Source organism: Dendropsophus ebraccatus, chromosome 4 (genome assembly GCF_027789765.1).
Source record: "Dendropsophus ebraccatus isolate aDenEbr1 chromosome 4, aDenEbr1.pat, whole genome shotgun sequence".
In the NCBI taxonomy this organism is placed as follows: Eukaryota; Metazoa; Chordata; class Amphibia; order Anura; family Hylidae; genus Dendropsophus; species Dendropsophus ebraccatus.
Genome location: NC_091457.1, coordinates 134,723,145 through 134,867,323, shown reverse-complemented (window position 1 = coordinate 134,867,323; position 144,179 = coordinate 134,723,145). Strand labels below are relative to the sequence as shown.

The 144,179-nt window shown below is 45.1% G+C and overlaps 1 protein-coding gene across 3 annotated transcripts; it reads left to right on the top strand.

Annotated features, from left to right (window-relative positions):
• The first annotated feature begins 80,318 nt into the window (after nucleotides 1-80,318).
• TAMM41 (TAM41 mitochondrial translocator assembly and maintenance homolog) lies at nucleotides 80,319-126,687 on the top strand. 3 transcript variants are annotated; one of them, XM_069968823.1, is made up of 9 exons: nucleotides 80,319-80,334; nucleotides 80,419-80,716; nucleotides 81,233-81,412; nucleotides 84,526-84,618; nucleotides 105,473-105,623; nucleotides 108,963-109,108; nucleotides 110,506-110,671; nucleotides 112,948-113,010; nucleotides 126,546-126,687. In XM_069968823.1, exons 2-9 carry the CDS (start codon nucleotides 80,579-80,581, stop codon nucleotides 126,614-126,616), a joined length of 1,008 nt encoding a protein of 335 aa, XP_069824924.1. In that variant the 5' UTR covers nucleotides 80,319-80,334; nucleotides 80,419-80,578; the 3' UTR covers nucleotides 126,617-126,687. The 3 variants fall into 3 exon arrangements, with proteins under 3 accessions (XP_069824924.1, XP_069824925.1, XP_069824926.1); XM_069968824.1 differs by lacking the exon at nucleotides 80,319-80,334 and adding an exon at nucleotides 80,362-80,376; XM_069968825.1 differs by lacking the exons at nucleotides 80,319-80,334; nucleotides 126,546-126,687 and adding an exon at nucleotides 122,534-122,739 and having other exon boundaries at nucleotides 80,370-80,716.
• Nucleotides 126,688-144,179: the final 17,492 nt, after the last annotated feature.

Sequence of the window (144,179 nt, the reverse complement as noted above, 5' to 3'; positions counted from 1 at the left end):
GATATAGTTATGAGCTATATGGTCATAGCATCAAGGTTTAGGATTTCAGTCTCTGAGGATTGTCTCTCCAAGTCAGTTTGCTGTCCTATCTTACCATTATGGGTCTTTGAGAGGCTATACTTTACCACAATCTGTCCCATCTATACACAACCCATGAGCTGTCATCACTATATAGGGGGTCGAAGCAAGTGCAAGGAGAACTGTACACCAGGCTGCATCCCTGTGCGTAACTTCTTATTAAACCCCTATAGCTAGCACCATTTTGGGGTCTCTGTTGCTACCAGGGTAGTCCTTGTTGACCAAAGAAGCCAGTCCGATTTTGTCTGTGAAAAAATAGGTTTTCCTATGAGACAAGTTTGTTATGAGGTCCAGTGAATACCCTTCTTTTTCATTCATAATGTACATATAATTTGCTAAATTACTAATTTCCTCATTACGTAGACCTGCATATGGCGAAAGTGTGGTGTCCCACCACGGGTGTTTCCAGTATGGGCACCAGTCGTAAAAGTCCTGTACTATAGAGTATAGTGGTAATGAAGTTGCATTCTCTATTTTTACCACAAGATGTCACTATGTATTACTATATATTGCACGGCTGTAGTCGTTTAAGGGTTACTGTTATGTTTGTGATTCTGTTCACCAATGATAGAGACTCTTTCTTCCCTACCTATCCCTATTTTTTTTCTTCTCTACACTCTCTTCTCCACCACTTACAGAGGTTGTTACACACACCCTGTAGGAAGTAGCCACATGGGGAGAGGAAGTGTAGGACCAAACTTAGTCAGTTCTTCTCTGATTCTCTGAGGAGTAGCACACACAGATCAGGCATCCCTGCCGAGCTTAGCCAGGAGCCTGGCTCTGCCAGGTTTCCTGTCCAGGACAGACCAGCTGTAGTTGTGGACACGTATGGAAAACACAGAGACTTTCTTCACTAAAGCAACACTTATACCTCAAGATGCAATGCTAAACACTTAAGGGAGGACAAGTCATAGAACACCCGAACCCACGCCGTGAACTATGGGTGGCGGTGCCGATGGTCCGGGTGGGTCATCTCTCCACTCTGGACAACCGTGATAAGAGCCCAAGGAACCCATCACAGCTCGGCAGGTCACCGACCATTGGGGACCAATATAGCCAGCTATACACTAAAGCAGGTATACCATCCCACCTGTGTGCTCAACTAGCACTGGCATTATGACAGATTTATAATCGGCTGAGCTACCAACCAACCACCATAGAAGTGGCGTCTACCGGAACAACTTAACAGGTGACCGGTCGAGCAGGCACCCCAAAAGGTCCTGTCACAGTCCACAGCCCTATACATCTGAGAAGGTCCATAAGCTGGGACTGATGGGTCACTGTGTAATGGATGTCACTTTCTCAGATGTTCTCTGTTCAATCATGTCAATATAAAGGAAATAATATTCACTTTCCATCCTAAATGCCAAACTGAGATGAGCACAAACTGCAAGGCATAAAAGTATAGAGAGATGCCCTAGATACTGCTGTCCCTTGTGTGTATCGGCATAGCGTGACAGTCACTAAGGTCAAACAGCGGATCAGAAAACTTACACCCACTCAATACCAGAAAATCCAGGTGTCATAGCAGATAATCTCAATATAAAATAACACAGCATCTTATATTTTTCTTTGCCTAAAAAAAGGGCTAGGTCTTACTTTTGGAGAGACACAGTGTGCACCTCCACTGTAGCCCCACTCTGTACAGTAGTTAGCTGTCATACTGTATGTCCCGATGTTGTTAGGCTCACATACTGTAAGTTCCCCTGTAGTCGGGCCTCTATACTGTATAACCCCTCTGTACTTCTCCCCCCATACTGTATACATCCCCCCTCTTGAGTAAGTCCGCCTTCCCCCATATTATATGCACACACCCCCAGTAAGGCCCCTATACTGTATACCCCCCCCCCCCTCTGTAAACCCCCCCCCCAGTAAGGCCTGCCATCAGGGGCGTAGCTAGGATTGATGGGGCCCCATAGCAAAAACCTGTATGGGGCCCCCCTACACACTAATATATATATATATATATATATATATATATATTCAATGATGTTTACTGCAGTGTGTAAGTGACCCAGTGTTCTCTTACATGCTGCAACACAAACAAAGGGTTAATAGAGAAGACAATTAGCTCTCTCCTTCACTACTCCTGCACTGACAACCCCTGACCTCTGCAGGAGCTCAGAGAACAGAGGTTATCAGAGTAGTGAGGCAGAGAGCTAATTGTTAACCCTTTTTTGTGTTGCAGCATGTAAGAGAACACTGGTTTACTTACACACTGCAGTACATACGGGGGTTAGGACACAGGAGGCTCTTATTTTCCCTGGGCCCCCTCCCTCCACTGGCCCCATAGCAACCGCCTTCCCTGCCTCTATGGTAGCTACGCCACTGCCTGCCATTATTATAGCCCGCATGTATCTGCAGGAGTTGGTCAATAAAGGGTTAGGCCAATTGCTCTGAAGTGCAGGGGTATTTCTGAACATTTTTTCATCACAATACCTTTTTCTTTTTTCACCATTAGAGGCTTGCAGTGTCTGGTACCTTTCACATACCGTCTGTGTCTGTATCTTTCCCAAGTTCCTGATCTGCTTTAAAGGGGTTATCCAGCGCTACAAAAACATGGCCACTTTTTCCCCTACTGTTGTCTCCAGTTCAGGTGCGGTTTGTAATTAAGTTCTATTTACTTCAATGGAACTGAGTTTCAAAACCCCACCCAATGTGGAGACAACAGTAGGGGGGAAGTGGCCATGTTTTTTTAGCACTGGATAATCCCTTTAAGATGGAATACCTCCTCCTTGAAAAAAGGCAAAACCATAGCAAGTAGTGTCATAAAGGGCGATATCAGAAAGAGAAAACCCAATAAACAAACTTTCCTAAGATCACAAAGAAAAGGAACATATGGATGTTTACAATGCCAGAATTGCACATCCATCATAAAAGGGGAATACATCCAACATCCCACACAAGGTTACAAGATCCCCATAAGAGGGTTCTTCACATGTAATACACAAAGAGCTATATACATGTTGAAATGCCCGTGTGGCAAAACATATGTTGGGCAAACAATGAGACAAGTGAGAGTGAGGATAAATGAACACAAATCCATGATCAGAAAACATTTAAAACAGGAAGACACAACAGAATCGAAGTATGGAGAGACGAGTGTAGCCAAACACTTTAAACAGGCAGGGCATCATGTGTATGAGCTAAAATGGTGCATATTAGAGGAAATACAAACAACAGGGTCAGAAACAAGAGACAAACAGCTGTTATTACAACGGGAGACATACTGGATAAGAAAGCTAGAGAGCGTTGAACCATCAGGTCTTAATGAAGTGTGCAGCTTCAAGGCGTACCTATAGATACATTCACCCCCTAGTAAACGACGTCTTATACTACTTTATAATGAGTTTATCTCACTTTATAATTAGTTCATCATGCTAATGTGGATTTATTATGTGCCATGCAAAAGTTGTTATATTTGTATGATCATAAGTTTATATGAATTTATATGCTACAGGTCACATGTGATCTCAGACGTCGGTACTTAGCTGAGCAGGTACCACTCACCTGTGCGCATGAGTAAGGAAGCCACGCCTTCCGAAACGTCGCGCGGCAGGGAGAGGACGCCTAGCCTCCAGCGAGCTCCAGTGTTCTGATCACACGCAGCCAAATCTTGCAAGTAAGCAAAATAAATCCAAGTCGAAGTGAAGACTACCAAACGTGAGTTGTTGCTTTTCTAAATACTATATACTCACATGAATATGGACATATGTCAAGTCAGTACAGGATACATTATATATGAAGTTGTATGAACCAAGGAAGTGGGAATTGGTTGTATCCAGATACATTGCTCACAATTGAGTAAATCACACAGTTGGTCCACAAACCAGATTTACGAGTTTACGGTGCTGTTCACTACTGGACAAGGACCTGATTATGTCTTTTGAAGACATTGGTAAAATTACTGACACAAAGGCTGATGTGTTTTCATTCACTGAGAGCGAGAGGACTAGCATACTAGCTCAAGCCACCACAGCTGGGCCGTCTCTGTTGGACTTGAAAGATCAATGCCAAACAGACCTAGTGAAAACACTTGAGAAACTGAAAAAGAAAGAGGTGAACTTATCCCTCCATGCTTCAACTCTCACAGAATATTTGAAATTACAAAGAATACCAAGAGGGCTTAGAAGTAATTTGACACCTATACTTCTACCAGAAGACCCAATTTATCACCAAAAATGGTATGCAATGAGTAACCGACACTCACTGGATTTAATGCTACTAACGGTACAACACCTGCAGGCAGCATTAGATACAACACGACATGAAATTCATGAGACCACAATTAAAATACAAGTGACAAAAACACTGGAAGAATATGAAAAAATCAACAGCGAGATTACTGCTAACATAGAAAAACTGAAATCACTGATATTGCAAAGCAAACTAAATAAGTTTGAGCGAGATAACAGAGATTACTTGTTCAACCGTGTTTATACATGGGCGGATGAGAAACGCAGAGGTCCAAGCAAGAGAACATTTACACGCACCGGTAATATTACATCAAGCCCAAGTACATCGTCAGAGCAAGAAGATAAAATCACTACCAAACGCACCATAACAAAGCCTTTTTTAGACAAAGGAAAACACATAAAGAAAGGACAGAAAGAAATAATAACAATCAGTTCAGAAACAGGAGGAGAGACAGAGGAAGAAACACAAGAAACCAGGAAAAAGGGTCGCTCAAAGAAGAAAACATAGTAGTGAACATTTCCAATCGGACATTAACACCGGACGAATACTCGGTATTAAACAAAGGTTTGGGATTCGTACCTACCTTTGGAAGATCATTATTTGATTTTGAAGTTGACTTTTACAAGTTTTGTAGAACATTGAGACTAAAGATGTTTTTCTTTGACATAAACCGCAATCGCAAACAACAAAAATCATATGTGGACATTGTACCTGATAAGATCCGGACACACAGCACATTCGATCCGGAAATCAACAATAATACACTGGATGTCTTCACTCGGTCTGTGTTGGCCGAGGTGAAAGAAAAATGGGACAATGCAAGGAAAATTCCAATGAATATAACAAAAGCCCAGAAAGAGGCTATAAAGTCGCTGTCCGATGACGCCTCCCTTGTGATAAAAAAGGCTGACAAGGGGGGCGCCATCGTGATAATGAATAAAACAGACTACATGAATGAGGCCCGTAAACAGTTATCTGATGAAAATGTGTACTGTAAATTGAAGGGGGACCCCACAAATAAATACAAAGAAGAGTTGGATAAATACATTCAGGAAGGAGTTGGAGGGGAAATTATCAGTGAATACACTGCCAATTCTCTAACCAACAATAATCCTAGGGTTCCAATCCTATATTTGGCCCCTAAGATACATAAATGTTTAAAGTCACCACCAGGCAGACCCATAGTCTCACAAATAGGGTCCATATTTCAACCAGTGGCCACTTATATTGATGGTTTCCTACAGGACATCATAAAAAGCTTTCCCAGGTGTTTGAAAGACACGAAAGACTTCTTAAGCAAAATAAAAAAAGAAACAGTGGAAGATGTCACGTTTATGTGTACGTTGGATGTACAAAGTTTGTACACCAACGTACCACATAACGAGGGCATGGCAGCCATTAGAGAACTTATGCAAAATAATGAAAAAATGACAAACGCAGACATAAATTTCTTAATGGGACTTCTGGAAATAGTGCTGTCTAGAAACTATTTCCGGTTTGACCAGGAATTTTTTCTACAAAAGTATGGAGTTTCCATGGGGTCAGCGGTGGCACCTAGTGTCGCCAATATCTTCATGGAAACTTTTGAAAACAACTATGTGATAGAGAAAACAGGGGGGAACACGCCGTTCACATGGTACAGATATGTGGACGACGTGTTCCTCCTATGGAGAGATAGTGAACAATCACTGATGGATTTTGTGTCTTATCTGAACTCGTGTCACCCCACAATAAAATTTACGTTAGAGTATGACAGAAGCACTATAAACTACCTTGATGTACAAGTGGTGAAAAATGGAGACAAATTTGATACAACATTATATGTCAAGTCTACTGATAAAAATAATTTATTACATCGCACGAGTCATCATCCACCACAAGTATTTGACAGCATCGTAAAAAGTCAGATGCAGAGAATAGAGAGGATAGTCAGCACTGACATAGAGAAAACAGAGTGTCAAAACAACATGAAGAAGAAATTTGAACAGAGAGGGTACAAATACAAACAAATAAATCGTGCTATAACAAAAAACAAAAGAACAAATTCACAAACATCTAACCAACAGAGACAAATTTTTGTGACAACATATGATCACCATATACCAGTCATACGTAGAGCCATTAAAAAATTCTGGCCAATAATGCAAAAAGAGCCAAAATTTGGAAAACTGTTTCAAAATGTCCCTATGCTAGCCTTGAAAAAAGGCAAAACCATAGCAAGTAGTGTCATAAAGGGCGATATCAGAAAGAGAAAACCCAATAAACAAACTTTCCTAAGATCACAAAGAAAAGGAACATATGGATGTTTACAATGCCAGAATTGCACATCCATCATAAAAGGGGAATACATCCAACATCCCACACAAGGTTACAAGATCCCCATAAGAGGGTTCTTCACATGTAATACACAAAGAGCTATATACATGTTGAAATGCCCGTGTGGCAAAACATATGTTGGGCAAACAATGAGACAAGTGAGAGTGAGGATAAATGAACACAAATCCATGATCAGAAAACATTTAAAACAGGAAGACACAACAGAATCGAAGTATGGAGAGACGAGTGTAGCCAAACACTTTAAACAGGCAGGGCATCATGTGTATGAGCTAAAATGGTGCATATTAGAGGAAATACAAACAACAGGGTCAGAAACAAGAGACAAACAGCTGTTATTACAACGGGAGACATACTGGATAAGAAAGCTAGAGAGCGTTGAACCATCAGGTCTTAATGAAGTGTGCAGCTTCAAGGCGTACCTATAGATACATTCACCCCCTAGTAAACGACGTCTTATACTACTTTATAATGAGTTTATCTCACTTTATAATTAGTTCATCATGCTAATGTGGATTTATTATGTGCCATGCAAAAGTTGTTATATTTGTATGATCATAAGTTTATATGAATTTATATGCTACAGGTCACATGTGATCTCAGACGTCGGTACTTAGCTGAGCAGGTACCACTCACCTGTGCGCATGAGTAAGGAAGCCACGCCTTCCGAAACGTCGCGCGGCAGGGAGAGGACGCCTAGCCTCCAGCGAGCTCCAGTGTTCTGATCACACGCAGCCAAATCTTGTAAGTAAGCAAAATAAATCCAAGTCGAAGTGAAGACTACCAAACGTGAGTTGTTGCTTTTCTAAATACTATATACTCACATGAATATGGACATATGTCAAGTCAGTACAGGATACATTATATATGAAATACCTCCTCACTCCCCCTCCCATCCATGTCCCTGGATCTTTAGGTTGTGGCTCTAAAACCAGGAGCCAAAACCCTCATTATTAAATGGGACCCAAGTCATCATTATCAATGGCTTCGCTACTTACTGCTAATAAATAATTTGTCACAACAACTAGTTTTGGTGTCTTTCTTCCTTTGGATTACTATATTATACAGTTGCCATAATGAACATAGACAATGCATCTCCATATTCCATGAAGACCTGGGAATAACCTTGCTAATTCCCATCCATCATCCACTCTCCATATCCACCATGTCTGACCCATAGTATCTGTTAGCTATCCTGCAGCATACCCTCACGTCTCTGACACTGATTTCCACTCTTTTACATTCTGCTATCCACATCCTAGCACCCTGGTTTTTAATCTACATGGAAAGCTCATTAACAAATGACATAAAACCCCACAGCCATAGCTTTCTATTGAAGATAATGAGACATGGTTTGGAGGTTGAAGTCATATATAATTATCTGCTGATTCTTCGCCAATATCTGGGTGAAATTCCATTGTGTGAATGTGCCCTTATGGTGCAGTGGCACTATGGGCCAGATTTATAAGTTTGTCTGGGACAAATGTGTCTGTTTTTGAGGTTTTCATCATCCTCTCCCTAGGCATATAATTAAAAGCTCCACTGCCTGGACAACCCCTTAAAGGGGTCTGAAAGTTAAGTAGATCTGTAATTTACATGTATTTAAAAACTTCAAGTCTTTGAGTACTTATCATCTGCTGTATGTCCTGCAGGAGGTGGTGTATTCTCTCCAGTCTGGCACAGTGTTCTCTTCCGCCACCTCTGTCGGTGTCAGGAACTGTCCAGATCAGGAGAGGTTTTCTATGGGGATTTTCTACTGCTCTGGACAGTTCCTGACATAGACAGAGGTGGCAGCAGAGAGCACTGTGCCAGACTAGAAACAATACACCACTTCCTGCATAACACACGGCAGCTGATCAGTACTGGAAGATTGGAGATCTTTTAAATAGAAGTAAATGACAAACCTATATAACTTTCTGACACCAGTTAACTTGAATGAGGGAAAAAAAAATCGCTAGAGTACCCCTTTAAATATGTTTTTATATGTGTGAGCCCTCAAATACTGCAAAATGCATGTTCTCCCTCCATCCAACAGGTGCTGTATGCTGCATGCAGTCAGGCCTGTGGCCTATAGGTAAGGACTGATGTGTCACAATGATTCCCCCCTACTCCCGGCGGGGAAGAATAAAAACATTGCAGATTTTTATGTTATTTTAAGTATAAAAGCATAAGTGAGCCATTTAATACAAATGTTCATGTGTTTTCTATCTGGTTTGTACTTTGCAGAAATGTCATCATTATTATTTGCAGGATCGGCTCGTCCTTATAGAGGAATAAACAAATTGAGTGTATTTGAGGCCCATTATGTCATACTCAGTCTAGACAGAAAACACTCAAGGTCATAACTGGTACTTGAGCTAAAGAGCAGCGGGTATCAATGAATTCAATGGAGAAGTGCATTGTTAGGAGAACCACGCTGTGTGCCAGTATTACAGGGGTATTCTAGTTGTCTATTCAAAGCACATTAAGTTATTAGGCATCTTCATAATCTATGATACGTACATCGGCCCTGGACTAAATAACAACAATGATCATAAGAAAGTGCTTCAAGTATACAATGTACTACACTTATAGGGAACCTAATAGGTGGTTCAGGCAGTATAAAATATATACAGGCTACGAGTTGTGATTTATTCTAAAATGTGGAGGTGTTTTAGAGTAAATCATAGTCCTCCGACCACTATTTTACACTGCTTATGGTTTGGGCAGTCAAAAACTAGTGATAGATTCCATTTAAAGGGGAACTCGAGTGAAAAAAAATGTTTTCAAACCAACTGGTGTCAGAAAGTTACACAGATTTGTAAATTACTTTTATTAAAAAAAAATCTCTTTCAGTACTTATCAGCTGTTGTATGTCCTGCAGGAAGTGATGTATCCCTTCCTGTCTGACAAGATAAAGAACCACTGAAGGCATGCAGAGCTACTGCAAAACATTTTATTGTCACAATAATCTAACATGTAAAGAAAAAAGCAAGTGTGTAAAATAGATAAAGTCAGGTGTGCGGGGGAACATAGTGTACATAGGGAGAAGTAGAAACTATCAACCTCCATCTACTGTACCTGAACTGCAACCACTTCTTGAGAGGCATCCCGGCAATGTGAAGTGTAAAAAAAACAGCGATGGTATATCACTGCAAACAGAAACATAAAGATGGTGAGCATATGACTGCAATGACATAGTAAAAAAAGTGACTCAGTGTCCATCATAACCACAACATACAGAATAAATAGAAACCCTCAATGTAGGTTACTGTGCGAGACAGATGGTATAAAAGAAAAGCACAAAAGATCACAAATGTCCAATATTACTCCTGGGAAAGGAGTTATAAATGATAAAATGAGGTGATATCTCAGAGGTACCACCATATGTCTATAGTCAGTTCTATCGAATACAAAGAGTCTGCTACGGCCGCCGCGTCCCATGCTCTGGGCCCAGGCCTGTATTTAGAGTTCATGCTGCCCTAGGCACTTTGCATGCCGAGGCGCCCCCCCCCCCCCCCCCGGCGAACTAGTGCCCCCTCCCCCTCGGCACTGGCAGGTTACATGCATGGTGTATACCCTGGCACAGCTGGCAGGCCGGCACTCCAGCACCCAGTACTACTGAGCGGCACCCCCCGACTGTCAGTAGTACTGGGGTGCCCTTTTGCTTGATGCCCGCTCTTCTCATCATCAGACGTGATGGAGGAAGGAAGGAGGGCGGGGACTTAATTTGGGGACAGCTTCTGTCCAGTGTCGGACTGGGGCACCTGGGGCCCACCAATATAGAACCAGTGAAATGCGACATGCTGACCCGCTCCTTTCCTGGATTTATCTGTATCTGTGACAAATCTCAGAACACCCTCCATTTATACAGCTCTCAGGGTATGCTGGGATTTGTAGTCTCTGAGAGGACAACCCTTTAATAAATCACTGTGTGCAGAGTCTCCTGGTGGCTGCAATCTGTGGGTGACAACCATCAGCCCTGAAGGTCCAGCAATACATCTGTCTACACTGTACTACAACTCCTAGCATATCCTGAGGGCTGCAGACTGTCAGTACATACTGGGAGTTGTAGTGCATGCAGCTGTTAGGTCCTAGGAGGCTTGGTGGAAGATCAGAATACATAGATCTGTGGGGGCTCAGTGCAGGAAAGTGGCCCCTAGAACATCACTAATAGGGGATAGAACAACAACATCTACTCCTATCCCCTATTAGTGATGTTCTGGGGTCACTTCCCTGCACTGAGCCCCCACAGATCTATGTTTTCCTATATGTCGTATAATGCACCTAGGACCCAACTAGAACAGCTGCAGGCACTACAACTCCCAGCATATCCCGAGGGCTGCAGACTCAGTACATGCTGGGAGTTGTAGTGCCTGCAGCTGTTGTAGTTGGGTCCTAGGTGCATCATACACTGGATGCTTTGTGGCATATAAGAATACATAGATCTGTGGGGGCTCAGTGCAGGGACGTGACCCCAGAACATCACTAATAGGGGATAGGGGGAGATGTTTTTGTTCTATCCCCTATTAGTGATGTTCTGGGGTCACTTCCCTGCACTGAGCCCCCACAGATCTCTGTATTCTGATCTCCCACAAAGCACCTAGTGTATAGGACCCAACTACAACAGCTGCAGGCACTACAACTCCCAGCATGTACTGAAAGTCTGCAGCCCTCAGGATATGCTGGGAGTTTTAGTACCTGCAGCTGTTGTAGTTGCATTCTAGTTTAAAAGTTTGTGCTAGTGTACTGTAGTGACCGCAGGGCTGTCAGTACACTACCGCAAACCATACACTGACCCATTTAGACCCCAATGGTACACAGGCTCTGCACACTATAGAAGTGATTACAGTGCAGTTACTAATGACTCACAGGTGACGTCTTCTCCGATTGCCGTTGCTCACTTTTTTCTTTCTTCTCCATCTGGTGCAGCCATCATGATGACTTCTCCGACCACAACTTGTCTGCAGGCGGGCAGAGCAGGGTGACTGGGGAAGGGAGGCAGCTGGGGATGGCAGGAGGAACAGCTGGGGTGATAGGGGGAGGGGGAGAAGCTGGGGAACAGGGGGAGCAGCTGGGGCGATGAAGGCAGCTGGGGCAATGGGGAGAAGCTGGGGCGACAGGGGGAGAAGATGGGGTGGCAGATGGGGTGGCAGGGGGAGGGGGATAAGCTGGGGTGACAGGGGGAGGGGGAGAAGCTGGGGAACAGGGGGAGCAGCTGGGGCGACAGGGGGAGGGGGAGCAGCTAGGGGTGGCAGGGGGAGAAGATGGGAGGGCAGCTGGGGTGGCAGGGGGAGAAGCTGGGGTGACAGGGGGAGAACCTGGGGCGACAGGGGGAGAAGCTGGGGAATGGGGAGAAGCTGGGGAACAGGGGGAGCAGCTGGGGCGACAGGGGGGCAGTCGGGTTAACAGGGAGGGGAGAAGCTGGGGAACAGGGGGAGAAGCTGGGGCGACAGGGGGAGGGGGAGAAGCAGGGGAACATGGGGAGAAGCTGGGGCGACAGGGGGAGGGGGAGCAGCTAGGGATGGCAGGGAAAGGCGGAGAAGCTGGGTAACAGGGGGAGCAGCTGGGGCGACAGGGAGGGAGAGCAACTAGGGGTGGCAGGGAAAGGGGGAGAAGCTGGGTAACGGGGAGCAGCTGGGGCGACAGGGGGAGCAGGGGGAGAAGATGGGAGGGCAGCTGGGGTGGCAGGGGAGCAGAGGGACCAGCCGGGGGGGGGGCGCAGAGAGACCAGCTGGGGGGGGATGCAGAGGGACCAGCGGGGGGGGGGGGGGGGGGGCGGCAGCAGAGGGACCAGCGGGGGGGGGGGGATGCAGAGGGACCAGCGGGGCGGGGGGGTGGCAGAGGGACCAGCGGGGGGGGGGGGGGGGCGTTGGATTAGCCGGCCGGCATGGACAAAGGCAGGCTGGGAAGGAAGGTCCCCCTATGCAGGGCCGGCGTGAGCTTCCGGCACAGACTGTCACACAGGCCGGAAGCTCACAGTGCAGCCCCGCGATGCCCAAACTTCCCTGCTCAGCAGCGTGCGTGTGACGTCATCACGCCGCTGCTGAGCAGGGAAGTTCGGGCATCGCGGGGCTGCACTGTGAGCTTCCGGCCTGTGTGACAGTCTGTGCCGGAAGCTCACGCCGGCCCTGCATAGGGGGACCTTCCTTCCCATCCTGCCTTTGTTCCTGCCGCCCGACTGACCAACCCCCCCCCCCCCCCCCCCCCGCCGCACCACCCGGGCGCGGATGTCAGCGGCGGGGCGGCGGAGGGGGTAAAAAAATAAAATAAAATTAAATAACAAAAGAAATGTGTCCTGCGGGTGCCGCCCCCCGCAGGGCGCCGCCCTAGGCACCGGACCACGGGTGCCTAGTGGCAAATACGGCCCTGTCTGGGCCGCCGCTGCAACTGCTCTCCCTGTCCCCTCTCCCCTGCTGTCACCAATGCCCACATACTCAGGCTGGGCCCTACTTCCTCTTTGGCCTCTTGGGGCGTCTCACCGATCCATGCTCCTGCTTCCCGCTGTCCCGGCCAGCGCATGCGCCCCCACTTCTTAGGGTGCACACTCGACGACTGTCACAGATTTAAAGGGAAAGTATGTTACTAATTGGTTATGCACCTAAACACCTTCTTACTATAAATATGTGCACCTGTCCTGCCCTTCCTTGTTGGAGCCTCTGCATGTTTCCCATTGCGTGTGGTCCCAGTTCTCGGTGATTCCTGCCCGTGGTTCCTGCCTGTGATTCCTACCCTGTCCCTGTTGCCTGTGGTTCTAGCCATGAGTCCTGCTGTGTACCTGCCTGCCTACGTGTCTCCAGTTACACCTCGCCCGCCGTTAATAGCAAACCAAGCCAGGGGGTTGTCTGCCACAGCAAGTGGGTCTGTAGTTAAGACCTGCCAGTGTTTATGCAATATTTTCCTCATCATTTCCCATCTACAGTTATATGTTGACACAAATCTCACAGTCCCATCACTTTTTTTATTTCTTATCCCTGTCTTTAGGGTATCCTCCCTTTTTGTCTGCTTAGCTCGTCTGAACCCTCTCTCTATCACTCTCTTGCTGTATCCTCTCTCTCTAAACCGATTCTTTAAATCTTCCACTTGAGTCTCAAATTTGGACTCAGAGGAGCATATTCGACGCATCCTTAGGAACTGTCCAGTTGGGACAGCCCTAATGGTTGCCGGTGTGTGCTGAGGATGCATGGAGCAACGAATTTGTGGAGGTTTTTTTGCAGAATACATCCGTCTGTAGCATACCTAAATCATCACTCTTAATCAGAATATCCAAAAACTCTACCCTCTTTGGATCACTTTTATAGGTAAGTCTGATGTTTAGGTTATTGCGGTTGAGCTCATCCATAAAGCTCCCCAGTTGGGACTCCGACCCCTGCCAAATAAATAAAACGTCATCAATATATCTAAGCCAGCACTGGACATGGGTGGCGGCCTGGGCGCCCCCACACTGGAATACCCCCCTCTCCCAGAACCCTAGAAAGAGGCTGGCGTATGAAGGCGCACAGGCCGCCCCCATGGCCGTGCCGCGTGACTGTAACTAAAAATTATCCTTGAACACAAAAAAATTGCGCGTCAAAACGAACTGTAATAATTCCAAAATTAAACGGCAGGTGTCGGAGTCCCACTGGCTCGCCCCCAGGAAGAACTCAACCGCACGCAGACCATCTTCATGCCCTATACAAGTGTACAGCGACTTAACATCTGCTGTCACTAGTAGCATGTCTGGATCCACAAAGATCCCATCAATCCGTGCCAGGGCATCCGAGGTGTCTTTAATATAGGAGGGTAGATTACCGATGGTTTCAAGTAATAGTCTATAAATTTGCAGATTGGGTCACAAAGACCATCTACCCCAGACACAATCGGACGTCCCGGAGGATTGAGGGGATCTTTGTGGATCTTGGGAAAGAGATAAAATGTGGGGATCTGTGGCCAGTTTTGTGTCAACCCCTCAACAATTTTTTGGGGGGATGATTCCCTCTTCACAAGCTCGTTCTAGAATTTTATGTAATTCAATTGAGAAAGATCCCAAGGGATTAAAAGTCAGTTTTTTATAGGTATTTTTATCCCTTAACTGCTGTAATGCCTCACGTTTATATTTTGATGTCGGCCATACTACTACATTCCCCCCTTTGTCCGCCATTTTAAATACAATATCATCCAAAGCCCGCAGATCTTTAAGTGCTATGCGTTGTTGATTAGTAAGATTATCTCCTATCATAGATGAGGAGATTTCTTTAAACTCTTTTTCTACTAATTTAGTGAAGATCTCGATCTGCGGGCAAAGAGACAAAGGGGGAAATGTTTTGGACCGTGGTAGCGCATTGGGGGGAAACATACCTGTACCCTGTCTGTGTTGTTCTTGTAGGAGTTCCTCCAATATATGTATTGCTTCCCTTTCCTCAGCACTAAAGTCGCTGCCACAGTCATCTTTCTTAGAGTGTAATTTCATCAGCATCAGTTTTCTTGAAAATAATTGCAAATCATTTAGTGCTGTAAAATAATCAAAATGATTACTGGGTGAAAAGGTCAGGCCCATAGACAGAACATCTATCTGGATATCAGAAAGGCAATGTGAGGATAGATTTATTACCTCAAGTCCCTGTTTGGATCTCTTTCCATACTGGATTGGATTAGGAGACTTCCTCTTAGTTCCCCCTCCTCTCTCTGTCCTTGTATAACTGGGATTTTGGATACTCTCTGCTCTTAAATTTTCATCTGTTACGTCCCTCATCCTTGGGTGTATCTCAATAGAAGCCCTAGATGATACTGAGCTGGATAGGGATCTCGATACTGATCTTGAACGTGGCCTAATTCCATTTTGTTTCCATCTATAGACTCTATTTTCTTGAGAGTCACAGAGGTCACGTTGGAATTTTTTTGTTTTCACTGCACAGATATCTTTCTCCCACTTTGTAAAGTCACTATTAAGCTCACTATTCATCTTCTCCAAGGCATCTTTAGAGAGATCATCACTTAGTTTAGTTTGGATTTTATCCGCTTCCTCTTCTAGACAACCCAAGGTTTTTATATTGGACTGGATTAATAATTCCATAAACCCACGAGCACATTTGTTTGAGAGATCCTCCCATTTACTTTCAAAATCTAAATCTTCTACGGGGAAGGGAAACACTTGTATACGTAATCCCCTTGAAATCAGACCTCTCAACAGATATTTTTCAAGAAACGCTTTGTTCCACCACAGTCTGGTTCTCTTTTGCAGGGTCTCCTTCAATTCTTTTATGGAGTCCCTCATCTTATTATCCTGTACACCAGAACCCATATTCGGGTTATCCTTAAACACTTCATCTAGCTGTAGTAGCCACGATTGATCTTGTGATTTATAGTCCATATTGGACACTGAACTGCAAGCTGTGAAAACACACAGAAAACAATGAATATATACAAAAAGGTTCACAGTAGAGGAACTTAATCACCCTTATCCTCAGTATAGCCTACTAGTAAGTTATAGCCATGGGTGTCACTCTACTCAATTAACAGAAAAACCCACCATAAAGATGAATACACAACAAAAAACTATGGGCATAGATTCTGAATCACTGCAAAATGTATTTATCATAATTATGATGATAACATAATAAAAACAATATATAAAAACTCACTAAAAATATTTAAAAACAACCAGGTACAATACATATATAATAGACAACAACATAGGATGAATGGGTGATCAAATATTAGGTGCGTCGCAATGGTATGTCATTCCCTACAGATAAACCGCTATTCCAGCAATATTATGGCACAAGACAAACCAGAGATAATCATAAAACTTTTCAGCACTCACCCATTCCACCTATGAGGGTCACAGCTGTCCCTACGTACGTTTCACCTCAATCGGGCTTCTTCAGGGAACTATATAAAATTCTAGAACGAGCTTGTGAAGAGGGAATCATCCCCCCCAAAAATTGTTGAGGGGTTGACACAAAACTGGCCACAGATCCCCACATTTTATCTCCTCCCCAAGATCCACAAAGATCCCCTCAATCCTCCGGGACGTCCGATTGTGTCTGGGGTAGATGGTCTTTGTGACCCAATCTGCAAATTTATAGACTATTACTTGAAACCATCGGTAATCTACCCTCCTATATTAAAGACACCTCAGGTGCCCTGGCACGGATTGATGGGATCTTTGTGGATCCAGACATGCTACTAGTGACAGCAGATGTTGAGTCGCTGTACACTTGTATAGGGCATGAAGATGGTCTGCGTGCGGTTGAGTTCTTCCTGGGGGCGAGCCAGTGGGACTCCAAAACCTGCCGTTTAATTTTAAAATTATTACAGTTCGTTTTGACGCAATTTTTTTGTGTTCAAGGATAATTTTTATTTACAGTCACGCGGGACGGCCATGGGGGCGGCCTGTGCGCCTTTATACGCCAACCTCTTTCTAGGGTTCTGGGAGAGGGGGGTATTCCAGTGTGGGGGCGCCCAGGCCGCCACCCATGTCCAGTGCTGGCTTAGATATGTTGATGACGTTTTATTTATTTGGCAGGGGTCGGAGTCCCAACTGGGGAGCTTTATGGATGAGCTCAACCGCAATAACCTAAACATCAGACTTACCTATAAAAGTGATCCAAAGAGGGTAGAGTTTTTGGATATTCTGATTGAGAGTGATGATTTAGGTATGCTACAGACGGATGTATTCCGCAAAAAAACCTCCACAAATTCGTTGCTCCATGCATCCTCAGCACACACCGGCAACCATTAGGGCTGTCCCAACTGGACAGTTCCTAAGGATGCGTCGAATATGCTCCTCTGAGTCCAAATTTGAGACTCAAGTGGAGGATTTAAAGAATCGGTTTAGAGAGAGAGGATACAGCAAGAGAGTGATAGAGAGAGGGTTCAGACGAGCTAAGCAGACAAAAAGGGAGGATACCCTAAAGACAGGGATAAGAAATAAAAAAAGTGATGGGACTGTGAGATTTGTGTCAACATATAACTGTAGATGGGAAATGATGAGGAAAATATTGCATAAACACTGGCAGGTCTTAACTACAGACCCAGTGTTGGCCTGTAAACTTCCTCCAGCCCCGGCAATGACAGCTAAAAGAGGAAAAAACTTGAAAGATCTTTTGGTGAAGAGCCACTATGTTCCAAAAGTAGAAAATCCATTTGGGCAAATTATTCCGAAACAAGGATGTTACCCATGTGGAAACTGTGTGGCATGCCCGAATGTCACTAGGATAGGGACGTTTCAAAATGCCGACGGCACAAGACAATATACGATTCGGGACTATGTGTCCTGTAATAGTACACATGTGGTGTATTATGCCACATGTGGCTGCGGCAAGATATATGTGGGCTTGACTGCACGTGAACTAAAAGTGAGAATAAGGGAGCACGTGAGAGGTATAGTGGCAGCCAAAGACACAGATGATATTAATTCCCTTAAAACTATCCCCCGACACTTCAAATTATTCCATGGAACTGATCCAAAAAGCTTTCAGGTCAGAGGGATTGAAAAGGTCAAGGTCGGTATTAGAGGAGGCAATGTGAGGAGGATCCTGGCCCAGAAGGAGTGCCGCTGGATTACAGTGTTAGGTACAGTAGCCCCTTCAGGACTAAATGAAAATTGTAGCTTTGTTCCATTTCTATGAATCCATAATCTTTTTAAATTATTGTATTTTTATGATATTAATGTCTTTCTTTTTCCTTCCATCTTCTTTTTCACTATATTTCTTTCTATTCTAAACTCTGTTATACAGATTTTCTATCTATATTTAGGTTTCGGGTACCTCAAGAAGATAAGAAAGTGGGACAGCATTCTTGATATTTCTGTTAATAACTGAAGGGGATATTATTGGATATAAGATTTTTTTAATAAATTTTGCACATGAAATAATAGTAATTATAATGATTTGTAATATATAACTAATAATAAAAAATATAAAATGTAATAATTATTATTTGCAACGATTCACTTTATGCGTTTTTTGCACTTGCGGTTTGGTAGCGTTTTCTGCGCAGCACTTGCGCACTTTTTTGCTTTGTAATACTTTATTCATGCCTTCAATATAGCACCAGTCACTTTTGCAGTATACATAAATTTAGTGTATTTTTTTGCGCAGCACTTGCGCACTTTTTTGCTTTGTAATAATTCACTTATGTTTTACAATATAGCAGGAGTCACTTTTGTAGTGTATATATAATTGTAGTAAGAATGTATTCATTTTTTGTATAAATCACTCAAATATTATGAATTGATATATTGTACTATTATATTTACTTTGGTGAAGTATGCTAGGAGAATAGGAACAACTCTTGTCCTTGTTTTCATTGTATGTCCAATACCCCTGTCTATTCAATCACTGCTGTCCCAGCGAGGTTATAGTTAACCTGGGAAGTCATCGCAGATGGGTGTGTGCACCCGGCCGGTCGTTGACGCTGCGTTCACTTCTGGGCGGCCTCAGTACTCCTAGTGCGCATGTCCGTGACGTTAATACGTCGCGGCCGTGCGTACGTAGGGTGAGCTGCTGACCGGGAAGTGACGCGGTCTTGACTTCCGGTCCGGCGCGCCGACAAGCCCGGAAGCGGGGCTAATCCATAATGAGGCCCAGTATGTATATAAGGGGGATTTAGGGGGATAGTTCCCTGAAGAAGCCCGGTTGAGGTGAAACGTACGTAGGGACAGCTGTGACCCTCATGGACCCTCATGGACCCTCAGGTGGAATGGGTGAGTGCTGATAAGGCTTATGATTATCTCTGGTTTGTCTTGTGCCATAATATTGCTGGAATAGCAGTTTATCTGTAGGGAATAACATACCATTGCGACGCACCTAATATTTGATCACCCATTCATCCTATGTTGTTGTCTATTATATATGTATTGTACCTGGTTGTTTTTAAATATTTTTAGTGAGTTTTTATATATTGTTTTTATTATGTTATCATCATAATTATGATAAATAAATTTTGCAGTGATTCAGAATCTATGCCCATAGTTTTTTTGTTGTGTATTCATTATTGAAAGGGTTAATAGCAGGAGACACTATGGGCCACATGTATCATCCGGCGAATGGATGATTTTCGGCGGAAAGTGCCGATTTGCGTCTTTTTTAAAGCAAAAATGGCGGATTTGCGAATAAAATATTCGCAAATCGCCACTTTCCGCCGAGTACGCCAGGGGGCGGAAAGGGGGCGGAAAAGGGGCGGAGAGTGGGCGGAACGGAGGGCGCGGACTCAGAGTCCGCGCGATTTATCATCCGTTCCGCCAAAATGTACGCCGAAAACCTACTCCAGTCCTCAGCTGGCGTAGGTTTTCGGCGGTGCGCAACGGCGCGCACGGGATTTATGTAGAGGCAATCTCCGTAGCGCCGGAGCTGCGGGGGCATTTTTACGTCCGGCGTAAAAAATGCCGGACTTAATAAATGCCTCCCTATATCTATGTCTTATGTGATGTGAATACCTGTGAATACGAGGCTTCCAGTGCCTCCTCAGCGCTTCTCATGAGGCAACTGACAGGAAACACGGCTGGGCACTGAGCCGTAACTAGTTGTAATGATAAGGACACAGGACGCTGATGCCGCCTCCCTCAAGGGCTGTGTTATCTGCCGCCTGAGGCGAAGACTTCACTTCGCCTCATGGCAGATACGGGCCTGCTGGAAAAGGCATTGTTGATCGCCAAACTGCTCTTGGATGGTTGGGAGAAGTTGCTCTTGGAGGTCATTCTGGTACATTCTTTATTCATGGCTGTGTTTTTAGGCAAGACTGTGAGAAAGCCGATTCCCTTGGCTGAGAAGCAACCCCACACATGAATGGTTTCAGGATGCTTTACAGTTGGCATGAGACAAGACTGGTGGTAGCGCTCACCTCGTCTTCTCCAAATAAGCTGTTTTCCAGATGTCCCAAACAATCGGAAAGGGGATTCATCAGAGAAAATGACTTTACCCCAGTCCTCAGCAGTCCACTCCCTGTACCTTTTGCAGAATATCAGTCTGTCCCTGATGTTTATTCTGGAGAGAAGTGGCTTCTTTGCTGCTCTCCTTGAGACCAGGCCTTGCTCCAAGAGTCTCTGCCTCACAGTGCACAGTGCAGATGCACTCACACCTGCCTGCTGCCATTCCTGAGCAAGCTCTGCACTGCTGATATCACGATCCCACAGCTGAAACACTTTTAAGAGACGGTCCGGGCGCTTGCTGGTCTTTCTTGGGCGCCCTGGAGCCTTTTTGGCAACAATGGAACCTCTATCCTTGAAGTTCTTGATGATGCGATAGATTGTTGACTGAGGTGCAATCTTTCTAGCTGCGATACTCTTCCCTGTTAGGCCATTGCTGTGCAGTGTAATGATGACTTCACGTGTTTCTTTAGAGATAACCATGGTTAACAGAAGAGAAACAATGATGCCAAGCACCAGCCTCCTTTTAAAGTGTCCAGTGGTGTCATTTTTACTTAACCATGACAGATTCATCTCCTCATCAACACCCACACCTGTGTTAATGGAGCAATCACTGAAACGATGTTAGCTGGTCCTTTTAAGGCAGGGCTGCAATTATGTTGAAATGTGTTTTGGGGGATAAAGTTAATTTTCTAGGCAAATATTGACTTTGCAAGAAATTGCTGTTAAGCTGATCACTCTTTATAACACCAATGGGAGACTAGGCCCGGTCTCAATAAAACTCCCTTTTAGTTCCTGGTGGTGTGGTGGACCAGTAGTGGATTAGTGAGGGAGAAGTCTATGCAGTTTGTTTCAGTGTGTTGCTTAAACCATAAGAGGGACAACTACCACCCAAGGGACCTAATGTGTCTATGTTTGGAGTGACAAAGCTCTATAAAGTTGTCCTCAGAAAGTCAAGAGTAACTTATCCAAAACTTTCGCCCAAGCATTTCCAAGAGCAAATTTGCAATGACACTCAAGTGCAAATCGCTGACTTTAAATTGTGCAAAGTATTGAGCTGTACTGTCGCTTTAAGAAACATTCCAATAAAACATTTAATAGAGCAGGCTTATCTAGGTCTCTGTGGTTCCTCTGCACTGCATCATACACTGCAGGGACTACACCTACAACTAGAGATGAGTAAATTTACAGTAATAGCGAAGCAAATCGCTTCATTAGCTCAGTAATCTGCTTATCAGCCAGCTGCCTTCTGACTCAGTGCCGCTCTGTGCTGCTCCTCCCCGGGTGCTGGAAAAGCTGGATCCAGTTAAACTGAGAGATTTTCTCATCTCTACCTACAACCTCTACCTACAGGCATGTGTCTGGGACCCAGGGAAGACGAACACCACTCAGGCCCACTCAAGACAAGTGTCGCAGTGGTACCACAACACCACATACACAGGTACACAGGTACAGGTATACTTGATGACAAATGTCTAAACCAATTGTGAGTGTAAAAAAGAATCTAAGGAGATCGCTGTAAGCTGCATAATTGAGATGTTTCATTTCTTGGGATGGACTAGGAAGGAATGTACACCTCCATTCTGTATTGAAATCTCCGGTTCTGAGGTCCCTTCCCCGTTTAGAGGATAAGAGGGAGATAAGAGTCAGACACCTTAGAGCAACTTTTGCTGGGATGCTGTGGGATACACGTGGTGGTGCAAGCCGAGCTGTCTGATGGGAGGGGTTTGCTTTGGCCATGGATGCAGCCCACACCCTTCCAGGGGGGCTCTGCCATATGCAGGGCAGGTTTTAGGCCAAGTGTGGCCCTAGGCAAAATTTAAAAGTGGGGCCCCAAGTGCTCAGATATTGTACCTCAATATATTCATAGTTAAATTATATAGACACACGGAAGGTGATATTATAGCAGTATACAGACACACAGCTGGTGATATTATGTCAGTATACAGGCACAGCTGGTGATATTATGGCGGTATATGGGCACAGCTGGTGATATTATGGCAGTATATGGGCACAGCTGGTGATATTATGCCAGTATATGGGCACAGCTGGTGATAATATGGCAGTATACAGGCACAGCTAGTGATATTATGGCAGTATATGGGCACAGCTAGTGATATTATGGCAGTATACAGGCACAGCTGGTTATATGACAGTATACAGGCACAGCTCGTGATATTATGGCAGTATATGGGAACAGCTGGTAATATCATGGCAATATACAGGCACAGCTAGGGATATGGCAGTATACGGGCACAGCTAGTGATATTATGGCAGTACACAGGCACAGCTGGTTATATGACAGTATACGGGCACAGCTCGTGATATTATGGCAGTATACGGGAACAGCTGGTAATATCATGGCAGTATACAGGCACAGCTAGGGATATGGCAGTATACGGGCAGAGCTAGGAATATGGCAGTTTATGGGCACAGCTGGTAAGATTATGGCAGCGTACGGGCACAACTAGTAAGATTATGGCAGTATACAGGCACGGATAGTAAGATTATGGCCAAGTGTGGCCCTAGGCAAAATTTAAAAGTGGAGCCCCAAGTGCTCAGATATTGTACCTCAATATATTCATAGTTAAATTATATAGACACACGGAAGGTGATATTATAGCAGTATACAGACACACAGCTGGTGATATTATGTCAGTATACAGGCACAGCTGGTGATATTATGGCGGTATATGGGCACAGCTGGTGATATTATGGCAGTATATGGGCACAGCTGGTGATATTATGCCAGTATATGGGCACAGCTGGTGATAATATGGCAGTATACAGGCACAGCTAGTGATATTATGGCAGTATATGGGCACAGCTAGTGATATTATGGCAGTATATGGGCACAGCTATTGATTTTATGGCAGTATACAGGCACAGCTGGTGATATGACAGTATACAGGCACAGCTCGTGATATTATGGCAGTATACGGGAACGGCTGGTAATATCATGGCAGTATACAGGCACAGCTAGGAATATGGCAGTATACAGGCACAGCTAGGGATATGGCAGTATATGGGCACAGCTGGTAAAATTATGGCAGCGTACGGGCACAGCTAGTAAGATTATGGCAGTATACGGGCACCGCTAGTAAGATTATGGCAGTATACGGGCACAGCTAGTAAGATTATGGCAGTATACAGGCACAGCTTGTGATATGGCAGTATACGCGCACAGCTGGTGATTTTATGGCAGTATATGGGCACAGCTGGTGATATGGCAGTATATAGGCAGAGCTGGTGATATGAATGCAGTATACGGGTACAGCTGGTGATTTTATGGCAGTATACGGGCACAGCTGGGGATATTATGGCAGTATACAGGCACAGCTGGTGATATTATGGCAGTATTACACAATGATGAAAATAAAAAACTAACATATACTCACCTATCTGCACATACAATATACATGTGTATAGCATACAGTGCACCCAATATACACATGTACACACATGCACAATAATTACATAACAGACTACGTTCCGATTCCATTGTACGCGCTCACGGCTGAGTGCCTTTCCGCCAGCTCCATAGACACCATTCTATGGGCTGGCCGATTCCGCTATCCGCCGAAATAATTAACGTGTCAATTCTTTCGGCGGAATGCGGAATCTGCCCGTGCATAGAACGGTGTCTATGGCATGGGCGGAGAGTACAGGCAACGGAATCCGCTGGATTTTATCCACACAAATTTCATAGTCTGAACCCGCCCTGATACTTGCCTTCCATGCTGAGCAGGGTGTGGGGATCAGGAGGCAGGTCTGTAGGTAACTGAGATGTATTCTGTAGACATGGAGCTGCACTGTATCTGCAGACATCCCGTCCTTCCTTACCGTCCCGACATGTGTTTCAAACCCAGGAAGCAGGAGGCCTGTCAGAGCGGGAGGGGTGAGAGCAGAGGGGGGATTTTTTTAAGTAGGAAGGTCATTTAAGGTGGCCGCACACTAGGAACTATCGACCAGAGGCAAGCTGCAGCGTTTTTACAGTAAACCTTGCTTACTGGCATCATAGCAGCTGCAGGGGGGCCCTTGGAGATGGGGGCACTGGGCAATTGCCCTGTTTGCCCCTCCCTAACGCCAGCCCTGGCCGCATGGGCCCTATAGCAGCTGCGTGGCCTGTCTCCATGGTAGCTACGCCATTGTCTGATACCTATAGTCAGCCAGTGCAATGCAGTTCTCATATTATATCAGATTTTCTAAGTTTTGACAGAAGACACTGGGGAATAAAGAATCCTGGTACCTGGTTGGTATACATAATCCTTTGGTTACTATGACAACCTGACAATACCTGCACCAAAAATGTATTCATAGCAGATCTGATCCTCATGTTTCTATGTAACTTTTATTACAGGATTTCTTACCTTTATTAACCACCAGATAACTTTTTCCCGGTAGTTTTCTCTGTGTCACTTTCGCTGTTCATTTCTTGTCAGGAAGCTCCTGAGGGTCTTGTTCTTCCACACGGTTATCCAGTCCGGTTAAATTGCATTGTTCCAATGAAAGTATAAAGCAGAGTGGCCGTACTTTACAGCGGATGCAGTAATAAGAGGTAATGTAATATTCTGCTCCGGTGACGCAAATGCAAGTTTAATTATAGAAAGCTGATATATCCCATCATGTAGTTAGCCAATATGTGTGGTAACAATGCACTATCTAACCTAATTCTAGGAGATGGGGGGAACATGTCAGTCAGACGACCACCTTATTAGTATGCGCACAGATATTGTGGGATATAAGGGAAGCTAATGTGATATACCCAGGGAAGCTGATTATCTGTATACATTATTACAGTGTTCTGTCTTCCTGGCAATGTGGAAAGAAGCTTCTGAAATTGCAATAACATGTGCACCACAAATTGACAGGGGCGGCCATTCTTAACCTTCGCTCACAGGAATTAGAGGTGGGCGCAGTAATGGCTAATGGTTTTAATGGACTTTCTTTAATTCATTAGGCTGTAATATTACCATATTTATCTTATTTTTTTATTATGTCAGATGAAATAGAAAGAAACACGGCCTATGTTTATAAGTGGATATTAGGGTGAATTAGATAAGGCGAGGTTACACCTCCAGATTAATCAAAATGTATACTTTATGGTATAAAATTCCTTTATGGCCTTAGTCTCTTGCTGCATACCACTTCTTATCGGCTGATATTACTTAAAGGGGTATTCCCATCTTAGCTTGATATCTCCTATCCACAAGATAGGGAATAACAAGCTGATTGTTGTTGGTCTAAGCACTGGACTTGGAAGCGTTTGGCAGCCCCACAAAGAATGAATGTAATGTAGTGTAGGCTGAGGAAGGAGATTACTACTCCGAAACATTGTGTGCTATGTGAAGACGCCATGAGTGAGCCTCCCACCGATTTTGGAGGTCTCTGCCGTATCACTGTTAGGTGGACTTTAACAGCACCCTGAGCTGGACGCCAAGGCGGAGTTCCAATAAGTATCCATTTATCTGCACATGGGTGATTTTTACAAAAGTTGGAAAAGTATGTAAAATTTGCTTATTTTGCTAAAGAAACGAATACAGAAAGAAATAAGAGCAAGTTTATTGTGTCAGTGTCTCTTCCTTTATTGTGTAGGCTGAGGAAGCTGTGCAGGTGCAGTGACCGGTCCATTCATTGTGGGGACAACTGCATCCCATTTATTGGCGTTAGAAGGGGTTCCGGCTCCCAGCCATCAGCTATGCATAGGGGATAACAAACTGAGATGGGAAAACCCCTTAAAGGGGTAGTGAGGCATGTAACATTTATTTAGTAAATAACACACATTACAACTTTGTAATGTGTGTTATTTAAGTGAATGGCCCGTTTCCCCGTGTCCCTCCCCCCCCCCCCCCCCCGGAAGTGTGGTGCATTCTACTTACTCAATTGGTGTCGACCCCGGCCGCCATCTTGAGTCGACGACGTCATCTTCGGGAGGACCGCTCCAGCCCTCTCTTCCGGGGTGAGGGGAACACGGGAAGGGGGCCTTTCACTTAAATAACACACATTACAAAGTTGTATAACTTTGTAATGTTTGTTATTTAGTGAATAAATGTTAAACGCCGCACTACCCCTTTAAGATCCCCATACACATTGATCAGGCTGGGTTCACACTACGTATATTTCAGTCAGTATTGTGGTCCTCATATTGCAACCAAAACCAGGAGTGGATTAAAAACACAGAAAGGATCTGTTCACACAATGTTGAAATTGAGTGGATGGCCGCCATTTAATGGCAAATATTTGCTGTTATTTTAAAACAACGGCTGTTGTATTGAAATAATGGCCGCTATTTACTGTTATATGGCGGCCATTCACTCAATTTCAACATTGTGTGAACAGATCCTTTCTGTGTTTTTAATCCACTCCTGGTTTTGGTTGCAATATGAGGACCACAATACTGACTGAAATATACGTAGTGTGAACCCAGCTGATGGTTTCTTTTGGTCTTTAGGTCCGTTCTCTGCACTGACAGGCCACTGCTGCTCAAGACAAGCAGCGGCCAGTGATTGGCTGAGCGATTGTGGCCTGTCACTGCAGAGACTGGAACAGAAGGCAGAGCTGCAGACACTGGGGAAGGCCTCCGAGGACTTCAGGGAACATGGTAAGGTGAGTTAATACTTTATTATTTTACACTGCTGCCCGATAGTCGGACCATGTAATTGCTCAGTAAACGAGCTCCAATCTAGCAGATCGTTACTTGTTTACAGTTTATGATCGGGCCGGTTAAAAGGACCTTTACTTTACCAAGAAGCAGAGTGAACTGACCCGAACCTAACTGAGATGGTTCGGAATGAATCAGACCACAGAGTGAAGGAAAATAAACCAAAAAGTGGTCAATACCCATGGGAACTCCTTCAAGATTGTAGGTAAACCATTCCAGGTGACTACCTTATGAAGATGAAAGCCAAGGACATGAAAAGCTGAAATGAAATCATAAGAGGATGACATGTCTTCAGTATGAAATTAAAATGTAGAAAACACAAGAAAAAAGAATTTAAAAAAAACATGGAATGAAATGTCCAAATGTTTACCTGGTGCATATACATTCAAAAGAAAAGTAAAATACATAAATTTTTTACAATTCTTCAAGAAACACCCAGAGGGCAGTGGTGCACAGAGATAAAGGGGGGCTCCTACAGGACAGATAAAATTAGGCCTCTTTTAGTTTCTTCTTGACACCACCACACACCCAACCACACAGAAAAGAAGATGTTAGTGCCCCATCCCATCTGACCACAAGAGTAGACCTCTGGTAAATGTTTCATAGCTTTGCATATGGATATCTTTTTAGCTGTACAGAATATTGAAAGCAATATACTACAGAGAATGGCAGGTTATACCTATATAGCAACCTTTCTGGAAACTGTTGCGTATACATTTTATAGCAAAAAGAACCCCTCAAAATTCCTGTATCTGTTTATTTTCCTTGAGACAGGTTAAAAAAATGATAACTAAATTTAAAACCAGCTTCCCAGTAAATTGTATTTGATAGTGTTTTACATTGAGGCAAACTCTGCCGCTGCATTGTTAATGGAAGAGTAGATTGCGGTAAGTGAGGGATGTATTAGGATTAATTATTCATGTGAGTGATGGACAATGTCCAGATCATGTCTGGAGAGGTTAGCTTAACTTTGTACTGGTCTATCAAGAAAATGTCAGAGCAGAAAAATACCCCACAGTGCTCAACAGCTAACAATAGTGAACAGGCAAGGTCTATGCAGATACTGTAAGGGACCACGGGAAGTGGATGGAATACAGGCATAGACAGACAATGTAAACCCTAGCACTGCCCCCCCCCCCAAGACTGTCCCTGCCTACTTGCTGGTCTTGTGCAAGGCCACAAGCGACAACTGGGTGCCGGGCCCTACTCTGAGTAAGAAAAAAGGAATAAGACAATAAGAACAAACACAGCAGGCAAAAACAGAGGTCAGAAAGACAGGCAAAGAGGTCGGAATTTCAAATAAGACAATCCGATATGAAACACCAGCACTAGCTAAAGGAAACTATTACAAGCAAGGTCTTAGAGCGGGGAGAACTTCTTATGGATGTCAGAGTCCCAGTCAAGGGAGTGATTGGATAAACCCTCTGACATATAGACCACAAAGAACAAAGACTGGTAGGGAGGGAGGTGAGTGCTGAAGGCAGCTGTCCATCACTACTCAGTCTAAACTATCTGCAGCCCAGGACTAGAACTAGCAGAAGAAACCAGATGGGTGTAGTGGAACCTGTCTATCAGCGCACAGCAAGTACTAGCATAAGACGCAATTCAGACTGGTCCAAAGTAAAACATACAATTCTGGCACTAAATCAGGGCCAAAAGCACAGTCTGGATGGTGTTTTATGGACAGAGGACCATACTAAATTGTGAACAGGCACAGACGTCACAGATACATTTTCAGTTGCTAGTGCAATAGCATAAGTGTTAGGACTCGGGCCATGCGTTCGGCTCGGCGTCCATAGCAGTCCCACTGCTTTTCATGTTTTGCTTAGCTCTGCTGTTCCCTGTTGTAACAGTGTCCAGTATTGCACACTCCCTGCTGATCAGCACTAGGTGTTGGTGATCAGAGTGATTTTTACTAACAAGTGACTCTCCCAGTTAGCTGTCGGTATCTGGGCTGGGACTCCTAGTTCCATAGGTACCTGCCATTGTATTGTGTTTCTTGCCAGTGATAGGGCCTAGTTTCCTAGTGCCTCCTTGATCTACCGTTTAGTGACCTGACTATTCTGTGTATTTTTACCTTTTGCTTTTGTGACCTTGACTCCTCCTCTGGATACCGATTTTGTACCTTTGCTTGTATGTTGCTGACTTGGACCGCTGACCCCCCTTTTATTGTGTGTGTATTGTATTGTCTTGTCTTGTGTTACCATTCGCTGCAGTATAGGGAACGCTGCCCAGTTGCCCACTGCCACCTAGGACAGGTAGGAAGAAACAGCTGGGGCGGGCTCAGCAGGTGTCTTCCCTAGTCAGTCCTGATAATAAGAGATCTTTTACCACTGAATGAGAATAATATGTAAATAATAATCTTTCTGAGATAAGACAACTCAACAGATCTTAACATGGCATCTCCCAAATTATCACACTTCTGGAAAGTACACAAAAAGTGCCTGTAAGGCCCTATTTTTTTTTCTCGTTTAAAATGAGCAATCAGCTGACCAGCAAGCGCTTGCTCCTGATTAACGCTAGGGCTGCACATACAATTGAGCAATTGGGTATGCAGCCCTGACCATATGATTACAGAGCTATGTAATAGGCTCTGTAAACGAGCACCGACTTAGAAGATTGTCACTCATTTACAGTGCAGCTTGGGCCATCTAATACAGCTTTCAGGTGTAGTTTTTTTTTGTATCTTTACCTATATTGGATCCCAGAACCTGCATGCACACATACAGTAAGTGAGTTGCTCAATATTATCTACATTTCAATGATGTTTTAAAAACAAAATGGTCTTTAATAGTGATGAGCGAGCATGCTCGTCCAAGCTTGGTATTAGGTTACTCGATGGTACTCGTTACTCGGACGAGCATCCCGCGATACTCGAGGAAATCTCATCATCCGTTTACTGTAAGTTTGGGCGCTATTTCTCAGCCAATAAACATGCATGAGACTCTTTGGTACATCCTGGGATTATGTGGGAACCATACATGTCAATAGCAGTGATTGGTTGGCCAGATCAGATGACCCTGCCATATAAAAATCGCGGCCGGTAGTGCTCGCTTCAGACTTATGCTGGAAGTGATTAGGAACAGAGCTGCTGCTGGTCAGGGAGAGCGTTTGGGAGGGAATTAGCGTTCCAGTAGGCAGGGAATACTAGCAAAACAACCAAACAGCCCTTGTAAGGGCTTCAAATCGTTTTTTAATAGTATTACTACAGACTGCTGGCTGGGACTTACAGTGCAACTACAACGATTTTAGCAGCACACTGTGGTTATCAGCTGCTGGCAGAAAGGGAACATTAGGTGTTGCACACAGACCCCTAAGAAGTGCTTAGTACTATTTTATTGGGCCCTCTCCTATATTTTCTGATTTCTGATTTTCTTACGCAAGGCATATCTAAGTTCACTACTGCTTGCAGAGTGTAAAGGGGGTGTCACAGAGTGTATAGGTGCAGCCACCACCAGATTGTATCTCACAGCCCTCCAAAAACTAGTGGGACCACTAGTATATTTCCAGATTTCTGTCTCTCTTACTCAAGCCATATTTAAGTTCACTACTGCTTGCAGAGTGTAAAGGGGGTGTCACAGAGTGAGTATACTGTAGGTGCAGCCACCAACAGATTGTATCCCACAGCCCCCCCAAAACTAGTGGGACCACTAGTATATTTTTTTATTTCTGTATTTCTTACTCAAGGCATATCTAAGCTCCATACTGTGCAGTGTCCATAAAATTGTGAACCCCAGGGGTTAGGGAAGAGGACAAGAGCGTGGGCGTGGGGTTCCAAGCGATGCAGTTGGCAGAGGCCGCGGTTCAGGGCAGGGTGACACAGCAGCACCCGTTGAGGAGGGAGCAGTGGCACATGGCAGACATTCACTCCCTAGCTTCTTCACGCAACTTTCGGGGTCTCATCGTAGACCGATATTGAAAAACGCTGTAGTGCAGTCCTTCCCTATCACTCTACTACATACAACTACTGGGTTGCAAAACTGGATACATGGCCCGAACTGGCGCTTTACTCTTGGAGGTGCTGGGCTGCCCTGCCACTAGCGTGTTGTCAGAGCGGGTCTTCAGTGCAGCTGGTACCATCATCACTGATAAGCACACCCGCCTGTCAACTGACAGCACTGACAGGCTGACGTTTACAAAAATGAACAATGCCTGGATTTCACCTGAATTCAACTGTCCACCCGGGGAAAGCAGCTCAACATGAAGATTCTTGGTATCTCCTCTCCTCCTTCAATTCTCAGCCAACAGCTTAAGTCTTCTTCCACCATGCTGTGTCTGGCCTAATTTTTTGGAGGCTCACTTGCTACCTCACTCACTTTTAATGGTTCTCTGTGTCCTGACTGCTATGCTCTGACGTCACTACGTCTGCAGAGGAGTGGGACTGGTTGCTGGGGGCCTGCTGATCGCGTCCCCGGCAACCAGCCAGTTGTGTTATCCTTTTTTTTTGTGTAGCCATGGCCAGAGCCTCACCACCCCCGGTCGATCGGCATCAGGTGTACCCTGGATGGTGACTGACAGCTGGCCTAGCCAGTTAGCTGTCAGCACCTAGGTTCATGTCCACTATAAATCCCAGCCCCTGGCCTCACTCCAATTTTTTGGGAGGCTCACTTGCTTCCTCACTCACTTTTAATGGTTCTCTGTGTGCTCACTGCCATGCTGTGTCTGGCCTCATTTTTGGAAAGCTCACTGGCTACCCTTTCTACCTTGGTCACTCTATCCTCACCCCCATGCTGTGTCAGGCTAAATTTTGGAGTGGTTCATATGCTACCTCTGATTTAATGGTTCTGTGTGTCCTCACCGCCATGCTGTGTCAGGCAAAGTTTTTAGGTGGTTCATCATATGCTACCTCTGTTTTAATGGTTCCCTGTGTTCTCATTGCCATGCTGTGTCAGGTTGAGTTTTTGGGTGGTTCATATGCCTACCTCTGTTTTAACCAGGCTGTTGCCCAGAATTTGGCATAATGGTGCCATTAGGCAGCCTCAGAGGCATCCATACATGCTGCCCCTGATGTTGCCTGTGCATTTCCGTTGTGTTTTCATCATTTTCTGAGGTTGACAGGTTTTCACATGACCTTTCCTCTACCGAACTTGGGTCCCCTGCAATAATGCTTGCATTTCCCATTGACTTCAATGGGGTTCATTACTCGAAACGAGCACTCGAGTATCGGGAGATATTCGTCTCGAGTAACGAGCACCTGACTATTTTAGTACTCGCTCATCACTACTCTTTAACCCAAAAACGTACAAAACAGAGATATAAAAAATAGTCATCCTGCAAAAAATGAGCCACTATACAGCTACATTAACAGATTTTTTTATGGGTCTCTAAAGGTAGAAGCACAAAATTAAATATTAAAAATATTATTATGTATTGCCAGCACATTTTAAAGGTGAAAATCATAATTTTTTAACATGTTACCTCTGGGTACATGTGCTGGCAATAACTTTGAAGATCTACAGTCAAACACAACAAATCTTTTAAAAAAAAAATGACACTAAAAAAGCCTTAGGGATTCCAAGAACAATTGTAGGGAACAATTCAATTAATGTTCGCAGCCTGTTCCTATCTACAGATACTGGATGGCTAGAATGAATTTGTATTATAAGCCTGTGCTATACCAATGCTCTTCCCTTACCTCTGTAGCGCTTCTTATTTCCACTAAACACATCAACCATAACTTACTGTATCCATCTCCACTAGAACAATGGAAACACAAGGATTGAGCAATTATTGGATTTTCTTTTTAATCTTCCAATCTCTAGTTCTTCGCGGCAGCGTCGATATGACCAGCTGAACAATGTACAATACAACTGAAAGCCATTAAATATTATGGCCGTTTGAAAAGGTTCTATAGACGCCAGAAACAATCTTACCAGAGGCTCGGCCGAGAACAGCAGAAGAAAGGAAACGCATTATAAAAGAGTTCTCCAGGCAAGGCCCCACCATCTGATAGACAACGGTGAAATGAAAAATCTAAAAATGTATTTCTATGATCTTTGGATCTTGTCAAAAGGTCTCTGAAAAAAATATTTAAAAAAAAAATCTTAAATTGATCATCGTTCTGTATCATATCTAAACTCTCATTTATTCTACAGATACAGAGGGAAAGTTCAACGGTATGATACAAAGGGAAAAATGTCTTTGGATAGCCCAGTACATGGTACATTATGTATACTGCAAAGCAATTATAATATTATATATATATATATATATATTTTTTTTTTTTTTTTTTTTTTTTATTATTATTATTTTTTTTTCTGCAGAGCTGATTGCTTAAAGGGAAACTATCAGCAGGTTTGTACACACAAACCTGCTGATATGTACCTGTAGGGGGAGAGAAGCAGATTCCAGCAATGATCTTGTCATCTTCCTCCGTTGCACCATTTTTGAGTATCTTTAGCTAAAAGAAATATGTAAATTAGCCCATTTGGTGCATTGGGGGTGTCTCCCTTTAATTCTGACATGACAAAAAAATTATCGCCTGTCAGCTGCATATCTCCCTGTGTAATAGTGGATGTGCTGCTGACAGCCAAGTACAAGAAAGGGCAACAGACAGAATATCTAGTGATTGGTCATGCAGTCCTTGCCACATGATCATTGGGCCATGTTACAGGCCTGGTAAACGAGCACCGATAGTGCACTTCTAGTGCAGCTCAGGCCTTCTGATGTAACCCACAACCTCAAAAGGGGTAACAATCACTGTAGAACTAGGACACAGTTCTCACCGCAACAACATCAGTTCGCTAGAAAAAAAAATTGATCAAGCCCCTTACCACCTTTCCGTCTTTTTTTTTTTTTTGCAACTGATTGCCAAAAAGTTTTCTCCATATACCCACAGTGATAAACCATATACGTTATTTTATTTTTTTTTGAATACTAGGCATACAACACTGTGATGGAGTACTTGTCTACTAGACACTATTACTAGAATCAGAGATGAGAATTTGTTTTGTGAATTTTCAGTCAAACCTAATCTTAGCGAATTTAATTAAAACAGCCAAAACTATAGTAGCTACAATACTGGGACTATTACAGAAGGGCGAATTTGTTAAAGTATGTTGTGGTAAAAGTGTCAAAAATCTGAAAATCTCAATTAAAAAAGGTCAATCAGCCAGTCAATTTCCGCCATTCCTCTCCTCCCTGTCCCTATATTGCTCTGTTAGTCTCTCCCTGCTCTAACTTCCTGCTGCCATCCTGCTCTCTCCTTCACACATAGCCGACTGGCCACCTCCTTAATGAACCGCCGTATATAGAGGGGGAAGTGCTGACATCACATAGGAGCCAGCAGCTGATTGGACGGGCGCTAGGGATTATGGTTAATTTCTTTCTCCCGCCCTGTGCGGCCGCCATTTTGGGCTTTTTGCTAATTTCCTTAATGAACAGAGCGATTAGCAGCTAATCTTGATTTGCCAGGTTTGCTTTACTCATCTCTAACTAGAATAGTACTCGGCACGCTATTATGCTTGTAGCAGTGCACATGCTCTCTTGTATTATGAATTAGGTGTCCTATGGTTTGCCATTTCCTCCAGTTTCAGTGTTAATTTATTGTCATTGCTTGACATTAATAAGTGACAGGAGGTCGGTAACTGCCAAGAACGACCCACGCCAGTATTAAATGCAATGAATAATGGAAGCAGAAAGGAGAGGGAGGTGTGATAATAATAAGACCATGTTGTGGAGTGAGGTAGGTGATTGTCCCATACTGCACTGCTCATTGCCACATACAATGGGCTCTAAAAGTTGTAATTTACCAGTCAGTGTTTCCCATTAGGTCTTACTGTGCTTAACAAAGCTGTGAGGTAAAGAGCAGTTATTACTTTTATGAATTTATAATTATCAGATATTTTATTGCTGGCATGGTACCATTCCTCTGCCAGTCTCTACACCAATAACCATAATAAGATAATAAGGGTTATCAATGTGAATCTGCCACCACATATTTCAATAAAAACTGCTCAATAATCTGATAATGATTTGGGCCACACTTTTTTTTCCCCATTAGGGGTGCATTCACACGTACAGGATCTGCAACAGATTTGATGGCGCAGATTTGAAGTTGCAGATTCAATGCAAAGTAACTCTGGGCCTTCAAATATGCGCCATCAAATCTGCTGCAGATCCTGTACGTGTGAATGTACCCTAAAGGGGTACTCCGGCAAAAAAACCAAAAAACATTTCTTTCAAATTAACTGTCAAAAAGTTATAGAGATTTGTAATTTACATCTGTTTAAAAATTTCCAGTCTTCCAGTACCAATTGCCAGAACTGGTGTATTCTCTCTAGTCTGACACATTGCTCTCTGCTGCCACCTCTGTCCATTTGAGGAACTGTCCAGACCAGTAAGTAACAAATCCCCATAGATCACATGGCTCAGGGAAATAATTATAGGAATTTTCAGATGGAAAAGAAAAAACAAATGAGGTAATACTATCTATCTGACATGTCCATACCTGATATCAGGGGTGTAACTACCACTGTAGCAGCCATAACTGGGGCCCCATACCTGCAATACAATGGGCCTCCTGAGCTATCATCATACTACCAAGGGAGATGCCTACCATGGGGGAGACTATGTACTGGGGGGGGGGGGGGGGTACTAGGGGAGATGCCTATTTTGGGGGACACTTTTTACAAGGGGGATAGCAAGGGAGATGCTTACCATGGAAGACACTAAGGAAGATTCTTACCATGGAGGACACTAGGGAAGATGCCTACCATGGAGGACACTAGGGGAGATGCCTACCATGGAGGACACCAAGGGAGATGCCTACCATGGAGGACACCAAGGGAGATGCCTACCATGGAGGACACCAAGGGAGATGCCTACCATGGAGGACACTAGGGGAGATGCCTACCATGGAGGACACTAGGGGAGATGCCTACCATGGAGGACACTAGGGGAGATGCCTACCATGGAGGACACCAAGGGAGATGCCTACCATGGAGGACACTAGGGTAGATGCCTACCATGGTGGACACCAAGGGAGATGCCTACCATGGAGGACACTATGGGAGATGCCTACCATGGAGGACACCAAGGGAGATGCCTACCATGGAGGACACTAGTGGAGATGCCTACCATGGAGGACACTAGGGGAGATTTCTACCATGGAGGACACTAGGGGAGATTTCTACCATGGGGGACACTATCTACTGGGAGGGATACCGGTTGAGATCCCTAACATATGCTATCTACTGGGCAGAGTAACAATCAGTTTGTGCTGCACTTACCTTTGCCTTTTGCGCAGCTTTGTCATTACAGTGCTGCGAAGATTCAAGGACTTTCCCTCCCGGCATCACATTGGTACATGATGCCGGACAGGGAAGGAGCCCACTACAGGGCTTCCCTGTCCATAGGTTCCATGTGTCTCAGAATGTGGGAATAAGCCTTTAGGGTCCTTGATATAGGCAAATCTATGATCAGTATATGGGCAGCCATGGCCATACAAACAATTGTCCACGTAGCCCTTGATTTGCATCATTGTTGGCCGCCTGTTTACACAAATGTGCATCTGACCTCTGATGATTTTTAGGGCTACACATTGGCAGCAATCAGCCAGCAAATGAACAGTCACAAGGTCTCTTATGGGACAATAATGGGCCTGTGTGGCCAATAATCCTCCATGTAAAAAGCCTTATAATTCACCCCCTTTTGCGGATTCTAGAAAGTTGTTCTTTTCAGTGCAAACAAAATAAAAATTAGTTACTAATTGAATTAGGTTTTAAATAATCTTAAATTCACAAGAAAAACACATAAAACAGCAAAAAAAAAAAAATGAAACAGCTCCCTGCTAATGGCAAGACATAAATCCAATACAGATATGAAAATCAGCAGCACCCCCCAACTCTCCATAAAAATAATGAGGCTCTTGGCATACCATTTGCAAATAGTGTTTATGTCTTGCTATTAGCGATGAGCTGTTGCATTTTTTTGTGGGTTTTTTGTCTGCCATTTCAGCCATAGCAAAGCGCTCCTCCCTAGTGTGAATGGTGTTTTAGGATAACTGACCAAATTTATCTTTGTCTGTGTTCTAGATGGGGGGAGAGGCTGCCTCTACTTGGTCAGGACTCCACCCATCCCACCCTAGGGATTATTTTTGTCAGTATTAGTTTGATCCTGCATGCCCACAGTATAGGCTTATTATTAGGCAAGGGGAGGCCAAAGCATAGTGTAGGGTCCATCCCGGGCATAAGGCCACCTTCGTGGTGGGATGGTTTACACTATTTGCAATTGGTATACCAAGAGCCTCATTATTTTTATGGAAATTTTTTTTTAGCAGTTGGGGGGACTGCTCTTAGTGATTTTCATATCTGTATTGGGTGTATGTCTTTCCATTAGCAGTGAGCTGTTACATTTTTTGTGTTTTTGTGTGTCTGCATAGCAACGTGCTCTTGCCTAGTGTGAATGGTGTTGTAGGAGAGCTGACCAAATTTGTCTTTGTCAAAGAAAACACACAGTCACTGTGTTCTGATACTTGAGATTCTTGTTCTGTACTTGAGTAATATTCTGTGTTTTTTTCCCACCTCCCAGCAGAGTGGGCGGCATGGAATGGCTTGTTGCTTGGGATGGCAAATATCCTACGGCTCTGACTACAGCACCATCTGTTCTGTGCTAACCTTATGGCTTATTACAATAATGTTTCTGCACCTCAGGTTGAATTTCAGATTCAGTGTAAGCTGAAAGAGACAGACAATACATAGACATTATGATTTATGGCGTACAAATCAGATACATTTAGCAGATCTTTAGTAATGTATTTCAGGTGTGATGTGTTTAGATGCAGGTTATTTAAGGACAGATGAATGTGCAATGCAATATGCTATACGGGCACCTACACTGATGGCAATATGGATGGCTATGTTTCTGAAGCACTTTTATTCTTTACTATGTGCATTCTTTTTTTTTATAGTAATGTGAAAAGCTTTTATGTATAATCTGATTTTATTGACAACCACACAGCGTACAGTAAATACAAAACCAGCAAACATTGTTACAGGGCGACCTGCAAGTCGCATGGTGTCATTCATTTTACATATATATAAAAGGATAGGAGAAAGATCAACAAGATGTTAACGTTTCTAAACATAAGCGCCACCAACGCGGTAGCGCCGCTGAAACCACAAATTAATTTCAAGAAAAGTGATGCAAAATTTCGGAAGGAAAAGAGGAGGAAGAAAAAGAGAGAAAAGGAGAAGATCAGGAAAGAGGCGAGGGAACAGACGGAGGACAGCCGCCAAAACCTTGCGTGATCCCCAGCAGAGAACTATTATAACCGGAGATTCCCCCTACTATTGCACAAGAGCAGGGAAGGCCTCAGAGTCCATGAACAAACGCCATGGAAACCATACTTTATCAAATTTATCAGACTGCCCATGAACCTCTGCTACCAACTCTTCCATTCTACCCAATTCCCGTAGCTCACTCAGCCATTCTGCTATTGAGGGTATGACGGGTGTTTTCCAATGTCGGGGAATGACCATTTTAGCCGCAGTCAAAAAATGTCTCAAAAGTCCTTTTTTAACTGTAGCGAGAGAACCTGGGATCTGCGAGAGCAGGGTCAGTTGTGGGGAGTTGACTACAGTCTTTCCAGAATAAGCATTATAAATAACAATGATCTTGTCCCAAAAATCTCGGATGCCCGGGCAGGCCCACCAAATATGCAGCATGTCGCCAGTCTCAGTAAGACACCGCCAGCACCTGTCGGACACCTCAGGGAACATTACATGCAAGGAGACCGGGCAGTAATACCACCGCGAAAGGATTTTGTAATTCTTCTCCTTCGCCTTAGCGGCCATGGAAATGCCATGAGTAAGCTCACAGGTTTTCTGGAGAGACTGACCGTCCCAAGGAACACCCAAGTCGCGTTCCCACTTATCAAAGAAAGTAGCTCTGTCAGGGTTAGCAATGTTTACCAAAATCTGATACAGCACTGATATACAATGTGGGATAGCAGAAGCGGCAACAGTCAAGTTGTCAAAGTCTGTGAGTATGGGGGTGTACGAACCCCTGGGAAAGAGAGCCCGCACGAATGAGGTTAACTGCCCATATTCCAGCCAAGACAGCCGACGCTCCGGAGACTGAGCCTGAAGGGCCACCAGAGAGGAGATGGCATCACCAGTCATACAGTCCCGGATTCTAGGATAAGCGGACCTTTCCCACAAAAGAAATCCATGCGTCTGCAGGCCCGGCTGGAATGCTGGGTTTTGTAGTATCGGGGAGAGCGGTCCTGGAACCACTGACAATCCGTGTTTTGTTACCCACTTATCCCAAACACACAACACATGCGGGGCAAAAAATGGAAGGCATGACAGGGACTGACGATCCCCTGAAGTGATCCATGGCAAGAGAGAGGGCGCAATCGGGCAGATCACGAAGTCCAGGTCCACCCATCTCTTGGAGCCCCTGCCATGTACCCAATCCAGGACTCCGCGCAAGACAGCCGCCTCGTGGTAGAGACGAGGATCAGGCAATCCCATGCCACCCGTAGACCGAGATTGAGTAAGGGTGGAGTATGCAATCCTGGGTTTGTTGTTTCCCCAGATAAATTTGGAGATAGCCCTGCGCAGAGTCCTAAAGAAGGCAACCGGGACCACGATAGGAACAGTTTGGAAAACATACAATAGCTTGGGAAGAATATCCATCTTTACAATGGCCATCCTTCCAAACCACGAGGTCGGTTTCAGGAAATAGGATGTCATATCTGAGAGGACCCTGTTCAGCATGGGTGTATAGTTCAGATCAAAAAGGGAGCTAAGGACCTGCGGGAGCTTAATTCCCAAGTAAACAATAAAATCTGTGTGCCACTGGAAAGGGAAAGAAGCTCTAACCGCATCAAACACAGCTTGAGGGATGGAAATATTCAGCCCCTCAGTTTTCGTCAAGTTCACCTTAAAATTACTGAGGTCGCCAAATTTCTGGAACTCCTGTAGAATAGAGGGGAGAGATGTAGTAGGGGATGAAATATATAGCAGAAGATCGTCTGCATATAATGCAAGCTTGTGGTGGTCCTGCCCAATCACAACACCCCGGATCGTGGGATTATGCCTGAGGGCTACTGCCAAATGTTCCATGGATAGAATGTAAAGCATGGGAGACAAGGGACAACCTTGACGTGTACCATTGTGAATCTCAAACGAGCTAGATAGCAAACCATTAGCCCGCACTCGAGCCGAGGGAGCAGAGTACAACGCCATTATTCTGTCCACTAAAAGCGGACCGAATCCCACTCCCCGCAGAACCAGCCGCAGGAATCCCCAATGCACCCTATCAAAAGCCTTCTCTGCATCGATGGAAAGTAGGCACAAAGGGGACCCCGTACGGCCGGCCCAAGACATCAAAGTGAGAGTCCTTAACGTATTGTCCCTTGCCTCCCTGCCCGGAACAAATCCCACTTGGTCGGCATGGATGAGGTGGGGGATGTGAAGACTCAAGCGATTGGCCAGCATCTTGGAATAAAATTTGAGGTCACAGTTAATGAGTGAAATGGGACGGTAATTTTTACAATATTTAGGATCCCGGCCCGGCTTGGGCAGGACCACCACATGTGCCTCCAACGATTGGCGGGGGAAGGGGCATGTTGCTGAAATACTATTAAAGCACCTAGTCATAAGTGGCAGTAACAGATCTCGGAAAGTTTTGAAGAAGCAAACGGTGAAGCCGTCCGGTCCCGGACTTTTTCCACCCTTTGCATCCGTGATGGCACCTCTGAGCTCACTTTCAGAAAAAGGAGATTCTAAGTCTTCAACCGCCTCTGCAGAAACACTAGGCAACTTCGTATCTGACAGGTACGCAGATATCCTAGCCTCCAAGTCCTTTGCCGGCATCTCTGAATAGCGCCCTTTAATGTCATATAGAGAAGAGAAATAGGAGCGAAAGAGATCAGAAATCTCTCTGGGATTGTGTATGGCAGTACCAGTGTGGTCAAAGAGGCTTGGAATGTGCGTGACCTGTGTCCTTGGGTGAATCAGTCTAGCCAACGTCTTACCACTCTTGTTGGCATGTTCATAAAGAAAGCTGCGATAGCGCTCCTGCTGGGATCTGGAAGACTTGTTGAGGAGGTCCTTCAATTGTTCCCTAGCCAGCGTTAACGCCGTCAGTGCTTCATCGGTGGCATTTTGTTTATGTGCCCTAGATAGAGCCTCGACTTTGACTGCCAAGTTAACAATTTTAGTACCTCTGTCCCTTTTGATCCGAGCCCCCTGCTGAATCAAGGTTCCCCGGACAACACACTTCAGGGCCTCCCATTGCATTGGTAGGGCAGTGTCATCCTCAGCGTGATCATGAATGAAGTCAGTTATGGTCTGAGTAACAGCCGCTCTACACACCACATCCCTGAGGAGCGATTCGTTCAATCTCCACGACCATTCCCTAGGCACCATCCCCGGAAAAGACAATGACAAAAATATTGGAGAGTGATCGGACCACAAGGCAGTGCCTATGGAAGCCGTGGGGTTAAACGTTAAGGCATACTGAGCAACAAAAAACATATCCAGTCTACCATATGTACGATGAGCATCTGAATAATGGGTAAAGTCCTTATCCTTAGGATGAAGGATGCGCCAGACATCCACCAAGCTATGGAGACCGAGGACCGACCGTGCCATCGCATACTCAGAGCGTGGCACCGCTGTTTTGCCGGAGGAGGTGTCCAAGGAAGGGTCCATCACCAAGTTAAAGTCTCCTCCCAAAATCAACACGCCCTCTATAAATGCAGAGGCCGTTCGGAGAATAGCCCTCAGGGTACTGCCCTGACGGGAATTAGGGAGGTAAATGTTTCCAACAGTGTAAATCCGTGCTTGGATCTCTATCTTAATGAAAGCATACCTCCCCTTAGGACACGTCAGAGAATCAAGCAGTCTATGCGACAAGGTTTTGTGTAGTGCTATGGAGACCCCTTTAGATTTGGCGTCAGGATTAGTACTGTGTGTCCACACATTGTAGTAATTGAGCCGCATCTGAGGAGCATGGGCAGTCTGAAAGTGGGTCTCCTGTAGTAGCAGAATATGTACCTTCTGTCTGTGCATGGAGTAGAGGATCTGAGACCGCTTTTGCGGGACATTCAATCCCCTAACGTTAATGGAAGCAAGTCTGACGTCCGCCCCCGCCATGTCCCCACAACCCCCCACCCCAGGGGGAGAGGGAGAGGAGAAAGATAGAAAAAGAATAGGAGGGAGTAGAGAAAAGAAGAAAAGAAAGAAATGACAAAGAGAATATGTCTAAGAAAAAGGAGCAAGACCGAACCAGCAGCCAGAAAAAAAAAGGGGGTTATCAAGAGAGACAACCTCCGATTCCAGGTAGTTCTATACTACCAGGACAGACCCTACTGGGTACAGCGACGCGTCAAGCGTCTATTTTAGAGAGGGACGGACTGACAGATGAAGGTCTGTAAGCCCGTATCAGAACACCAGAATGTAAACTAATTATATACCATAATTGCACCCAACAACTATATGCAATATGCTAAATGAAGGAACACCCCATTAACAAATAACTGAGTAAGCTCACCAAGAGCCCCAACCCCCACCCCCCGGACCCACACACATATAAACCAGTATAACTACATATCCATGTTATAGTAACTAGATAAGCGAGGATAGAGACCCCGCAATCATAGAGAAGCTTGACGCAGTATTAGGAAACGTAAAAAGATACATTCAGCGTCAGTAAGGCACTTCCAAAGGACCAAACGCCATGACCACCATCCTCCAAAGCGTTCTCAGTCCCCGGAAGCCGCCATGTCGACAGGGCGAGATGGCCTGTTCGATGGTATCGGCGGGACCGGATCCCAATCTGGCAAAGTCATCTGCGGCAGATCCAGTGCATCTAAAAAGGCAGGCAAATCTTCAGGCGTGTGCAGCTCAAATCTCCTCCCACCCCTGCGGACAACCAACTGGAAAGGAAACCCCCATGAGTACTGAATTTCACGCTCTCTCAGCAGCTCCAGCAGGGGTTTTAGAGCCCTTCTTTGTGTTAGAGTAGCTCTGGAGAGATCCTGAAGAAAAATCAATTGGGCACCATCAAAATCCACGTAGTCCATGTTGCGCACTGCTCTCATAATTTCCTCTTTCACTCTGTAATGATGGAGCCTGCATATGACATCTCGAGGCCGATTGACATTGGTAGAAACAGGACCCAGAGTGCGGTGAGCCCTGTCAATCTCAAACTCCGCCCCCGGTGGCCGCTTAAGGATAGATGCGAACAAGTCCTGGAGGGAAGGGATAAGATCGGCAGCTCTAGTCGCTTCAGGAAGCCCTCTAATGCGGATGTTATTTCGCCTACCGCGGTTCTCCACGTCCTCATGAAGCCTATAAAGATGACGTATTTGCCTCTCCTGAATAGCAAGGGTAGCCTGGACATCATCCACTGTGGTAGTCAAGGAAACCTGATCAGCAGCAATATCAGAAACTTTTGCCTCCAAGGTATGCACGTCAGACTTGAGAGAAGTAAGCTCTTGCTTATAAGAGGTTTCCAGGCGTTCCACAAATTTTTCCATGTCCGAGCGTGTGGGTAGCAATTTCATATATTCCTTCCAGTCCCACTCAGAGCCATCCTGTACGGGGTTAATAGATGTAGCAGAGCTAGGATGGGGCATCTCGCTGCCTCTAGTGGAGGAGAAGGGAAGTGCAGCAGGGGACAGGGAAGACATAATGGCTGCTATACCAGGGCCCGATGCTGAGGCACAGACTGTGACCCTACAGGGATCAGGGTTTATGGCCACCTCCGTTGTCCTCTGCCCAGAACAGGGGGACACCGCTGCACCAAGGCTTAAACCAGGAGTCGCCTGTGAGTGGGGATGAAGTTCCAGGGAGGCAGCTGCCTCAATGCAGGGGCCAGGAGACACTGCCTCTGTCACTGTCCTGAGGCAAGAGCGCGCCGGCACCGCACCTGTGTGGAGGAGGGGGAAAAGCACCGCTTCCCTGAGGTGGGGGCCAGGAGGCTCTGCGTTACCGGTGGTGAACGGCCGGCTCCGGTGAGCAGTGGGAGCAGCGTCTGAGGGCCGAGAGGTAAGCCGGGCTGTGCCCTGTTTCTGTCTGTTGCCGGGGCTCAGGGGAGTTAGAGCGGGGGTGGTCGGGACCGGGGCTCTTACCGCCGCGTCTGCCGTCACCGAGAAGCACCCCACACCGGTGGGGGCTAGCTGCAAGTCCGGTCTGGACGGAACCGCGCCGGCTGCTGCTGCGGCGGCGGCCGCTCTCGTTACTCTAGGGCCGGGGAGCGTGGAGGCCTCAGGCCCTGCAGGTAGGCCGCGACCGGCGGGAGAGAAGAAACGGTCCAGGCTGCCCCGGACGGGCCGGGAGTGAGGTAAAAGTATGCCTGCCTTGGTCCTCCTGCGGCTGCCGACCATTTGGGGTGCAGTTCTTTAGTCTTGGGGTGCTTTAGTAAGCTTTCTGGCGTTCTGAGGTGGGAGCCCACAGAAGATGCGTGCTCACTCCTCCATAGTCAGGCCACGCCCCCCATGTGAAAAGCTTTTAAACCAATTGTTGAATTGCCTTAGTCATGCATGTAACTTAGGAAATAAAAAAACGGTGAAATTTGTCCTGTCATTTTTTGTCTTCAACTTCTATGCAAACCTGTGCGTCTTCATGGTTACAGACTACAAAGGGCCTGTGTAGTCAGATTCTGCAGTCGTTCTAGCTTCTGTCTATCCACTATCCTGTTGACCCACCTAATGTAAGTTAACATACTACATATATAGGCAAAAACACATACATAATACATAATATAACTACATATACAAATATTTTAATATAAAACACATGTACATAATACAACTACAGGACCAGACTCAACAGGTTTTGTTGTGGCAGATAAACACAATTATTCAGCTCAAATAAGAAGTTATATCTACCAAGCATCCTGGATTCATCCTGACTTCCGGCCTAGTCTGGGTATCCTTTTAATTATGCCTGACACTCCCAGTCAAGAATCGTATTGTCACGTCCGTGCCTGTTGAGACCTCAGCGCAGTCGTCCGCTTGTAAAGTATAGCAGAGACTGCGTTTTTGGCTATGATTCAGTGCCTGAGTTTTCTTTGTACTAGTCTGAACTACTACTGAGTCTTATCCCAACACTTCCAGTGAGGTAATTGCCAGGTTCTCCACCACACATATCTGGTTTCTTGTGCTAGTTTCTGGTTTCTTGTGCTTGTGCCAGCCCTGGGATGCAGGACTATTCAGTTTAGACTGAATAGTGATGGACTGTTGCCTTCGCCACTCACCTTCCCTTCATGCCAGTCTTTGTTCTGTGTAGTCTGGGTGTCAGTGGGCTATTCCAATCACTCTCTGGACTGGGACTCTGACATCTCAGAACAGGTCCACTTGTCCTCTGGGACCTTGTTTGTGATAGTCTCTTTTCGCCAGATCTGGCATTTTCGTATTGGACGCCTGACCTCTGTTTTTGCTATGTGACCATTTAGGCAGAAGCCCTTTTCAGTATTTTATTTATTGTACTGTAACAGAAGAGAACATTACTAGAAGCTTCACAGTCCCACAAGTCTTATTATTATGGCAGATATGTCTATCGTTGTCTATCAAGGATTGAAATTTTTGTTCAAAGTGCATCTTTACCGAATGTTTTACATACACTGACAGATGACAATCTGCACTGATTCCCGTAGCATCTCTGTATACAGCGTATTCATAAAGTGATTAATATTCATTTCTCTATTGATTATGCAATAGAGCGTCTTAAAACTGGTAAGACGTAATAAGAATACAAATTGAAGAGGAACATCCAGGGATTTGTCATCAATATTAATAATAATGACCCAGATTTTCCTAACTGGTCATCAAGATTTTTTTAAAAAGTGACTGCATCACAGCGTATACATACTTAGGCCGGGTTTACACTATGTAAGACACCGGCCGTTCTGTGACCTGGCCATGTCACAGAACGGCCTGTGTCAGTGAAGATCATCCCGGCCGGTACTACATTAACGGCCGGATGACCTTCATTACTGTTGAATTGGGATGCAGGCGCATCCGTGTGCGCCCACATCCCAATTCGGCATTGAACACAATGGAAAGTGAATCAATGAATAGCGGCCGCACCAAACTGACACGTTAGATTGCGCTGTGGCAGCTAGGGATCTCGGTCGGAGCGTATACTATGTGTCTACATTCCGTCCGGGATCCCATTGACTGCAGTAGAGCGTAAGTTTTGTATCAATCATGGCCGTTGTTGCAAATCGGCAACAACAGCCGTGATTTATACAAAACACATGTTCTATTAGAATGAATGGAATCCATCTGGCCGCACAGAAATTATGTCAATTTTCTGCGTCCGCTATTCATTGAATAATGGCCGTAGAGAACCTGTCACACAATGGAGCGTGCAGCGTGCAGCAGTGAATTCGGATGCGGGTGCACACGGGTGCGTCCGCATTTTCATTCAGTAAAAATGAAGATCATCCGTCCGGTACTGCAGTACCGGCCGGGATGATCTTTAGAAACATGCTGTCAGGATGGTATCTTTGCGGAACGTTATGCGCCCCTCGGTTCATGCTGTGCGGCCGAAAAGGCGCTGAAATTCTTGTATTCTGTTTGTGTTTTTGGTTGCAGTGTGTGAACACTGGTTTATTTGCTCACTTTTGTTGGGAGACACACCCAAATTCACCTGCTGAGTTCTGTCTGGCCATGTCAGGGTTAACCTGTGTTTTGGTTCTGCTGTGACTGACAGGTCATCCTGCCAGTGGATCTGTTTTGTTCTCAGCTGTCTGTGCTTGGAGATCAGGGGGATGGTCCAATTATGTTCTGGATCAGAACCCTGGCCTCCTATATAACTACCTCAGTCTGGGATATCATTGCTGGTTATTGACTTAGTCTCTGCCTGCTTGTGGATTCTGTTTCTTTGCATCTCCTGACTACTGCATTGTATCTCTGACCTCCCTTGCTTGCCTGTCCCTGATCATATTGCCTGTTTTCTGATTACGCCTTTGGATCCTGATTTTGTACTTTTGCTGCCCGACTGTTGTGACCCGGATTGTGGACTATTCTTCATTGTGTTTGTCTGTCTGTTTTGTATTTGTGTTCCACCTAGCCAGTGCAGGGACTGCCGCCCAGTTGCTCGCCGCCATCTTAGGGCGGATTGTGGCAAGTAGGTAGAGGACAGTGGGCGGGGCTGAGCTTAGGGCTCACTGTCTTGTCTTGTCCTGCTGTCCGGTTCCTAACACATACGGCCATTGTTACTGAAGATCATCAGGCTGACAATAATAAAAGTGAACAGATGCCCAACGATCCAATGATTGTTGAAGCAAATCTTCACTATTAATTATTGGCTAATTATTTAAATGGAGTGCCGATCGACTTTCACATCATTGATCATTGCTCATAATGGGCATCTACCGTCCTGAGTGATACAATCCTTAGAAGATGTGCTGCTAGTGTCTGACTATTCAGAGCTGTTCTGGCAGCATTTTTTGTGACTATCTTTCTATGTATTGATCTATCCATCTTTTTTATTTAGATTCTGTGAAAGCAGCATGGCCATAAATATAGTTCTGTATCTTAAAGGTAACCGGTCACTAAGTTTATGCTGTCTTAAATGAGGGCAGCATGAACAAACGACAGAAATGCTGAACAGAACAATGTATTACATAGATTATTCTGTTCAGCTGTTCTCCTGATATGCAGGAGAATGGGCTTTGTGCTGTGCCACTCCCTCTGCCCTCCAGCTGCTGATTAACAGCTGTCTGCCTATAGACAGCCTAGATGGACAACGGCCAATCAGTGGCCGGTGGGCAGAGTGTGCTGATGCTCATGAATATCCAGGACTATTGAACACACGCACATGGAGAAGACATTTTATTGTCTGCGTTAATTAGGGAGGCATCTCCGAATCAGCAGCACAGAACAATGTTAGTGTTTTTTTTTGTTTATTCTGTTCATCCACTCTGTCGCTAGCTTATGCCACCCTTAGATATGGCAGCATATACCTTCTGACTGAGTCTCTTTAATAATCACATAAGAATTGCCAACCAACCAGCTTTCCCAGACTCCTGAATGCTGCATCTAGCTAGTTATACACCGGTCCTTTCCTCATACTTCCATACTTCCCATACAGGAATCTAGCTACTCCATTTAGTTGGCAATTGATGGTTCCTGTTCTTGGTTACACAGAATGATGCACTCCTGGGCAGATTATAGGTAAAAACTAGAGATAGGTGCAACTCGAGCCTATGGTTGTATTCATATTTCCCAGACCCCTTAGGGCTGCATCCAACTTTTTCAGCAAACTGTATTCAAATTGGGCTGATTTGGTTCCCTACAGCACAATATAAAGCTCTTGTGCAGCTTGTGGCACATACGAGCAGCGGCTGCAGCAGCTTTATACCATTACTGGCTCCTATCCTTGTCACTCATCCCTGCCGAGCGCGCTGACACGGAGAGAGAGCGGTGACTAGACATGGGTGGAGAGCCATCCAGATGACTACCTGCTGCTCTTCTCCTTGCCGCGTGCCCAAGGATTAAACTTAATTTTTTCTGGTACATGCCGCAAGCTGCGCAGGAGCTTTAAACAGTGCTGCAGGGAACCAAATCAGCTCAATTGGGCTGATTGGTTCTTTTTAGCGCTGCTATAACTTGACCTAACTGCAGTGTGAACTGGACTTTATGAACCAGATATTTTGCTTTCTGATCCATACGATGGCTCCTGAATTATAAGTGAACTTTTTGCTCATGTCTCCTTCCCAGCAGGATGCTGTTGAGAATTTCTTCTATTCCCATAACCTGCTCCTCTGCCCCCTCCTCAGTATTACGCCGCCATATACTTGAGCATTAGCGTAACGTGCGTCCATGTAACCACAAAAGAGCAGCTTCTCACAGTTTACAGATGAAAGTGTTTAAGTAAGTGGTTCTGAGATTTTACTATCTGTATAAATAATTTATCCACCATGGAAGTTATCTGTCAGAGATTTGGACATTTCCATAGCAACTCATTCGACCACACTCTTATCTGCACTTAAAGAGGCTGGCGCAGCGAGCACCGATTATATAACCGGCCAAGTCTGCATCATTAAAGAGACTTCTTTCCTCCAGAGCTGTCTCCCAACAACTACTCATCTGATCATTTCTGAAGCCAACAAAAGAGGAGTCGCTGCTCGGATGTGCCCCTTGCATAGTACCTGATGGAAGGGAAGCTATACATCTCTCTGTAATATTTGCTGAACTCCACAGCACACAGCCTCTTTATTGCCTCACTAGAAAGTCTTTAGGTTCAATCAAAATCCAATAAAAACAAATTATGCAAAATCCAAGGAGAAAATGTTTAACATTCAAGACCAGATTATCTTTCTTATAGCCTAGTGCTATGTGGTGAGCTTTGTATAGGCTGGAGCTGGACTGCAGTGCAGCATGTACAATGAATGGTACTGTTTAAAGGGAACGTGTCACCCCCCGTGCCGTGGTGACAGGCTCCCGACCCCTTAGTAGAGCCCCCTAGACTTACCTGATCGCGCCGGGTCCCGCTTCTTGGTCCGGTCCGGTGATGGAGATTTCAGCGACCAAAGCCTATGGCTATATTCATATTTCCCAGACCCCCTAGGGCTGCATCCAACTTTTTTAGCCAACTGTATTTCAATTTGGATTTGGTTCCCTACAGCACAGTATAAAGCTCTTGTGCAGCTTGTGGCACATATGAGCAGCAGCTGCAGCAGCTTTATACCATTACTGGCTCCTCTCTTGTCACTCTTGTCCTTGCCGAGCACGCTAACAGGGAGAGAGCGGTGACTAGACATGGGTGGAGAGCCGTCCAGATGACTACCTGCTTAATTTTTTCCGGTACATGCTGCAAGCTGCACATGAGCTTTATACAGTGCTGCAGGGAACCAAATCAGCTCAATTGGCCCTTTGCTAGAGCCCCCTAGACTTACCTGATCGCGCCGGGCCCACTTCTTGATCCGGTCTGGTGATGGAGATGTCAGTGCCCGAAACCCGGCGCGCGTGCTCCTGAGATGAGTCCAATGCCCATAGAGAATAAATGGTGAGTCCGATGCTCCATGGTCCTCTTTAAGAAAGAAGGCAGCCATGTTTTTCTTTAATCCTTGAAATCCCTTTAATTAACGTAAAAGCTAGTGGTGTGGTGTTTGCACATGCCAGGTTACGCGAGGAGTTGGTGGTGGTTCCCTCTGCGAGGTAAGCTGGTACGATGATGTGGTACCTGAGTGGGTCTAGGGTAACTTGGGTAATTGTCACGGTAGCCTGGAGTGGTATGGGACCCATCCCAGACAGTTGGTGCGAAAACAGCACAGTAAGAAAGGGTAACCCAAGTTGACAGCTGTGTGTGTGGGTGCGGGTGCACAAAGAGCAGGCCAGAGTCCAGTACTTTAGTAAAGTAGGACAGTTTACTAAGGAAAAACGTACTGCAATACAGAATTAAGTGTTTGTGGTAGTAGTACAGTCCAGTGCAATACAACAGTTACAACCATGCGATCACTCAGGTGCTAGTAGTTAAGGTAGGGACCAGGTGCTTGTAGTAAGAAAGGCGCTTTGCAGTAGAGTGAGAGTAGAGGAGAAGCATTGCCAGAGGGGGCCTGCCCAAGGTAGAAGTGTACTCTGCCGGAACGGTGGAGGTGTGTAGAAGAAGAGATAGAGAATACTCTTACTCACTGATGACTTCTAGTCTTGACCGCCTTATGCCCCTAGTTGCGGGCTACCCTTCCTAAGTGGGTAATATGAGCCCCAGGCCTTGTTATCTGGGTTGAGCAAACTCCTGAGCCTTCCCAGTTGTCTTGTGCTGCGCAGTGGAATATATAGACTTTCCTTAGTACCTTTGTTCCACTTGGGTCAGTTCCTATGACTTCTAGGGTAACTGCCCTGTTAGAGAGGTTCCTGGTGTGAGCAAGGTGTTCCCTGCTTGGCTTCCCTCCCCTTGTAGCTAACTTAGCCCTGGTCCTGTTACGAGAAAACGCTGTGGCTTGCTTAGCTGTTTCCCTGTCAGAGGAAATGGCCAGGCCCTGACTCGGCTCCTTCAGAGACTTGTTCATGGTGCTCTCTCTCACTCTGGAACTAAAACTAGACTACTCTGACTACTCCCACCCTGGCGGTGATTGGTGGGGCTGTGTGGGTGTAGAGAGAGGGAGCGAAGTAGATAGGCTAGAGAAAAGAGGGAAAGTACCTGCACCTGTGAGTGGTCAGAAAGGCAGCATGTGACACATAACAGTTAACCACTAGAAGACTTCAACTAAGCAGAAAATAAATAATCCTATATAAGGCCAAAATAGTGCGGTCTATGCGCACCCAAAACTATCCACATAAAAACCAAAAGAAAGAATTACAAATGCAAGACCAATATATATATAAGTACTTATTTTTATTAGAATATCAAAGAATAATTTTTTCAGTTAAAAAATACATAATACATAACAAAGGGGCTGGAGCAAATACAAATCCCCATAAAAACGGTGGATTAACTAAGTTCTTATACATAAGGTACTATGTCACAGAATAGATGACAGTAAAATGGAGAACCTATATATACACATATATACTGGGCACTGGGTTGGTACTACATACAATAAATAAATACATCTCACAGTGAGTACATAGAGAAAAAACACCATCCAAATATAATAAGTATTACCCATACATGTCCTTAGTATACGAGTCCACCTCACCATACACCCGACGCGCGTTTCGCGTGTTGCTTTATCGAGGGTGATCTTTATCGAGGGTGTACTCACTGTGAGATGTATTTATTTATTGTATGTAGTACCAACCCAGTGCCCAGTATATATGTGTATATATAGGTTCTCCATTTTACTGTCATCTATTCTGTGACATAGTACCTTATGTATAAGAACCTAGTTAATCCACCGTTTTTATGGGGATTTGTATGTGCTCCAGCCCCTTTGTTATGTATTATGTATTTTTTAACTGAAAAAATTATTCTTTGATATTCTAATAAAAATAAGTACTTATATATATATTGGTCTTGCGTTTGTAATTCTTTCTTTTGGTTTTTATGTAAAGCAGAGAATAAGTTGTACAGAAAAAAAATGGCTGTACCCATGTTTTACAAGCAGCCTTCATCCAACTTCTTGAGCCACTGATAATCAAATGCAGCACGCTTGGGTTCGGACGAACACGAGCATGCTCCTGATTGGCCCATCTCTACTAGAAGCACATTACTTTACAGCTGTAAGTATTCTACTGGGCTTTCCAACATTCATAGTATATGTCTATACTTCTATCTAGAGACTGATCAGAAGACGCGGCATAAATACAGATATATTAATACTATGACACCTGTCTCACTATTTGTTAGTGTAAGAGATATGTCTATCTTTTATGGATCAGACACCTGATAACAGCTTAGCAGGGTTGGTGATCACGCCGCAGTCAGTACAATGCACACCCACTTTATAATATTTCATGCATAAGTGTCCTTGAATTCTAGGATTACTTATAGTATTGATTTGCTGTGAATTGTTGCTCGGGATAAACATGCACCGGCTTCTATAGTGTTATCGATCGGGGGCTTTGATTGAAGTGTTTGTTCAAGAGTCTCCGGTTATCCTCAGTGTATGGATTGATTACCTCTGCTTTCCTTTATAGCTCCTTAATATCATACTTTGTAAATCAAGAATAATAGTTACATCATCATCAGCTCTCAGAATATTCTACTTCTTTGTTATAGAGAAGATGTTTCTTGAGAAATGCATGTCAAAGACTTGGGGATCTGTACAATGATTTTTTATTATTTATTTATTACCCAAAGGCAAAGAAGTAACACATGTCCGATCATTCTGCTGCTGTTTAGTTTGAGGGACAGAGAGAATGAGAAAAATCAATCTTGGTTTCTGCTCTTCTTTATGTTAGAGATAGCAGCAGGGAGGGGAACATTGTTGTGCCTATCAGCTCAAAGTAAGGACAGAGCGGAGGGCATACATGGAGGGCAGCTCCAACAGGCTGTAGATAGGGAGGAAAGCTCACATAAGGAAGTTTGTAATAAGAATGACATAAACTTTGTACAAATGTAGAGAGAAAGTACCCACAGCTCACATTCTGCATGTATTACTGAGGGGGGCACACCTAGAAACATGCTAAAAACTGGATATCAGGGGCAACTACTAACACATGTAAAAAAAAATATGTTTTTTTAATTTTTACATTTAATTTAAAAGGTGTCCATAATCTTTAGGCTATAATCATGATCACATTGTTCTGGGCCTTATTTTCATCCTTTTTCATTTATAGCTTAAAATAAGGTTTAGGCTGTGTTCTAACAAGGTATTTTTGGCCAGTATTTTAGTCAGTATTTTGCGACCAAAACCAGGAGTGGATTAAAAACATAGAAAGGCTATGTTCACACACTGTTGAAATTGAGTGGATGGCAAATAATTGACTTTGTTTTAAAACAAAAGACTTTATTTTGAAATAATGGTCATTATTTGCCATTATGAAGTCACAACGGGGCCTTGGGTTTTTTTTTTTAGCATATTTATAAATGGCCTTGTGGAGGCATAGCACAGGAAAATTTACATTTTTGCAGCTGGTGCCATCAGTATAGTACACCATCACAAGTAGATCTGTATCCAGTTGGAATGTAGAGATGTGACAAATGAAGTTTGCTGGATAGATTTAAAGTTATGCATGTGGGAAGAAAAAAATAATAATTACTCACAAAAAGTTCTTACTAGATCACTTACTAGATGAGAAAAAATGGGTAAAACTTAATTAACATTAACTGTAATGACTAGTGTCAGGCAGCTGCTGCCAAGGCAGATAAAATAATGAGAAGTATAGATGCACACCACAAAGACATCATTCTACATAATTCTGTTCTGTGTTTTCCTAGACTCCCTAGAGCTGCATCCAACTTTTTCAGCCACTTGTATTCAAATGCCATATGTTCGGACTTGAGCATGCTCAAGTTGTGCTCATCTCTAATAGATTTATTTTTTGAGCCTTGTAGAACATGTTAATATTTTAGCCTTAATTAAAAATGTAATTTTTGTGTGTTCACCGCTTCTATACAAACCAAATGTTTCCATGGTGACAGACTGCAAACAAAGCCCTCTGTAGTCTTATCTTGAATGTGTTTCTCCACTTCTCCACTTCTTCTGTTTCTTCTTTTCTCAGACTTCTTCTAGGTTAGGAAGGATCAGACCGCATAGGTTTTGCTGTAGTCTGTAATATGAAGATCTGCATAATAGGATTTTTATTCATCAAGACTTTACAACACTGCTTCATTCCTCATTCCATATTCATCGGGCAATAGAAATAGGCCATAAAATGGGTTTAAAAAAATCTAATTAGCATTTAATGTATTGCCGTGCAATACCCAAACCTGGTTTTACCAAGAAGGAGCAAAGTTCTTACATGCTAATTGCTTATGTCGAGTCTGCTTTTTCTACTAAGATGCTGTTCTCTTAATTAATACTCCATGGACCCAGTATTTATGTTTATTCCATATCGGGGTGAGAAATTATACAATTATTTCTATTAGAGTTTTATTCTAAAGATGCGTCCTCCCTATGGCATATCTTAAGCAAATCATTAAAAACAATAAGAAAAAATAATAATAATTATATGTTTCATTTCCATCTTTACATTTCTGCCATTTACATTTCTCCTACTATTGCTATGGGGGAAAAATACGATAAACAACATATAGTAAATTGTAGAAAACAACTCCATTAACCAATTAATCCATAGCACTCCTAAATACATCTTGCATTTACGACTTTATTCTGACATTGCAGAAAGTGACTGAGGAGATCTGAAGGCATAAATTCGATGGTGGAGACAAGATTTCAATCCCTTAGGAAATGTTCAGCCATAATATAGAAGAATTATAACAGCTGCAGTCAGAAACTACAATAAATTACATCCCATTCAGTATTTACCATTCTACTTAGTTGCCAACCTGCATGAAGCTTGACAATCCAGTTGCTGTCTCGGCAGTCATTGGTTATTATGGGCTTCATCATGATTGTCCAAGTTTCCCTAATAGAAAAACACACTTGAAATATCAATGTTTCTTCAATTGTAAAAACTGTTTTTAAAGGGGTACTCTGGAAGAAAAAGAATGTCATATCATCTGATGCTAGAAACGTATGTAAAGTAATTTTATCTAAAACCACACAAGGCTTCCAGTCATTATCAGCTTTTGTATGTCCCAAGGAAGTCATGTGATTCTTTCCAATCTGACAGAATAATCCCTGCTACCACCTCTGTCCATGTCAGAACCGGTCAAGAGTAAACATTGCCTGCTTACATGCACAGTGGAGACTAACTGCCAATACTTCTTGGGCAGAGATTGCAGTTAAAGAAGCAGTTCACTTTTTATTTTTTTCGCCCCCCCCACGGGTAGCCGCTGTCAAGTATACTTACAGAAGATGATCGATGTCCCGTTCCCCTCGGTCAGTTCCGTCCCGCGGTGCCGTTCACATCGGGCGCGTGCTCACTTCCGCTGGCTGCTGCGAGTCCTCTTCTCTGCCCAGTGATTATACGCCGGAAGTCACTCGCTTCCATGCATTCTCTATGGAAGCGCGTGACTTCCGGCGTTCAAATGACAAGGGAGAGAAGAGGAGTCACAGCGCCGGCGGAAGTGAGCGCGCGCCCGATGTGAACGGCACCGCGGGACGGAACTGACCGACGGGAACGGGACACCGATCATCTTTTGTAAGTATACTTGACAGCGGCTAACCGGGGGGGGCGAAAAAAATAAAAAGTGAACTGCTTCTTTAAACTGAGCATGTGTGACCATCTTAGTGGATTCCAGAAGGCAGTCCTAACCAATAGAAACAGGTTATCAAAACAAAGTAGGTACATGGTGGATTAATAAGTATATATCTCTCAGACAGTACAGTTTCAGAAACGCTTGTACATCTGAAATATGTTCAGACTTCCATAGCGCCGAGTCATGCAATTTGCTTAACCCCTTGCCACAAAATGACGTCATATAAAGCAGGTAGTTCCTGCAACATGACGTTTCCCAAACGTCACGCTTTCCCTACCTCCCCCCGCTGTCCCTAATGACACAGCCTCCTCCTGCTGCCCCTGCCCGGAGGGGAGCTGCGCTACCCCCGGGCAGTTAACCCCATAGGCACTGCGGTCCATGGGACTGCAGCGTCTATGGGGAATCTGGCGGGAGATCTGGTCCCTCCGACACCCCCTTCACCCCCCCCCCCCCCCCGAGCCACACAAGCAATCGCGCAGCTCCGGGGAGTTACCATAGCAACCCAGACGCTGCTTGATGCGTCTGGGCTTCTATGGTCAGGCCCCTGCACTGAGGCAGGGGTCTGATCGTATGAATGAGCTGTCAACGTTCTGACAGCTCATTCACTCTATAATACATTACAGCACTGATCATGTGCTGCAATGTATTATAGATGTACCTAAAAAAGTTAAAACAAACACACAAAAATACATACATGCAAACAAACATAAAAACATAAATACACAAATAAATATACTCATTCCCCATCCCCCTTTATAAACGACCCCACATATTTTGTGTCGCCGCGTCTGTAATGACCCCATCTATTAACCCATTACATTAATTATCCTGCCCGATTAACGTCACAAAAAAAAAATACATAAAAATTTTTTGTTAATGCCGCCCCCTTACACTCAGTTCCTCAAGCCTCTCGCCCAATGCAAAACCGAAGTAACCCAGGGATTTACTATTATGACAGGTAGGTAAATCTATTACATTAAGAACACCTTGGGGGAGATTTATGAAAGGGTGTAAATATACACCTGATGTAAACTGCCTACCAGAGCTTAAAGCTTAGCTGTGATTGGTTGCTGTGGGTAGTTTACACCAGGTGTATATTTACACCCTTTCATAAATCTCCCCCATAGTGTGTAGAGCAGAGTCGGCGTGGCGGACTACATGCGACCAAAACCAGGTCCTCATGAGGTTGGCATGGCTTTCAAGCTACTTGTTAATATCCTTAGCGTTTATGCTATTAGAAGTTTCAGCTGCAAACCGCACAGCCATTAACATTGACTGCTGTATTCTTTGACCTGGATTGGTAGATAATTGCTTCAGAGAGTCCACAGACCGTTCTAACAATTGATTCAATGTTGCAGCCTATTTATAATGAAAGTAATAAAAAAAATGCATGAAGACAATAAAACGGCAACATCACAGCCTTGCATCAGAGATGCCAACCCGAACGTGACGTGTACTGCTCTCAGCTGAGATGTGGATCCAGTCGCATTTATCCCAGGCAGACTGTGTGAGCTAAATACATAAGCAGCAGCTGCATAAGTCTCTCCGGTTATGTGCTACGATTCATCATTGTGCAGTTTAATACGCAGAGGTGTCTTTATTGGATACAATTGCATGGGATGACAGCAGGACGAGCAGGGCATTAGTTTGCATACAGAGAGTTCTCATTCAGTCACAGCAAGCAGAGATCTTGAAAATACGAAGAAATAAAAGCCTAATTCTGTGTTTACACAGAGAGATTTATCTAACAGATTTTTTAAGCTAAAGCCAGAAATGGATTTGAAAAGAGAAGAAATCCCAGTCTTTCCTTTATGACCTGTTCTCTGTATGTAGTCTGTTCCTGGCTTTGGCTTTAAAAATCTGTCAGATAAATCTGGCTAAACGCACCCTAAAGGCAGAATTGGCTCAGATCAGTGTTTGATGCACCCGTCTAGATGAAAATGGGCTGGTCCAAAATTATTGTAGGGTATTTCCCATCTTGCAAGTTATTTCCCACCCAAAGGACACTTGTCTCTGATTATTCCTGATCCCAGTGCTCCGGGTCACAGACTCCATTCTAGCTGTCTTGACCTATGTGGCTAGTGTGTGTTCAGGAAACTGATTAAATGTAGTTACTACTAGACTAACCATTAAATTCCTTGGGCTTGTCAGACTGACATTGCTGCCCTACCTTTTGGCTTATATACTGATTAGGGCCATATTCACACAACGTATCTTTTGTATTAATCATGGCCGTTGTTGCCGATTTGCAATGGCCGTGATTAATACAAAAGATACATTGCATAGAGGTCAGAGGGAATCCCATCCGGAGTGTATACACATAGCATAAACTCTGGGCGGGATTCCGACCGGCCGCACGAATAACTAACATGTCAGTTTTGTGCGGCCGCTATTCATTGAATAGCAACCGCACAGACCTGTCAGTTCAAACAATGGAATGTGCAGCTCTGACCGCACTCTCCATTGTGTGCAATGGGGAATTTGGATGAGGGTGCACATGGGTGTGCCTGCATCCCAATTCAACAGAAATGAAGATCATCCTGCAGGTACTTCAGTACCAGCCGGGATAAACTTCACTGACACCGGTCATTCTATTACGCGGTCGGGTCACAGAACGGCCGGTGTTTTACGTAGTTTGCAGGGCTTCGCTTCATTCCTACTGTAAATTTGCTTATCTCTAGTCCTTGGGCTGTCTCCACAGTCTTCACTGAGAGGGCAGACAGCGGGATTCAAAAAGCAGATGCTTCGCTTATCTCTAATACTGATGTATACTAGTGATGTATGAGCATAATGTGAATGGCCCTTAGCCATACAATACAGAAAAAGTAGAGAGAGGTCTCATAGATGTCCTTTTTTCTTATTAAAAATATAAGAGAAGTAGAATACTAGTTCAGGATTTGAGGAATAACAGTATCAGTGGTGCGGTCTCATTATTTTCAATGTCCACATGTCCCCTGAATCTTGGCTTGCCTTAAACAAGATAATTGAAAGCCTCTTATAACTCTAAGCACTGAAGAGACAGAGACGGAAGAATGAAACTTGGAAAGTCTTTGTAAATTTGCAGGGTTACTGGAAACTGTAGAGAAGCATTCAGCATCATTAGAGTTACAGAGGCTGGGGGCAGCTGTCACAGTAGATACTAACCTGCCCCACTGCAGGGATGGAGGACATGTGATCCACGTCTCCGATGGGAGGGGGAAAGAGTAAAGAGCGAGATGGAGAGTGTAACGAGCTAGACTGTTTTCATGTGTGAACATGATTGCACAAGGGTTTTCTAATCATCAATTAGCCTTCTGAGCCAATGAGCAAACACATTGTACCATTAGAACACTGGAGTGATAGTTGCTGGAAATGGGCCTCTATACACCTATGTAGATATTGCACCAAAAACCAGACATTTGCAGCTAGTATAGTCATTTACCACATTAGCAATGTATAGAGTGTATTTGTTTAAACTTAGGACTAGTTTAAAGTTATCTTCATTGAAAAGTACAGTGCTTTTCCTTCAAAAATAAGGACATTTCAGTGTGACCCCAAACTTTTGAAAGGTAGTGTACAAAACTTGCTGCTTACAATTAAATGGTGTAAAAAATCTTTTGAGCAGAATACCTTTTAATACAAAACTGGTGGCTCCTCCATAAATGTATGATACAGGAGGGCCCAGCCTAAGCTGCATTTATATGTCCTTGACATACGGGTGATATATGGCCTGTATGCTGGATGTATATCACAGATTGAACACTTTTCTTCTTGCAGGACTCCCTACGCCATAATTCATTATAATACAGTTGAAACCGCTAAAGCACTGGGCTACTGAACTGACACAGAAAGGAGGAAGCAACTGCATAGATACGTTGTGCAAGTGCTCCATAGTATCAGCCTAGGATCTTTCAGGGCTTCAGGTTGGGCCTAGGAACCAGTAGCTGTCAAACTACCAATTCTTAAGAGGACCTGCACCCTGAAGTGGGCACTGCAGCTCAACGTAAGTAGGAACTTTCTCGGAGTCATGGGGATCCAACCAATTGTATATTCCAGGTCAGGAAGAGAGCAATAGATAAGTGAAAACACCCACAGGCCACAGCGGAGAACTGCAAGTACCAGATACCTTGACATTCTTTTACCTCAAGAGAGATCCCTCCTTTTCTGTGAAAGAGTTATTTTCTCAAATAAAGACTATTCTGTTTTTCTTCTTCATGTTTGGCCTACTATCTGCCCCATAACATCAAGGGCAACCTATCAGGCCAGACACCAAACGTGATGTGCCCCTGGGGAACCATTACCATTGATACTTACCATGCACACACACCCCCCCCCCTTCCTTACAGTGGCAGCTCACGGAATGTGGGACAACCTTTTGGAAGCCCTTGCACCAGTCTGACCGCAATAATAATGACTGGAGTTTAACTACAGGTCCCAGCTATCCCAGTTTCCCCCCTTCCCCATTCCCTCTAGTTTGCCACACACTGTCTTTTTAAATCCCTTATAATCTTGTCCTAATATCTGGAAACTGTCTGTATTCTTGATAAATCCTTTCTGTTGCCACTAGGGGGTGTGGTTCAATGCATTTATATCTATTAAAAAGTTCAGTGGTTGTCACGGAATTCCCTATGCAGTGAGCTCCCCCTAGTGGCGGCTGGAGGCACAATGAGTTTTTTGTACAATATGATATAAAAAAGGGATGTTAATATCATCTTAGGGCCACATGCATCAAACAGACAGGGGCTACAGTATATTATGAGAACCTATAAACCTCAGTACAGCTGTGTTGGTGGTTTTACTGCCTGGTAACGTTTAGCCCTATTGAACCTTACTGTCAATGTGAATCTCGTCTTTGCTCAATTTGTGTGAAATTATTTGGACAAGCTCCATATTCTTCTATTGAAATCTATAGAGAATAAAGTTAGGGAAGATCCCTTGAGGCGAAACATTTGTCTAAATGACAAAGCTGTTCTGTTTCCGTGTTATTACTTCAGAGTCCCTTACTGGAAAGCAGAAAGTGTCTGCGGAGACGCCGACCCCGTGACCGCTAAACACATTTTCGTGGCACAGAAGACAGATCTGAAAGCTAATTTAGGCGAATCGGATAAACTATTTTCAAGTCCTACTGAAGAATTGTATATTATGTCTGAAGCTGAGCCGCAAAGGTTAAGACGTAATAGGAAAAATATCTTACTAGCACACCAGTCTTACAACATCGACTTATTCCTTCTGAGATTTGGGGTTTGCTACTTAAACCGTATATCAGTTGCTCCCTAGTGGCAAGCGGCAGACTAAGGAGCAACTGATGGTGTCAATGCAATGCAGAGAGTGCTAGTAAATGTAGATCTCCTGTTTGTTGGCTTTCTTCACAATAAAATTTTGGTAAAAGTTTGGCGCAGAATGTTGCATTCAAACCACTCCCCATTCCCTCTAAGCCACACCCCCTTGTCAAAAGAAGACTTAACAAATGCTGACACAAGAGTTTTTTATTGGATACATTTCAATGACACAGGGTCATACAGAGGATGTAAAATCTCTGACGCGTTTTGGGCAACAAGGCCTTAGTCATAGCATTCTGTTAGATTACTAAAACACATCTCTCAGATAAATCCTCTGTATGGTCTTATGTTGCTGAGATTCTGCTTTGAACCCCATAATGATTTGCTGGACTTTGCCTTTTTTTCAATAGATTTGGGGCATTTTTTTGCTGGAAAATGAAATGTTCTGTTTTGCCTTTACAGTTCTATAGCTCTATGCAGACTTATATGTTTCCATGGTAACAGACTACACTACTGCTCAGTGCAGTCTGATACTGAAGTCATTCTTCCCTCCATTGTTCCCCTTATTCTTACTAATATATTTGTTTGGTAAGGAAGAAGAGGAGGATGCGTGGAACATAGTCTCTCTTATCCTGCACATACCGATTGGGTTCACACATTTTTTTACGCCGGGCTTACAAATGTCCCCGCAGCTCCTGAGCTCAGGGGATTTATGTAGAGGCGCATTGCCTCTACATAAATCACGATTGCACGGAGCCCAACCGTGCAAAGATTTTGAAACCTAAGCCAGCTCAGAGCTGGCGTAGGTTTCAGTGTCATTTGATAAATGCGAAGCACGCAGAGGCCGGGCCTCCTCTGCGTGCTGCCGCCCCCTCCTCTTCGCCCCACTGGCAAAGGCCCCACTGGCAGATGGGGCAGATGCAAACAAAATATTTGCAAAAATACCCTTTGCAAATATTTTGACGCCAATCTGCCCCATCTGCGCCAAAAAAAGGCATATTCGCCTTTTCATACATGTCCCCCATAGTATTTTGGTCAGTGCAAAACACATAAAAGGAAGAACATCTTTGTATTAAATTCTTTATGTGACGGTTCCACTCCTGGTTTTGTTTGAAAATTCTGAACAAAATACTGACTGAAATTCTATGTGTAAACACATATATAACTTCAGGACAATCCTGAGTGCCTGGGCTAATAATGTAAATTACAACCCTGGATTGTTTCAAGCACTAGTGCTCCCAGCTGAATTCCACACATTAGCGATGCATAATATCGACACTGTATGCAAGCCAAATACTAGTGCCAACATAGTGATCGATATCCATGTTTGCATTACTGTGCCTGCCATAAGGAATTACCCAGGACATTGTGTCAGCCAGATGACAGCATCCTTAAAGGAGAAGCCTCACAAAACTGAAAAAATGCGGACAGGCAGAGGGTGCGGGACAATAATAAACAAAGGCAACTTGCCACCAGTGTCCTGCAGCTCTCCTAGCTGCAACGTCATGTACCCGAATGAGTGAATACCCACTCAGCCAATCGATCAGCTTTGCTGTGACGTTGCAGCTGGAAGAGCCGGGTGAGTGACGTACCCAGATTTCAGCAATAGATTACAGACTGTGACGGTTAATCGGACATGAGAGAGGTGCAGCGAAGGGGTAAGTTTATTTGTTTATTACTTTCTCTTATTTTTTATTAAATAATTACACTACCGTTCAAAAGTTTGGGGTCACATTGAAATGTCCTTATTTTTGAAGGAAAAGCACTGTACTTTTCAATGAAAACTTTAAACTAGTCCTAACTTTAAACAAGTACACTCTATACATTGCTAATGTGGTAAATGACTATTCTAGCTGCAAATGTCTGGTTTTTGGTGCAATATCTACATAGGTGTATAGAGGCCCATTTCCAGCAACTATCACTCCAGTGTTCTAATGGTACAATGTGTTTGCTCATTGGCTCAGAAGGCTAATTGATGATTAAAAAACCCTTGTGCAATCATGTTCACACATCTGAAAACAGTCTAGCTTGTTACAGAAGCTACAAAACTGACCTTCCTTTGAGCAGATTGTGTTTCTGGAGCATCACATTTGTGGGGTCAATTAAACGCTCAAAATGGCCAGAAAAAGAGAACTTTCATCTGAAACTCGACAGTCTATTCTTGTTCTTAGAAATGAAGGTTATTCCATGCGAGAAATTGCTAAGAAATTGAAGATTTCCCACAACGGTGCGTACTTCTCCCTTCAGAGGACAGCACAAACAGGCTCTAACCAGAGTAGAAAAAGAAGTGGGAGGCCGCGTTGCACAACTAAGCAAGAAGATAAGCACATTAGAGTCTCTAGTTTGAGAAACAGACGCTTCACAGGTCCCCAACTGGCATCTTCATTAAATAGTACCCGCAAAACACCAGTGTCAACATCTACAGTGAAGAGGCGGCTGCAGGATTTTGGGCTTCAGGGCAGAGTGGCAAAGAAAAAGCCATATCTGAGACTGGCCAATAAAAGAAAGATTAAGATGGGCAAAAGAACACAGACATTGGACAGAGGAAGTCTGGAAAAAAGTGTTGTGGACGGATGAATCCAAGTTTGAGGTGTTTGGATCACAAAGAAGAACGTTTGTGAGACTCAGAACAAATGAAAAGATGCTGGAAGAATGCCTGACGCCATCTGTTAAGCATGGTGGAGGTAATGTGATGGTCTGGGGTTGCTTTGGTGCTGGTAAGGTGGGAGATTTGTACAGGGTAAAAGGGATTCTGAATAAGGAAGGCTATCACTCAATTTTACAACGCCATGCCATACCCAGTGGACAGCGCTTGATTGGAGCCAATTTCATCCTACAACAGGACAATGACCCTAAACACACCTCCAAATTGTGCAAGAACTATTTACAGCAGAAGCAGCAGCTGGTATTCTATCATAGGTAATGGAGTGGCCAGCGCAGTCAGCAGATCTGAATCCCATTGAGCTGTTGTGGGAGCAGCTTGACCGTATGGTACGCCAGAAGTGCTCATCCAACCAATCCAACTTGTGGGAGCTGCTTCTAGAAGCGTGGGGTGCAATTTCTCCAGCTTACCTCAACAGATTAATAGCTAGAATGCCAAAGGTGTGCAATGCTGTAATTGCTGCAAAAGGTGGATTCTTTGATGAAAGCAAAGTTTGATGTAAAAACAATGTTATTTCAAATACAAATCATTATTTCTAACCTTGTCAATGTCTTGACTCTATTTTATATTCATTTCACAATTTTTTCATGGAAAACACAAAATTGTTTGGGTGACCCCAAACTTTTGAACGGTAATGTAAAATCACACAAGTGGGGCAAAAGAAAAGGTATGGTCCACAAATATAATAAAGCACAAAAAAAAAAAAAAACATTGCCAGAACCTTCTTTGGAAGTCACTTTGGCCCTGGCTTTTTCATTTTTGCATTCTTTTAAGGGGTACGCCAGGAGAAAAAATCTTTCAAATCAACCGGTGCCAGAAAGTGCCAGTACTTATCAGATGCTATATGTCCTGCAGGAAGTGGTGTATTCTTTCCAGTCTGACACAGTGCTCTCTGCTTCCACCTCTGTCCATGGCAGAAACCGCCCAGAGCAGGAGAGGTTTCTATGGTGATTTGCTACTGCTCTGGACAGTTCCTGTCACAGACAGAGGTGGCAGCAGAGAGCACTGTGTCAGACTGGAAAGAATACACCACTTTAAGTAGGACATACAGCAGCTGATAAGTTCTGGAAGACTGGAGATTTTTTAATAGAAGTAAATTACAAATCTCTGGCATTTTTTGACACCAGTTGATTTGAAAGAAATAAAATTTGCTGGAGTACCCTTTTAAGGGATCAACATGTCAAGAAATCCCACTGATCTGCCTTAGAACTTCTTGGCAAGCTTGATGCCATCCTGGAATGAAAATGTATTTGTTTTTCACCGCTTTACCATTTTAGCAGCAAGCAATGCAGACCATATTAATAATAATAAATGATTAATTCTCCTAATATATTAACCTGTGTGACTTCAAGCCAATGCAGTATAAACTAACAGGAAGATTCAGCTACCGTCTTTTATGAGATGCTATACTGACTTTACTAGATGTATTGCTTGTTTTAGTATAAACATCTAGTAGCTCATCTCTTTACTGCTGAACACTACAGTAAATGAAATGGTTCTCATAAACTATTGCTGCTAATATAAAGGCAAGGATTATTCCAATACTTGTAAAAATGTTTAAAAAAAAAAAAAAAACACCACCATTTACAAGATCTTTTATAGGGTAACAAAGCATATTATACATAGTAACTCCGGCCTATTAGACTCCACTACCTACAGAAACAAGTAATAGAAGCAGAAATTCTTTTTTACAATAGTCAAAAACTTATTTTCATCTGCTTTTCCTCTACCTTTTGTTGCTCGGTTAAAGTGACTCTGTCCCCCCAAGCCACTTGTACCTTCCGACAGCTGCTTTTAATCCAAAATCTGTCCTGGGGTCCATTCAGCAGGTGATGCAGTTATTGTCCTAAAGAACAACTTTTTAACTGGCAGCCCTGTGCCAAACGGCCGTGGCATAGAATGTGTATGCATTAGGCTGGCACACCCTCTCTGTCCCTCCTCCCCACCCTCTTCACCATTAGGTATGCCCCTAGAACATTTTCTACTGTCTGAACATTACACAGGTGCCTTAACGATCCAGCCCATGTGCCATGCTTACACAGCTGAGGAATAGGAGACAATCTGCCTAGAGCATTACCAATGATGAGGAGGGCGGGGAGGAGGGACAGAGAGGGTGTGCCAGCCTAATGCATACACAATCTAGGCCACGGCTAGGTACAAGTGGTTTGGTGGGGTCAGATTGTGGGTACAGAGTCGCTTTAAAGGTAGCCATCAGAAACCTATTGCATTTATTTGTAAATTTTTTTTGTAAATTTTTTTATATTTTGCCCTTTAAATAGATGTGTAAACAAAATATACAGAAATTAAAATGAACAAATGCAATAAGTTTCTGCAAGACACATTAGAACCCTGGCAGTATGCCTGCAATTAATTACATACTGCCGGAGTTCTAATGTGTTCAAGGGGCGAAATATACAAAAATCAGAACTAAAAATGCAATAAGTGAACCAGGCACACTCCGCTCTGAACAGGGGGCACTTGGTTAAATTAAATGCTTGAGTCTCCAAATAATTTCAAGGGAGGACTCAAGCATTGAAAAATACACAATTCAAGTAACAAGCACTGAAGGACTTTAGTGCTCGCATGACACTAGAAGAAACACATCCTTGATGGAGGTATAATACTTTAACACAGATTCCTATTTAGGTTTAGCTCTTTGCTCACAGTGCTGTAGTTTCTTCCACAGCTCAGAATCAAGAAGTTTGTGTCTGCTTGTTGTATGGTTTGACTCATGCTTAGACACAATGCACTAAGTTTGGCTGGAAGACCGCTTCAGGCCTAGTATGAAGCTATGGTGTCCTTGCTCAACTTATCCCCACAAGCCAAGTTTCTGACCACTTCTCCTGTACACAGATTTTGGGACTAAGCTAAGACTGCACCCTGGACTGATGTCTTAGCAGAAGCTCCTTGTCCCATGGTGTCCAGGACTGCAGTTTGTACATTTCCTCATTCTGGAGTGGCTGACTCTCCATTTATCTTTCTTCCTTTAAGTAGAGGGGCTGGGCAAAGGTCAGTTCCTCATGTCTATTTGGAATAATCTAGCTGTATGGTACATAAATTCACAGACAGAATAAATTAATAAAGGCACGCATGACATACAACAAACAATGCCCATCCACAGGGATCTCCCAGGGACTCACCAGGGTACACCAGGGTAACCTAAAATCTCAAAGTGAATGTACCACTGGGTACATTGCTTTGTGTTTTTTACATGAACAGACTGGCATGGGGACGCCAGTGGCGCAGTCTTTTTTTTTAACCACCGCCCATTCCCGTGCATGTCGCCGGTCTATTCCTGAGCACCGCTCCGGCATTAAGCACTGGAGATGGGCCCAGCAGCCCCAGTGATGATGGTCTCTCCTGCCCCTTGTGATTCTAATGGAGCCACTTCACAGAAGGGAGAGGGCCTCGTCACACTGGGGCCTGCCCCATGTGCTTCATGGTGGGCGGTGCTCGGGAATAGACCGGCGACATGCGCTGGTAGCGGGAGGCGGTTCAAAAAAAAGGACTGTGCCACCACAATCCCCACGCCAGCGTAGGTCTGTAATGTGAAAAAACACAAAGTGATCTACCCAGTGGTACATTTGCTTTAAAAAGAAGTTGTACCAAGTGAGATTTACATCTACAAAGCTTATTGTGCTATTCCTGGTGTTTGTCACCATCAAGATTTGTGCCATTGTTGTAAAAAAAAAAAAGTCATCTATTCATCTATTATGTGCGGCAATTCTCCTTGTAGGGAACCCTTCTAACCACCCCTTACACATGTACATGGACTATTTCTGCAACTATAGTCTCTCCTAACACAACCTGTTCTGTTCAGATGAAATTTTTTTTTACGCTCTGTTTATATGGAATCTTAACATGAATTTAGTCTTATAAGAGTACATTGTATAGTGTTTATTTTTTTCTTGTTGCTCAACAAGTCGCTTCATCTAAGTGATGCATTGTGGATAGTATTGTTTTATGTCCCATGATAATAAGTCAAGGAAAAGACATTTGGGTTTAGATGCCAGATTTTGATAGTTTTGACAAGTTGTTTGTTAAGAAGACTACAGCGCAGCAGTAGTATGGCTCACTTCCAAACGTCTGCTGCACCAAATGAGATATATTTACTTGGGAAAACTCTAGCACATATAATAATTAAAATAAAAAAAAACACCAACTTTGTTCTAATATAACAAAAACTGAGTATTCGGGTGGATTCCCATGCGGCACACAAAGGCTGTTTCTGCAGCAAGGATGTGACTATCCAGATGAATGGAAGTCTCAGGGATTTCTGCTGCCTGTGAATCCACTCAGGATAAACTCAATAAGAATTTGCAGAAGGTGGATCTCGCCGTCAGCAGGAATCCTTGGGACTCTCTGCTCCTAAGGTGTTCGTATGAAATCCTTTTATCTCTTTGTAACTGAATATAGGTTATATTCCTCCGCTCCTGTTCTACAGCACAGCGGGACGGAGTCTAACTATATTCCTTTCACATTTGTATTTCTAGTAGAACCTGAAAATTGCTTTTCTATGTAGGATTGGGGATTTAAAGGGTTTATCGACGGTTCGTGCCATTTGTAGAGATAGTTATGGATGCGTATTTGTTTAACTACATAGCCAACATTATATCACATCTCCATTTCCATACATCTGAATGAATAGCAGGAGCAGCTCTTGTCATCTCTACCTTTATAAGCCACAGGCTTTAGCTCTGGTTCTCCATAGATTAATACGTTGCTGTGATCATGATGACATATGGATTTTACACACACCGTTTTGTGATCCGCAGCAGCCAGGAGCTATGAACTGAACACCACGGAGAGGCCCGGCAGTACATACTGCTAATGTGTTGTCATAAAAAAATACATCAGTTAGTGAATCCAGAAAAAAAGCAGAGGTCATTAAATATGATTTATTGAGTAGAAATGATCAGAGAAGACACAACGCACAAGGATTTGTTTAGTGGACAGTTCAGTTCTATATGTAGTTGGGGAAGGTTCACATATGTCTAGTGGTCTGGCTTATGGGTGGTGCGGTGGTGCCAGATCAAAAAATGTTGCATGCAATGTTTGTTGTTTTTTTTTTTAAATCTGGAGTAACTACACCAGAGGGAAACTATGCTGGATTATCCATAGATGTGATGTTGTGTCCCCATTTGAGCCTATGGGATGCTGGGTAAGGTGCCAAGATGCAGCTAGTTCCCATACAGGACAGCTTTTAAGAACTGGACATATGTGAACCAGGCATACCAGTAGGAAGGCTTATTTGAAGCTCAAAACCAAAAAAGGAAAAGTGGAAGAAGCAGATAAAATATGGCAGCCCCTAAGAATAGTGTTGTAGGGATTTAGAAGGTTTAGAACGTACTATCAGTTGGTGGTGTATAAAGTGGCAGGAGAGGGGCTAACCATCAGTTGGTGGTATATAGAGTGGTGGAATAAGGACTAACTATCAATTGATAGTATATAAAGTGGCAGCAGAGGGGCTAACCATCAGACAGTGGTATATAAAATGGCGGATAAGAACTAACCATCAGTTGGTGGTATATAAAGTGGCAGATACGGACTAACCATCAGTTGGTTGTACTGTATATAAAGTGGTGGATAAGGACTAACCATCAGTTGGTGGTATATAAAGTGTCAGATAAGTACTAACCATCAGTTGGTGGTATACAGAGTGGTGAAATAAGGACTAACTATCAGTTGGTGGTATATAAAGTGGCGGATAAGGACTAAACATCAGTTGATTGTATATAGAGTGGCAGAATAAGGACAACCCATAAGTTGGTGGTATATAGTGGTGAAAAAAGGACTAACCATCAGTTGGTAGTATATAAAGTGGCGGAATAAGGACTAACCATCAGTTGGTGGTATACAGAGTGGTGAAATAAGGACTAACTATCAGTTGGTGGTATATAAAGTGGCAGATAAGGACTAAACATCAGTTGGTTGTATATAGAGTGGCAGAATAAGGACAACCCATAAGTTGGTGGTATATAGTGGTGAAAAAAGGACTAACCATCAGTTGGTAGTATATAAAGTGGCGGAATAAGGACTAACCATCAGTTGGTGGTATACAGAGTGGTGAAATAAGGACTAACTATCAGTTGGTGGTATATAAAGTGGCGGATAAGGACTAAACATCAGTTGGTTGTATATAGAGTGGCAGAATAAGGACAACCCATAAGTTGGTAGTATATAAAGTGGCGGAATAAGGACTAACCATTAGTTGGTGGTATATAAAGTGGCGGAATAAGGACTAACTATCAGTTAGTGGTATATAAAGTGGCGGATAAGGACTAACCATCAGTTGGTTGCATATTAAGTGGCAGAATAAGGACAACCCATAAGTTGGTAGTATATAAAGTGGCGGAATAAGGACTAACCATTAGTTGGTGGTATATAAAGTAGCGGAATAAGGACTAACTATCAGTTAGTGGTATATAAAGTGGCGGATAAGGACTAACCATCAGTTGGTTGCATATTAAGTGGCACCATGGGGACCAGCTATTGGTTGGTTCACCAACTTTTTAAAAAGTTTAAACCACAAATATTTAGGTTTATCTGGGATGAGTTTATTACAATTGAAGTCCATAGAGGGCTATTAGTCTATACATGGCTGTAAGCTCTTCATATTTATTAATATAGGTGTATTCTAGCTCCTTATCACTAAGATATGACATTGCACCTCGTAAACCTTACCTTTGTGCTGTGAAAGCATGAATTGTACATAATGTGCTCAAAAGGAAAAATATTTTTTTTTTTGTGTGAAAACAAGTAAAAAAAATACATGTCCCAGAATCCTATGCGGCAATCTATTCTCTACTCTTCTCTGTCTCCTGTCCTAGCACTTGTGTGTGATTACAGTCATTATCTATTCCATCTATCTCAGGCTACCGCCATGGTCTGCCTACAGCAGTAATATCAATGAGTAGTTGGGGGTTCAGCACTCCACCATCAGCACCATTGTTTATTACATTGCTCAGGGTAAGAACAAGCTCTCTTGGTGCTCATAACATTTTGTAACTCCCCCCCCCAGCCATAAGATCCTGAAGCTCCGCATGATAGTTATCAAATAGGCAACCCTGGAATCCTTCAATGCATTGTCTTCTTTGACTCTTCCGCTTTTGATGTATAATTTTAATTTATTCCATTCTTCCCCTCATCCTCTCCACTTGTGGGCCCTGCAGGTATAAGGACCCTTACAGGCTGTTAGTAGTAATACAAGGCCCTGATGGTGACCTCCCTACTGAGGAGATGGGGCAGCAATAATTCTATAGACACAGTCATTTGCCAGCACACAGGACGCATTAAGGTCTGACGGATATAAGAAATATATGTAAAAGTTCTCAACGCCTGGCAGTCTTCAGAGGTTTAAACTATAACAGTTGCAGATGGCGGTTCTGTGCAGCAAAGTCTCTATAATTCAGTCTCCGTCCTCTTAGCCAGGCATGGTGGTGCACAGTCTTTACTCTGACAGATGACCCTGCTTCAGGGTTAACATTATACAGTCTCTGTGGTTCTCCAGTGCTTGGATGGATTCTCTCCCACATTTCAGAACACACAGATAGTGATCCCTAATGGGGACAGGGACCAGTCTGAGTAATGTAAAGCACTGCGGAATAAGTAAGTACTACAGTATATAAATAAAGGAATTATTAAAAAAGTACATCTTTCTGCCATATACTGTACTGCTTATCTTTCGGGATATGTGACCTCATACAGTCCCTGATTTTTGGCCCTGAATCCCCAGGTAAGTATTATTCAATTCTAAGTGTATAGTGAGGATGCAGACACAGTTTAAAGGCTTAGAAAAACATGGCCGCTTTCTTATAGAAACAGCTCCACTCCTGTCCTCGTTTTCGATGTAGCTCAGTGCCATTGATGTGAATGGAGGTGAATTGCAATACCACACATAACCTGGGGACCGGGTGTAGCACTGTAGCTCGTAAAACCATTTGAAAATATGTTGGTGCAGAAATCTATAGGCTGCTCTACCATTCACCCTGCTGCTTTCATGGCTGTGGTGGCGTCCTGTGCTCAAGGCCACCGCCGCACCACTCTCCCTGTGCTCTGTCCCAGGCAGATGCTGGAGCTCACATACAAGGGCCCACGTATGCTCTGACGTACCATCCAGTAGCTGTGAGGATCTGACGTACTGTCCAGTGGCAGTGCGGCCCTAACTTACCATCCAGTACTGGTGGGGATCTCACGTACCATCCAGTAGCAGTGGGCTCTCACGTACCATCCAGTAGCAGTGGGCTCTCACGTACCATCCAGTAGCAGTGGGGCTCTCATGTATTATCCAGTAGCAATAGGGCTCTCACGTACTATCCAGTAGCAGTGGGGCTCTCATGTACTATCCAGTAGCAGTGGTCTCTCATGTACTATCCAGTAGCAGTGGTCTCTCATGTACTATCCAGTAGCAGTGGGGCTCTCATGTACTATCCAGTAGCAGTGGTCTCTCATGTACTATCCAGTAGCAGTGGGGCTCTCGCGTACTATCCAGTAGCAGTGGGGCTCTCACGTACTATCCAGTAGCAGTGGTCTCTCACGTACTATCCAGTAGCAGTGGTCTCTCACGTACCATCCAGTAGCAGTGGGGCTCTCGCGTACTATCCAGTAGCAGTGGGGCTCTCACGTACTATCCAGTAGCAGTGGTCTCTCACGTACTATCCAGTAGCAGTGGGCTCTCACGTACCATCCAGTAGCAGTGGGCTCTCACATACCATCCAGTAGCAGTGGGCTCTCGCGTACTATCCAGTAGCAGTGGGGCTCTCACGTACTATCCAGTAGCAGTGGGCTCTCACGTACTATCCAGTAGCAGTGGGCTCTCACGTACTATCCAGTAGCAGTGGTCTCTCACGTACCATCCAGTAGCAGTGGGGCTCTCACGTACCATCCAGTAGCAGTGGGGCTCTCACGTACCATCCAGTAGCAGTGGGCTCTGACGTACTATCCAGTAGCAGTGGGCTCTCAAGTACCATCCAGTAGCAGTGGGCTCTCACGTACCATCCAGTAGCAGTGAGGATCTCACGTACTATCCAGTAGCAGTGGGGCTCTCACGTACTATCCAGTAGCAGTGGGGCTCTCACATACTATCCAGTAGCAGTGGGCTCTCACGTACCATCCAGTAGCAGTGGGGCTCTCGCGTACTATCCAGTAGCAGTGGGGCTCTCACGTACCACCCAGTAGCAGTGGGCTCTCACGTACCATCCAGTAGCAGTGGGCTCTGACGTACTATCCAGTAGCAGTGGGGATCTCACGTACCATCCAGTAGCAGTGGGCTCTCACGTACCATCCAGTAGCAGTGAGGATCTCACGTACTATCCAGTAGCAGTGGGCTCTCATGTACTATGCAGTAGCAGTGGGGTTGTCACGTACTATCCAGTAGCAGTGGGGCTCTCACGTACTATCCAGTAGCAGTGGGCTCTCACGTACTATCCAGTAGCAGTGGGCTCTCCCAAACCATCCAGTAGCAGTGGGGCTCTCACGTACCATCTAGTAGCTGTGGAGATCTGATGTACCTGGGCCTTCAAAGCCCCCATAGCAGCCAGATCATCTATAAAAGTGATTTGTACCCAGAGTACATAGATCTGAGATGGGTAAAACCATGTAAACAGCCTGTGATGTAGCAGGACAGCAGTATAATTCTTATGTTCTTCCATTTATCCACGGTCCTTATAATCAAAGAGCATAATTACGGCCCCTGTGGGAAGATTCTCTTATCATCACATCACACATTATCTCCGGCACATTTGCTGGAAGACTTTTATCGGCACCTTAGAGCTTTTAGTGACTTCATAAAATGTGTCAGCGTCAGGAGATCTGTCCCCGGTGCAGAGTTTGCTGCTTCAAAAGGAAAGTTTTCTTTGGAAAACTTCAGACCTTTCCCTTCTTCCATTTATTAAGTGTCTTGATTTATCTTCATCTTATTCGCTAAAGAATAGCGTGTCTCTTAGCCTAAGTCTGCTCACGAATTCGCCAGCTATTCCTGCTATATTTAGATCTGCAGGTTACAGTAGCCTGAGAAGGATAATATACCAGCAAAATGTTCTCATTCTCTCATCATAAATGACTTACAGAAACACTGAAAAATTACTGAAGCAGAATACAGTATGTAGTCTGTGCTGCTGTATATGGGAGGGAGAGTGCCCCAAGGCATAAAGCGTATCTGTCATTTACATTGACTTTGTAGGAGAAGCTGACCTGTGTGTGTACATGAGGAGCAGCACTATATCTGCCCATTATTTACCCTGGTTATGGCATTTTCAGCTTTCAAACGTCTGGTTTTAGCTGTCTTTCTCTCTCTGCAGCATGTGTGTGTTCCCAGGCACTCCCCCTCCCATCTCCCCTTTTCATATACTTGGTACTGCTTTTAATCCCTGAACTGCTACAAATCACAACCAGTATATTAGAAAAAAGTCATTACTACAGTGTTTTTTCAAAGTGCATAACAGTCTAGCAGGGAGGTGGGAGAAGGAAGAGGCTTTATAACAGGAGAAGGAAGCATTTTTGTCTGATAAGATATATTACAATGTTTCTTATATTTGCTTGTACTATATGTCTATGAAATAGATGGCTACTGTGCTATGCAGCAAGGCCTGAGTGTAGTCACATGAGACATCAAATAGGAGACCTAGGGAGAGTGGTGCTATAGATAAGCTAGATAGTCTGTGGAGGGACTGAGACTTTAGGGACCTTCTTGTTCAGTTGGCGAGGACTATAAATGCATCAGCTTAGAATTAGAGAGACAAGGGGATGATGCCAGAATGGCTGCCCTAATGTCTAATTTGGGGCCTATTCATCTAAACCTATGGCAGTAAGTGGATCGGTGGTGTTATGAGGGACCCTAACAAGCCAAAAGTGTAACAGGAGAAGTATAAGTGAGTATTCCTTTGTCCTGTGTATATAGTGAAGGAGAGCTCTAGCATTGTGATCTGAAAGCAAAAGATAACCTGTATAAAATCATACTTGTACTGTTCTCACAAGTTAAAGTGAGCAATCCTTTAAAGAGATGTTCCCCCTTTTTTAACAAGGACTGAGACAGTGTTAGCCGCCCTGTGGACTGAAACAGTCTTAGGGTACCGTTATGTGGTGGGTGCCCTGGGTGTAATCCAGAGCTCAACCACTGGGATGATGTTATGTAGGTGGTTGAAATATAGCTCAGCCAGTTAGAATGTAGTCGTGACGCCAGTGCTAACTCAGCACATAGGTGGGATGATATACCTGCTTTTAGTTTTTTTGTAGCTGGCTATATTGACCCCCAATGGTCGGTGACCTGCCAGGCTGTGATGGGTCCCTTGGGATCTTATCACTGTGGTTCAGAGTGGAGAGATGACCCACCTGGGCTGTCGGTACCACCACCCACAGAAAGGGGAAAATGACCCGAGGACAGTGTAGTCGGTGTTTTATAGGTGCTGGTGCAATTATCACTGAGTCCCAGTATAATAAGCTGATATTTAGTGACAAGTCTCTTGCAGTACAGAATAATAAGGTAACGAGTGACTCCCGAGAAACAAACTTAAGTTCACTGAATCTGTGCTGAGAGATGCTGAAGTGCTGAGGCAGAATAGAGAAGGTCTGTTTTAGTTGAGTGCTGAGTAAAAGATAAGAGTTCAGAGAAGTGGAGAGGAGTTTGTCGGGAGAGACCCAACCCAGTTTAGTAATGTGCTCTGCTGGAACTTTGTGAGAAGAAATACTTGTGCCTGTGTGTGGACCTGAGTGTCGCTAAACCACCTTCTGCCCTACAATGTCCGGTTACCCGTCCTATGAGGGTGACACAAGCCCCAGTATTGGTTACCTGAATTGAGCTAAGTGTCCGAGCGTGTCCCAGTGTCACCTGTACTGCTACAGTATGTAGGCTTTGGATATGGATGCTTTGCTCTATCCGGGTCAGTTCCTCTGCTTTAGGATACCGCCCTGCACTGTATAGAGAGGGTCACGGGGTGGGTTGAGGAGTTCTCTGACTTGTCCCTCTTAAGTGTTTAGCACTGCAACTTGACTCTAAGTGCAGCTCTTAAAAAAGTTGTAGCGTTCTCCATACGTGTGTGCACTACAACAGCTGGTCTGTCCCGGACAGGGAACCTGTCAGAGCCAAGCTCCTGGCTAAGTTCAGTAGGGATGCCTGATTTGTGTGTCTAGCTCCACTGAGAATCAGAAAAAAACTAACTAAGTGTGGTCCTAGCTTTCCTCTGCCCACGTAACTACTTCCTACAGGGTGCGTGTAACAGCCCCTGTGAGTGGTGGAGAACAGAGTGTATAGAAGAGAAGAGAATAGAGATAGGTAGGAAGAAAAGAGTATCTCTAATTGGTGCACAGAATCACAAAATAAAATAGTAACCCTTGAATGACTACAGCTGTGCAATAAATACAAAATAATACATAGTGATATCTAGTGGTGAAACTTACATACACCTTCATCACCACTTTACAGTACAGGGCTTTTGTGACAGGTGCCCAAACTAGAAACACCCGTGGTGGGACACCACATTTACACAGAAAAATTTATCTGACAGATTTTTTTAAGCCAAAGCCAAGAACAGACTATATAAACAGGGAACAGGTCATAAAGGAAAGACTGGGATCTGTCATCTTTTCAAATCCATTCCTGGATTTGTCTTCAAAAATCTGTCAGATTAATATTTCTGAGGCATGATCGACAGTCACTTTTGGCATAACTCTAGCTGATCTATACTCAGTGTAAAACCAAAGGAGCCCCCGTTCTGCTGTTTAATTACCTCTGTATGCTCCTAAAGGGTAAATCAATGCAATATCAGCTAAACACACACTGATCGCTTTATTTTTGAGAAACATATTCTCAAAGGGGTTTGCCTAACTAAATCCGCCTACGCTTAAAATATATATATGTTTGTACGGAGTGAGCTGCATGTTAATAGATTGCTCAACTGGAAAACAGAGTCTTCTTCATGCAGTGATAACAGCGCCATCTAGTAGTGACCAAGGTGTATGACATGTCTACAAAATTCACTGTGTCTCATAAAGGCTGCATAACTGAACGAAAATAAAGTGATAAAACCTATCACACGAAGTTATTTTTTAGCACCTAAGAGACTATGAACCACATTGTTAATATATACTTTATTAGGCTGAGTTCACACACAGTATATTTCAGTATTTGGTCCTCATGTCAGGTCCTCATAGCAACCAAAACCAGGAGTGGATTGAAAGCACAGAAAGGCTATGTCCACATAATGTTGTAATTGAGTGGATGGCCGCCATTTAATGGCAAATATTTGCTGTTATCTTAAAACAACGGCTGTTGTATTGAAATAATGGCCGTTATTTACCGTTATATGGCGGCCATCCACTCAACTACAACATTATGTGAGCAGAGCCTTTCTGTGCTTTCAATCCACTCCTGGTTTTGGTTGCCATGAGGACCTGACATGAGGACCATATAGTGCCTGAAATATACTGTGTGTGAACCCAGCCTTAACCTGTTCAGTTGTTTTTAGTGTTCATGTTTTTAATATAAGAGAGCAGCTGAATAGCCCCCCAATACCTAATATATATTGCTGCTATGTGGAATCTGTACACATTGTTACTGTGCATAGATTCTACATACAGGGCCAGCCTTAGGCATCATAATGTGCCCCCCTGCATCACATCTGCTGCAGATCCTGTACGTTAGAACTGCTAAATTCTAGACCTACAGTTAATGAATTGAATGGGCTTTAAGCCCCAATTCTTTTCCTGAATTTCCAACTTTCATGGTGAGCTCACCATGGTCCCCTGTTTAAGATGGAACAGAGAGGTATTTCTTTGGTGGGCAGATATCCGGCTTTATGACTCAACACATAATGGACTCGCAACTCCCAAGCCAAATGAATGAAACAAAAGAATACAAAATACACCGCTCATTGTAATCAGGTGTCAAATGGTCACAATTTTATTTAAAATCAAAGGACACTGAAAACAGTAGACCCCCCCCCCCCCCCCGATTCACAAAGAGTCATCCTCTAGCACTCAGGCGAGGAAAAAAACCCTGTGGAGGAAACTTCAAGGGAGCCATGGCTGGAGAGTTGCCCCTCCCCTGGGCTTAGAGGGTAATACTAATATAACATAGCACAATATTCTTTACATTTTACCTGATTTACAGAAAATAATATAACAAAATAGACTATACATATATACATATACTACACCAGATGTAAGCGAGATCTGGCTGCCATATCTGTCCCCTTATTGATGGCTGGGTGGAAATATCTCTTCTCCATTACAGATCCGGGCCCACCTCTCAAGAAGGTGGAGGCTCAGTTGAAGGGGTAGTCTAAGGCAGACAACCTCCAAATAAAAGCAAGGGGGTAGGGGAGAGTAAAGTAGTCAATCTCAAGGTCCTCTGGCACATCCAAGAAGGCACTGGTCCAGGCAGCGCACCTTGCTTTTATGGAACCTTCTTTATGACATAAGCGACTGTTGTCATAGTTCATGGCTGCCATGGGACACATATGGTTCTCTACACTGCACTAACACAAAATGTACACATCCTACACCATCTCTGTAACTGTCAGTGATTGCACTGCATGCCGCGTCTGTGGTTGTCATGGTGATGCTGCCAAAACTCAACATAGCCACTCTCCAGGACCTGGTGCTATTAGTGCTGCCCATACATGATATGGCGGATAGATAGATGGATATGAGATCAATAGATAGCATGCAGAAACAGCAGCAAAACTGAGAGGGTACACACAGTATAGGTCAGGATTATAGATGAGCGAATTTCGAGCATGCTCGAGTCCATCTGAACCCGAACTTTCGGCATTTGATTAGCTGTGGCTGCTGAAGTTGGATAAAGCCCTAAGGCTATGAGGAAAACATGGATATAGTCATTGGCTGTATCCATGTTTTCCAGACAACCTTAGAGCTTTATCCAAGTTCAGTAGCCACCGCTAATCAAATACCGAACGATCGGGTTTAGATGGACTCAAACCTGAACCCGGTTCGCTCATCTCTAGTCAGGATCCAAAGGCCACAATATAAAAAATCCAGAGAAACCATAGCACTGCTTGGATAAGGGAAAACATACATTGATAGATGATTTGCAGAATCCAGGAGGCCCGCTTGACCATCTGGTGCTGCAAATGATGAAAGCTCAGGGGGGCCAGTGTATTGCAGGAGCTGGTAACGGGGCCTCCTTAAGAGGCGGGCCCCTTAGCAGCTGCTATGGCAGCTACAGTGGTAGTTACACCCCTGTTACTGAATATAACAATATACAACAATTTAAATATATCAGGTATACAGCTATAATGTTTAAAACGGCTTAAATTAAAAAAATATATAGGACATGCTGGTTACCTGTTAAAGGGAATCGGCACAATATGACTCCCAGCTGCATCCTACAGATCTAGTATGCAGCTCCTCTACCATACAAGCCGTGACTTCTGCTGGGGTATCGGTATACCGGGGGGGAAAGTGTTATACTGCGGGGTACAAGACTGGAAGAGGGCCGGAAAATTGTCATCTGGACGGTGAGCAGAGCATGGTGACAGGCAGCGCTGTGACTAGTCACAGGCAGTTCTCCGGCCAGATTCCAGCCCCAGACCCCGCAGTAAGGGTACAAACACACACACTGTATATGCAGCAGATTTGATGCTGTGTTCAGTTATATAGATCTAATCTGCTGCGTATCGCAGCAGTAAATACGCAGCGTATACGGTGTGTGTGTTTGTACCCTAAAACACATTTTCCCCCGTTATACAGATACCCCGGCAGACACGGCTCCTATGGTAGGGGAGCTGCATACTAGATCTGTAGGATACAGGTGGGAGCCATATTGTGCTGATTGGTTCCCTTTATGCTGTGTTTACATGAAGCCATAATTTGCCCAATTGTTGGTTAACGATTAGACTAGCGTTTAGACTAATAAATCATTAGAAAATTCGTTATTCCGATCGTTTTTAAGATCGCTTAAGCCCATCTTTCACATAGGGTGAATTGGTGAAAGACTGTTTACACAAAGCGATCTGTTTTTTTTTTAGCGAATGACAAACGACGATTTGAGAACATGTTGAAAGATCAAAATGAACGATTTCTCGCTTGTCGCTTGATCGTTTGCTGTGTTTACATGGATCGATTATCGCTCAAATGCGATCGTTATTGCGAAAATTCGAATGATCGTTCTGTCTAAACGCAGCATTACACCTCTGAATACACAACCTGTTTTTATATACCAGATAACATACTGTAAATGTAGATACAATGTCCTATATATCAGTGTAGCACAGTAACTGAGGTCTCTATCATCTCCATTCACTGACAGCAAGCATATAACATGACCTATATAGCTACATCCTATAACCTCTCATCTTATAGGGGTTCTGCTTTATTTACCTGCTATACTGGGCACACTTGCTGTACAAGAAGCATTGTATAATTGTATACAGTGTATTCTATCAGGCTTTGTCTTCTCCCTACAGCTCCAGCACTGCAACACACTGAGCCAGACCTGACTAATCAACCCAGAGCGCACGAACCAATAGCAGGAGGCGTAAGACGTGACCAATCAACACGTGCGTTCCACCGCACCCGGAAGTGGGAGTAGAAGTGTGTGTGTCAGGCTGGGCAGTGTGTAGCAGGGTGAGGGCAGCGTGTAGGTCAGGCTGGGCAGCGTGTAGGTCAGGCTGGGCAGCGTGTAGGTCAGGCTGGGCAGTGTGTAGCAGGGTGAGGGCAGCGTGTAGGTCAGGCTGGGCAGTGTGTAGCAGGGTGAGGGCAGCGTGTAGGTCAGGCTGGGCAGTGTAAGGGCTGTGTGCAGGTATCTGGCAGTGCTGCACGGACATTGCCTGTGATCTGCGTGCAGTCTGGATGTATCTGCCCTGTGATGTGTTACCATTAGACTTGTGTATGATAATGTGGAGGGTGTGAGGCGTGTGGGCACTGGTCATGGCACTGCCAGCCCTGCAGGGCACAGGATACCAGTTCCGGAAGATCCTGTCTCACTTCCCCCAGGATATCAGCCTTGCCTTTGCCTATGGATCTGCAGTCTTCAAGCAGATTGGGGCTGCACAGAGTAATGCCAAGGTAAGAGGAGAGATAGAGAATGGCTGATAACCCACTATATATATATATATATAATATATATATATATATATAATGATGGATCACTTACATATATGAACACTATGTCACTTCACATGCTTTAAAGTGGTGTTGTCCAACCTGGGGCTCTCCAGGTGCAAAACTACAACCCCCATCATGCCCTCTGTTGTAGTTCTGAACCAGCTGGAGAGTCACAGGTTAGGCAGTTTTTACTCCATCCTATAGGGGGCGGTCCTGTAGTTTATAAAGTGCAAAGCAATGCCAATGTACTTACATGTAAGTATACAGGAGCATCAGATTGTGAGATACAGTGGCCATTTTTCAGGCTGCCTGATAGCGGAGAGCGATAGCTTGTCCTTAGCCGTGCAGCACATGCAGATGAGCTTATTGCAGCTGCAGAGTTTCTCATAATATATATATATACACACACACACACACACTTGAACCTTTTCTTGCTTTGTATTAGTAGAAATGATCTTGCTGTTTACCTTCCCCTAGAACATGGTGGACTTTGTCTTTGCGGTGGATGATCCCATCACCTGGCATACTATGAACCTGATGCAGAACCGCAGTCACTACTCTTTGCTGAAATATCTGGGACCAAAGAGAATAAGTAACATCCAGAACAAGTATGGTGCTGGTGTCTATTATAACACCCTGGTTCCGTGTGATGGGAAGGTTAGTGGCATAGGGGGCTTCTTCTACTCCAGATGTCTGTCTGTCACACTTACCTGGGATAGCAGTGTCTGTGCATGGACCGCTTAGGCTGAGGTCACACAAAATATTTTGGTCACTAGCCAAAACCAACACAGAGGATTAACTGTAATGGAAAGATTTGCATCTTTTTTCTGGAAGAGGGGCCTTAGAAAATAAAATACCAGTGGACGCTATTGTCTTATATTGCTGTCCTAGTGTCCGTATGGGAAAAATAGTGCTGCAGTGCTTCCTCCATTGCATATGCATAGCCTACCATACAGAATTACAGGTACATCAATGTGAATCTGGGATGCTATTCTTTAGGATATGTTCCCACAATGTACTAAAGATCACAAAGAACGGCCATTGTTGTTAAAAAATGGCTGGAAATAATGTTCATGATCGTTATTTCCGACTGTTGTTGTTCTTTGCCATCTTTAGCAAGTCGTTAAAACATAGCCTTAAAGCATACCCATCATTTAAACAGACTTCTGCATAGCGACATCTCAGAAGTTTGTATCAGTTGGGGTTCAGATGATGACATCCCAGCCAATCGCTAGAACAAAGGGCCAGAAGTGTTCGGCAGTGCATGCTCTGCTCCTTCATCTTCCCTCTTGCTTATAAAGTATCAGTGGACGGAATTATAATGGAGCCTAGGGAACTTTCAGCAATCCCTTCTAGCTCCATGGACTCCATTATATTTCTACTGCTACAGATGAAGGGACAGAGCATGCACTGCTGACTTCAACTGCCCCTTCCTTCAAGCGATTGGCGGAGGTCTCAGCACCCAGACCCAATTGATACAAACCTCTGACATGTCGCTATGGTATGTCAGAGGTTTTCTTAAATGATAGGTATGCTTTGAAGGGAAACTATCAACTGGATAGAAGTATCTAACCTGCTGATGTGTCCCTATAGCACTTTAGGTACTGTGGATGAAAGTAATTTTTCTACCTTCATCCTCATCTGTTTCTGTGATATAATTTGTATGCTAATTGGTTTTGGTGCACTGGGGATGGGACTACCACACCTGGCCGTCCCACCCTGCTGATATTTATTAAAAGGAGTGGGCTCCTGTCTGTGTCAGGAGCGCTGCAGGCTCAGCATCCCCGCTCCCTCTAATGCACTGTGCTGTGCTTGTGGCACTAGGGACACAGGCTGCTTCCCCAACTGTAGTGGTAACATGCATTAGACTAGACAGCCGTGGAGGCTCAGCATCTCCAGCGTGGTATGCAGCAGTGCTAGCGATATGTATCTGTGCTTGGACCAGGACTTGTGCCATGTTACCCCTTATTACCCCTTTAAGAGGCTCAAGCCTCCTAATAAATTTTGACCCATCTTTGACTCTCTGTGTGCCACAAGATAAAAGCTCAGTATCTCTAGCATGGCATGCAGCTGTGCTAGCGATATCTATCTGTGCTGGTACAGTTTTCCTGCTACAGGATTTCCTGCTATGGATACTTTGTTAAGCTGCATAATAGCGTAGTTTAACAAAGTATAGCGCAGAGAACACAGCCGGTGGCTATCTGAGCGCCGGCCATGTTCTCTGTGTGCTGCCCCTGCTCACACCTGTCATCTCCTCAGCGGCGCGCACATTCTGCCCCCTAGCGGCGCCAAATTCAAATAGCCGACACACAGCAATCGTTTAACTGTCGGGGGACACAAGGAGGTATGCTGGGAGTTGTAGTGCACAAGAAGGTATGCTGGGAGTTGTAGTGCACAAGAAGGTATGCTGGGAGTTGCAGTTCTACAGCAGTAGCACAACACAACAACTCCCATCATACCTTCTTTTGCACTACAACTCCCAGCATACCTTCTTGTGCACAAGGGGGTATGCTGGGAGTTGTAGTGCACAAGAAGGTATGTTGGGAGTTGTAGTGCACAAGACGGAATGATGGGAGTTGCAGATGTGCAGCAGCAGCCTTCCAATATAACAACAACTCCCAACATACCTTCGTGTGCACTACAACTCCCAGTATACATTCTTGTGCACAAGGAGGTATGCTGGGAGTTGTAGCACAAAAAAAGGTATGCTGGTAGTTGCAGTTCTGCCGCAGTAGCCTCCCAACACAACTCCCAACATAACTTCTTTTGCACTACAACTTCCAGCATACCTCGTTGTGCAGGGAGTTGTAGTACACAAGGAGGTATGATGGGAGTTGTAGTGCACAAGGAGATATGCTGGGAGTTGCAGTTCTGCAGCAACCTCCCAACACAACTCCCAGCATACCCCCTTGTGCATAACAACTCCCAGCATCATAGCCGCAGTCTGAGCATTTTTTCAAACTTTAAAAAGGTATCGAACTGGTATCGAGTATAGAAATTAAAAAGCTGGTACCGGTATCGAATTCAAAATTCTGGTATCGTGACATCACTAATATGTTATAGGGCCCTATTCCACAGTAACGATAATCGGCCGAATCGACCCCATTTGGCCCGATTCGGCCGATTGTCGTTCGGTGAAATAGAGAGAACGATCAGCCGATGATCGTGTCATCGGCTGATCGTTCATTTAGGGCCAGACCTAAAATCATCGTTCCCCCACCGCGCATCGCTACGGTTGAATATCGGTACGCGGCGGGCGACCAACGATTTCAGAAGCGCAGCATCATACATTACCTGCAGGTCTTCTTCTCTGCGCTGTCTTCATCCCCGCGTCCCGCGCGCTATATCTTCCGAATGGCCGGTCAGCTGACTTAGCGCTCAGCCAATCACAGGCCGGGACCGCTTTAGTTATCAGTGTACTTCTTGATCCACACATACGGGTAGGTGAATTTAGATTGTGAGCCCTAATGGGGACAGGAACGTAAAGCTCTATACAGCGCTGCAGAATATGTTGGTGCTATATAAACAAAGGAATTATTATTGACATCTGTGTGCAGTTTTGTCTGTTATTATTATAGTGTTCTCTGTGCTCTTTCACCCTCATGTTTGTAATGGGGCATCTGTATTCATGAATTGAGTAATAAATAATAATTTTATTTTTAGCATTGTTGTAGTTTATGCATATAATTCTTTTTACATTGATATGTAAGCCATGTTGCACCTCTTTCCTATTCTACAACATGTATGTGACATAGCTGTCTCTCTTCCAGGTGATAAAGTACGGCGTTGTGAGCACCGATACCCTCATCAATGACTTACTGCACTGGAGAACCTTGTACATTGCCGGCCGCTTACACAAACCTGTGAGTCCTGAGGGTTGTACCATGAAATGACAAATTTGTACACTGTGTTCATTGCTGTTTTATAAGAATACTCAGCCCCCACACAGTACTCTTCAACTTTTTAGGGTGCTCTTACACAGTGCTGTTCTTCTCATTTGCATTGTAGCTCTGTAGCCAAAACCAGATGGGACTCATAATTAATTAGCATGTGGGCGTCAAACTAGTGGTCCTCCAGCTTGTGCAGAACTATTCTATAACAATTCCTATTTTGCCTGAACAGCCAAATCTTCTGCTCTCTAGGCATGATGGGAAATGTAGGTCTGCAATAGCTGGAGTTTGACGCCTGTGAATTAAACCCCTATAACACGGGACAATCTCCGGAAGCGAGTGAGAGCCAACCTGTCAGGTCAGTGCACGCTTGCTCCGTGCCGACAGCTAGCAGGTAAGTGCAGGGGAGCCATGGGGAGCTGCAGTAGGGGGTCCTATAGGAGATAGCGGCGGTCCATCACGCCACTATTATTACACAGGTGGATAGCAGCACATTGTTGCTCTTCACGTCGTTTGTCTTTCAACATGTTGAAAAACAACGATCAGCCTACATGGTTCATGTCGGCTGACCGTTGCCAAATACGGCCGATAATCGCTGTGTGTAATAAGGCCTCTAGATAATATAAAGAATGGATAATGCTGCCTATACTGCACACACCAGATAAAAGAGTAGAAGCAGCATCTGTTTTTTTATTTTGCACTATAAGTTTAACCCCTTCCCCCAATATGACATCCAGGGCAGGGGCGTAGCTAAAGGCTGATGGGCCCTGGTGCAAAATTTTAGCTTGGGGCCCCCCCATCTCCCCCCGATCAGGCAAAGTCCTATCTAACGTTATATTCAATTACTCTACCATGTTCTAATGCCCTGTCACTGCCTCCACCTCATGTACTGCACTACTGCCCCCTATAATTAATGGACTGTACTGTGTCATTGTCTAATCATTGTATTCCAATCTTTGACTCTACAGCTGAAAAACTACAACTCTCATCATGAACTGCCAGTTGGAAACGATGGGGGTTGTAGTGCTGCAACCTGAAGAGCCACATGCTGCACAACTACAACTCCCATTATAAACTGTCAGCAGGGCACGATGAAGTTTGAACTTCTGCAACCTGGAGAAGTCACCTGATATCACCTGCAGTCCTATGTAACACCACAGATAACAGTGATATCCCTCTGAGAACAGATAATGTAGTAGTCACCTTCAGTCCTATGTAACACCACAGATAACAGTGATATCTCTCTGAGTACAGATAATGTAGTAGTCATCTGCAGTCCTATGTAACACCACAGATAACGCAGTGATATCTCTGAGTACAGATAATGTAGATGCAGTACAAGCTGGAGCTCAACGCGGTAAAGATACGGCCATAGGACACAGCTTGGGCCGCCAAGGCAGATGTCTGGAGGAGGGGGCGCTGGTACTTGCTGTCATCTGATTAGGTAAGAGGCCCAATCAGATGACAGCATGTGCCAGCGGGCGCAGCGGGACAGATTAGCGCAGTGCTTCCCAACCTTTTCCACCTCGGGGCACCCCTACTAAATGATGTTCTACAAAATAAGAAAACCGTCATACAGTGACTCACCGGTGATGTCTTCTTTGATCTGAGGCGTCACGTTCCCTTTTCCTCTCCATCCGGCCCAGTCCTCCATGCAGGGGCGTAGCTAAAGGCTGATGGGCCCTGGTGCGAAATTTTAGATTGCCCCCCCCAATCCCACCTGATCAGATGCATTAATTTACTCTAAGGTGACGCCCCCTGATGTGCCACTGTGTCCTAATCAATTGTCACTGGCCCCCTCATGCACTGTGCCACTGTCCGCTATAATTTGTGTCATTCCCTAATCATTGCTTCACAATTTTTGAGTCTCCAGCTTGAAAACTACAACTCCCATCATTAACTGCCAGCAGGGTATGATGGGGATTGTAGTTCTGCAACATGGAGAAACAGAGACTGCAAAACTACAACTCCGATCATGAGCTACCAGCAGGACACCAGGAGAAACCAGCTTCGCCACCTTAGCCGGGCTGACAGGTTTCCTTTAAACTTAAAGGGTCTCCACACAGTAATTACCCCCATAATAGTTCCCCACACAGTAGTTGAATCCCCATATGTAACACCTTACTATAGATAGTTCCCAGATATTGGCCCCATATAGTACCTCAAACAATAGAGGGGCCCTATTCCTCTATACCAGGGAAAGCTTTGACTGTCCAGGCATGATGGGATGTAGCTGGAGGGACGAAGGTTCCCCATCTCTGCTCTAAACAGTGCCCACTCAGTATAAGAAAATAAAAAAGGGGTACTCCGCCCCTCAAAAGATTTTAATATATTGCTGCCCTTATATAGAACATAGTAAAAAGTCGCCTACTACTTCCTTGCGCTCTCCCCAGGTCCTCCTGTAGCATTCTCGAGGTCCCAGTCCCCACTCCTGCTGCCACTTGCAAGACGGACTCATCTCAGCAGTGACCGCCTACTCAGCCGATCACTGGCTACATTAATGCCGCACTTCAGTCAGTGGTCGGCTAAGCAGGCGGTCACTGCAGAGATGACTCCGTCTTGCAAGTGGTAGCAGAAGCGTTCAGCGGGGGACCCAAAGATGCTGCACGACATATATACACAAACATAACACAGCTAAAAACACATGCAGATTACATCTAAGTATAATATGTTCACATCTATAGTACTCACACACTCACAGATAAACACATGACATGCACAAACACACACAGGTGACAGAGACACAAATACACAAACTTACTTGAAGCTGGGGGTCCATTTGTAAAGTCTCCATCCAGCTCCATTTTCTCTGCTCCTAGTCTGGACCTTACAGCCTGCAGGCCCTCCCCTCCTATACTGCACCGACTGCAGAGCTGTATACCAGTGTATACACAGCAGCAGGAGGCTAACACCATAGCAGGGGGAGAGTCAGGAGAGAGAAGGGGGCCTGCTGCCTGTGTCTTATACTTAAGGGATTATTTACTTCGTGGGGGGGGGGGGCCCTGGGTGGCTGGCAGGAGGACAGCAGTGCCCAGAGCTGCTGCAGAGAGTCCACAGAGAGTGCAGGGGGGGAGGGGCCATGATTTTAGTTCCATACACAGAACGGCCTCGGCTGTTTTGCAAGGAGCCGTTCTTTTAGCCACATATCAGTATGTGAGGCAGCAGCAGGTCCCCAGGCCCCTGACAGCAGTAACAGCAATATTTCCCTGATGGCATCCCTACACTACATGCTGCACACTCCCTGCTCACACACCTGGTCTCTCCCTGCCTCTATACAATAAGCTGAAACTCCAGCTCACACTATAGAAGCAGTAAGTGACCAGGTGACAGGAGTCTGCAGCAGCCGGCCTGGAGGAGGAAGGGGGAAGGGCCCACACCGGTCCGAGCCTGAATAGGAGAATAGAGCAGCTCACTGCAGTTCTTCCCAACCAGCTGACATTATCACAGCTGATTCGGAAGTACTGCAGAGTGACAGGAAGTGGTGATGGGGGCCAGCGGGCCCCCTGTAGCTAGGGGCCCGGTCGCCATGGCGACTGCTGCGACCCCTATAGCTACGCCACTGCCTCCATGATGATTCTTTCCAGATACGTTTCATCCCCTTAGAACCTGCGAGACAAACAATTTAGGCTCCGCACATTTCTAGCAACTTCCTTCCCTTCCTCCCTCCTGTCGGCTCCCATAGTAACTGCGCTGTGTGGTGTAATGTGCAGTAAAGCGAGTAGGAATGTGGGATGCCCCCTGTATGTAGGATTCCCTGCTCTGCCCCCATGAACTAATAATGCCCGCAGAGGTGGCCCCCATATACTAATAATGCCCCCAGAGGTGCCCTCATGAGCTAATAATGCCCCCAGAGGTGCCCCCATACAATAATAATGCCCCCAGAGGTGCCCTCATGAGCTAATAATGCCCCCAGAGGTGCCCCCATGAACTAATAATGCCCCCAGAGGTGCCCCCATATACTAATAATGCCCCCAGAGGTGCCCCCATCAACTAATAATGCCCCCAGAGGTGCCCCCATCAACTAATAATGCCCCCAGAGGTGCCCCCATGAGCTAATAATGCCCCCAGAGGTGGCTCCAATGAGCTAATAATGCCCCCAGAGGTGCCCCCATGAACTAATAATGCCCCCAGAGGTGCCCCCATGAACTAATAATGCCCCCAGAGGTGCCCCCATATACTAATAATGCCCCCAGAGGTGCCCCCATATACTAATAATGCCCCCAGAGGTGCCCCCATGAACTAATAATGCCCCCAGAGGTGCCCCCATACACAAATAATGCCCCCAGAGGTGCCCCCATGAGCTAATAGTGCCCCCAGAGTTGCCCCCTATGAATTAATAATGCCCCCAGAGGTGCCCCCATGAGTTAATAATGCCCCAGAGGTACCCCCATACAATAATAATGCCCCTAGAGGTGCCCCCATGAACTAATAATGCCCCCAGAGGTTCCCCTATACAATAATAATGCCCCCAAAGGTGCCCCCATATACTAATAATGCCCCCAGAGGTGCCCCCATACAATAATGATGCCCCCATGAGCTAATAGTGCCCCCAGAGGTGCCCCCATGAGCTAATAATGCCCCCAGAGGTGCCCCCATATGCTAATAATGCCCCCAGAGGTGGCCCCCATACAATAATAATGCCCCCAGAGGTGCCCCCCAAGAACTAATAATGCCCCCAGAGGTGCCCCCATATACTAATAATGCCCCCAGAGGTGCCCCTAAAAAAACAAACATCCTACTCACCTAATCTGCGCTGTGGCTGCAGGCAGCAGCTCTCCTCCTCCTCCTCTTCGGGCTCCATCTTGCGAGCCGCAGGGACGGGACTTCCGGCAGACGTGATGACGTCACATGATCACGCCTGCCGGAGAGGTCACGGCCCGGCCTCCCATAGGCTGCTGGTATGAAGTGCCGGCAGCCTATGGGAGAGAATACAGGAGGAGGACGCTGACAGGTCCTGCTCCTGTATTCTGATCGCTTTAATGTTCCGCCCCTCACTGTGCGGGCGGAACATCAAAGCGATCTGTGCGACTTCCGGTTCCGGCGCCATGCAGTGAGGACGTGTTAGACCGCGGCTCCGGTTCCCGATTCCACTTACTTGCTGCTCCTACCCGCACCACGGCCCAGTTGCTGACGGTTAGAGCCCTGCACGTCCCGGTGACTGTAATGGACCGCTTTCTCCGATCCACTGGCCCGAAAACCCGCGGCTCTCTGAGGAATCTGGCACAGCCTGAGGAGACTGTCATGGCGGAGGCTCGCTGTGACGCAGCTCCGGGATCCGTCTCTCCCGCCCGACCCTCTAATGAGTTAGCTGCCAGCGGAGACGAGGTGACCCCTCTGCATGTGGACTATGCCAAGCTGGCGGTCGAAGTGGCCAAACGTCTAGCCCCAGAGCTACAAGAAACACTGGCGACTACCATAGCATATCAATTCCACCAGCTCCAGGCAGAGGTGAAACAACAGGGCGAGCGCATTGATGAGATGGAGACTCGCGTGCACAACATGGAGGACCAGATAGATGGCATCACAGCTCCACAAGGTATGCTGGCCCAAGAGACACGCAAACTATGGGAGAAAATACAAGATTTGGAGGACCGTTCCCGGCGGAACAATCTGAGGGTAATAGGAGTACCGGAGACGGTTCCTCAGAAAGACTTAAAACACTTTTGTGAAACAGTGCTCCCCGAACTGTTAAATATGGAAAATGGATGCAAAGTTGAGAGGGCGCACCGCTTGGGGCCGGACCTCCGTCCGGCGGCTCGCGATAACTCCCACCCTGCCTTACAACACCGCACACGCCCGAGACAGGTGATTGTCCGATACCTAGACTATGCTGACAAGACAGAGTTGCTGCGGGCCTTTCGCCGCCTGAAAAGCGGCTTATTCTACAAGGATCACAAACTCTTAATGTTTGGAGACTACTCGGCTGAGACAACGCGGAAACGTAAGATGTTCTCGCCCATTTGCTCCTTGCTATATCAGAAGCAGGTTCGCTTCGCTCTTCTACACCCAGCTACCCTACGCATCTTTCATCCAGACGGATCATTCTCCACTTACCAGTCTCCAGAAGATGCCAAAGAGGGGCTGTCTTCACTACTCAGGGATACTACGCAGAGACCGGCCTCGGAACGGGCGCACAGCTCCAGGAAATCCCCGGCCTCCTGGGGGGACAACAACTCGCCTCGTCGGCAAGATGCGGACTGGTTTAGCCCTCCGAGGGAGCAACGACTCCGGCGTTCTTCTCTACCTTCCATATAAGAGATCCAGCAGTACGGAGCCCATGTTGCACAGAAGGAGAACTCTGAAGTCTGTCTGAGAAACGGACTGGGAGCTATCTCGAGGCAAGGGATCCTAGTTTATACTTTGCTTCTGACCGGATGTCTAAGTGCAGAAGCCTCCATAGGCAGCGACATTTTCTCATACAGCTATATTCTCATAAGGGACCGGGGTCCAGGTCGCCTAAAGTTAACTGTTTGTTCCTTGATGTTTTTCATGTCCTGCTGCATGGAAAAAAGCGAAGTCAGGAGACAATGCTTCCTTGATAGTAGTTGGCACGGTGTGCACTCAAGGATGCCTGTCATTTTTTCTTGTTGGGAGGGGGGAGGAGGGGGGTTTGTTTTGGTTATTTGGGGGGGGTTAGGGAGGGCACTCGCAGGAAGGGGGTCTCCATACGGCCATGGCATCAGTAATAGTCTCCTCCAGTTTTTACCATGCTGCAAGTAGTGACGTGGAACGTTAAAGGCCTTCGTTCTCCGCAAAAGAGGTCAATGGTTCTCCGCCACCTGAAAAAGTTGCGTCCGGACGTGGTTTTACTGCAAGAGACGCATCTGGAGGCCTCTGACTTCTTCAGGTTGCGGAAGCTATGGGTTAGAGAGGTATATGGTTCCTCTGCAGTGAACCGTAAAGCAGGGGTGATCATCTTGACTCATAAAGCATTCCAGGGAACTGTCCTACATTCCTCTAGTGATGATGCCGGTAGGTTATGTGTGCTGCATGTTCGCCTTCCCACGGAAGACGTTATGATTTATAATGTGTATGGCCCTAATGGCCCTAATACCTCCTTTTATTCTAGCCTCTCTCAGCGCCTACTAGCTGATCAGATACCATTAAAAGTAGTGGCAGGGGACTTTAATGAGGTCCTCTCTACTGTGGAAGACCGTACTGGCTCACGATCCTCTCACCTAACACCTACTTCTCTATTATCTTTATGCACCTCCAACCATCTCACAGACACATGGCGATACCTTCACCCTGACACCCGAGAGTATTCGTATTACTCACCGGTACACGATTCGTGGTCCCGTATCGACTATGTGCTGGTGTCAGCTGCTTTGCTCCCCCGCTTAGACAAACACACTATAGAAGACATGGTGATATCGGACCATACGCCCTTAGTATGCACCTTCCATACACAATTGCCTCGGGGCAGCGATTTTTTTGTGGCGTTTTCCTGTAGGTCTTGCCAAAGATGACGAATTTAAAACCTTACTGAAAGCCTGGTGGCTGGAATACTCCGTTGATAATGTGACACATGTTCCTCAACCCCAACTATACTGGGACACGGCTAAGGCGGTTCTGCGTGGCCGTATAATGGCCTATAGGGCAACGCTACAAAAGAAAATCTCAGGCCAGATACAGCAGTTCAGTACCCGATTACGTAGTGCTTACACGGCCTTTCTGTCTTCCCCATCAGCGGCAACTAAAAAGATATGGCAAGAGGCCCGCCAAACTTATGAACAATGGATGGAGAGGAGGGATAATTTGCATAGATCATACTTTGACGCCCTATTGTTTCGCCATGGTAGTAAGGCAGGCAGATTGTTGGCGCGGTTTGCCAAAAGTCCATACACCACACAAAACATTTCCCAACTCTTGGACAGTAACGGTCTTCCACAGAGAGATCCCCGGACTATTAACTCTATTCTTCAATCTTATTATGAAACCCTCTACTCTCCCCCTAGCCCTGAGACTGGTATGGAGGTGCCGGATTGGCTGGGAGATCATGACCTACCGGCACTGTCAGATGATCACCTTGCTATCCTTAACTCCCCGATTGGTGCTGAGGAACTTAAACAGGCCATCTCCAAGCTAAAGTCCCACAAAGCTCCAGGCCCTGATGGCTACTCAGCGGACTTTTATAAGATACTATGTGATGATATTTCCCCTGCATTGCTGTCTCTCTTCTCTTCCTATTTGGAAGGAGCCCCTGTGCCTAGCTCGTCCAACACCGCCTACATTAAGCTATTACTGAAGCCTGGGAAAGACCCACAATCCCCAGCCTCTTATCGTCCAATTTCTCTAATGAACCTGGACGTTAAATTGCTGTCCAAAATTATGGCTGATAGGTTGGCCTTAATCTTGCCAGACCTTATCTCCCCGACCCAGGTTGGATTTGTTAGAGGCCGCTCAGCGGTAATGAATGTGCGTAAGGTCATGGTGGTGTTGGACGAGGTGGCGAGGCGACCCCATATGCATCCATCCCCAGCTCTGCTCTCCATTGACGCCGAAAAAGCTTTTGATAGCGTGAGCTGGGGGTGGATGTTGAGGGTATTGTCGGAGATGGGCTTCTCAGGGCCCTTCCTTAGTTATATCAGATCCCTGTATGCGGCCCCTGTGGCCCGAATCCATACTCCGGGGTTTCTCTCCGCTGCCTTCCTGTTACAGCGGGGGACGCGGCAAGGGTGTCCCCTCTCCCCCCTGTTATTTAACATGGCCATTGAGCCATTGTCCCGAAAGTTACAGAGAGCGGTGGACATTGAGGGGGTGAAGGTGGGACCGTCCGAGATACGTATTGCTCTTTTCGCGGATGACCTGCTAGTCTTCCTTAACGACTCGAATAGAGACTTGACAACAGTCTTTCAATATCTGACAGATTTTGGATTGCAGTCGGGGTTCAAGGTCAACGTGGAAAAGAGCAATCTTCTAGATTTGTCGTCTGGTAGCTCCATCAACTCTGGTCCTGCTTCGACCCTCCCTATAAGGTCCACTAGACATTGTATCACTTATTTAGGCGTACGGGTTGGTACTACGTCTAGTTCCCTATACTCGCTTAATTTCCCCCCCATAATACAAAAGATCCGTTCGGACCTCCAGCGATGGTCCACTTTGCCTCTCTCGCTATTTGCCAGGGTGGCCCTAGTTAAGATGATGGGGTTCGCTAAATTACTCTATCCGTTACAGACCATTCCGCTTCTACTGAAGCATACGGATGTCACCCTTGTCACGACGGCTATCCGTAAATTCATATGGTCCTCTAGGAGACCTAGAATAGCTAATAAAAAGCTAATGCTACCTAAAGATAAGGGTGGACTAAACCTGCCCGACGTTCGCCTGTATAACTTGGCCTGTCTCATGAGACATGGCCTAGACTGGCTACGAGGTTCTAGTAATTATTCTAACTATACCTTGGAGTCGCATCTAGCTCGCCCTTGGTCTCTGAATAGTCTCCTCCATACGAAATATGGTGAACTACCTCGGGACATTAAGCTTAAAGGGGTATTCCAGGGAAAATCCATAAATTAGCAATGGAAAGGGTTAACCAAGGTTAACCCTTTCCTAATATACTTACCTGTCCGTTTTTGGCCCCCCAAGGAGATCTCCGGTCCGGTCACGTGATGGTCCGGGCTGCAACTCGCGGATCCTCTTCTTCCGGTTCGGTGACGTCACCATAGCGGGCCGGCGTCGGCTCTCCTATTAGCAGCAGAGCACTAAACCCTGACTGGCTTGGTAGCGTGTAGCCAATCAGGGTTCAGTGCTCTGTGTCCCTGCTGTACCAAGTTAGCCGGGTGCTGATGTCCCCGGCCCCCCTCCTTCATGTATTATCACCCCGATCTCTCCCCCGGCCCTCTGTATAATTACCCCGATCTCTCCCCCGGCCCCCCCTCCTTCATGTATTATCACCCCGATCTCTCCCCCGGCCCTCTGTATAATTACCCCGATCTCTCCCCCGGCCCCCCTCCTTCATGTATTATCACCCCGATCTCTCCCCCGGCCCTCTGTATAATTACCCCGATCTCTCCCCCGGCCCTCTGTATAATTACCCCGATCTCTCCCCCGGCCCTCTGTATAATTACCCCGATCTCTCCCCCGGCCCCCCTCCTTCCTGTGTATACAGTCCTATTCAAAGATCGCTCAGCCCCCGGTGTAACTGCTGCCTGCGCTGGCCCCGATCTCCGCACCTGTACTCAGCTGACAGGCGCTGTGTACGAAGCAAGGAAGAAATCTCTCCTGCACTCACTTACACAGCGTCAGCTGAGTACAGGTGCGGAGATCGGGGCCAGCGCAGCCAGCAGTTACACCGGGGGCTGAGCGATCTTTGAATAGGACTGTATACACAGGAAGGAGGAGGGCCGGGGGAGAGATCGGGGTAATTATACAGAGGGCCGGGGGAGAGATCGGGGTGATTATACATGAAGGAGGGGGGCCGGGGACATCAGCACCCGGCTAACTTGGTACAGCAGGGACACAGAGCACTGAACCCTGATTGGCTACACGCTACCAAGCCAGTCAGGGTTTAGTGCTCTGCTGCTAATAGGAGAGCCGACGCCGGCCCGCTATGGTGACGTCACCGAACCGGAAGAAGAGGATCCGCGAGTTGCAGCCCGGACCATCACGTGACCGGACCGGAGATCTCCTTGGGGGGCCAAAAACGGACAGGTAAGTATATTAGGAAAGGGTTAACCTTGGTTAACCCTTTCCATTGCTAATTTATAGATTTTCCCTGGAATACCCCTTTAATCTAGTTTTCCGGGATTCTATAAAAGCCTGGCAGATTTGTCGCACTCTTTTGGGGCTACCCTGGCAAGTAAGCGCATTCCTTGACTTATGGCACCATCCAGCGTTCCCACAGGGTCGCAATAACCCACTTTTTGTTTCGTGGAGGGCTAAGGGGATCATGCGAGTATCAGACCTGATATGCAACACTGAAAGGCGATACCTCTCCTTTTCAGAGATGCAGGCAAAATATGACCTAAGCCATGGCCATTTTCTGGCCTACAATCAGGTCTATAGTTTCCTTACCTCTCGCCTAAGGAATCTCACTATGGAATTATCGGCCAATCCCATCTCTACCTTTGTTACGATTTCTACGCCCCTGCATTCCTTATCTGCCTTGTACATGACTCTTAGAGATTTTACCACTGAAGGGACGGCGTCCTCCCTACTGAGATACTGGGAAAATAAGTGGCCTATGGAAGACTTAGTAGCTGCTGCCCTTAAAGGCTGGAATCTGATCAGGTCCATTATTATCTCTGAGCAATGGCGCGAGTCTCAATTTCGAATAATGCACCATGCAACGTATGGATTTACTTTTCCCAGGACTCCGTCCCATCCGGACAGGATTATAGCCTGCCCAAAATGTGGGGAGGCCGGTACTGATCTGGAGCATGGCCTGTATTCCTGTCCTGATGTGCAATCTTTCTGGAAGTCTCTGGTGGACTGGCTGCAGGGCAAGCTTCATGTGACCTGCCCAATTACCCCTCATTTGATGGCTCTGCACATCCCTCCTCCGGGGGTTACGATTACTCACCTCCTTCATATCTGGATTTTAGTAGCTAAACGCTGCCTTTTGGCAAAGTGGCTTACGGGGGAGATACCCTCGAGGGAGTTTGTTCTTGCTCAGATGAAGCGCTATTTGCTCATGGATCAATTGGACGCTGAGCCAGCCAGGGAACAGAAGGCGAAATCATTTTTCAAAAAGTGGCAGACGTTTATAACTACCTTCTTAGATCCAGCTGAGATTAGGAAAGTGGTATTTCCTTTTCGCAACACTACATGGTACCTCAAGGCAGATATTGCAGGTACGTTGGGGGCCCTCAAAATCCGAGACTAATCTGCTAGCAGCTCTGGAGTGGAGTATGTGTGACCTTATTCCTGCGAGTGGGGGGAAGGGGGGGAGTTTTGGTAGGGTGCGTGGGTGGAGGGGGGAAGGGAATAAAGGGGGGGGTTTTGCTGTTAAGGTTAGAGTTTGTCCTTGATAGGAAGAACGCGATATACTTGTTGTTTTCAACTAAGCTGTGCATGGGGGTTTGCCTCATATCTTTATTGCTAATATGATCCGCTCAAATGTTATTTGGAAAATTTTGGAAAATAAAATAAAAGTTTGAAAAAAAAAAAAAAAAGCGATCTGTGCATCCCGAGAAGCTGCGCGGCCGCAGCTTCTCGGGATGCTTAAAGTGTCAGTTTCACTAGTGGCATGGGGGGCCGTGCGGGCCCCCCTAGCGTAGGGGCCCGGTCGCAATGGCGACCCCTATAGCTACGCCACTGGTCCAGGGACGTCATGAAAAGCAGTGGCAGAACGCATCATGACGTCCCTGGACGTCATGGCTTCCCTGCCTCCCCCCGCTGACCCTATCTAAGATCGAGCAGCAAGAGGAGGCTATGTCACACAGCCTCCTCCTGCTGCCTCTGCCCGGAGGGGAGCCGCGCTCCCCCTGGGTAGTTAACCCCATAAACGCCACGGTCAATGCGACCGCAGCGTCTATGGGGAGATTCCGTGTCCTCCCGCCGATCGGGCGGCGGGGGGAGGCTGCAGAACGTTGCCTCCCCCCACCGCCACTAACAGTGTATCCTCCGGCCCCCTCCCCTCGTCCTCCGATACCGGCGGATCGCCGCTATTACCGTTTGTTCGCAGGGATGGAAATGAATAAATGATCAAAGCCCCATGCTCTCCACCACCGGAGGTAGCGGAGAGCATGGGGCAGTGATCGGGGACCCCCCCGTGTGGTCCCGGAGCATGCGATCAGCGGTATATACTATATACCGCTGATCGCCTGTTCCCAGGGCAAAAAAGCACTTTTTATCCCCTGTCACCATAAATCATTGGTGACGGGATAAAAAGTGATAGTGTCGCCCCCCCCCAAGTCACCCCCCCTTCCCCATATAGGTTACCTGATCCTGGAGCTCCGTCCTCCTCGGCGTCCAGGCTGATTCTGAAGTGCGCATACGCTCCAGTTTGGTCTCTGTCACTGAACTATGATTACTGTGATAGAAAATATCATAATCATAGTAATATAGTGAAAATGAATGTATAAAGTACAAAAAGTGAAAAACATACAAAAAAAACAAAAAAAAACAACACTTTTTATTATAGTATTAATTGCAGTTTACTCCCAAATTACCCCTAACCCCCCCAGGTTGCCCGTAACCACCGCAGGTTGCCCATATCCGCCCCAGGTTGCCCGTAATCACGCCAGATCGCACGTAATCACCGCACGTTGCCCATGACCACCGCACATTGCCCATGACCACCGCACGTTGCCCGTAACCACCCCGAATTGCCAGTGACCCCCTCCAGATGGTCTATAATCAGCCCTGATTGCCCGTAACCCCCCAGATTGCATGTGACCACCGCACGTTGCCTCTAACCACCGCACGTTGCCTCCAGGGGCGGTCTTGGCATTTCTGGGGCCCCAAGCGAAGTTATGTCTGGGGCCCCCCCCCTCGACACGCGTTCCTAAACAATAGACCGCTTTGTGTTGCCCCCAGTAGTATATACCCCTTGTGCGCTACCGCCAGTAATATATACTCCTTCTGTGCTGCCCCCAATAGTATATACCCCTTGTGTCCTGCCCCCAGTAGTATATACCCCTTGTTTGCTTCCCCCAGTAGTATATAGACCCCTGTGGGTTCCCCCAGTTATATATAGCCCCTCGTGTGCTCCCCCAGGAGTATATAGACCTCCTATGTGCTCCCCCAGAAGTATATAGACCTCCTGTGTGCTGCCCCAGTTGTATATAGACCCCCTGTGTGCTGCCCCCAGTTGTATATAGACCCCCTGTGTGCTGCCCCCAGTTGTATATACCCCTTGTTTGCTCCCCCACTAGTATATAGCCCCCGTGTGTGCTCCCTCAGTGGTATTTGGCCCCCCTGTGTGCTCCCCCACTTGGATAAAGACCTCCTGTGTGCTCCCCCACTTGGATATAGACCCCTGTGTGCTCCTCCAGTAGTATATAAACCCCCTGTGTGGTTCCCCCAGTAGTATATAGACCCCCTGTGTGCCCCACCAGTATTATATAGACCCCTTGTGTGCTGCCCCAGTAGTATACAGACCCCTGTGTGCTCCCCCAGTTATATATAGACCACCTGTGTGCCTCACAAGTAGTATATAGACCCCCTGTATGTTCCCCCAGTAGTATATAGACCCCCTGTGTGCCCCACCAGTAGTATATAGACCCCTGTGTGCTCCCCCAGTAGTATATAGACCTCCTGTGTGCTCTCCAAGTTGTATATAGACCCCATTCTGCTGCCCCAAGTAGTATATAGGCCCCCTGTGTGCTGCCCCCAGTAGTATATAGACCTCTCTGTGAAGCCCCAGTAGTCTATAGCCCCCCTGTGTGCTCCCCCTGTTATATAGCCCCCCTATGTGCTCCCCCCATTTATATAGACCCCCGATGTGCGCTCCCCCAGTTTAACAGACCCCTGTGTGCTCCCCCTCCCATATAGTATATAACACAATAAAACAAACACTTATACTCACCTGGGTCCGGGCGTCTCCTCTTCTCTTCACTCTTGTGGCCGCAGGAAGGGTTTTCCCTGCGATAACAACAGGAGGCCGCACTCCCCTTGTCCTGGCGCCGATGTTCCAGTGATGTCACTGGAGCGCCAATACCACAAGGACAAAGCTGTCACTTGTGACCGCAGGGAAAACCCTTCCTGCGACCACAAGAGTGACTGACAGGAAGGGAGCCAATATCTCCCGCCCTGTCAGTGCTGCTACATGTAACTATGAGCGCTCATTACAAGTGCTCATAGTAACAGTTCAGATGGCAGCAGCGAGCTGGAGCCTGTCCAGCGGTCTTGAGCACGAGAGCGGGGCGTGGGGGCCCCCCTGGATGTTGGGGGCCCCAAGCGATCGCTTGGGGTGCTTGGTGCCAAAGACCGCCACTGGTTGCCCCTAACCACCGCACGTTGCCCCTAACCACCGCACGTTGCCCCTAACCACCGCACGTTGCCCCTAACCACCGCACGTTGCCCCTAACCACCGCACGTTGCCCCTAACCACCGCACGTTGCCCCTAACCACCGCACGTTGCCCCTAACCACCGCACGTTGCCCCTAACCACCGCACGTTGCCCCTAACCACCGCACGTTGCCCCTAACCACCGCACGTTGCCCCTAACCACCGCACGTTGCCCCTAACCACCGCACGTTGCCCCTAACCACCGCACGTTGCCCCTAACCACCGCACGTTGCCCCTAACCACCGCACGTTGCCCCTAACCACCGCACGTTGCCCCTAACCACCCCGAATTGCCGGTAACCCCCCAGATTGCATGTGACCACCGCACGTTGCCTCTAACCCCCTCCAGATTGCCGTTACCACCCAAAATTACATGTACCCACCCCTGATTACCTATAAGCACTTCAGTTTATCCGTAACCACCCCAGATTGTCTGTAACCCCCCCAGGTTGCCCCTAATCACACGTAATTCCCCCCAGATTGCCCCCGACCACCGCAGGTTGCCCCCGACCACCGCACGTTGCCTCCGACCACCCCAAATTGCCAGTGACCATGCCAGATTGCCTGTAACCACCCCAAATTACAGGTACCCATCCCAGATTACCTATAAGCGCTTCAGTTTATCCGTAACCACCCCACGTTGCCCGTTACCACCCCAGATGGTCTGTAACCACCCCAGGTTGCCCGTAACCACCCCACATTACCTGTAATCTCATTTTTTTTATTGCATTTTAATAACTGCGCTATTCTAATAACTATTACTAGCTGCGGTTTTGCTCCAGCAAATTGGCGCTCCCTTCCTTCTGAGCCCTGCTGTGTGCCCATACAGTGGTTTATGCCCACGTATGGGGTACCGTTTTACTCAGAAGAAGCTGTGTTACAGATTTTGGGGTACGTTTTTTTCTCACATTCCTCGTGAAATTGAGAAATTTTAAACTAAACGAACATATTATTGGAAAAATTTGAGTTTTTCATTTTTACTGTCTTATTTTGAATACTTTCCTCTAATACCTGTGGGGTCAAACCGCTCACTGCACCCCAAGATGAGTTCTTTGAGGGGTGTACTTCCCTAAATGGGGTGACTTTTGGGGGGGTTCTATTCTGCTGACACTACAGGGGCGCTGCAAACGCACCTGGCGCTCAGAAACTTCTTCGGAAAAATCTGCACTGAAAATGCTAATTGGTGCTCCTTCCCTTCTGAGCCCCGCTGTGTGCCCATACAGTGGTTTATACCCACATATGGGGTACCGTTCTACTCAGGAGAACCTGCGTTACAGATTTAGGCATGCAGCTTCTCCCCTGTTCCTAGTGAAATTGAGAAATTTCAAACTAAAGGAACATATTATTGGAAAAATTCGAGTTTTTCATTTTTACTGTCTAATTTTAAATACTTTCCTCTAATACCTGTGGGGTCAAAATGGTCACCACACCCCAAGATGAATTCTTTGAAGGGAGCACCTTCCAAAATGGGGTGACTTTTGGGGGGGTTCTCTTCTGCGGACACTACAGGGGCAAACGCACCTGGCGCTCGGAAACTTCTTCAGCAAAATCTGCATTAAAAAAGCTAATTGGCGCTCCTTTTCTTCTGAGCCCTGCTGTGTGCCCATACAGTGGTTTATGCCCACATATGGGGTACCGTTGTATTCAGGAGAACCTGCGTTACAAATTTTGCAGTACTTTTTTTCTCTTGTTCCTCGTGAAATTGAGAAATTTCAAACTAAACGAACATATTATTGGAAAAATTCGTGTTTTTCATTTTTACTGTCTAATTTAGAATACTTACTCTAATACCTGTGGGTTCAAAATGCTCATCCTACCCAAAGATGAATTCTTTGAGGGGTGTACTTTCGAAAATGGGGTGACTTTTGGGGGGATTCTGTTCTGCGGACACTACAGGGGCTCTGCAAACGCACCTGGCGCTCAGAAACTTCTTCAGCAAAATCTGCATTAAAAAAAGCTAATTGGCGCTCCTTCCCTTCTGAGCCCGGCTGTGTGCCCATACAGTGGTTTACGCCCACATATGGGGTACCATTGTATTCAGGAGAACCTGCGTTACAGATTTTGGCATGCTTTTTTTCCTCATGTTCCTTTTGAAAATGAGAAACTTTAATCTAAACGTATATATTAATTGAAAATTTTCATTTTTGATTTTTTTTTTTACGGCCTAATTGTGAATACTTTCCTCCAGCCCCTGTAGGGTTAAAATGCTCATTATAACCCTAGATTAATTCTTTAAGGTGTCTATTTTCCTAAATGGGGTCACTTATGGGGGTTTTCAGGATACCAGACTTCTAAATCCATTTAAAAAAAGAACTGGTCCCTAAAAAAATCAGTTCTGGAAACTTTCACAAAATGTGATAATTTGCTAATTAATTTCTAAGCCCCATAACACCCTAAAAAAGTAAAATATGTTTCCCAAATTATGCCAGAATAAAGAGGACATATTGGTAATGTGATTTAGTAACTAATTTATGTGCTATGACTGTTTTAGAAGCAGAGAATTTCAGAAGTTCATAAAATGCAAAATTTCCAAATTTTTCATGATATTTTGATATTTTTCACAAAAAACACACAAAGTAGTGACCAAATTTTGCCACTAATATAAAGTGCCATATGTGACGAAAAAACTATCTCAGAATCGCTAGCATACATTAAAGCATCACTGAGCTATAAGCGCATAAAGTGAGACAGGTCAGATTCTGAAAAATGAGCCTGGTCATTAAGGACAAAACAGGCTGCGGAGGCAAGGGGTTAATCCCCCTAATGTACTGCAGTGTGGGTTCAGTTAAATGCTACAGTTTCTATTGACGGCAGCATCTAAAGGGTTAAATAGGAGGGATTCAAGCAAATGGCCAAATCCAGTATTATTACAGTATCACTCGAAAAGACGGAAAGTAACCTTACTTAGCATTGTGTTTAATGTTGTTAAAGGGGACAATATACTTTAACAGATATTGTAACCTGATTGGACCCCCTGCTATCCCTGACTATGCAGCAGCAGCTGCCAATATACACTCACCGGCCACTTTATTAGGTACGCCATGCTAGTAACGGGTTGGACCCCCTTTTGCCTTCAGAACTGCCTCAATTCTTCGTGGCATAGATTCAACAAGGTGCTGGAAGCATTCCTCTGAGATTTTGGTCCATATTGACATGATGGCATCACACAGTTGCCGCAGATTTGTCGGCTGCACATCCATGATGCGAATCTCCCGTTCCACCACATCCCAAAGATGCTCTATTGGATTGAGATCTGGTGACTGGGGAGGCCATTTGAGTACAGTGAACTCATTGTCATGTTCAAGAAACCAGCCTGAGATGATTCTAACTTTATGACATGGCGCATTATCCTGCTGAAAGTAGCCATCAGATGTTGTGGTCATAAAGGGATGGACATGGTCAGCAACAATACTCAGGTAGGCTGTGGTGTTGCAACGATGCTCAATTGGTACCAAGGGGCCCAAAGAGTGCCAAGAAAATATTCCCCACACCATGACTCCACCACCACCAGCCTGAACCGTTGATACAAGGCAGGATGGATCCATGCTTTCATGTTGTTGACGCCAAATTCTGACCCTACCATCCGAATGTCTCAGCAGAAATCGAGACTCATCAGACCAGGCAACGTTTTTCCAATCTTCTACTGTCCAATTTCGATGAGCTTGTGCAAATTGTAGCCTCAGTTTCCTGTTCTTAGCTGAAAGGAGTGGCACCCGGTGTGGTCTTCTATTGCTGTAGCCCATCTGCCTCAAAGTTCGACGTACTGTGTGTTCAGAGATGCTCTTCTGCCTACCTTGGTTGTAACGGTTGGCTATTTGAGTCACTGTTGCCTTTCTATCAGCTCGAACCAGTCTGCCCATTCTCCTCTGACCTATGGCATCAACAAGGCATTTCCGCCTAAAGAACTGCCGCTCACTGGATGTTTTTTCTTTTTCAGACCATTCTCTGTAAACCCTAGAGATGGTTGTGCGTGAAAATCCCAGTAGATCAGCAGTTTCTGAAATACTCAGACCAGCCCTTTTGGCACCAACAACCATGCCACTTTCAAAGGCACTCAAATCACCTTTCTTCCCCATACTGATGCTCGGTTTGAACTGCAGGAGATTGTCTTGACCATGTCTACATGCCTAAATGCACTGAGTTGCCGCCATGTGATTGGCTGATTAGAAATTAAGTGGTAACGTGCAGTTGGACAGGTGTGCCTAATAAAGTGGCCGGTGAGTGTACAGTCAGAAACTAGAAATAATGCTTTTATTTGCTCTTGCTTTATATCCGGGATGGGGATCCTTCATCCCTATAGCTGTTGCAAAACTACAATACCCATCATACGGACAAAAAGAGAATGGAGCTGCTGCACCTCACACCTATGGCTGACACTAATGCCTCTCGGCTACATTTAAAAACCAACGCCAGGATGTTGGTATATAATTTGATCAAACCTTATTGCCTCATTTACCACGTGCAGGTCCCCTGGTTCACATGAGTCCCTACACTAACTCAACACTGTGTCAGTCAGCGACCGCTAACCCCGCAAAGCGAGCGCAAGCAGGGAAGGGAGGCCACAGGATGTCACTGCAACCCCACTGTCACAGGACCAAGCCCCAAGGGCCCCCCCAAACCCAGCTGGCGCCGCCAGCGGACAAAATGGCCACCAAGCAACACAAATGTGAACAAGGTCTTACTACTCACCATTTCTCCTGCAGGTAGAATGGGAAAATTAGGAGGTACTTGCCATGTATGCCATGTGTGCTTCCTGCTGATTCACAGGAAGGTCACATGGGTCTTACAAGGAGGAGTGCTAACACTCAGAAAAGGGAGAAATAAAATACGGACAAAAAGGGAAAGGAGCTGCTGCACCTTACACCTATGGCTGATACTAATGCTTCTTGGCTACATTTAAAAACCAACGCCAGGATGTTGGTATATAATTTGATCAAACCTTATTGATCCCCCATATACCATGTGCAGGTCCCTACACTAACTCAACACTGTGCCAAGAGGCATTGGTGTCAGCCATAGTTGTGAGGTGCAGCAGCTCCTTTCTCTTTTTGTCCATATTTTATTTCTCCCTTTTCTAGCACTCCTTCTCTTAAGACCCATGTGACCCCAATTAGCAGGAAGCACCTGTGCACACATGGCAAGTACCTCCTATTCTTCCCATTCTACCTGTAGGAGCTATGGTGAGTAGTTAGATTTTGTTCACACTTGTGTTGCTTGGTGGCCCCTTTCTCCGCTGGCAGCGCCTGCTGTGTTTGGGGGACCCTTGGAGTTTGGGTTGTGACATTGGGGTTGCAGGGCCATTCTATGGCCTCCCTTCCCTGCTTGCGCTCGCTCTATGGGGTTAGCGAGTGGCGTGCAGCAGCTCCTTTCTCTTTTTGTCCACATTATAGGAATTGTAGTTTTGCAACAGCTGGAGGGTTCCCTATCCCTGCTTTATAGCTATATAATGTTCACCTGCTTTGTGGTATCAGATGTTTCTTTATACACAAGCAGTTCTAGTGTCCTCCTCTAGATGGCAGCAGATGTTCCTTTTTAATTCTAGGTCATGTAATGTAATACATATATTACAATTAGTGTTTGCCATGAAGACTTCATTTTTTTTCCCCTTAATAGCTCAATTATTCTATCTAGAGAGGCTGCCTCGGGGATGAACACATAAGCTCTAGCAGCCTAGAAGGGATTTGGGTAGAGAATCTGTGTCAGCTTCTCTTTGGTGTACAATCTCAGTAATAAATCAGAGGTCACCTAAGCATTTATACATGTCACTTCTGATCTTAATCTCATTGCTTCCAATCCCTGACGCCTTTTCTCTATTCATATACTGTAATGTGTGATAGACAGCTCTTCATCCTGTGCAAACATGCATCTTACAGGTGAAGATCCTGGTGCAGAAAGAGAGCGGCCAGCTGCAGGCAGCGCTGACCACCAACCTGAAGAGCGCCATCCTTGCATCATTCCTCATGTTACCTGAAAGCTTCTCTGAAGATGATCTCTACCTGCAGATCGCCGGCCTCTCATACTCTGGTAAGACTTTCAGAGTTGGTTATAAATGGGGCGCAGAAGTGCTACTGTTAAAGGGGTTATCCAGCAAAAACATCAGCTGGTTTTAAAAAATTATGTAAATTTGCAATTTACTTCTATTTAAAAAAACTCCAGTCTTCCAGTACTTATTAGCTGCTGCATGTCCTGCCCGGAGTGTTTTCTTTCCAGTCTGACACAGTGCTCTCTGCTGCCTCCTCTGTCTGAAACAGGAACTGTCCAGAGCAGTGCAGGTTTTCTATGGGGATTTTCTACAACTGGCAGGTGGCAGCAGAGAGCACTGTGTCAGACTGAAAGAATGCACCAATTCCTGCAGGACACACAGCAGCTGATAAATATAAGAAGAGTTAAGATTTTTAAATAGAAGTAAATTACAAATCCATATAACTTTCTGAACGTGGTTGATTTAACAGAAAAAGATTTTTGCTGGAATAACTCTTTAAAGTAGTAGTAATGTCAACATTTTTGATCAATATGAGAACAACACTTTCAGATTCAGGTTTTGCAAGAGAGTTTTAAAGTGTTACTGTCATTGGGCAAAACGTTTGACATAAAAGTTTTGATCGGGTTCTGGGTGTTCAGAGCTCCACTGATCACTAGAAGTGAGAGAGGAGCTTATTTCTCCATCTCTCTGAAGGAAACGGGCCCCATAGAGATTTGAAAGGCGGGAAGTGAAGTACACAGCCACATGCTTTTCCTGGCTATATATATATATAGTTGGGGAAGGGTCTGAACACCCACACCCAAACTAATCAAAACTTTTGATGTCCAAAGTGTTGTTAAATGACAGTGACGCTTTCAGGGGAAGACTTATCAAACATGGTGTAAAGTGAAACTGGCTCAGTTGCCCATAGCAACCAATCAGATTCCACCTTTCACTCCACACAGACTCTTTGGAAAATGAAAGGTGGAATCTGATTGGTTGCTATGGGCAACTGAGCCAGTGTCACTTTACACCATGTTTGATAAGTCTCCCCCTCAGTGTCTATCTCCTAGACTGCAGGTGCAGGGGTAGGATTCCTCGTGTTGTATGCAGGGGTGAGACGTGTGGGCAATCCATCCGCCCACTCGTTCAGCCAAGGGTCAGAGATCAAAGACACAGGATGGATTAAGAAATCTCAGCACAGCAGGGCTCCAGATGGCGACCAAAATGGTCGCCAATGCGACTGACATCTTGCAAATGGCGCCCAGATTTATTAATCTGGGCGCCATTTGCGACTGGCCCCGGCGGCGCGCTGTCTCTTTAAGGACTTCCGCCTTCCGCACACTGCGCCGAATCACGTGGCGCCTCTGCGGCCGTCCGTCCAATGAATGACGGACGTGCTGGATGACGTGTGCGGGGACACGCTTCTCCAGTGACGTCATCCAGCACGTCCGCCATTCATTGGACGGACGGCCGCAGAGGCGCCACACACACCTCCAGCGCTTCTCTCCCGCCTCTCCTCACCCGGCGCCGCGGTTCTTCAAGTTCACCCCAGCGGCACCAAGCTTAGATAGTGGGTGAGTACCACCGGAGGGACGGCAGGGTTTGCGGCCGGCCAGTAATGTGTGTGGGGGGACCGAGGCCTGGGCGGGGGATTGAGGCTACTCGCTCATGGACGAGATCGCCTCTTGTAGGGGGCGGGGCTATGAGGCTGCAGGACATGGAGGGTTCGCTGCTGAAATGGACCAACTACTTGTCTGGTAGGTGCTGTGCTGCAGCCAGGGACTGGGAGCTGGCGGGGTTATAGATACAAGTGCGGCTGTGGGCATCGTTGGGGTGGAACTTTATTTTTACAGGTGGAGAAATCCTCTTTGTAGGTGAGCTGGGACTTGTAGTTCTTTGTCGATGCAGCCTAAGAATGACATAAAATATAGCATGCTTCTGTATAGGCGTTTCCAAATCTATGGCCCTCCAGCTATATATAGACTGCACAGTACCACTTCCCTCAGTGTGTATGTATAGACTGCACAGTACCACTTCCCTCAGTGTCTGGATGTATATATAGACTGCACAGTACCACTTCCCTCAGTGTCTGGATGTATATATAGACTGCACAGTACCACTTCCCTCAGTGTCTGTATGTATATACACTGCACAGTACCACTTCCCTCAGTGTCTGTATGTATATACACTGCACAGTACCACTTCCCTCAGTGTCTGTATGTATATACACTGCACAGTACCACTTCCCTCAGTGTCTGTATGTATATACACTGCACAGTACCACTTCCCTCAGTGTCTGTATGTATATACACTGCACAGTACCACTTCCCTCAGTGTGTGTGTATGTATATACACTGCACAGTACCACTTCCCTCAGTGTGTGTGTATGTATATACACTGCACAGTACCACTTCCCTCAGTGTGTGTGTATGTATATACACTGCACAGTACCACTTTCCTCAGTGTGTGTGTATGTATATACACTGCACAGTACCACTTCCCTCAGTGTGTGTGTATGTATATACACTACACAGTACCACTTCCCTCAGTGTGTGTGTATGTATATACACTGCACAGTACCACTTCCCTCAGTGTGTGTGTGTGTATGTATATACACTGCACAGTACCACTTCCCTCAGTGTGTGTGTGTGTGTGTATGTATATACACTGCACAGTACCACTTCCCATATACATTGCCACAGGGGCTATATGTCATCGGCTGCCGGGGGCTATATATATATATATTAGATCATTGCTGGTAAGATGGCAGCTGGCTGAGGGAACACACCGGCAGCAGGGGGGTATATGGTTGTCAAGTTGCAAGTTTCCATGTTGAACGTTTTCAAACTAAGAAAAGAAAGGATATAAAGGAGGAGGCTGCTGCCGTGGCCTCTGCACACAGTAAGTCCCATTTAACATAACATTAATTTTACATTTTTTAAAATGTTGGCGACCAAATATTCTATTTGGCGCCTAAATTTTTCAGGTTAGGAGCCAATGGCTCCCAGGTAAATTTTTTAGTCTGGAGCCCTGCACAGTGTTTATAAGCTTCTGGAGAACCCCTTTAAGATTCCCTTGAATTGGGATCTAATATTCACACAGAACCAGAACCACCACATAACCAACCAATGCAAATATGGAAGAATTTTTATTTTTTTTTTGGTGTATGTATTTCAATAGTTTAGTGTTTTTGTTTTTCATTTGAGACCTGCCTTTCATATTAGTAGAAACTCATAGCCCTCCAGCTGTTGCAAAACTACAATGCCCATCATGCCTGGATAGCCAAAGCTTTGTAGTTTTGCAACAGTTGGAGGGCCGTCATGAGCGGAGCTGAGTGTTCCCAGCGTTCGGCCTTCTGTCCCAGTCTGATTGTCTCCTCTTATCCCTTCCCGTTATAGGCGACTTCAGGATGATCATTGGGGAGGATAAAGCCAAGGTGACGAATATTGTCCGCCCGAACATTGGACATTTCCAGAAGCTGTACAGTAACATCTTACAGGATTGTCCCCAGGCTGTGTATAAGCAGGCACAGGGCAGAATAGAGGTAAAAGGGACTACTGACTTCAGGATACTTCAAACATTGCCAGTGTAAATGTATTTTTTTATAATTATTATTTCAAGGGGAAAATCTAAACCACTGAACACAGAATGGGGGACATTTATCAAACATGGCGTAAAGTGAAACTGGCTCAGTTGCCCCTAGCAACCAATCAGATTCCACTTTTAATTCCTCACAGATTCTTTGGAAAATGAAAGGTGGAATCTGATTGGTTGCTAGGGGCAACTGAGCCAGTTTCACTGTACACCATGTATGATAAATCTCCCACAATAAATATAGGCATCAACCGCAGTTTATTCAGTTCCCTTTTACTTCTAAAGCGATGCAAGATTACTACAGGGCTTCTGGCTTCTTCCAGAGCTCCAGTTCTGTCTCTTGGTAAAGGCCGTTTTACATGGAGCGTTAATCTGCCCAATCAGGATGATTCAGTGAATTGTCGGTCTGTGTAATACAACTTAAAACGATCAGCTGAAGAGCTGATCATCGGCCGATGAAAAATCATCAACCACTAACCGTGTATCGCTACGTGTAATAGTGATGTGCGGTTGACGACTGATAAATGCGACCTAATTTCCTGAGGCCAGTGGATCTGAAAGAGAAAAAAATTAGCTGGAGTACCCCTTTAAAATAATAGCTTCTGCTTAGGCATTTCAATTAGTAATAATGGGTGGGAATGAGGAAGCATGAGAGTCTATAGGGACATAAGTAAAAGTAGTAAACTTGTCTGCAAATAGATCGGTTTATCAACCAGTTTAGCATGGAGCAAACATTCTTTAGACTATAGTGAGAATAAACAAAAGCCACTGAAGAGGCCGAGGAAAACACACAGGAACCATTAGAAGGTCCGCTAAGTAACCTATACTCTAACAAAAGGGAAAATAACAAATCTAGGCTGACGCCAAGGTGAGGAAAACAATAAAATTACATGCGAGGATATGTAGAAAAGCTGCAATACTTAGAAAAGAAATGATGTATCCTAGAGTGTCCTCCATTAGATGGGTCATCTGTCGCCTGTATTCTAATGAATATAGAGCAGAAGGTTCTCTGTTAGAAGAACAAGAGACTCCTGTAATTGTGTGTATGCAGAGCAGTATACAGCGTCGTAGTCGTGTTATTGTGGAAAGACAATGAAAACTTTTCAATCTTTTTCATTGCGGACAAGGTCATGGTCACCATTATGATACAGTATGAATCGTAGCGCGTGAGGAGAGTGAGAAAGGAAAATGGCGGCTAAAAGGAATTGTTTTCTATTAAGCCGTACTTTGTAGGCATAGAGAGCCTGTCAACAGGTCAGGGGGGATAGACGCTGCTGGGGAGATGAATATGTACAAAAAGATATATTTATTTGTTTAATCTTTTATATTTTCTTCTTTTATGTTTAGGTGGATAAGAGTCCGGAGGGGCAGTTTTTGCAGTTGATGAGTTTACCAAAGCATTTACAGCAGAATATATCTGCTCTTGTGGACCAGCCAGGAAGGAATCGGGATGTGGAAGAGGTTTTACTACAAGTAGCCCAGGACCCCGACTGTGGGCTAGTGGTCCAGCAAGGTGAGGGCTTGATCGTGACAGTGCTGCTGCTCTTTCCTTTGGGCTGGGGCTACACGACAAATTTGTGTTGCACTATGATGACATTAATAGTGAATGGTATTACGTTGTGCGAGGCATCACTCACATAAAAACCATCTGTGATGTATTTTTGGTTGCTGGTGCATGCAGAATTGCTAAATCACAGCTGCAAAAAGTTATACAACTGTAAGTCCCATACATTTTCTGGTTGGGCAACATAGTTGTGTAACCCTACCCTTAGGGCTCTATTCTACGGAACGAATATTGGCCGATATCGGCCGCTACGAATGATAAGCGTCCCGTGGAATAGAGTGCAACGATCAGCCGACATCGTTTATGTCGGCTGATCGTTGTAGTCGCTTGTTTTTCAACATGTTCGACTGATATAGTAGCGATCTGCTGCCGTCGCTCCCTTGAATAGGAGCATCGTCAGCAGACGCTGTTGTATCCTATGGGCTGCCCGGACGATCAGCGATCACCCGGACAGCAGCCCCCGCAGCTCCCCACCACCCCTCCCGCACTCACCCGCTCGCTGCAGCCGCGTAGAATAGCGGCGGCAGCAGCAAGCGGGGAGCGAGGAGCAAACGAGCGCTAAAAGCACTCGTTTCCTCCTCTAGACGGCCCGTGGAATAGGGGCTTAAGTCTTCTTGGGGTATTTGCATTGTCTTCTGGTAAGCATACAGATCTGATAATAGAATTACCCTTAGTTGATATCTACCCTGAATGATGAACAGGTATCTTTCCCTGTGTGAGTGCACAAAGGACTGGGACTTTCTGTGTTTTTTGTTTTTGTTTTTTTTTGAAAACTGCTTTCAGTCACAGGCCCTGTAGATTTCTTTTAAAAAAAAAAATACAGTGCCTTTAATGTGCTGTAGTTTTTTTTTTTTTTTTTTTCCTCCAATGCAGAACGACAAATCTCCTACAGAGACATACAGGCACAAACTCATCAGGAGGGACGTCCACATATGAGACCTATTCCAGCCAATACTAATAATTACTTAGAGTGATGAATAATTCATTACAATGGGAAACTGCTTTTAATAGAATCTTCCCTATACAATACTTTTTACTATCTGCAGACATTTTCTGTAGAGCAGCGGTTTTACTTAGTGTCTCCATACTGCCTGAAGCTGTACAAAGTGACAGGAGACAAGCCAGTTATATAAAATACACAGGTATGGCACAAACCGGAACATTCTGGGTTTGTGAAGCTTCTCTCAAACAAACTGAAGCAAATTGAATGGTTATATATATTTTTCTAAGGGTCCTTTTACACAGCGGCTGCTGTCAGCCCGGGATAAAGAAGGATCAGTGGCAGCACTGACGTTATGTATGCACTGCTTGTCTGCTAGGAAACCAGCTGTCCATTTCCCTTTTGTATGAGCCGGGGATCTCCGGTTTACACATGGAGATGTGCAGCCAATGGCAATACATTTTAATGCAGCTCAAGAGATGCGATCAGCTGAGGATCAGCGTTTTCCCACCCCTCAGATGAACACTTTTAAATGGCCGATTATCGGGCAAAGGAGCGATTCTTACAACACTCCTGGCTGATAATCGGTCCTCTCTCTTACTAATATTTTTTTTTATATAGGAATGAGAGGGAGCCACAATTTTTCGACATGTATCAAGCTTTTCTCCACCCTGAGGAATGGATTTTGCCATACATGAAATAACTCTCCCCCCAACCCTAGCGGCGGCTGCTTCTCATATCCTCTTCCATCACGTCTGTGACAGTAGAATAGGACAGTCTACTACTTCTTCCTAAAAGCATTCATGTCATCAGTCCAATTTCTTACATCCCGTCCTCTTCCAGAGCTCCTTATTGTTCACCCTGGGGGCTCCATACTGTCCTGATCTGAGATATGGCAGAATGGAGAGAGGCCAAGGTGCTGAATGATCCCAGAGTTTACAATGTGAAATCAAATCCTCTGACATAGTGCTGAATATTCTATCCTTTTCTCTTACTAATAATGCAATGGTCCACAGGAAGGTGGCCATACACATAACAAGTCTTATTTCCACCTTCTCAGGATATTCCATAAATGTCTGGTAGATACAGGACTGGCAACTATCACCAGACCCCTGTGCTTCTTATAGGTTCCAGCTCTGGGACCCTCGTGTATCAGGCATTTATGAGAGTACCCCTTTAAGAAATGTGAATCTGGGGAATAACAGTAACTAGCCTGTGACCCTTTTACTATCACACATTGTTACGTGAATGAGCGGAGTAACATCTGTTTTCCATCTCTCTGCAGCTATATTTGGCATTGTGAAATCTTCCAGTTTGAGTCAAAGCGCAAAAGGAATAATGACTGCGGGTAAGAGCTCCATAGCAAATCCTGTATGTTACAAAATGGTTTTAAGTGAATCTGTGCCCCCCTATCTTACTGTGCTCTGGGGTTTTCCCATCTGGACACTATCCTGTGGACGGTGTTGATAGGACATAGCCATAACTAAGAGATTGCTAGGGATGAAAGGAGCTGCATTTGCGTCGCTGCTTCATTCATTGTCTATGGAGAGCTGAATACATGCATCTTTCAGCCAGGATTTTCCGGTCCCCACACTTCTTGTGTGACTGCTGCTCCATTCGTTATTATGATGTCGGTCACTTCCATAGATGTGGATGGAGTGGCAGTGCTTTACCTCTGCATTGACCAGGGAAGCTTTCATTCCGATGCTCAGTACGGCCCCCAGCGGTTGGACCCCCAATGATGAAACATTTATCATCGGTCCTGTGTGTAGTTCAAATATTTTTATTCTGACTATTCCAATGAACAAAATGCATTTCATTTCTTTATCTTCATCTGTTTTTCGTTAGCGGAGTCTTTTTGGCTAATTTTACTTAGAAAACATTGCTGTAATCTGGTGATGTTTGTCTTGGGACGGTCATAGAAATCATCTGCTCTGCATTAGAGATTGCAACATTGTGTCATCTGGGCCAATTCCTAAAATAATTTATCGTGTAAACCAAACTTATAGGACCTGTGGCTCCCGAGCTATTGGGGGGGGGGGGGGGGGGCTACAAGTATCAGCTGGTTGTACATGGTAAGAAATCAGAGAGTAATTACATAGCCACGTTTGTAGTGGATTAGGCTTTTAGAGCAGAGTGGTGGTCGGTAACCTGGACAACAATGGGAGTGAAAGAGCAGCATATCGGGAGAGGGAGGCCAGTTTGCTAAATGTTTTTTAAAAATATTTGAAGGCTTTCTCCGACCAGGAGCCAGGGGATAGGTCATTAAAAATAATAAAGTGCACTTCCCTCCCTTGCTCCCGTGGCACCACCGTTTATACTACCAGTCCGTCCAGCTGTTTGGAGACCTGGTCTTGTGATGTTGCAGGTCTATCTAGCCAATCAGTGCCTGCAGCAGTGTCCCGTCGTCGATTGGCAGGGTGGGCCTGCAACGTCACAACTCCAGGTCCCAGAAGTGGACGTGTTGCTATGACATTTCACAAGTTTTTCTAAAACTTTACGTGCCCTTTGAAGGGGTTTTCCAGCACCACAAAAATATGGCCACTTTGTTCCAGAGACAGCATGACTCTTGTCTCTAGTTTGGGTACAGTTTTGCAATTTAGTTCCGTTGAAGTGAATGGAGCTTAACTGCAAACTACACCTGAACTGGAGACAAGAGTAGTGCTGTTTTTGGAATAAAGTGTCCATGTTTTTGTAGTGCTGGATAACCCCTTTAAGGAGGACCTGTCAGCTCATATGTGTCTCCTAGTATTTCCTGAGTAACAGCTCTCAAACATCTTTCCTTACAACTTGCTGAACGTTCTCTCTGCACATACTTTGTTGTTCTTCCTGGAAATGTATGGATACATTTTATAACTATGGTCACCAGTGTTATTACACTGTATAGCCAGGGCCGGCGTTAGGGGGGGGCAAAGTAGGCACTTGCCCAGGGCCCCCATCCCCCAGGGGCCCCCTAGCTCCTTCCTTCATTAGTGGAGCAGGAAGCAGAGCAGCACAAGCAGCTCCCCTGCTCCACTAATGAACGAAGGAGCTGAGCTGTGAGGACGGAGCGCCCCTCCTGCAGAGCTGCCTGTGCCCTACAGAAGAGGAGTACCGGCAAACCCAGGTAAAGAAATAGAGGGTGGGGGGGGGGGGTTAGAGGGTCACGGAGACTGGGGGCGGGACTTGCGGCCAGGGGGCGGTGCTTACGGCCACGGGTGGGCGGAGCCTCGGGTGTCTTTATAAAACAGTAACCCCCTCCCCATATACTAGCCTAGCGAACAGTATACAGGAAGGGGGCAGGGGATCTTGTATGATGCAGTCCCCCCTTCCACCATATACTGTTCAGGGCCCTCCTCCCTCTGTATCTATGGGCACCAGGCCCTGAGCAGTACATGATGGAGGTGGGTGCTGAATCACACAGTATCCTGTATGATAAAGTACCCCCATATCTCTCCTCTGCTCTACTACTACCCCCAATACTACTCCTAATACTGCTCTACTATTACCCCCAATACTACTCCTAATACTGCTCTACTATTACCCCCAATACTACTCCTAATACTGCCCTACTATTACCCCCAATAGTGCCCTACTACTACCCCAATACTACTCCTAATACTGCCCTACTACTACCCCCAATACTACTCCTAATATTGCTCTACTACTACCCCCAATAGTGCCCTACTACTACCACCATCAATACTACTCCTAATACTGCTCTACTACTACCCACAATAGTGCCCTACTATTACCCCCAATACTACTCCTAATACTGCCCTACTACTACCCCCAATAGTGCCCTACTATTACCCCCAATACTACTCCTAATACTGCCCTACTACTACCCCCAATAGTGCCCTACTATTACCCCCAATACTACTCCTAATACTGCTCTACTACTCCGAATACTACTCCTAATACTGCTCTACTATTACCCCCAATAGTACCCTACTACTACCCCCAATACTACTCCTAATACTGCCCTACTACTACCCCCAATAGTGCCCTACTACTACCACCATCAATACTACTCCTAATACTGCTCTACTACTACCCCCAATAGTGCCCTACTACTACCACCATCAATACTACTCCTAATACTGCTCTACTACTACCCCCAATAGTGCCCTACTACTACCACCATCAATACTACTCCTAATACTGCTCTACTACTACCCCCAATAGTGCCCTACTACTACCACCATCAATACTACTCCTAATACTTCTCTACTACTACCCCCAATAGTGCCCTACTACTACCACCATCAATACTACTCCTAATACTGCTCTACTACTACCCCCAATAGTGCCTTACTACTACCCCAATACTACTCCTAATACTGCCCTACTACTACCCCCAGTAGTGCCCTACTACTACCCCCAATACTACTCCTAATATTGCTCTACTACTACCTCCAATAGTGCCCTACTATTACCCCCAATACTACTCCTAATACTGCCCTACTACTACCCCCAATAGTGCCCTACTATTACCCCCAATACTACTCCTAATACTGCTCTACTACTACCCTCAATACTACTTCTAATACTGCCCTACTACTACCCCCAATAGTGCCCTACTACTACCACCATCAATACTACTCCTTATACTGCTCTACTACCCCCAATAGTGCCCTACTATTACCCCCAATACTACTCCAAATACTGCTCTACTACCCCCAATACTGCCCTACTACTACCCCCAATACTACTCCCAATACTGCTCTACTACTACCACAAATACTGCCCTACTACTACCCCAATACTACTCCTAATACTGCTCTACTACTACTCCCAATACTTCCCTACTACTACTCCTAATACTGCTCTACTACTACCCCCAATACTGCTCTACTACTACCCCCATACTGCCCTACTACTACCCCCAATACTACTCCTAATACTGCTCTACTACTACCCCCAATACTGCTCTACTACTACCCCCAATACTGCTATACTACTACCCCCATACTGCCCTACTACTACCCCCAATACTACTCCTAATACTGCTCTACTACTACCCCAATACTGCTCTACTACTACCCCCAATACTGCTCTACTACTACTACTCCCAATACTACTCTACTACTACCCCTAATACTGCTCTACTACTACCCCCAATACTGCTCTACTACTACCCCCAATACTGCTCTACTACCATTGCTATTATTACCTCCACTCCTGATACTACTACTACTCCCAAAACTGCTACTCCCCTTATCTACTACTACACCCCTCATCTTATATGCTTCTACTATTGCTACACCCCTTATCCACTATGCCTATACTACTACACCCATCAAAAAATAAATAAAAAAAATCGAGAAAAGAAAAAACGAGATTTTATTTTTTGCCCACATCACCCCAGCCCTAGGAGATGCTATGTGCTGGGGGCGGGGGGGCATTTAACTATCAGTGGAGATGCTATCTGCTGAGGGGGCAACTATCAGTGGAGATGCTATGTGCTGGGGGGGGGGGAACAGGGGAGATGCTATGTGCTGGGGGGGAGGGGTAACTATCAGGGGAGCTGCTATCTGCTGAGGGGGCAACTATCAGGGGGCTAGCTAACAGGTGTAAAACCTACAGTGAGATGCCTCCTATATTGGTGGATACTACATACTGGGTGGTGGAGGTAACTACCAGAAGAATTACCTACAGAGGGATACCGACTATATGTACTATGGAGGCACAGAGGGACCTATCTACTATATAGGGCACAGAGGGGTCTTATTTAAGGTCACAGAAGATCACCCCACCTCGAGCAGCGCGCCAACCGCTGACAAAAAAGTATCGGGACCTTAAATTGCTGCTACAATGTTTTAGCATTTGGGGCCCCACCTTCAACTTTGCCCAGGGCCACATTTTGTCTAAAACCGGCCCTGTGTATAGCAACATGCCCCAAAGACAGTGGAAGTGGTAACACCCAATCACCAATGTATTCATTCTTTTCCAGGAGGAATTACAGAGTTACAACATGAGTTCTAAGAAAAGATACCCCATATTGCTATTTCTCTAGGTTTATGTAAGTCTGGAGTATGTTTGGTTTATGATTTATCTGGATTGAGCACATGTGTGTATAAAAAATAAATAAGTGTGTATATATTAATATATAGACAAAAAAACAGAAGGTGCAACAGCAACCCACAGGTGCAGGGGCTTACCGTATATCCCCCTCCCAGCGTACACACGGTAAACACCGCTCTGTAGATATTAAAAAGTGAGGATCTTAGCAAACTATTTGATCAAACAGAGTGTACCATGTCGCCACGTTAATGCGTCCTTGAGACATGGTCCCTACTCTAGCATTTTCACACTAGCAATGGCCTCTCCTGGGATGAATAAGCCTACAACTGGGCAGATAGGAGCCAAATGATCTCTTTATAGCAGCCTTGGGACATGGTTGGAGTGCAAGCCAACAGGAGGTAGCCACACACCCCACATTCAACAGAAAAAAAAAGAAAAAATTGGCAGCACATCTATGACTCTGTTCACACTGCAGGTCTGTTCACACTGCACGCTGCTTGTGGCTTAAGTACAGACAAAAAAACAGAAGGTGCAACAGCAACCCACAGGTGCAGGGGCTCACTGTATATACTCCTCTCAGCGTACACACGGTAAACATCCGCTCTGTAGATATTAAAAAGTGAGGATCTTGGCAAACTATTTGATCAAACAGAGTGTATCATGACGTTAAGGCGTCCACGAGACATGGTCCCTACTAGCATTTTCACACTAGCAATGGCCTCTCCTGGGCTGAATAAGCCTACAACTGGGCAGATAGGAGCCAAATGATCTCTTTTTATAGCAGCCTTGGGACATGGGTGGAGTGCAGGCCAACAGGAGGTAGCCACACACCCCACATTCAACAGAAAAAAAAGAAAAAATTGGCAGCACATCTGACTCCCCTGCACCTGTCAGTTGCTGTTGCACCTTCTGCTTTTTTGTCAGTACTTAAGCCACAAGCAGCGTGCAACCTGCAGTGTGAACAGAGTCATAGATGTGCTGCCAATTTCTCTCTCTCCCTCTCTCTCTCTCTCTCTCTCTCTCTCCCCCCCCCATTAGCTCCATAGAAGTACTAGATCCCACCAATCACACGTCTGCATCATAAACCTTTTATGTGATTATACTGGTGCGATATTCTCCTCTATAGAGAGGTCACTGGGAATATAATCTATATGAGTATTTATTGATTTATTCCACCAATGTGTGTAACCCTGTGTATTACCATGTAGCATACAATAGATCAGACATACATTCTCTTCTAGCCGAACTCCCAGAACATGAGCGGTAACATTGTGTTATGAAGTATTTATTACATTTGGGAAAGTTTTACATTTCCCCTAAAATTTGGAAATGTCAGAACGAATGTGTTTTAATAATTACATGGATTCTTGTGTGTGTCTTACTGCAGGCAAAGGTCTCCGTCTAGTAAAAGTAATGAGTCATAAAATCATCCGCCGTCGGGAATCGTTCATTACATACAATGCGCCGCTTGTTTTATTGCCATGTCTAACATGGGTTTATATTAATGTCCCCCCCCCCCCCATCCTCGTTAACATGTCGGTAAAATCTTTTGTGATATATATTCATTGCTGTTTCCTCGTATACTTTGGTTTTACTCTTTCACCTTTTTATTACAAGTTCCCCTGATGAGAAGCTAATCATATGATGCCTCATTGCTGCTAGCGATTGTTTGAGTTATCTGGTAGCAAGTGTTTGAGTTCCCTTCAGCGCCATCTAAGGGGAGTGGGAAGCATAGCAGAGTTCCCTTTTAAAATGAATGAACTGTCCATGTAAAGCAGTGATTTTCAACCTTTTTTGAGCCGCAGCACACTTTTTATACTTAAAAAATCCCGGGGCACATTACCAACCAAAATGGCACAAAATTACACTAAAACAGTACATATTATACATATAGTTTACGGAGTTCACTCTTGGGGGTTTTAAATCAGCTTCTTATCACCACAAGAGCTGCTTTTTAAGCCCTCAAGAGTGAAATATGCCTGGCAGAGGTCCTTTCAATAAATTATTTATTTTAAAAAAGTGAAATAAAAAAAAAAACAACTCATATATATACAATCCCATGTAACCTTATACATACAGTCCCATGTATTCCCATATATATATATATATATATATATATATATATATATATATATATATATATATATAATGCACCTGCAGTATGCCCCCATATAATAATAATGCCCCCTGCAGTAAGCCCCCATATAATAATAATGCCCCCTGCAGTATGCCCCCATATAATAATAATGCCCCCCCTGCAGTATGCCCCCATATAATAATAATGCCCCCCCTGCAGTATGCCCCCATATAATAATAATGCCCCCCCTTGCAGTATGCCCCCATATAATAATAATGCCCCCCTGCAGTATGCCCCCATATAATAATAATAATGCCCCCTGCAGTATGCCCCCATATATTAATAATGCCCCCCTGCAGTATGCCCCCATATAATAATAATGCCCCCTGCAGTAAGCCCCCATATAATAATAATGCCCCCTGCAGTATGCCCCCATATAATATTAATGTCCCCTGCAGCATGCCCCCATATATTAATAATGCCCCCTGCAGCATGCCCCCATATTTTAATAATGCCCCCTGCAGTATGCCCCCATATAATAATAATGCCCCCTGCAATATGCCCCCATATATTAATAATGCCCCCTGCAGTATGCCCCCATATATTAATAATGCCCCCTGCAGTATGCCCCCATATATTAATAATGCCCCCTGCAGTATGCCCCATATATTAATAATGCCCTCTGCAGTAAGCCCCCATATAATAATAATGCCCCCTGCAGTATGCCCCCATATAATAATAATGCCCCCCCTGCAGTATGCCCCCATATAATAATAATGCCCCCCCATGCAGTATGCCCCCATATAATAATAATGCCCCCCTTGCAGTATGCCCCCATATAATAATAATGCCCCCCTGCAGTATGCCCCCATATAATAATAATGCCCCCTGCAGTATGCCCCCATATATTAATAATGCCCCCCTGCAGTATGCCCACATATAATAATAATGCCCCCCTGCAGTATGCCCCCATATAATAATAATGCCCCCTGCAGTAAGCCCCCATATAATAATAATGCCCCCTGCAGTTTGCCCCCATATAATATTAATGTCCCCTGCAGCATGCCCCCATATATTAATAATGCCCCCTGCAGCATGCCCCCATATATTAATAATGCCCCCTGCAGCATGCCCCCATATATTAATAATGCCCCCTGCAGTATGCCCCCATATAATAATAATGCCCCCTGCAGTATGCCCCCATATATTAATAATGCCCCCTGCAGTATGCCCCCATATATTAATAATGCCCCCTGCAGTGTGCCCCCATATATTAATAATGCCCCCTGCAGAATACCAATATGCACCAATAGTTAAAAAAAAAAAAATCATACTCGCCTAATCCGTGCTGTGTGGCTGTAGGCAGCAGCTCTCTCTCCTCTTCAGGCTCCATCCTGTGAGCCGCGGGGACTGAACCTCCGGCAGACGTGATGACGTCACATCATCACGCCTGCCGGAGAGGTCACGTCCCGGCGTCCTATAGGCTGCTGGCATGAAGTGCCGCGGCATATGGGAGTTAATGTCAGAGCAGGACGCTGACAGGTCCTGCTCCGACATTCTGCTCGATTGAATGTTTCGCCCGCTTACTGTGTGAGCGGGCGGAACATCGAACCGATCGGCATATCCCTAGAAGCTGCGCAGCCGCAGCTTCTAGGGATATTAAAGGGACAGTGTCGCATTTCCCACCGGGATCCTGCGGCACCCCTGGCGGGTTCTCACGGCACACCAGTGTGCCGCGGCACCCCGGTTGGGAATCGCTGATGTAAAGGATGGAGATGCTTTTTTTTACCACTGTCCACTCTGGCTTATGGCTGTGGGGGCTGTTCTCTATCTTTAATAGCAACTTAGAATTTTTCCAAATTTGTTATGTATACATAGGTCTAAACCAGACAACTTCTTTTGAATAATAACCGGCTGGCGATCAGCCAATTGACGTTAGTTTGCCAACTAAACTTCATAGGATCAGCTGTTCAGAGGAGAAATTGTCACACCCAGTTTTTCTTCCTTTAAAGGAGAAGTCCGGTGAAAATTTGTATTAAATTATTGTATTGCCCCCCAAAAGTTATACAAATTACTAATATACACTTATTACGGGAAATGGTTATAAAGTGCTTTTTTCCCTGCACCTACTACTACATCAAGGCTTGACTTCCTGGATAACATGGTGATGTCACGACCCGACTCCCAGAGCTGTGCGGGCTGTGGCTGCTGGAGAGAATGATGGCAGGGGGATAGTCAGTGTCCCTCCAGTGCCCTGTGTCCCTCAGTGCCCCCCTGCCATCATCCTCTCCAGCAGCCACAGCCGCACAGCTCTGGAAGTCGGGTTGTGACATCACCATGATATCCAGGAAGTGAAGCCTTGATGTAGTAGTAAGTGTATAATGGTGATTTGTATAACTTTTTTTTTTTTTTTTTTTTGGGGGGGGGGGGGGGGATACAATACTTTAATAAAACAATTTTTGCTGGACTTCTCCTTTAAGTCACCCCTGTAAGCCAAACATGATCTGAAATGTTTGGGTTCTTTTTGGCAACCCATTTATTCTACATCATCTGCCATTGATGGATATTGGTCAGTTAATTTTAGAGTAACTGCTTGCCCCTATGGAGGCTCAGTGGCAGATTATACACACAATGGGATTCATTTAAAGAACCATAAAATGCTTCATAAAAACTTTAGACTGTTTGCAGTGCTATAAAATCCCAAAAAGAGTAAAATCTTCCCCTTTACTCATCTCTAGTCAAAATAACCTGTTCAGCTGACAAGTATTCGTTCTTTTTTATTCTTTAGCTATTCGCTGGTCATATTGGCTCTAATGCTCACCTTACCCATCCTCCACCACCCTGATGCTTCTTGGGTCCCTCTTCAGTCTCTGGTCACTGAGGTCCAGCACAGGACTGCCATATCTGCACATCTTTTGACTACTGCAGCCAATCACTGGCCGTAGAGGACATGTCTGATGTAAAATCCACCTTCAAAAACAACTATTTAATTTTTTTTTTTTTAACTGTGTCAGTCCTGCTTATGGTGAGGACAGGAAAGATAAGTGTCGGACGAACAATTGTTATTGCAGGTGTATAGGCACGGCGACTATGATTCACCATAAAGTCATGTTCACAAACTGATTTCCATTGAAGTCCACACAATGTATAAAATAATGAACGCTGTTCGCAGCGACTGTCATAAAAATGTTCTTGTCATTGATTTGCAGTCGTTATTTAGCGAATAGCAGCTGTTGTTGTACGTTGTTCACACACAGTTTTTTTTTTTATTCACCATGCTTTCAATTAAAATCAAAATATCAAATTTATTCCTACCTAAAACGGCCACAATAAACCTGAACTAGAATAACGGACCAACGGCCATCATTAGAACGATGGCCATCAAGTTAAACAATGGCCGTTATTTGATACCCAAAACAGCCGCGGTTTTGAGTATCAAGTAACGGCCGTTGAAAATCGTTGTGTGAAGATAGCCTAACAGTATAAGATAACAAAAAACAAATCCTCCTTGGTAGAGAAGTGAGATGCTTTGTTCTGGGAGCACCTTGGGTGAACGCAGGTTCATTCTTCAGGTATGACTTTGCTGACAAACACCATTGTCTCTGTGCTTTCGTACAGACTATGTGGTGTAGTCACTGAATGTGCCCCAGGACATCTCCAGGAAAGGAGCTATGCATATGTGGCCAATATTCTTTTTTTCTTTGTCTTCTTTTTGTTTTGTTATTTATTAAGGTCACTGTGTCACAATATATGAATACCTGCATAAAAAGTATATTCTGTCTAGACTCCACGTCAGCAATGGGTGAACACATGATAGTCACAATTGCTAACTTTTTTAGAGAAGAGAAACGCATTTGAATAAAAAGAACATGTTCCAGTATCGGAAAGAACAATACTAGATTCAGTCTCTTTAAAGGGGATTTATCAGCAGTTAGACGAATCTAACCTGCTGATAGCCCCCTATTGTGCAGGAGACGCAGAGGATGAAGGTGTGTGTCTTGCCTTCATCCGCAGTGCCATTCTGGTTCAGTTAGTTGTTTGCTCCATGGTCCGATAAGACCGTTGGGAACACTGCCCCCAGGGCAAACGCTGTAAACATAAAACCTCCCCAAATTAAAAAAAATTATTTTTTTTTTCAATTTCACCACACATTTTAATTTTTTTCTGGTTTCGCAGTGTACTTTATGCAACAATTAGGACTGTCTTTGCAAAGTACGATTAGTGGCGCAAAAAATAAGGGCTCATGTGGGTTTCTAGGTGTAAAAATGCAAGTGCTATGGCTTTTTAAGCACAAGGAGGAAAAAACGAAAACGCAAAAATGGAAATTGGTCCGGTCTTTAATGGGTTAAAGGGAAACTGTCAGCTGTAATTCAAGTTCTAAACTGCTGACACTGTTAGATAGCTGTTAGGCCAGCGAGACACTTGACACCTTTCATACATCTATCTGTGCTTCCAGGATGTAGAGAAATGCATTGCATTCTATAGTATGAAAAGTCAAAGAGACTTTCCCAAGCTCCTGATCTGCAGCAAGCTGCAATGCCTCCTCTCTCCCCCTTCCTGCTGAGTGACACGTGGAAGCTGAGTCCCAAGGAGGCTCAGTATGGGAGGTGGAGCAATGAGGTCTTACAGCCTGCTGCACTTTCTGGAGCTCGGGAAAGCCTCTTTGACTTTTTATCTATAAAAAAACTTTTTCTACGTTTTTGAAGCACAAATATATATACAGTAATACCTCGGTTTTCGAACGCTTTGGAACTCGAACTGCTTGGTATTTGAACGAAAATTTACCCAGAAGTAGTGTTTGGAATTCGTATTTTGAACGTTTTTTTTGCGAGCGTGGATGGTGGGTTGTACCTGGCGAGTTAAGCAGTGGTGAGGCTTCACATACAGTACAGTGCTGTATAAGACTGCTGGAGTGCATATACAGTGCAGTAGTAGTACAGGCAGTGCACCAACACCTCCCATACATTACAGTGCTTGGATGAGGGGGACGCTATACAGTAAAGGGTGGGTGAGGAGTTGGTGACTACTGTACTATAATTGCTGGTTCTGATGAACATTTCTTATGTTTAATGTCCTGTACAGTATAGTGCTGTTCTGTACTGTACTGTAGTGATTATACTGAGCACTTATCAGTGTAATAAATATTGTATTCTAGGTAATTATTGGTGGCTGCTGGAACCAATTCATCACATTTACATTATTTCCTATAGGTAAACACTGCTCGGTTTTCAAACTGCCTTCCGGAACCAATTAAGTTTGAGAACCGAGGTACCACTGTATATGAAAAGTACCATGTGTCTCTTGACCTAACAGCTATATAAAAGTGTCAGTGTCAGTGTAAATCTGTTTTAAAACCCACAATTTACATTGAACATGAAAACACTATGTATAACTTAACAAAATACTCTAAAATGCTCAGCAAAACAAAAAGTGCTTAAAAATGCTCAAAAAAAAGCCTGAAAATTTGTGGCTCACATTGCACATAGAACAACAGTATTTTTGACCCTCAAAACACAGTATGTGAACATAGCCTGAGCCTGAACAACCTTCAGCCCCCATGCTTTGACTGTCCAGGCATGATGGGAATTGTAGTTTTGCTACAGCTGGAGAGCCGAAGGTTCCCCATCCCTGACTCAGTAGCTGAAGCTGCATTAGAGAATCCTGTAGAATAATTTAAGTGATTGTCTGGGTTAGAAAATCCATTTTCAAGTACCTGATCAGTTACTACTTCCACCTTTGAAAACCCTCTTGTATTGGCCAGAGAGGAGATTATCTTACTTAGAGGACCCAACAAGTCCATGCATTATACAGATTTTAATTGAAACTGTGTAATGCTTCGTTTGCCCTGTGGGGGTGCTGCAGGAATACAGAGCACTTGCTTCAGAGAGTTTTTTTTAATGATTTCAGCTGCTTTTTTGAGGTCAGAGCAACAGGACATCAAATGATCCCGTTTTTTTTTTATTTAGGGTCTGAACAGAGATGCCTTTTAATAGGATATGGGATCTATAGTTGTTGTTGTGACAGATTAACTTTTAGGGTGGATTCACATGAACAGGCACAGCTTTGCTTTGAATCTGCAACTTCAAATTTGCTCCATCAAATCTGCTGCAGAACCTGTACGTGTGAACGCACCCTTAAAAGTGTTTTCTATGTATTGCTTCCCATATATATATATATTAGTCCTATGTCACCCACTCCCATGGGGGTCCCCTGCTGAATGCTCCTGTGGCCACTTCTGAGACTGACTTATCTTGGCAGTGACAGCCCACTCAGCCAATCACTAACTGATGCAGGACAATTCAGCAGCCACAATGCTGAGCAGGCTGTCAAAATGCCAAAATGAGTGCATTGTGGTTGTTCTGCAGAGGGCCAAAAGACATTGGTTAGGTAATAAGATGCTCCTTGTTATGTTCTATATAAAAGCAGCAATATATAGGGCTACATCATGTTGTGCTGCTGGTCATGTGATTTAGTCACATTGCAACCCTGCGACCTCACTGAATCACCATGAGCCATAGCCTTAAAGGACTTACCCAGCATTGGAAGAAAACAGAGCTGCTTTCTTGCAAAAATGGCATCATCCCTGTCCTCAGGTTGTAAGCGGTATTACAATTCAGGCCATTACAATTCCCATGCTTTTGTTGGTTTCCATTGGTGTCCAATATAAGGGATCCAGTCCCACCACTATATTTGCTGTTCTGCTCCTATGTGATGCAGATATGAACAGGGCCTTACTGAATATGTTCCAGTCATTGTCATTAAGTACAATTCATTTATTTATTTATTTTTTCCTCTTTCAGGAGTGAAGAAAACCATTTCCTACAGCTCAAAAAAGCTCTACAAAATGGTGCGGAGTTTGCGCAAACAGTAATTTTATTTTTGATTATTGTTATTATTATTATTTATATTTGTACTTTTTCATCTATTAAATAAGAAAAAAAAACCTGGAACCTGCGAACATTTATTTATTGCATTCAGCTAAATGGAATCACGCTTGTGCCACATTACCAGGACTCCCCTGAAAAGACTACTACATGCCATTCATAATACTATTGCTTTCTTATGTGACAGAGGGGCCTCTGGGTCTCTCCACTGTGACTGCTGCCCCGGCACCCCCTAGAGATACGCCCCTGGCAGTGCACATTTGGTTGTCAACATGCCCCTCAGCCATCACAATGTAGGGATTAGTAGTAAATAAAGTTGCATATACATCATATCATCACGAGCTACACAGTTCAGAAGCTACAGAAACAAGCTGCTGCAGGATAAGTGGGATCCACATCTATCAGACATTAGTGACATATCCTGTGAATATACTATAAATGTTTAGGATGGGAGTGCCCCTCTTATAGGGAATCTGTACAAACTGCTGACACTGTTAGATGCTGTTAGGACAAGGAGACACATGGTACCTTTCATATATCTGTCTGTGCTTCCACAACATAGAAAACATGCTACTTGCTGGTCATAAGCAATGTGGGGCACTGCGGGTCTTAGTTGGTGCGGACACCCTACCCCATATACTATGCCTATATACTATGTAGGGTCCTGTTCTACCACCTGAATTACTCATGACAATTTTTAATGTTTTACTTTATCCTATAAAATGCTACTTCACAGCCAGGGAGCACATTGTTGTGAGTGACTTGTGTTAAACGTTACAACTTGCGTAAGTGGACAAGTCCTGGCGCGGTGTAAAGTGAAGGAAAGGAACGAATAATAATTCTTTAGCCTCCTAGCGATGGTTCGTGTGGAGGCCTGCCCATCCGGAGTTAATGAGGCTGCAGGCTTGGAAGAAGGTCGAGTATGTGGGTTTGGCTGTGAGTAATATCTTCACAAGATGGGCAACTTATAAAAGCGTTTGAGGCGTTATCACCAAGGTCTGATCTAGTGTTCCAGATCAGTAACACTCCTCACTGTAGTGAATTAGAGTGGCTTTTATTAGGTGGGTCCATGGGTGACCTTAGCAGACCTTCAAAAGGACACAATTGTCCCCATACAGAGCAGATCATACATGTAGTAATATCTGCCATCTGATTGAGTCATCTATCTCATGTATGGTTAGGGTGTTATTAACTGTAAACGAGCGCTGATCTGCTAGATTGGTGCTCGTTTACCGGGCCTATTATGCTAAGTTTACACAAGGCGATTATTGGCCCGATCGCACGATTAACGTTTTCGAAGTAACGATTTTTTTTTTTATAACGATCAGCGTTTAGACGGTACGATATATTGTACGGAAAAATTGTTTTGCGATCGCACGCCCGCAGCCCGGCATTATACGGCCTGATAATTGTTTAACAAGACCTGCATGGACATCGTTATTGATGTCCTTGCAGCCCCTGCTAAACTGGCATACACTACCTATCCATGGTCCAGAGCTCCTCTTGCGGTCTGCTTCTCCCTGGGTCCCGCGCACTGCAGCTTCAGAGCGGCCTGTCATAGCTGAGAGGCCACTCAGCCAATCACAGGCCGGGACCGCAGCAGCCAGTGATTGGCTGAGCAGCCTGTCAGTTAAAACAGGCCGCTCTGAAGCTGCAGTGCACGGGACCCGGGGAGAAGCAGAGCGCAGGAGGAGCCCTGGACCATGGATAGGTTATGTAGTTACTTTGCAAATCTTCAGCCACCGGCCCTGCACCGCTATCACGAGTAGCGGTGCACAGTCGGTGTTTGACAGTTATAGATCCAAACCTATTTCAACGATCAGCCGATAATCGTTGTCATCGGCTGATTGTTGTGTTTATTACACGGAATGATAATTGGCCGGATAGGGCCGGTTCGATCGATTTATCGTTCCGTGTAGTAGTACCCTTAGTTACACCAACCCTGAGGCCATTGTTGGCCACTTAGATATATCACTAAGGTGCCACACCTACTAATCCTGGGTAGTGTGGAGTGGATGTGATCGACCCCGTTTTTGTGTACACTAAAAAAAAAAAGAAAACACTTGCATTTTGATACGTTTTTGGATTCTTTTTTTTTTATTATTTTTTATAATCAAAGTCAATGGAAAAATGAATCAAAACATGCACACAAATGCATCAGTTTTTCGTCCGTTTTTTGCATAAAACAGTTTGCAAAAATGCAGTGTGAACCCAGTGTTATCTGAACCCAAACGCTTAATTCCCACAGCTGCAGAAGTTGGATGCCGCCCTAGGGAGTCCTGGAATACATGGATATGGTATATGTTTTCCAGGCAGCCATAGGGCGGCATCCATCTTCTGCAACCGTGGAGAATCAAGCGTTGGCCGCACAGGTCCACAGTCTCAAGCACTGCAGTGAGATGTTGGCTGCCATTAGTGATGGCCATCATTAAGGCTACATTCACATGCTCCGTAGTTTTGCAATAACTGCAGTCAGATTTAGGGCCCATTGATGTAAATTGAGCTGTTCACACTGTCTGTATATTTACAGATCTGCAATTCGCAAAAATTACTGAGAAGCCCTAGTATGGACCGTAGTTGCAGCACAACTATAGTCTATAGGAGGGTCCGTAAGTTTTGCAGATCCCTTTTTACGGATGAACTGTCTGTAATGTCTGCAAATCGGTAACAAATACAGATGAGTAATCATTTTAAACCATTCTCACTCAGCGTATTTTCCGGTGTATAAGACGACCCCCAACTTTTCCAGTTAAAATATAGAGTTTGGAATACACTCGCCGTATAAGACTACTCCTCTTCCAACGCACAGCAAATAAAAGTTAATAAAGAAACATCAGACAGCAGCGAGATCTGAGAGGCAGAGAAGGAGGTACAGTAATATCAGTAGGATACAAGGGCGGCCAGACGGATGAAAGAGGTGGGTTTTACTGGGCACATTGGCACACTACCATATCTCTTTTTTTTTTTTTTTTTTTTTTCTATACGCTGGACACCGGCAGGTTGCTCCACCCTTCATACAGTCGCCGCATATGGTGGAGATGCGGCGACCGCAGATTCTTTAATCCGGTTCTGAGGTTTTTCAGCACCTGCCCTATAAGACGACACTCAGCGTGTAAGATGATCCCTGATTTTACAGGGTTAAAAAGTAGTCCCAAGTCATACACAGGAAAATACAGTATTTAACTTATTTGTCACCTTTCAGCTTTTTTTGCTGATCTATTGAAAACAGTCCTAAAAAACTACTGAAAACAGTCCTAAAAAACTACTGAACGTGTGAATGTAGCCTAACGGTACTGACAGCAGATAGCATCTGACACCTGCCGGATATGACAGCTCCTGAGCCAGTGTAATACTCCTGCATCCGACTCATGCAGTAACTGTACGTCATGGGTCGGAATGGGTTAATCGGCTGTCGATTTGATGGTGCAGATTTAACCAATATAAATAAATGGCTGACATCCTCAGCACATTAAAGGGGTTATCCGTCGAAAAAAAAATTTCTTTCAAATCAACTGTTGTCAGAAAGTGAAACAGATTTGTAATTTACTTTTCTTCAAAAATCTCAAATTTTCCAGTACTTATCAGCTGCTGCGTGTCCTGTAGGAAGTGTCTTCTTTCCTGCCTGACACGCTGGTCTCTGCTGCCACCTCTGTCCGAGACAGAAACTGTCCAGAGCAATAGCAAATCCCCATAGGAAACCTCTCCTGCTCTGGACAGTTCCTGTCATGGACAGAGGTGGCAGCAGAGAGCACTGTGTCAGACTGGAAAGAATATACCACTTCCTACAGGACATACAGCAGCTGATAAGTATTGGAAGACTTAAATTTTTTAAATGGATATAAATTACAAATCTATATAACGTTCTGACACCAGTTGTTTTGTAAGATCAGGTTCTAGTCACCTGCTTGTTACTGCTATATAGGTGGCTTTGCAGTGTTATTAGATAATCTGTATGATCGGTAGCTGGACACGCCCTCCAAATAAGACCCTGTCACTCCTCATGGACGGCCAGTAGCTGTCACTCTACTGTCCATTATTAGCTGGTTGAATTACTGGAACTACGATTCAGGGAATCTCAGGTTACGTTGCCACAAAAGGGCCAGATAACTCGATATGCGGCTGTTGGAGAATTTGCATGTGTTCCAGGCCCAGACAAACTGTTTATTGTAAAGCCGTGTAATGAAATCTGCACGTACCTGTAATAAATTGTGGTAATGTGGACGGCTGCGCAGCGTAATCAACGGACTGTGCACGGCCACTACTGCCTGTGCATTAATAACACTATAGGAATTGGCTGGACCACATCAGAAAAAAGCCAAGAACCTTATTATATATAAAAAAGAGCTCAACTTCTCCAGACACTTTCTTTCTTTTTAATATTTCTTACCAAAAGTACCCCCCCCCCCCTTCCAGGTTTTTTTTTTTCTTTTTCCCCAGAAAAACAGTGTGAAATCACCTTTGAATCTGTTGAAACAGATGACAAGACTATGGTTACACAGCGATTTCCCATGGCTTGACTGGCTTGACATCAATCATCATTTAAATGATGGACGATATGTCTCTTACCTTCATCCTCGGGGCCGTTACTGTGCAGTTTGTTGTGAAATCCTCTGCCTGGTAAGGCCGACAGGAGCACTGGGGGTGGGGCTACCGCCCCTGATCACCAATCTAGCCTGCCCGCTCCATTAATAATCATTAAAAGGGGCAGGCGGGCCGGAAGCAGGATGTTCAGCGGAACGCAGATTTTTGTGAGTGAAGCACTTAAAGGGGTTATCCGGCAAAAATCTTTTTCTTTCAAATCAACTGGTTTCAGAAAGTTTTATAGATTTGTAACTTACTTCTATTTAAAAATCAAAAGTCTTCCCATACTTATTAGCTGCTGGATGTGATGCAGGAAGTGGTGTTTTATTTTCACTGTTTGACACAGTGCTCTCTGTTGACATCTCTGTAGGATCTGTAAAGAGCAGTAGAAAGTTCTCATAGAAAACCTCTCCTGCTCTGGACAGTTTCTGTGTCAGACAGAAAGGAAAACACCACTTCCTGCAGGACATACAGCAACTAATAAGTATAGGAAGACTTGAGATTTTTAAATAGAAGTAAATGACAAATCTATTTAACTTTCTGACACCAGTTGATTTGAGAGAAAAAATTTTTCGCTGGAGTACCCCTTTAAGCATGCACTTCTTTCCACTCATTCAAGTGACTTTTTTTATTTATTTTTTTTATTTTATTTATTTTTTTTCAAATTGTGAAGCTTCACAAACTGCAGTCTCTTTAGACAGGAGACTGATGAGGAAATCCCCTTCTCCTGGGCACTTTCTGCCAATTAGCTGCTTTCTAAAGAGAACAGATGCCCCCTCCGCGCTGCCAGAGACCCCCCTCCCAGCTGCACGCTCTCTGCTCCAGCCAAGGCCGCAGCATTTCCTTGCATGGTTTATAGCAGTGCTCGCTGGTAATATGAGAAGATATCATATGTCCTTGAGGACCTTGGCGATCATCTTTCTCCCACTATTGAGAGATGTCTTTGTGTGCAGCAGAAGCAAAGGTCGCTTCCTATTCCTGAGGGGAGCGCAGGTTGAGCTCCAGGCCTGTGTCTCCTGCACTCCATCCATTTACACACTGTCTGCTCTCACTGCACTCTGGGGGGTTCAGGGACTTGAGGAAGGTTTATATTTTCATGGCGCAGTGAAGATGATTCGCAGAATGCCCAAACATCTCTCAAGTGGTCAGGTCGTCTGTTTGTTTCTTCTCCTTGGACGGAGGCCAGAAATGATTAGTATATGAGTCATGTTGCTCCCTGCTTACAGGCACTTATTATACAGCGGGGACTGTATACAGGGGACACGTTCATATGGGTGTGTGCCATCTACATGTGTCCCAAGTGCACTGTTATCAGAGAGTACAAAGTGATCCCAGATAGTATCCCGCCTCATATAGTGCACTTACTATGACATAATGCATATCCTATCCGGACTGGAACCATACTGCAGTGCTCTAAACTCCTCTTTTCCCCAGTAAAGGTCTACATCTCTGTATTGGCAGCCTAAAAACTGCGCCTATTCACACAGAAATTTTCAGTCTTTTTTTTGTTTTGTTTTTGTTTTTTTTTCTATTGGCTTTTTTTGTTCTATTTGATTTTTTTTAATTTATTTTTTACTTTTTTTTAATGTCTTTTTGTTTACCTAACGCCCTATTACACTAAATGATTATCGGTAGTATTTGGCCGATATCAGCCATTATGGCTGATAATCGTCTGGTGTAATAGAAGACAACGACATGAACGATGTCGGCTGATTGTTGCTGTTGTTTGTCTTTTAACATGTTGAAAGACAAACAACCAGTATAGCAACGATCTTCTGCCATCGCTCCGTGGAATAGAAGCGGCAGCAGCAGGCCGCCTCGCAGGCTGGTGGAGAGCGAGAACTGCTGTACGTTAGAATAAGGTGAGTATAATGTTTGTTTTTTTGTGTCTGTGTGTGTGTTTGGCAATGGGGGAGGGGGGTTATTACCATGTAGCAAAGCATGGGGGGAATATTACCATGGGGCAAAGCATGGGAGATTATTACTGTGGGGCCAGCACAGGTGGGATTATTACTATGGGGACTGCACAGGGGGTATTACTACTTTGGGGACAGCACAGGTGGGATTATTACTCTGGGGGGGACTGCACAGAGGGATTATTACAATGGGGACAGGACATGGGGGATTATTACTATGGGGGGGACTGCATGGAGGGATTTTTACTATGGGGACTACACCTGGGGGATTATTACTATGGGGACAGCACAGAGGGGATTATTACTGTGGGGGCAGAGCACAGGGGGGATTATTACTATGGGGACAGCACAGGGAAGGGATTTTTACTATGGGAGGGTCTGCACGGAGGGATTACTACTACGGGGACTACACATGGGGGATTATTACTATGGGGACAGCACAGGAGACATTATTACTATATGCAGGCACAGCAGAGCAGGGGGCATTATTACTATATGAGGGCACAGCAGGGGATTCTACATACAGGTGGCAACCCACATACCTACTAACTTTACTGCACACTTTTACAAAGTGGAAGTTGTAAAAAGTTCAGAGCCTAAGACGTCTGTCTAGCAGGTCCAGAAGAGATGAATTGTAGCTGGAAGAAGTCGTCATGGTGGTCTGGGTCAGAAGGAGAGGGAACCTGTGAGTTACTGAATTTTTTTTTTTTTTTTTTGGGGGGGGGGGGGGGGGGGGGGGGGGGCGCTTATAACATGATTCGCCCTGTAGTCAAAATGATCTAGAAACAGCACTGAACACAGGCAAAGGCTGGCGGACATCGGGGGGGAAAGATAAGTATAAACTTAATAATAATTTTTACAGTGTCATCAGCCATTCACCACTACACATAGCGATACCTAGGTGATGATTTCTTGGTTTGACAACATCTTGCAGAACTTTCCACACCTGAAAAGACTTTTGCACAGTACTGTATTATTCCAGCTCTTATCATGCTGGTAGAGTTCCTAACTTGTCATGTGATTTAGTATGAAATCATACGTGTCCTATTCAGTAACTGATTCCCTTATAGACTAACATAGAATATAGACACATAGCACTAGCTAGGATATGCTCTGGCCCATGTTTGTTATATACACTAGTGACCTGGCACAACTGCTCAGGTAAAACCTTCCGCACCTGCTTATTCCTGCTGTGATGGGTAACGGTAGCGTACAGGTCATTTATATACAATGATCTCATCTGGAAAACAAATCCAGTTACCAGGAGGCAATGGAGTCCCTGGAGGAGGCCTCTCCATAACCTGTGACTTCATATATCAGTAGGAGATACACTGGGCAAAGGGAAATATTGGTTGCTCTGTGTTATCACCATGTACACAATAACGGCTCAGTGTGTGCTCAGCGGACTATGTAAATAATTCACTATTAGAATGTCCCCTGTTGTACATAGTGTTTACCTGAACAACATTGCACGCTGCCTGCAGTCATTGTCCTGTGCAGACTCTTTGGCCATGACGTTATGTGACTAAGAATGTCAGATCTATCTATTTTTTTAACACAATAGATTTGAGCAAAGTGTTTTTTATACGGTCCTATTCATACTGCAAAAGTCAGTGCCAGTTTCATAGCGGAATACTTGCTTAGCACCAAAATCCAGGCCATAATCTACATGGTACTTATTTCTCTAAGAGCAATAGGGTCTGGTAGCTGAAATCCAACGTTTGATCCTTCTCTCCCCTGTCGTGTGAGCAGACCTGTCAAGCTGTTCCGGTTCGGAAATGCTTTCCAAACATAAACGATCTGCATTTGATTCCCCGTATCTGCAGAAGTTGGATGCTGCCCTGGGGAGTCCTGGAAAACAAGGATACAGCCATGGGCTGTATCCATGTTTTCCTGGCAGCCCTAGGACGGCAACCAACTTCTACAGCCGCCGGGAATCAAATGCTGAGTGTTTGGGTTTGGAGAACTTTGCCGAACTTGAACAGCTTGACAGGTCTGCTCACTAGAAATGAGCGAACTGGGTTCGGGTTCGAGTCGATCCGAACCCGAAATTTCGGCATTTGATTAGCTGGGGCTGCTGAACTTGGATAAAGCCCTAAGGGTGTCTGGAAAACATGGATACAGCCAATGACTATATCCATGATTTCCACATAGCCTTAGGGCTTTATCCAAGTTCAGCAGCCACCGCTAATCTAATGCCGAAAGTTCGGGTTCGGATCGACTCGAGCATGCTCATCTCGGTTCACTCATCTCTAATGCTCACACTACTCCCCTGAATTCATCTGTTGGGGATAGTTGGGAGGTGACCATACACTTTATGCATAGACACTCATTGGAGGACATTGGTTTCCACTCACTGTATTGTAACTTTTTGCAGGTTACTTGAATGTGATAACATACAATACCTTGCATGACAAACCAAGCTGAAACCAATGCAAACAGAGGCTGCAATGCTCACGCCCGCTCAGTGGTGCTTTGAAACAGCTGATCTTGGGGGTGTTGGGTCTTGGACTTCTACCAGCCCGATATTACTGGTCTGTCCTAAGGATAGGCCATCAGTTTAAGAAGGCCAGATAAGTCAGCGTGAAATAACTACAAGAACAATTAAAAGAAGATAAACGTCTAAGTCCATCTTCTCCCACGTTTGACCTCTTGACATTTTAAGTAGAAGATAATCCAATGTCTGTTTCTGACCATTGACCTTTCATGTGAACCTTGGTGAGAGGTCACTGTACCGGTTCACTTAACCATTAGGTTACTCTTATGTTCACCCTTGTCTCGTGGAAATCCTTCCATATTACTGATGACCAAGGGGCTTCTTAAAAAAAAAAAAAAAGGTTTAATTAAGCAAAGTGAGATTATAGTTGTATTCTTGGAGTAAAGCCGGTCATACATTAGTGATATCACGTCCATTTTCTGTTGGTCTACACTAGAACACTAGTAGTTAGACAATCTGTGACCTAGGCCAGTGATTTTCAACCAGTGTGCCGCGACACATGGTCGGGTGTGCCGCGGGGAAAGTTCCCCAAACTATGGTGCCCCTGTGAAACAGGAGAAAACAATGGGGGAGAGAAACCTGGGGATGGGGGAGAGAAACAGCGGAGAGAAGCAGGGGAGAGAGAAGTTTGGTGGAGAGAAGCAGGGGGGAGAGAAGCACAGGAGAGAAGCATGGTGGAGAGAAGCACAGGAGAGAAGCAGGGGGGAGAAGTATGGTGGAGAGAAGCACAGGAGAGAAGCAGGGGGGAGAAGTATGGTGGAGAGAAGCACAGGAGAGAAGCAGGGGGGAGAAGTATGGTGGAGAGAAGCACAGGAGAGAAGCAGGGGGAGAAGTATGGTGGAGAGAAGCACAGGAGAGAAGTAGGGGGGAGAAGTATGGTGGAGAGAAGCACAGGAGAGAAGTAGGGGGGAGAAGTATGGTGGAGAGAAGCTCAGGAGAGAAGCACAGGGGGAAGAAGAAAACAGGCCCAGGTTTCACACTGAGTGAGTATAAATACATTTAGAATCTATATTATTAACTATATGTATAATATGGACTGTTTTAGTGTCATTTTGTTCCATTTTGGTTGGTGGTGTGCCCTGGGATTTTTTTAAGTATAAAAAGTGTGCCGGTGCTCAAAAAAGGTTGAAAATCACTGACCTAGGCTGACCACCTAGTAAGAGGGTGCACAACTCTCAGGGGCACAAATGACTTAACAACTATACCCAATATTAGTGATTTAAAAAAAGAAAAAAAAAAGGAATCACTTTTGCTAAGGTGTCAACATGTGGTTGGCATCTGTAATGCATGTTGTGCCAGCTTAAGACACCAGCAGCTATTTGACATTGGTCTAAATTGGCTTTTGTTGTAACCATTTAAAATGTATAATGTATGACTATCCAATCTGGCAACCTGTGACCTGCACAGACCGGCTATGGACACCTTTGAAAGGCTTTGTACTTATTCTATTCCAAAAAACACATTCATAGGTCTTTTAAAAATGTTTTTACTTAGCATAGCTTAGCTTCTGCAGCCTTCAGTGATTGTAATAGGTTTTTATTACATGAATTGGGCTGTCTGTCTGCAGCACATCCTGACTCACTGCTGAAAATCCTCAGTTCCTGGACTGCCCTGTCTCCACTTAACTCCCCCCCCCCCCCCCACCTTCTGAGACAGAGGTCATATGATCTATGTCTCTTCTGGTGCCAGGCAAGCTATAATGCCTCATCTGTAACCCCGCCCACCACTGACATCAAACAGCGATCACCTCGAAACAACAGCCTCTCCTTAGTAGTATAAGGGAAAGGAAACACTGTTGTTTCATCTCCCTTTCTCTAATATAGATAGATAGATACTGTTTAATATGGAAAGCAGATTCAGCCAGTGGTGGGCAGATACTACAAGACAGGGGTGGGTACCTGGCATGTTTGCTGGGAAATGTAGTTTCCTGGCTGGGTGTCATGATGTAATCCTGAAATCATTTGTAAAAGTTTGAATCTGGGGCTAGGAGCATGGAAGAAGGAGAGTCTACAATTGAAGGCATGGGAAACTTAGGTATAGTAGATGAGAGAGAAAGTGGGTGGTACTTTGTTTTGGACAATTTTGTATATTATGACAGACTAGAAGATACATAGGCAATGGTTAAGTGATAAGTAAATTCATCTCCTGAGTAACTGTGTGTCGGTCTGTGCAGCCAGGAGAGGTGAACATAACAAGACAGCGCTGGCGCCAGCTTATCTCATGTAAAGCATTGCAATTGTCCAAAAAATTATCCAGCTCAACTCATTATTTCTCCATGAGTTTTTATTTTTTTGCCTACATAGTGCAGCATAGGTATTATTAGAGAATAATGTAGAGCTTCTTGTATATGCCACGTGCTTACCTGTTTTAGCTAATGTGTAATGATTACTAAATGATGCCTACATTTCCCATGAAGCCTTTGGCTTTGTAGAGAGGGGGGTGGACTCTCATCATTGCATCCATCTAAGTAGCCTTCTGGCATCTAACCGGGTGAGATGTACATTGGTGTCAGTTCACATGATATACAGTTTTGATGCATTTTCTCACTCTTAGTACATTTTTAGTGTAATATTGTGAAGGTGAAAATTTTTTGACCTTTAATCACAATTAGGCTATGTTCCCACTTTGGGAACGTATCAGGGAAAAGAGGCTATCTCATTAAATAGACGGTTGCTAATAAAGATCATGACTATAATAGTGGCTGTCTATTTAACAAGACGGCCACTTTCCCCTGAATTGTAAACGTAGCCTTAAAGCGAATGTACCATCAGCTACATGGCTGCTTTTTTTTCACCTTAATTAATCGGCGCCGGTGCGGGGATGCCAGTGTTGCGTTACTTTTTTTGAAACGCTGCTTGATGCCGATCTTTTCCCAAGCACTGGCCGCCCCCAGAGAGACCATATCACTTCCCCTCTGTGATGTGGCTCCATTGATTCTAATGGAGCCGCGTCACAGAGAAGAGGGGGTTTTGTCACACTGGGGGGCGGTGGGCCAGTGCTCCAGGGTGGGCCAGTGCTCCAGGGTGGGCCAGTGCTCGGGAAAAGATCAGCACTGAGCAGTGTTTAAAAAAAAAAGTAACGCAACACTGGCATCTCCACGCCGGCACCAAACAATTAGGGTTAAAAAAAAAAAAAAGTCATCTGCTGTATGTCCTGCAAGAAGTGGTGTAGTCTTTCCAGTCTGACACAGTGCTCTCTGCTGCCACCTCCGTCCATGTCAGTAGCGAATCCCCTTAGAAAACCTCCGCTGTTCTGGACAGTTAGTGGCAGAGCGGAGGCAGCAGAGAGCACTGTGTCTAACTGGACAGAAAACACCACTTCCTGCAGAACATACAGCAGCTTTTAAGAATTGGAAATTTAAATAGAAGTAAATTTCAAATCTGTTTATCTTTATGACACCTTTTTTTTCATCTGGGTGCCCCTTAAATGCCATATTGTCAGCATGTTATTATGTGTGGAGCCTACAGTCACATATAGTATTTGGTCAGTATGTTTAGGCCAGAAGAAAACATTAATGGGAAGATTCCCATCTTCTTTGTTTTAGAAAGTTTGGTCTGCCTTCATGGTGGCTACACCACTGATACACAATATATCAAGCGGATTCAGCTCCAGACATGATTTCTTGGCCATGGCCGGCAGCTGGGAGGATTGCTTCTGCATGACTGACTCACAGACAGCAAGACTGTCATCTCACATGAACACACATGCTAGCATGGGGTCTGCTGTCACTCCCAGTTCACACTAGCTGAGGTTGGCCTTAATGATGCTGCTGGTGAATGTATCAATACCTGCGGAGCTCTTAATCTGTATAACAGCATTAGTTTGATAAAGAAATTGAGAAAAAGGGTGAACCCAACCCAGATCTATGATCAGACTGTTCCAGGCAATGGCTTTTATGACAGTCCACATGACAATCCACGCTCGGCTTATCACCATACAGAACAAAGGATTGGGCATATGGAAACTTATCATGGCTGACCCTGATTTCCTCTATTTCTGCTATCAGGGCAGTTGTGAGACCCTTATACACACTAGACTAGGATGCCTACATTTACTGTATATAATGTGTATAGCAACTTAACACTTCAGACCTCCAATATCAAGGATCTTATAAGAACTATGAGCAATTTATTAAAATTTACTGTATTAGGTCTGGTTTCAGTAGACGGTGGCCTCTCTAATCAGCCTTTGGGTAGCAGTTACAGATAAGCAAACTTTGAGTATGCTCATGTTCATCAGAACCGGTGGCTGAAGAAGTTGGATGCAGCCCTAGGGAATCCTGGAAAACATGGATACAACCATAGGCTGCGTCAAACTTCTTCAGCCACCGGTATTCAAATCTAGAATGAGATGAGTTGCGCTCATCTCTAAGGACTGCACGAACAATCCAGTGATCATTCTTACAGCCCTGTCCTCATGAAGACCCAACTATTTAATAGGCTTGATAAACAAGCCCCAATCTCCCTGATGAGTGGTAGTGTCAGTGCTGCCTGTGTAATACAACTGTAATTGGTTTAAATGGGTAATCCAACCTTACAGACTTGCTGGCCTTTCTTCCGAATATCAATAGTAGACCAGGGAGGTCCAGCTCCTGGCACCTCCACCCTTAGGCTATGTTCACACTGCGAATGAATCCGTCTGTAGATCGTACGCCGCCGTACATGTGTGGCTGAAACTACGGGCGTGGGAAAAATCGACATGCGGCCGGATGCGTACGCACCGCGAACATACGCCCGTAGTAGAGTTATGCTTCCTTAGCTTGTTTCGAAGCGATCTGAGGCAGGTCATTTACTTGGAAATCTTCGCCCAGCCCCGTAAACCACACAGAACCTTTTTGATCGAAAAATCAATTTCAATTTGGCTGAAATAAGTACTTCATACGGGACCGCATGGAAATCCACGGCCGTGAGTTTCAACATTTCCGTCCTCAAACAATGGTCTTGTTCACTTTTCACGGCGCCGTATACGATCCGGCCGTAAGCTCATACGTAGTGTGCATTGTGCGGGCGTATATCATATACTTTCAAGCGAACGCATCAACCTCAAAACTACGTGCGTATATTCGCGGTTCGCACTACGGACGGATTCATACGCAGTGTGAACATAGCCTTAAGCTGTATCAAGGGGGTGAGGCACCTGTGTGAGTGCTGTACCTTGTGCACTTAAGGCAGGGCGGGATTAAAGGGAGGGCACAAGGGGCACGTGCCACGGGGCCCCCACCACACAGGGGCCCCCACCAGCCCGAACCCGGAAGCAGAGTTCTGGGTTCAGGCTGGTGTATATCCGGGCCGGCGTCAGCACCCGGCTTACTCGGGCCCCCAGGGGCGGGTGCTGCCAACCCTGAGTCTGGGGGGGCCCTCTCTCCCTCCCTAGAATTGTTAGAAGGAGGTGTAAAGGACCTGCCGTGTCTGCAGCAGAGCGATGGGGAAGGACCTGTGGTGACGTCATAAGGGGCGGGGCTGAGAACGGGAGGATGCTTGCGGATGAAGGACCTGTGATCATTGTCATGTGACTTGAGGGGGCGGGGCTCACTTATACCTCCCCTCTGTATGCTGGTAGTTGTAGTCCTCTTATATCTCCTCCTGTAATGTCCTCTGATCTCCCATAATAACAGGCTGGCCATGCTGGGAGTTGTAGTCCTCTTATACCTCCTCCTGTAATGTCCTCTGATCTCCCATAATAACAGGCTGGCCATGCTGGGAGTTGTAGTCCTCTTATACCTCCTCCTGTAATGTCCTCTGATCTCCCATAATAACAGGCTGGCCATGCTGGGAGTTGTAGTCCTCTTATACCTCCTCCTGTAATGTCCTCTGATCTTCCATAATAACAGGCTGGCTATGCTGGAAGTTGTAGTCCTCTTATACCTCCTCCTGTAATGTCCTCTGATCTCCCATATTAACAGGCTGGCCATGCTGGGAGTTGTAGTCCTCTTATACATCCTCATGTAATGTCCTCTGATCTCCCATAATAACAGGCTGGACATGCTGGAAGTTGTAGTCCTCATACCGCCTCCTGTAATGTCCTCTGATCAACCCTAATAACAGGTTTGACATGCAAGGAGTTGTAGTTCCCCTCGGTATACCTCATGTAATGCCTCCTGATTGTAATAATGTCTGGCAACTCCTTCTAGCAACTCCATTGCTCTAAGGTGAAGAAGCTAGAATACAGACTCCAGGGGGAGGACCTCTTTCTAGCAACTTCATTCTAGTTTCATCCCTGCGTGGATCCGATCTCACCAGCAGACGCAGAGTGATGACGTCATCACGCCTGCTGGTGGATCCACAAGGCGCACACAAGGGAGAAGAGGACCCGTCCCCCGCCCGAATTAGTGAGTATGATTTTATTTTTTTTAATTTTCTTGTGTTGAGAGAGAGCAAGGGGCATTTCTATGGGGGCAGGGGGCATTACTATAGGGGCTGAGCAGGGGGCATTTCTATGGGGCATTACTATGGGGCAGGGGACATTACTATGAGGGCAGAGCAGGGGGCATCTACTATGGGGCAGGGGACATTACTATGGAGGCATGGGACATTATTATGGGGCAGAGCAGGTGACATTACTATGGGGGCAGAGCAGGGGACATTTCTATGGGGGAGAGCAGGGGACATTACTATAGGGACATGGCAGGGGGCATTACAATGGGGACAGAGGGCATTTTTACTATATAGAGGGCACAGCATGGGGACATTATTACTATATGGGGGGCACAGCACGGCACCCACCAACCTCCTTACTTTACTGCACATGACACCAAACAGCGGAGTTACTACTGTATGAAAGCCTATGGGTGGGAAAAAGGGAAGGAAGTTGCTGAAAATGTGCGGAGTCTAAGATGTTTGTCTGACAGGTTCTGAAGAGATGAATTGTAGCTTGAAGAAATTATCATGGAGGTCTGGGCAAGATGGAGAGGAAACGGAGAGCGATCGCCTCAGATCAAAGAAGACGTCACCTGTGAGTTACTGAATTATTAACGTTATTATTGCGTTATTAACACTATGTGAGAACACACCCTAATAGTCAGCCCTCCCTGCTCCTGTCTCTAGGCCTGGCATCTTCCTCTGCACTGCAGCCTCTAGTGACCATCACGTGCATAACAGAGGAGGATGCTGAGCCATACAGCCAGGAGCGAGGAGAGATCTGTGCTAAGTCGCCTACAGTAAGCTGCCATATGTATAGATCGCGGTATAGTTTACATTTTTTTTGGTGGGGGGGAGTGGGGGCCTCCAACAAAGTTGTCGCCCGGGGCCTTCACCAACCGTAATCCGGCCCTGACTTTAGGACTATCTAAGCTTTCACTGTCTACGAATTAAACACTTTTAGTAAATCTCAACCTAAAGACGAGTAAATATGTAGCTAACACTTGCCACCCGGGTCTAATATCAGGTATTCTATATAAGAACCAAGACTATGTGAAGTATCACTCTCTAGAGAGTCTAGATGCTTGTGAGAGTGAAGACGATTCTAGAAAACACTGACCCATAGATTGTTAGAGCCCCAGCCTTAACCCAAGATCACTGAACATATATAACAAAATAATAGCCGTATAACAGTAACATTGTATTCCAAAAGAGTTGTGTTCTATGACTGGGGGGTGCCCCTTTAAATATTATAGGGGTGGAACCTGTTGCAGTACAAATTATTCCCATTGATATCTGGCATTATTGGGGTTAAGCATAAGGTTTAATTCAGGTGACAAGTAGGGAGGTCTCAAGAGCTTCTATTTCTTCACTTGGAACAATTCACCCAGAAGTAACCCCCGCCCGGCCGCTTGGTGTTGAGTTTTAATGAATGCTGGGGTGACAATGGCGGCATTGTAGTCATTGTTCGGAGAACACTGAGGCTGCTGACATTAATACGTTGCATGTGTGTCTCAGCCTGGGAGCTGGATTTTTCCTGACACCTTCCAGAGTTGTTCGCTTTTATAACTCCCAGCTCATGTTAGTTAAAAGTTTTGTTGACTTATCGGATGATATTCAGCCAAAGTATACTTCAAAACGTCATTGATTTGCCTATAAAATATAGATAAAATATTTGTATAGTGAACCTAATTTGCATATGGATTCTGTGCTTGAGCTACCTACTACAGGAGAATAATGCAAATGCTTCATCATTGGCCGACAGTGCTATTATATACATTATAAGGCTATGCTCACACTGCGTATGAGACCAGCTGGGTCACGGAACGGCAACAACGGCCGTACTTTTACGTAGTGTGAACATAGCCTAAGCTTCTAATTCAATACATGTGCCCTGTCTCATACTCTTTTTCAAGGGTTTTTACGCAGGGTGTCTTTATTGCTTTGTTCATGGTAAAATGAGTCTTTATGATGTCTCTTAAAGGTACAGCTATGTAACTGCTGACACAGTTGTACAGCTAGGTTAACATAGAGAGTAACGGTACCTGTACGGTTTATGTCCAAGCTGCAATTCGAGAAGAAATCTCCAATCATAGGGGTCAAGGTGTGGCCAGGCCTAGGCAGCAACACCTCTCCCTGTTCCCTTTAGGCCTTATTCACACGTACTGTAATCTACAGCTCCATTTTTCCATATTCGAGT

Excerpts from the sequence above, each read along its gene's own strand:
- TAMM41 (XM_069968823.1), top strand. The coding sequence starts at position 80,579 with ATGGCACTGCCAGCCCTGCAGGGCACAGGATACCAGTTCCGGAAGATC. Across the intron at positions 80,717-81,232 it reads CTGCACAGAGTAATGCCAAG|AACATGGTGGACTTTGTCTT; the intron begins GTAAGAGGAGAG and ends ACCTTCCCCTAG. Across the intron at positions 113,011-126,545 it reads AAAAGGAATAATGACTGCGG|GAGTGAAGAAAACCATTTCC; the intron begins GTAAGAGCTCCA and ends TTCCTCTTTCAG.